This window comes from Bufo gargarizans, chromosome 3 (assembly GCF_014858855.1).
Source record: "Bufo gargarizans isolate SCDJY-AF-19 chromosome 3, ASM1485885v1, whole genome shotgun sequence".
Taxonomy (NCBI): domain Eukaryota; kingdom Metazoa; phylum Chordata; class Amphibia; order Anura; family Bufonidae; genus Bufo; species Bufo gargarizans.
This window is the reverse complement of record NC_058082.1, coordinates 505,064,682-505,208,860: the sequence shown is the minus strand read 5'-3', so window position 1 is coordinate 505,208,860 and position 144,179 is coordinate 505,064,682. Positions and strand designations below refer to the sequence as shown.

Below are 144,179 nucleotides of genomic sequence, written 5' to 3'. Positions count from 1 at the left end.
TGCACTGTCCTGGGATTGAGTATGACAGGAAGGAGTGATCTCTCCTCTCTCTAAGACGCCTGTCAATACGAACGGCCTGAGACATAGCAGAGTCCAAGGAGATAGGCCTCTCATGAAAGGCGAATGCATCTTTCAATCCCTCTGAAAGACCATGTCAAAATTGACTTCGGAGTGCAGCATCATTCCAACCAGTATCAGCTGCCCATCTCCGAAATTCTGAGCAGTATATCTCTGCGGATTGTTTACCCTGGCATAAGAGACGTAGCCTAGACTCAGCCAAAGCAATACGATCCGGATCATCATATATCTGACCCAGGGCTAAAAAGAATTCATCCACTGAACGGAGGGGCCGTGCCCCCACCGGCAGCGAAAAGGCCCACGACTGAGCGTTACCCCTGAGCAGCGATATAATGATCCCCACCCTCCGTTCCTCATCACCAGAGGAATGGGGAAGAAGGCGAAAATGGAGTTTGCAAGCCTCTCTAAAACGCACAAGTATCAAGGTGTCAAACAGCAATTTCTGCTGACACATAAAAACCGTCTCTTACTCCACCGAGGCCAGGAACCTCGGTGACATGTACCTATCATCCACGATGATTCCTTGTACCTTCTTACATTAGTTATACAGGAAAAATGGATCTTTCACACAATGAACCATAAGTGTCCCTCTTTGACCGTCCAAAAAGTTGGGAGGTTTGGGAGTGGTATTTGCTCTGGCAGTGTATCCGTCAATCACAGTGGCTTTCCTCACACGGTTGCTTCCTAGGGCCGTGCAATGAAATCAGGGTGAACCCTGGTTTTGGTGCTCCTGCCGATGGTAGTTGTGGTACCCATAGGGTTAAGTGTTTATATGGGAGCAAGGCAGGTCGTGCATAGCACAATTGCTGGTGTATGGTGCAGGAGTCAGTAACCAGGCCATATTTAACAGAATAAATGTCGGACTTTACTTAAGTGCAAAATGGGAGTTGTAGTACATCCAACAATCGCAAAAACACAGTTCACAGAATATACAGTCTGAATTTCCCCAGATTGCTTTGTATGGATTTGAGCAAGGATAAAAATTATCTTACGAAAGGTGTGTTAACAGTGTCCCTCACTGCAGTAAAGTCTTTAACATCTCCATGTCACCGCCAGCTCTGTGAGAAGGTCTGTTAGACGTTCTTCGCTACCTCTTGTATGACGTTCTTTGTTTTGGTTTCACTATGTCATCTCCTTTCCTTCTCCCAGCTGTCACCTATTTGCACTGATTGTCTCCCTTTATATTCCCTCCCATACTGCCTCACTTTTCTGTTTATACTTCTTCCTGCATGAGTTGTTCACTGCTGGATACTGCTTCTCCTGATTCCTCAGATAAGTCTGTTTCCTTTATTTGTGTTTCCTTGCTGGCTTGATTGTAGGTGACCCTGACTCCGTCTGTATTAAGTGCAGGGAGCCGGTGGTCATCTCCCCTCACTATTATAGGGTTTTCAGGTGTCACATAGTATAAGGTACGTGGGCATGCATTTGTCTACCATAAAGACCTTTGCATGGGCATAGCAGTCAGGGAGAGCTCTAGGGGTTTTATAGGGCTCACCCACATGCTTCTTAGTTTGGGATCAAGCCAGTCAGATGTTTATTTATAAGTTCCAGCTTTCTGCAACACCATCCGTGACACTCCAATGCTGAGCAATGCAGATTCTAAGTTCTCTTGTTCTCTCCTTTGTTTTTCTCCTTCTCTCCTTCTGTCGATCATGGAGAGATCATGCCACCTCTCTTCTTCACTGATGACACTAGCCTCTCGGCTAGGGGCAGGACCAGTCCACACAAACCTCCTACCCTGGCTGTGCTATCCATACATGACTATGAAGGGTACAATACATTACATGACAATATGTAACAGCATATCAAATAACAATGCAATATATTACATAACAAACCATTTGCAGATACCCTCTGTGGTACTGCACCTCTTAAAGGGACAGAGTAAAATTTGTCCGTTGCCACTTAAAGAGACAGTGTACCAAATTATTCTGTTGACACTAAGCATGTGCCCTCATTCAGAGTCTGCAACCTATATGCCTGATGCCTTGTCAAAGACTGTTGTAACCATAAGCTTGTTATGTTACGTGATTCAAGTTTAAGTTACAACTGTCTCCACTCGATTCCTTCTGATATCCTAGAGAGGGTGCTATACATACAAGTTAAAAAGATCCTCCTCTACAAGCTCCCATACTCATCAAGGCACCATGATTCATCATTTGGTCACCTGTGATGTCAGCTTTTAGAGCTAGCAGCTGTTCAGTACATACAGTACTAAACAATAAGCCAGGTGGACTGCATCCTGATTGTATCATCTATTTGTCTTTGATCATAGAGTACTGTAGATTCAACTTTGAACATAATTTTCATGTTTACAGATTGCAAAAATCCACACAAAAAGCAGCATATCTCTGTAAATACTGTAAATTAATGCCCATAGATGCATGGTACTCGGTGCAGTGACCCTCATGTGTTGGCAAATTGCTGAAAATAATGTAATTTCATATGTACAGGTAATATATCTTTTTTTTTCGGTGTAATAAATGCAATATTTTGGGAGGAGTTGTACGTGAGATAACAAATCTTTGCGACATGCAGTAACTGCTCAGAACTCAGTGAGCACCATAAAAGAAATGCATAAATGTGCTGCGATAGTGTGAAAGACCAGGGAGTCGTAATAAAGCAAACAGAACTTGGTGGTTCTTGTGCAGTTTGTGCAATGACCACCAGGTGGCTCTCTTGTACCTTTGTATGTAACATTAATGGCACTTTGTAGATGTTAGTTACTGCTTTAAATTTCATAAATTGAATAATTAGTTACACGATAATCCTTTTAGCCTCTGTCATAGTTAAAGGAGGTTGTCCCACAAAGAACATTTATCTCCTATCCACAGGATAACTGGTAAATGTGTGATCACTTTGGGTCTGACCGCTCAGACATGAGAATAGGGGTCTCTGAGTCCCTCATTGTAAATAGTAGTCTGTGCATGCATGGCCACCATTTCATTAGCTTCTATGGGACTGCTGACACTGTACTTGGAGTGGTGGTCACACATATGCACCACTGCTCCATTTATTCAGGAAACACAGGAACTCCCATTCTAGTGGGGGTCACAGTGGTCAAAAGAACCCTTGCAATAATATATATATATATATATATATATATATATCACCTATCGGGTGGATCAGGAGCGTAGCTAGGGGACAATCAGGACATGTGCTCTGGGTGTAGCCAGGATTGAAGGGAAGGGGGCGCGAAACACCTCATCATGTCGCAAGTCAAAACCATTGCCTTGCTCTGAGTGGTCAGAGCTCAGAAGTGTTCAGGATATAATGCAGCTTAAGGACCTGTAAGGATAATTATATCGGAAGTGTGGAACTAATGATACAGTTAGTGAGACAACTGCCAGTCCCCAAATCCATTTGGAAAAGTTGAGGTTCCTGTACCCTTCTCATAGAGGAGAGAGTGATGCCAAGTATATTAGCCAGAAATCTGCCAGTAAAAAACATATCTGTCAGCCGGCAGCAGGAGTCTAGTGTGTCCTGTCTGTCCAAAAATAAGCATCAGCTGCTCTGACCACTGTGTGAACCTGAATCTCTACATTTAGTATAGTCCGGCAGGACGGCAATGAGCATGAGGTCCTGTTTTGCCAGAATCCAGCTCCAGCAGTGGGAAAAGTATCTAACTGGAGGGGGAGGGCTGCTTTAGATGCTGCTTCCTTCTGAATGGTAGCAGTTAGAAACATGCAACTGGTATTCCAAGCTTTCAGACAATACCAGAATGACAGCAATATGTTCAGGACAGGGGAAGATATCACTGATAGAAATCGGGATGCTGTAAAAACAGGTTTTACTCACCATTATTCCCGACTTGATTTCCAACAGTGATTTCTCCTCTGTTGCTTAAACTTTAGCTGTTATGATAGTACTGTTTGAAAGCCTGGACTGTCATCTTTCAAACAAGACCAGTTGCATGTTTCTAGCTGCTACTATTCAGGAGATAGAAGCATCTAAAGCAGCCCCCCCCCCCTCCAGTTAGTTACTTTTACCACTGCCCAAGCTGGACTCCAGCAAAACAGGTGGTTAAAAGGGTTTTCTGGGATTGTAATATTGGTTGACCCATACTGAGGATAGGTCATCAGCAGGGGCGTTGCAAGGGTCTCAAAAGATACGGGGCCGAAGCCCCAGTGCATATGGCCCAATTCTCTAAGTCGACCAACCGACCCCTAAGCCCGCTATAGCTATACAGCTATACAGCAGCACGTACCTCTCACATCCAGTTCCTACCAGGTGACGTCTCCTCTGATGTAGATCTTCTCTGTCATCATCTTCTCCATTCCGTCCGGACTACTTCTCTCAGCTGCGCCTCGTCTCTGCAGAGTGTGACACACAGACATCTTAGCTTCCTCATTTTTCTGTACCCCAAAATACTATCCTGAAGAAAAATGAGTGCCCCCCCCATAGTAATAGTGCTCCTTATAGTCCCACCAATAGTAATTGGCGTCTAGGTGCCCTCATTAGTAATACTGCCCCCAACTGTGATAATGCTCCCCAAGAGTGCCCCCATTAGTTGAAGAGCGCTCCAGTATTATTAATGCCCTTACAGAGCCCCTAGTAGAAATAAAGGCCCCCCTATTGTTCCCCTAGTGGTAAAAAAGCTATCTACTGACCCCTCAGTAGTAATAAGACCCCCCACAGTGCTCTAGAAATAATGCAGATCTATAAGTCCCTCCTATAGAGCCCCCAGTAGTAATAAGAACGCCTAATGTCTTCTGGATTTAAAATGCCCCCACAGTGCCCCCAGTATTTATAATGTCCCCTACTGTTATAATGCTTACCCTGAAGTGCCCCAGTATTTATATCGCCCCCTACTGTTATAATGCTCGCCCTGAAACCCTCCCAATATTTATATTGCCCCCTGCAGTGCCCCCTGTAGTTATATTCCTCCGTTTACTGTCCTCAAAAATTATAATTCCTCAGCCCCTCCAACATACAGTCCCATGTAAATAACATTATTTTCCTTCTCCGTCATATAGTGCCATGTAAATACCATTCCACCATCTCTCCAGCCCCCTTCAATATACAGTCCCATGTAAATAATATCCCTTTCTATCTACAGCCCTCTCCAAAATACAGTCCCATGTAAATAACATCATACCATCAATCCTGCCCCCCTCAATATACAGTCCCACGTAAATAACATTACCCCTCCCCAGCCGCCTTTAACATACAGTCTCATGTAAAGAACATAACCCCCCCCCCCAGCCGCTTTCAACATACAGTATCATGTAAATAACATCACCCCCTCAATATTCACCCCCATGGAAATAGCATCACTTCCTCCCCTAGTCACTTTCAACATTAAGTCTCATTTAAATAAAATCACCCCCTTCCCCAGCCACCTCCAACATGCAGTCCCATGTAAATCACATTACCCCTCAACATTCAGTCCCATGTAAATTTTATCACTCCCTCCCACAGACGCCTTTAACATATAGTCCCATGTAAATAACATCACCCTGCCCCAGCCACCTTCAACATGCATTCCCATGTAAATAATATCACTCACTCAACTTTCAGTCCCATGTAAATAACATCACTCCACCCCACTGTCCCATGTAAGTAACTTCCCTCCCTTCTGCCCTAACATACAGTCCCAGTTAAATAACTACAACTACCAAAATTACTCTGCCTCTCACACTGAGTAATCTACCCCTTCACTTACCTCTCCTGGTCCTCACCACAGCTTCTTCCCAGGACTTCTCTTCACTGCTGAGCCGTCCTCTCCTGCACTGGTCACATGGCGGTGACATCATCACAGGTACTTTTTTAGCTACTGCATTTAGCACTGATCACATGACCTGTGATGTCATCACAGGTCCTTCAGCTCCTGCAGGGCATTAGATTCAATTGTATCCTGGGGATGGCAATATAGTTGTATCTAGCAGGAAGGCAGTACATTCGTGGCCTGGGACAAAACATGTTTTCACCTAGCAACACCCCTGGTCATCAGTATAAGATTGGCAGGAGTCCGATACTTAGCACCCCCACGGGTCAGGTGTTTAAAGAGAAGGCTGCACTCATGCAAGTACTGCCTTCCCTTCATTGTTTATCTGCTCACCATCAACATCGCAGAGGTAAGCAGGTGTAATTACAAAAAGCCATCCCATTCACTTCTATGGGATGGCTTGTTCCTATACACTTGTATGCTGTGATGTTGATGGCGAGCAGGTAAACAATGAAGGGAAGGCAGTGCTGGCACGGCCTTTTCTTCAAACAACTGATCGGCTGTGTTCCAGGTGTCAGACTCCTGCCAATCTGATATTCATGACCTATCCTGAGGATAGGTTCTCAATATTAAAATCTCGGAAAACCCCTTAAAGCTGATGCTGGAAGGAGTCAAGAGGCAGTGATGTAGGAGGCTTGCAAGCCACCAGAGAGGCTCCAGAGCATTCCAGGATATAAAAGACTGGCTGAAGGAAACCACTAGATGGAGGGCTTTTGTGGAGACGATGACGAGGGATTGGTTAAAAGGCCCATACACTGCAGTGCAGGCAGAGAGGCATGGTTTAATGTTTTGAAGGTTTCATCAAGAAGTATGGCAGTGGTGCCTGGTGAAACAGAAGAGCCTCCCAGAATGGTTACATGGCTTAAGCCTGGTCAAGTGGATGGAATTTAATGCATAGAAAGCACTTGTGAGTGGTGAGCAGCATTGACATACCTTCAATGGAAGCAGACGACACAACTGCTACAGAGGACCCAACGCTGAACTCATTTTGCCAAATAGAAAACACTGTATTTTCATGCAGCCATCACTCGCAGCAGCTCAGTAGAACCAAGTAGGTAGAGGAGTGAGGCTTCCAGTCACTTTTGCAACAGTCTAGTAGGTTAGTAGGACCGCAGCCTAAAGCACACTCTTCCACTCCGAAGCACACACTTCCACTCAGTAAGGAATGCTGATGTGTCTTTCAAGGTCATTGGGATTGACAGTAGATAGCTGAGTGCTGCCCATATCCATCAATCCCACACAGTGTGGCAGCGCCTATGCTCAACCATTCAAACTCCTTCTCACTAACGAGGAATGGTGGCTTCTGGCCCGTAGCATAATGTAATAAGAGACCCATTGATAACAGCGGTCTGTCACTTGGCTAGCAGTCAGTACTTTGAGACGCCAGCGCTGCAAAGGAGACCAGTCCAATGAGACTCGCTGTCTGTGGCCTCCCCCTTCTCCTGATGATGACTGTCAGGTTTCTTTCCTGTTGCACAGTCATCAACCGAAGTTGGGGGAGGGCAAAGGCAGCAAGTCTCATAGTACTCATCTCCTTTTCAGTGCTAGGGAGGTCAACATAGTACAGGTGACAGGTTGCCTTTAAATGGGACTGAGCTGCACATAGGCCATGTGACTGATGAGCATGCCTTCACTGGCATAGGAAGAGGCTGCATCACTGCTGCTTGGCAGGAGTGGTAGGGATCAGGCACTCATCGATCAGATATTGATGACCGATCCTGAAATAGGTCATCATGAATCCCACACAATTGTTTTAAATCTTCCATATTACTTACCTATGGGTTGCTGGATAAGCCAGCTAATTCCATACTTCCCAAATGTTCCTCATACAAGTGTCTACATTAAAGATAAGCGAACCAGTTTGTAACAAATTGAGTTTGTTATGAGCTTTGCATTTTTTCAGATGACAGATGAACTCAAACCTTTTCAGGTTTGTTACGGTGAAACCAGTAAAATGACATGTAGTGCCATTTTACTGTACATGTTGGTGAAAAAAAGGACTAGGGAGGAAGAAGAAGAAGGGTGCACACATGACCCTGAGTGGGGTGGGGCCTTGCCCTGATTGGCCGACAGGCAGCCTATCAGTGCTGCAGCAGGCAGGCAGGTGCCCTAGCAGAATGTCATTCAGTGCTGGGCTCTGAGAGAGGATGCATAATGTGCAGGATTAAAATAAACTATGGGCATTTAAACACAGTCATAGGTACCAGAGGTCTATTGCAGCACATGAGGTGGCATCATCATATCCTGAACCCCCACCTGGCCACGTTGCTGGCGGTGCAGTCTCTGCAGTACTGTTGTAGTAGTTCCTTGTACTCTCACATGGTGGATAACATGGGCCAATCTTTACGATTCTCGCTGTGTGGCAAGCAGAGAGTTCCATAGTCTCACTGCTCTTACCGTAAAGAATCCTCTTCTATGCTTTTGTGTACAAACCTTCTTTCCTCCAGACGCAGAGGTTGTCCCCTCGTCACAGTCACAGTCCTGGGGATAAATAGATGATGGGATAGATCTCTGTACTGACCCCTGTAGGGCTGAAACAATTACTCGATTGAATTGAGTAATTCAACACACAAAAATCCTCGATGCAAATTTTTTTCTTGCTTGCTATTACTCCCGCTCCGTGGTCTCCAGCTGGACTGCAATACTCACGTTTCCAGCAGGGGATTTCTGGACACTCCACAGCACATCCATGGTCCCGCACTACACTGACCTCCTGACGTACGCACGCCTTGACCTGATGCGCTGTGTGACGTCAGACGCAGAGCAGCGCGGAAAGATGGAGTGTCGGCGGCGCCCCTGCTGGAAAGGTAAGTTGGTACGACTAAGGCCGGGGTGTCAAGAGGAGCAGGGGGAGATGATTTCACAAGGGGGGAGAGCTGCTGGTACAAGGGGGGGGGGGAGCTGCTGGCACAAGGTGGGTGAGATGATGGCACAAGGGGGGAGAGCCGATGGCATTGGGGGGAACTGTAGCACTTGGGCTCATCACACAGAGGGGAACGAAGGGTGTTGGGGACTGATGGCAGGGGTCTGATGAGTTTTTATAAAGGAAAACAGTCTATTAATTCATTTTTTCTTATTAGAATCCTTGATTAATCGTAAAAATAATCAATAGAATACTTGATTTCTAAAATAATCGTTTACTGCAGCCTTAGACCCCTGCTATATTTATACATATGCAACGGGCGGCCGCGCCCCAGGGCCCTCTATATACAGGTGAAACTCGAAAAATTAGAATATCGTGCAAAGTTCATTTATTTCAGGTATGCAACTTAAAAGGTGAAACTAACATACGGGATAGACTCATTACATGCAAAGTGAGATATTTCAAGCCTTTATTTGGTATAATTTGGATGATTATGGCTTACAGCTTATGAAACCCCAACGTCTCAATTTCGAAAGACCCTTTGCTCAGGGGGTATGGATTAATTAGATGACTAGAGTGTGACACTTTGAGCCTAGAATATTGAACCTTTTTACAAAACTCAAATTTTAAGCTGCATGAATGAAATTCCTTTTAATTTGCATTACTGAAATAAATGGACTTTTGCACGATATTCTAGTTTTTCGAGTTTCACCTGTAAATCGCGCATCCCAGGTGTAGGAATGCCAAGTGGTATAGTGCGGCCTAAAATGTCTCTTCATGGGTGTCACGGTGCTCCTACCTGGATACCGCTGAACCCCCGACTTTGGCTCCGAATGTCACGGTCATATTGTTGTTTGATCGTGATGCGGTTGCCGTGCAAACTGGTTTCCGGTGGCAATGTGTTGTCGGTTTGCACGTGCATTTCCCCTTTAAGGTGTGTCTCCCTGCGGTTTGGTGAGCGAGGGGTTTATCCTCTAGCTAGTGGGGATTTAGGTGTGTCCTGGGTGTGGCCACTAGCTTGACTTTATCTGTGGCTTCCTGGCTGGGGGCAGTTGTACTCCAGCCTTGTTTGGTGTTGGAGCTCTGCTCCTTTCCTGATTCTGCCCACTCCTTAAGGGCCACCTTGTTGGACACAAATTGTCTTCCTTTTGTATGCTCCTCATACCCTACCTCACTTGTTGTATGTTAGGTGTGGGTTTATGTTCAGGGTGTGGTGTACGTCTTGATTGTTGTAACATGTCTGGGCTGTTGTTGGTGCTTTTCCCTGCATGTATGTAAGATGTTTTCCCTGTGTGTTGTGTCCTTCGGAAGGGGGTTGGTTTCCCGGAAGGGTGAACCACTAGCCTGTATGCTGCACTGCCTGCGGCTGCCATGCACCTTGCGGCATGGGGGTCCTGGCGGAGTCTGGTGTGCTGGATACCTGTGTGAGTTGCTTGTGCGGCGTCCTGTTTGGTGTTAGGGATGCACGGGTTCCAGTCCTGGAGACTTTGGCAGGTAAGTGTGTTGTCTTGTGTTCTTACCTGCCGATCCTCTTGCTGTGTATGGTCTCTCCTTTTCCCTGCTATTAGGTCTTTGTTCTTCCGTGTCTTAGATGAACAGGACATCTCTCCCTGCTCCTATCTGAGGGATTATCAGGGTGACTTAGGATCCCAGGTTTCTAGGGTTTGAGCCGTCCTACCATCAGGGTCCTCTCATACGGTGAGGAGTTAGGGAGAGGATTAGGGATGCTATAGGAGGTGAACTGCTTCCCTTTTCCTGGCTTCTTAGCCTAGCTGCTATCTCTTATCCTTTTACATTGTACAGTGGGTGGTGTCCTCCCCTCCCCTCCGTGACAATAAATAGGGGGAATAATTTAAGGAAACCTGTCACCGGGATTTTGTGTATAGAGCTGAGGACATAGGTTGCTAGATGGCCGCTAGCACATCCACAATACCTAGTCCTCATAGCTCTGTGTGCTTTTATTGTGTAAAAAAAACGATTTGATACATATGCAAATTAACCTGAGATGAGTCCTGTACGTGAGATGAGTCAGGGACAGGACTCGTCTTAGGTTAAGTTGCATATGTATAAATTTATTTTTTTTACTCAATAAAAGCACACAGAGCTATGGGGACTGGGTATTGCGGATGTGCTATCGGCCATCTAGCAACCCATGTCCTCAGCTCTATACACAAAATACCGGTGACAGGTTCCCTTTAAGGGATTTGAAGAAATAACTTGAGTTCAGACCTTGAGATAAAGTTCAATGGCAGCTTTACTTGAATAAACGTTTCTCCAAACAGTTTCAGTCTTTGTCTTGGTTCCAGCAGGCTTTAGCATGAAACTGGCAGGCAAACACGATGCTGTAATATATTTTTCTCACTCTGCTGTACTGACAAGCTAACTTGGTGTCTTTGTTTCCTCTTTATGCTGCACATCACTCTTGTAGTCGGACTTAGGGTACTAGCGTTATTCTTTTCCGGCATTGAGTTCCGTCCTAGGGGCTCAATACCAGAAAAGAACTGATCATTTTTATCCTAATGCATTCTGAATGGAGAGCAATCCGTTCATGATGTATCAGGATGTCTTCAGTTCAGTCTTTTTGCCTTTTCAGGACGGAGATAATACCACAGCATGCTGCGGTTTTATCTCCTTCGAAAATACCGGAACACTTGTCGGAATGCCGGATCCGGCATTTTTTCCTATTGAAATGCATTAATGTCGGATCTGTTTTTGGAGTCTGCGCATGCTTAGACCGCAAAAGATGTGGAAAAAATAAATTCCGGATCAGTTTTTCCGGATGACACCGGAGAGACGGATTCAGCATTTCAATGCATTTGTCAGACGGATCAGTATCCTGATCCATCTGACAAATGCCATCAGTTTGCATACGCTTTGACGGACCCGGCGGCAGTTCCGGTGACGGAACTGCCTGACGGAATCCTCTGCCGCAAGAGTAAAAGTACCCTTATGTTGAGCCAAAAAGTAGGTTAGAATCCTGGCAGCTCCAACATGGAGTTTCAACCAGAACAAACCAGAACTTCCACACCTCCTTCTGGTAGCAAGCAGAACTGGCCAACTTATGACCAAAGGCGGGGGGGAATGGAATGGGGAGTTCCATTCTGTCTAACTATAGCTCTGCCGTGTTTGCTGCCACCTGCTGGTGAACCAGGCACATTACATGAACAGTTACATAAAATTATTATAAATATACAATGTATAGGACCTAGACAAAAATACATAAGATGACATTATATTAGCCAATTAGAGATAGTAGCAGGGTGCAGAAGTGGTAACACCACTCTGGGGTGTTACACAAAGTTATTAGATCTCCCCTCAGTCGTCTTTTGTCTAAAGTGAATAATCCTAATTTTAATAATCTTTCAAGGTACTGTAGTCCACCATTAAACTGTGCAAACCCCCTATCATTCACCCCAGCTTAATTTGCGTTACACCTATTTACTTATTTTAAGTCTAACAAATATATGAGTTTCTAAAATATGAGCCATACGTTTTTCCATTCTAATTGTGGCATTATTTTGTCACTGCTATAATTGAAAACACACATTTGGTTCGATGCATTTTGTCAACACAATCCGTTAGCACATTTTGTCAGCAGCTTGACATGAGATTTTTACAAAATGTACTTTGCATAAAGTATGGAAGATTTGTTGTGTTTATTTTACCAAATACATATTGTCAGCAAAATTTAACAAAGATCATCTATGTTAGCACTGTCAAAAGAAAAATAACTACTTTCCAAATATAAAACCTTGCCAAAAGGGAACAATGTAGTGAGGTGACAACATACAGACAATTCCAGAAGCAATGCACAGGGAAACGTTACAGCATTGCTTTGTATGTTTAAAGGTGACTGTAGGCAAAATTGGGCCTCAACGAGGTTTAAAGATGAGCGAATTGCATGTTATGAAATTATTTCATGCTTCTTTTGGTGGTAAAAGCAGAATTGCGTTATGGATTCCGTTACCACAGACCATAATGCAATTCTAATACGGAATGCATAACGGAATGCCTTTAGAGGCGTTCCGTTATTCATTCTGTTATAACAATAGAAGTCTATGGCCTGTATAACGGATCCGTGCGGTTTCCGTTATGCAGGAGAGAACTCCCCTGCATAACAGAAACAGGACAGATCCGTTTTGCAGCCCATAGACTTCTATTATGACGGAATGAATAATAGAATGCCTCTAAAGGCATTCCGTTATGCATTCCGTATTAGAATTGCGTTATGGTCCGTGGTAACGGAATCCATAACGCAATTCTGCTTTTGCCACCAAACGAACTGTGAGCGAATTTCTAAATATGAAATTCGCTCATCTCTAATGAGGTTCTATTTGTAATAGTGGAGTGGAGCTGAGAGCCCCTTTGGTCCAAACCTGTGCCCCTGAAAAAAAAAGAGGCTTGCCTATCCACAGTCCCACTGCTGCTTTATTTCTGGCTGTTTCCAGTCCCTGCAGGACATGGTTTATACTGAATGTCAGACTGCACACGTTCACACAGTGTGCAGTCTACCATTCAGTATAAACCATTCCTGTCTTCCAAATAAGAGGACTGTTTTCTGTAGTCTAACTTGTTTATTGGTCAACAGGATTTTGAATTGGTAAAACTACAAGAATACAAATGACTTGTGTACGTAAAACATATAGAATAGCATGTACAGTAATACATTAATAGAGAAAGCAGATGTTCAAAATGGCTGGCTATACATATGTAGATTGCATGGCTAGCTAACAGAAATAACTCGCTGAGTGACATTTATACTTAGCTAACCAGCTCTGCATAACATACTGTCCCTGAAACAAAGGTGGATAGCACTCACCAGATAGACTTGCACAAAGATGGTGGAGTTTAAGAATGAGAACTACATGGAACAGCTCTGCTGATGTCCTGCAGTCTATATGTAGACTGAAGACTGGGCTTCTTCTTCCCAGAATGCCTTGCATTACCCACAATTCCTAGCACCTCCCACAAGCAATAATCTTTATTAACAAGAAAACAAGGTGCAAAACATTTTTACCACCACTAGATGGTGCTGTTACCTAACTAATAACTACAGGAATACAGAAATTGCAGCAGAATGAATTAGAAATGAATTAGACGTGAACTGAAATGAATCTCCCTCTGCTGGAGGCAGGACATATACAATAAAAATTTGGGTTTATTAAAAAGGAAAATTCATATCTTATTTGGTAATATGGATTTGAAAATACTTTTTTTATATATATTTTATTAATTATAATACAAAAAATTCATATCCATATTACATTTATAATATTATAAAATCCATAAGTCCGTCAATTTCTAATTTGTAGGAATAATTAACAATAATTTCATGCAAATATCCATGATTGTAAAGGTAATAAAAATCAAGTGGAGATCTCACTTACTGGGGGAAAAAGCGGGAATCGCCCGTCATCCACAGCCTAATAAAGCGGATTTGAAAAGACTTAAAGGATATTTATCTGTATAACTATTAGGAGTTATTTAAAAAAATAAAGGGAGAATCAAATATGTGGAAGAATAAGCAACTGTATTTTAGGTAGAATTAACGCATAAACAATGATGATTTTGCCATGGTTTACTTATTAAATCGGTTAGAAAGGATCTAGGTTTATTACAGAGGGGAATCCTTAATTTTAGATGGAATAATAAAAGGCCAAGGGTATCAGGGAAAATAATTATGATCAGTAATAGGAAGGGGGGGGGGGGTTGTCAGTTCCAAATTTGGCGAACTATTATTAGGCAGCCCAAGTAGCACAGTTAATGAGAAATAATGTGGCAGGAGGGAAGCCACTTTGGGTGGAATTGGAAGAGGAACTGGTTTATCCATTGAGGTTGGAGGCTATTCTTTGGGCATGTGAGAAGCCTTAAGTTTTGTGGGAAGGGCCCCTGTGATGGGATTTTCTTTAAAACTATGGGAGGAGATAAATAAGAGGACGAAATGTAAAGCTGTAGGATCTAGGGTAATGTGATTTTTGGTAATCATCTGTTTGAATCAGGGTTAAGGGAAGAGAATTTTAGTTGGTGGATAGGGAAAGGTAAAAGGTATTGTAAGACCAAAATGTTAGGTGGAAAACGGAGAAGTTTAAAAAGTTATTTGTCTACATAGGATGTTCCAGCAGGTGAGTTTGTTAGGTTTGTATGATTGTGGGGCTCTATCTGGCTATTAAGGATTCACAGGATAGTAAATTGGATGACATGTTGAAATGGAAACAGGATTTAGGGTTGGATTAGACAAGAGAAAAATGGAATGAAATAATGAAAAAATTGGTAGAAGTAGCAAGCAAGGGTCAGTGGTAGAAATAGAATTGAAGTTGTATCATAGAGCTTATTTGACTCCAAGTAGAATAGCCAGGATTTATAATTCGAATAATGATAAATGTTTGTTTAAGAGGGTGTGGTAAGAAAGGAACATTAAGGCTTTCACACGGGCAAGATGAACGCATCGCACCCGCACTGAATCCGGACCCATTCACTTCAATGGGGCTGTGCAGATGAGCGGTGATTTTCACGCATCACTTGTGCATTGCTTGAAAATCGCAGAATGTGCTATATTCTGAATTTTTTACACAACGCAGGCCCCATAGAAATGAATGGGGCTGCGTGAAAATCGCAAGCATGTGAGGATGCGGTGCGATTTTCACGCATGGTTGCTAGGAGATATGGATGAGCAACCCCATTAAAGTAAATTTACTGTGTTATTTTTCCTTATAACATGGTTGTAAAGGAAAATAATAGCATTCTTAATACAGAATGCTTACTAAAATGTGTCTTGAGGGGTTAAAAAATAAAAAATAAATTAACTTACCTCATTCACTTGTTTGCGCAGCCGGCATCATCTTCTTTCTTCTTCTTTCAGGACCTGCAAAAGGACCTTTGATGACGTAATCACGCTCACCACGTGGTGAGCGTGGTGATGTCAGCGCAGGTCCTGTTGAATGAAGATAGAAGGATCTTCTATCTTCATACAGCATGACCTGCTGACGTCACCGCGCTCACCACGTGGTGAGCGCGATTATGTCATCAAAGGTCCTTTTGCACATCCTGAAAGAAGAAGACGATGCTAGAAATAAAAAGATAAGAGTCTCTATTTGAAATACTTGTCCTCTCTAGCGCTGCAAATCCGAAAGACGATGTGGGAAAAGTCCGCTATGTAGATAAATGTGGAGGAGGATTGCGCTGCAGGAATTAGTACATACCCCAATTCGAGGAGGGGATTATATTGCCCTAATAAATAAAAAAGAGGTGGAATGGATGTTCCTTTTGGGCACCATCCAACCGCAGGGGTTAAACATCGAGTGCGACGTTAATGCTTGCTTATTTTAAAGGTTTATTTTTCGCATTTATTTTTGCGATTTTATTTTCGCCACTCTATTAGTTTCTGTTTTTGCTCTATTTTATTTGTTCAATTTTAGTCTGTTTTTTATGTGTGTTTTATGCCCAGTTTATTAATTCAATGAGGTGGGATGGGGGAGGTGTTTCTGCTAATTTAAAACCCAGCGGTATCCTGTTACCAATCAATGCCCCAGACGAAGCAGCATTGCGAAACCCGGGTCGGGCTTTTTAGATATTTCACATGCAGTTTTAGCTGTAATTCTTTGTTTTATCAAGTATATTAAATACATTTTCATCTGACCCCTTGGTGCGTATTACATCTGTGATTCCTCTACTGAGAGCGTTCTGAAAGCTGTGGTTCGTTACCATCTAGGCATAGGAGTATTCAGTCGGTTGATTGAAAAATCCTATACTGACGTCTCTGGACTTCCTCCCTTTCGATCTGCCCGGCTGCTTGTGAAGATTTTGCCAGGATCCTTTTTGCATTTTTCCAGAGAAGTTCTGTGAGTACAATTGTCTTGCAGGCGTGCACCGTGTCCTTTCTTACTACACTATAGTGTTTTCCTTCCAACAGAACCCTATAGGAAACATCGTTTAGATCTCTACGTGCACTTATCTATCTGGAATCCTGCATAGGAGTATTCAGTCGGTTGATTGAAAAATCCTATACTGACGTCTCTGGACTTCCTCCCTTTCGATCTGCCCGGCTGCTTGTGAAGATTTTGCCAGGATCCTTTTTGCATTTTTCCAGAGAAGTTCTGTGAGTACAATTGTCTTGCAGGCGTGCACCGTGTCCTTTCTTACTACACTATAGTGTTTTCCTTCCAACAGAACCCTATAGGAAACATCGTTTAGATCTCTACGTGCACTTATCTATCTGGAATCCTGCATAGGAGTATTCAGTCGGTTGATTGAAAAATCCTATACTGACGTCTCTGGACTTCCTCCCTTTCGATCTGCCCGGCTGCTTGTGAAGATTTTGCCAGGATCCTTTTTGCATTTTTCCAGAGAAGTTCTGTGAGTACAATTGTCTTGCAGGCGTGCACCGTGTCCTTTCTTACTACACTATAGTGTTTTCCTTCCAACAGAACCCTATAGGAAACATCGTTTAGATCTCTACGTGCACTTATTTATCTGGAATCCTGTGAGTATATCCTGTTCACATGGTGCGTTTGATGTTTGAACTCGCTACACCATAGTGCGTTTTCTATACCACAGATTTCCATACCAGTGAAGGTTGTAAAGTTGGTCTGTGATCCCAATGGTTTAAGACTTTCATAAGGGAGCTTACATTTACAAGAAGACGATGCTGGCTACGCGAACAAGAGGATGAGGTGAGTTAATTTTTTTTATTTTTTAACCCCTTAAGGCACATTTTAGTAAGCATTCTGTATTAAGAATGCTATTATTTTCCTTTCTAACCATGTTATAATGGAAAATGATAAAATTAATAGAACACCAAACCCAAACCCGAACCTCAGTGAAGAAGTCCGGGTTCGGGTCTGGGTACCACATTTAGTTTTTTCTCATGCGCATGCAAAACGCATTGCACTCGCGTGGAAAAAACTGAACATGAGAGTCAAAACTGATTGAAATTGCGTGTGCACTAAGCGTATGTGGTGGGATTGTGATACAGTAGGTAGGTTCTGGAAGAAAGTTTCAAAGATGTTGCATAAGGTAGTAGGAATATGAGTGACCTTTTCCCCTAAAGTGTGTCTACTGGGAATGGACTTAGATAGGGTTCCCAAAATTTGATTCAGCATATACTGATGGCTAGTAAAACATACCTGGCTAGGAATTGGAAGAGTTATTTTAATAAATTAGAGGATTTGATTGAGAGGAAAAATGTAATTAAGTGTGGGGAAAGATTACATGCAGTATTATATGATAAATTGGAAAGATTTAAAGAAATATGCTGAATATGGGAATAATTTTTGATAAATAGGTTTAGGTTTCAATGTATTGATGAAAGGAATGAGAGAGATTATTAAAATAATTAGGATTTTTTAGGGGAGAATATACCATTTGGATAGTCTCATTTAGTTAGGATTTTCTTTTTGTGTTTATTTTTTATTTATAACAGTAATTTTGCAGGATCCAGCACCTTTAGATAAAATGTAACCTTAAGGCTAGTTTCACACTAGCGCAAGGGACTCCGGCAGGCTGTTCCGGTGGGTGAACAGCCTGTCGAATCCATCCTGCCGCTAGTTCACGTGTGCCCCCGGACTGCCGCTCCGTCCCCATTGACTATTATGGGGGCGGAGTTCCGGCGGTGGCACGGCGAGAGGCCGCCGGACCAAAAGTATTGCATGCAGTATAGTCAATGTCGACGGAGCGGCAGTCCGGGGGCACCCGCCGAAACAGCCTGCCGGAGTCCCCTGCCACTAAAGTGAAAGTATTCTTAATACATGAAGGTTAAACACAATTACCACACCAGGACATTGTGTGGACTTTGGGTGAGCTAGGCAAACTTGTTTTATCTTTTCATGTTTTATGTTTGCCTTTTTGAAAATTAATAAATTATATGGAACAAAAAAAAACTGGTGTCATGGAAAACTAAAGCAGTATAAAAAATTTATGAGACTAGTCCTTGCTCATCCTATAAGAAGAAATGAAGGGCACATTTATCATTTAAGACAGGATTTGAGACAAATCTTAATTGAAACAGGTGGCCTATTTTGAGTGAGATTTACCAAAAGTCGTATGCTATTTGATAAATGTATTGCAAATATAGATATGAGACTTCCACTATGCACCTACATTCAAAAACTATCCAAATTAGACCACAACACTTTTACACAGACATGGTACATTATGGAGCTGATCCACATCACATGGCCCATCTAAGTTCAGTTTCTTGCTACACAAATGGGAAGCCAAGAAAACTGTGCTCTATTGGGAACTGAGCAGGGTTGCACGTGTGGAGGAATTTGCTTGGGTAACATAATTTGCTGGCCCATATCCAAAAATGTCTATACTATTAAAATATACAAATATTTATCTCATACAGTGAATGGCATAATGGAAAAAATAATCAAAATGACCAATTTGTAATTTTTTTCATTGGTTCACTTACCCCATAAATATTGAATAAAATGTGATCAAAAAGTCACACGCTCCAAAATAGTATCAATAAAACTACTCATTGTCCTGCAAAAAATTAACCACCCAGCTCGATAGATATAACAAAAAAAAGTTTTGAGGTTCACAATATGGCGGTGTGAAAAAAAAAATTTGTCAACATTTTTTTTTTTCAGTATTAAAACACATAAAAACTATAGAAATGTAGTATCTTTGTAATCCCACTAACCCAAGGGCATAGATCAGTTTTGCCGCATAGGGAATGCTGTAGGGTCAAAACTCGTAAAACTGGGCAGAATTGCCTTTTTTTTCCCGACTCCCACTACATTGTATTGTGGCATTACAAACTAGAACTTGTCCTGCAAAAAAAACAAGCCCTCATATGGCTATGGGAACAGAAAAATAAAAAAGTTATGGCTCTGTGAAGACAGGGAAGAAAAAGAAAAATGCCAAAGCGAAAAACCCTCCAGTATTCAAGGTGTTAGCAAGTTGTAGCATTTGGACATAAATGTATTAACAACTGTGATTGGTATGTTTTCTGCAGCCTAGACATGGATATTGCAATAAATGTATTGCTACCTTATAAACTAGCAATTGGCCAGACATCCGAGGAAGCTGTGTTTTAGATCAGGTATATAAAGTATGTCTGGATAGGAGCTGGTGTGAGATGCAACATACATGAGCCATAATCCCAATCTAATATGACGTTCTCCTCTAGAAAATGGAATTTATGAGGAATTGGCGAAGAGACACAAACGTCACAAATACCGGCAAAAAGTCCCAAAAACACACTTTGCAACTTTTTTACATGAAAAACCAGGTGTACCTGGCTTCATAAATGAGCCCCCAAAGATTCTACATTTTAGGACAAGCTGCTGGAATTTTAACTTTATTTCTCTTGCTTGCACAGTTATGGAAAAATGTCCTAATTGCCCATAGCAACCAATCAGATTCCACCTCTCATATTCCAAAGGAGCTCTGAAAAATGTAGGTGGAATCTGATTGGTTGCTATGGGCAACCAAGCCAAATTTCATTTACACCAGTTTTGATAAATCTCCCCCTATGTTACTTTGTAAAATATGCATGTATGCCTCACCTTTGCTTGTCGCAAGTGGTTATGAATGGTCTATATTTACCATTTCAATCAGGTCATTATTGCAACGTTTAGGATTCTAGGACGATCAGCAAAACAAATCATATTACACATAATGTCAGATACATAATAACAATAATCGAGATCTACTTCTAGAACTCTATAATTGTTAATTAATTATATATCTGTAAAAGCAACATTGCGAAGCATAAGGACTTGCTATGAGTCAGCTCATGGCTCAGTGTCTTTTGTTAGCAGTTTGTAGAGGGATCTCGGCAGCTTTGCTTGTTTCTCTTGTTTGCTAGAATAAAGAAAACAGTTTGGCCCTGCCTGAAGGGAATGTAATGAGGGCAATTTTGATACCGTATGTACCTTCAATATATTGCAGTGTCACACAGTCCAATGTCAATGAAAATCTGAGCACAAGCTTTATGTCCTCATGATGTTTCATTCACCTTTAATTCTAACAAGCTGTAACGTTATTCAGTGGAGCAATGACTCATAGATATGAATCACTTTTATATGTCAGGCTCAATGTAGTTATAGAAACATTATACTATGGGGGCATCATCTATTCATGTGAAATGCCTAAAGGGAACTTGACATGCTGAACTCGATGTCTAATCTGCCTGTGATAGAGCAGGAGGAACTGAGCAATTTAATATGTAGTTTTGTGGAAAAGATTCTGTAGAACTTGTAATTTATGATGTTATTGACCAGCAAGTATGAACCCAGTGTGCCAACTAAATAGTTTGGTGTAGGGCTTCCCCTGCTACTTCACCAGTATTCACCCTTTAACCCCTATACAGGGATGTGGACTTTGCTGCAAGGAAGCAACCAGACCGCTACCTCCTGAGATAGTCCCAGTGTAGTTAGCAGCTGACGCACCAGGGGTTAGAGACTTCAGTGCAAGCAAGACAAAAAAAACAAAGGAAACCCTCAGCTAGTCTGAACAGGCACCAAGGCTTGAACACTTGTTTTATAGATCCAGGCAGAGCACCTTCCTGCCCAGGCCATTTTTTGCAAATCTGACATGTGCCACTTTATGTAATAATAACTTTGGAACACATTTACTTATCCAAGCTATTCAGAGAGTGTTTTCTTGTGGCACAAAATTTCTGTTTCTCTGCTTTTAAAACAGAAGGTGATACCTCATAAAATATGTATTACTTAAAGGGATTCTGTCACCAGGTTTGGGGCTATAGAGCTGCGGACATGCACGGCTAGATCGCCGCTAACATGTCCGCAATATATGTGTCCTATAGGGCTGTGTGGTTTTAATTTCTTTAAAAAAGGATTTTATAGACATGTAAATGAGTGTGTCCAAAAGGCTATACTAACCTTACTTCTGCCCAGCCGTGCCCAGCCACGCCCGCCTGTGAAGGAGCCCAGCACCGCCTATGTCTCCTCCTTTCATCAACTATAGATAGCCGTAATCTCGCGATGCGCGAGCTTGCGCATGCGCAGTGCCAGTATAGTGTTCCTTCCCTGTGCTGGCATCAGCCTCAGGGAAAGAACTGCGCATGGGCGAGCTCGCGCATCGCGAGATTACGGCTATCTATAGTTGATGAAAGGAGTAGACATAGGCGGTGCTGGGCTCCTTCACAGGTGGGCGTGGCTGGGCACGGCTGGGCACAAGTAAGGTTAGTACAGCCCCTTGGACACATTTAACACTCATTTGCATATCTATAAAATCCTTTTTTAATGAAATTAAAACCACACAGCCCTATAGGACACATATATTGCGGACATGCTAGCGGCGATCTAGCAGTGCATGTCCGCAGCTCTATAGCCCCAAACCTGGTGACAGAATCCCTTTAACATCCCCCACATGTCTACTTTATGTCGGCATCATTTTGAAAATATGTTATTTTTTAGGACTTTAGAAGGCTTAGAATTTTCAAATTTCCAAAACCCATTTTTTGAGGACCAGTTCAGTTATGAAGTCACTTTGTGGGCTTTACATAGTAGAATCCACCCATAAGTGACCCAAGTTTAGAAACTACACCCCTCAAGTCATGCAAAACTGATTTTACAAACTTTGCTGACCCTTTAGGTGTTCCACAAGAATTAAAAGAAAATGAAGATATTTCGAAATTTCACTTTTTGGGCAGATTTTCAATTTCAATCAATTTTTTCTGTAACACATCAAGGGTTAACAGCCAAACAAAATTCAATATTTATTACCCTGATTCTGCAGTAAGGGCACACGGCAGGGCGCAGAAGAAAAGGAGCGCCGTATGGTTTTTGGAAGGCAGATTTTGCTGGACTGCTTTTTAGGCACCATGACCGGTTAGATCATGTGCTATTTTTATATAGCAGGTTCTTACAGATGCGACAATATCAAATATGCATTTTTTTGTTTCAGTTTTACATAATGAAGCATTTTTGAAAAGAATATGTTTTTGTGTCTCCATTTTCTGAAAGCCATATTGGGGTTTTTTTTCTGATGATTGTCTTGTGCAGGGGCTCGTTTTTTGCAGGAAGAGCTGACATTTTTATTGGTACCATTTTTGGGGTCATATGATTTTTTGATTATTCAATATTACAATTTATGGGACAAGGTGACCAAAAAAATTGGTTGTTTTGGCACAGTTTTTTTTTTTTACGGTGTTCACCTGAGGGGGTAGGTCATGTGGTATGTTTATAGAGCAGGTCGTTATGGATGTGGCAATACCTAATATGTATACTTTTTTAATTTATTTAAGTTTTACACAATAAAAGCATTTTTGAAACAAAAAAAAAAGATGTTTTAGTGTCTCCATTTTCTGAGAGCCATAGTTTTTATTTTTTTATTTTTTGGGCAATTGTCTTATGTAGGGGCCTAATTTTTGCAGGATGAGGTGACGGTTTGATTGGTACTACGTGTGTGCTTGATTTTTGCAGAGCTGTGTTCTATGATCTGCAGCGACATCTGCTATTTCCTCAATTTTCATAACCTCACGACTTTTCTTTTTTGGTGTTGCAATTTCAAGTACCATCAGGGAGGCCTCTGATTGGCTCCAAATGTATTCTTCAGCAGTACAACTGCCTCAAACATACAGCCAATGACATTAAGAACTATCTTCTTTCAAGATGAACAAGACATCACAGAAGTAATGATATGGCTCCCCACCTAGCCCTGATCTCAACATCATTGATTCTGTCTGGGATTACATGAAGAGACAGAATGATCTGAACAAGCATACATCCAGAGATATGTGGCTAGTTATCCAGTTTGTTTGGAACAACCTCTCAAGTACTTTCACTTCAAAAACTGAGCAAGTGTATTTAGAAGAACTGAAGATGTTTTCAGGGCCAAGGTTGGTCACACCAAATATTGTTTTGATTAAGATTACTCTTTTCATCATTCACTTTGCGTTTAGTTAGTTGATAAAACTAAACCATAGGTAGGCAACCTCCCGCACCCCAGCTGTTGTGAAACTACAACTCCCAGCATGCATACTTGCTCTTCTTTTCTAAGAACTCACATAGAAATGAATGGAGCATGCTGGGAATTGTAGTTTCACAACAGCTGGAGTGCCGAAAGTTGCTGATCCCTGAACTAAACAATGAACACTTCTATGTTTGAAAGCCTTCTTACTTTGCAGCATTTTTATACACCTGCCTAAAACAAATGTGGCATTTGTGCCTTAAAGGGATTCTGTCACCAGTTTTTGACCCCCACATTCAAAAATATGGTTATGTGCATGGAGCCCTTGTGATTCCTAATGTGGTCTTATAAGCTAAATCTGTAGGCTCATTTAGTGTAAAAAAACATTTTATCTAACCTGTCATTCATCTCGGTAAGGTGCTCAGGGGGTTGCTCATGTCTTCCAGATGCCGCCCGCACCCGTTGGTGCCCAGCTCCTCCTTTGCTGTCATCAGCGCCGCCTCAGAATCATTTGCTACTCCTCCGGCTCTCCCTCACTCCCCCCTCCTTCTTCTCTAACACCCCGCGCGTGCGCACAGGCCTGTGCCTGATGCGCCCGTGCGGACTTCTCTGTTCGGCTTCACTGAGCGAAGTGCGCATTCGCCGGCAATTCGCTCAACCTCCCGATGACCAGAAGGCTGCCGTCATCGGGAGGTTGAGCGAATTGCTGGCGCAAAGGACAGCAAAGGAGGAGCTGGGCACCAACGGCGGCGGGTGCGGGCGGCATCTGGAAGACATGAGCACCCCCTGGGCACCTTACCGAGATGAATGACAGGTTAGATAAAACGTTTTTTACACTAATTAAGCCTACAGATTTAGCTTATAAGACCACATTAGGAATCACAAGGGCACCATGCACATAACCATATTTTTGAATGTGGGGGTCAAAAACTGGTGACAGAATCCCTTTAAATAGGGGGTTGCCCTAGTTGTAGGTTGCACACTCTCTACTTCTTTAGTAATGGACTGTTGCTCATAGCACCTCTTGGATTGTTTATTACACAGGGGCCACAGGTAGCATCTTGGAATCCTGTAATAACACAGGGACATTAAGTATGAAAGCTTGCACCATGGAAGGGGCCTTTAGATGCATGATATAATGTGTAGGTGGCCCATATAATTTTTTTTTAGGGGGCCTCTGAGATCTGTGTATGCCCCGGCTAATCCTCACACACATTTTACACCTAAACATTTGCTAACTTTATTTAAGAAAACTATAATACAGTTTAATCCTAACAAAATGGCAGGATCCCTTTAAACAAAAAGACTAAGCAAATCTGAAAAATGCACAATTCAGACGCACACATCTCTGTTGGAAGCTTACAGAGATGCTCTGCATGTCTTCACTGAATCAGAAATTACAGGGGAGGCATTCCCTCTGCTATGCCAATGTTCTCTCCATGTGATATCAGTAAACTGGAACAGGTGACTTTCAGAATATAAATCATTGTGTCCTAGAAGCATAGAGGGTAGTGAGAACTACAGATGCAAAAGTACAGCCGCATACAGAATCCCTGTGCCTCCATATTGCAGAGCTACAGGGCTTCCTGTACACGGCATTATGCTGGTTTAGTTTGTATTCAACCACATCTAGGTAACCTGGTTCAAGCACTGTGTTTTTCCTCATTTTATTCACATAAGGTACTTTTTGTTTGTCTAAGGCTACATGCACACGACCGTATGTGTTTTGCGGTTCACAAATTGCGGATGATCCGCAAAAAAAAAAAAAAAAACGGATGACATCCATATACCATCAATTTTTTTTAGGGGATCCATTGTAACAATGCCTAAAACAGATAAGAATAGGACATGTTCTATTTTTTTTTGAGGGGCTACGGAACGGACATACTGATGCGGATAGCACACGGTGTGCTGTCCGCATTTTTTGCGGACCCATTGAAATGAATGGGTACGCATCCTATCCGCAATAAAAACCCAGAACGGACACGGAAACAAACAAGGTTCGTGTGCATGTAGCCTTATCCAAGCTCCATGACCATGAAGTCATACACTGGTCCACCAGTTTACATCTGCTGGAGTTTCTGTGGCTTCCTACCACATTTGGTGTCCAAGTTATTATTATAAGTTGCTTGTATAATAGAAAAAAAAACATACTCACCTCCTGTACTCCTCCGTTCCATCACCGCCGCTCAAATCCTCAGCGCCAGGCTTTGTTTTCTTGACTGCAGCATGTATGTATACTGCACATAACCACTGCGGCCAATCACTGGCCTTATTGGTCTTGCGCTGTATACTTCTCAGCAGTCACTTGCAGTATACAGGCATGTCATCACTACAACCAAGAACCTGACGTCTCGGTTGCATCACCTGGAGGATCAGAACACCGGTGTTGGAACGGAGGGTCTCCAGTACAGTGAATATACATTTTATTATTGTTCTAATTCCTTTCCAGCCTTTGTAAAGCAAACATTTTTTTTTATCTCAGACAACAACTTTTATACTGTATCTTATATTTTTAGATATGAGCACTTGGGGTTCTCCAGCTAATCGAGAATAAAAGGGTTGGAGGGGCCTGAAAACATAACAATAAATGATACTCATCCATTGATCTCTGCCACTGCTGCTCCGACGCAGCCCGTGTATTTATCTCAATGCTTTGAAATACTTTGAAATGCCCACTAACCAACTTGGTCTGGTAGGTCTTCATCTGGACACTTGTTTCCAATGGCCACCAATGTGGCTTCTATGCTTTCAGCAGTCACTGGCTCAATCTTCCTGTTTCACTGTCAAACTAATTAATTAATACAATCATATTTGGATTTTACATTTTTTTTTTACAACCAGAGTCCAGGCCATCTACATTTTTGGATTATTTATTGTACAGCACCTGGTTTGTACAAGTTAGGCTACTTTCACACTCGCGTTTTGTGCGGATGCGTCATGCACGGATCCGTTCAGATAATACAACCGTCTGCATCCGTTCAGAACAGATCCGTTTGTATTATCTTTAACATAGCCAAGACGGATCCGTCTTGAACACCATTGAAATTCAACGGTGGACGGATCTGTTTTCTATTGTGTCAGTGAAAACTGATCCGTCCCCATTGACTTACATTGTGTGCCAGGACAAATCCGTTTGGCTCAGTTTCATCAGACGGACACCAAAACGCTGCAAGCAGCACTTTGGTGTCCGTCTCAAAAGTGGAAGGGAGACTGAATGGATGCCAACTGATGCATTCTGAGCAGATTCTTTTCCATTCAGAATGCATTAGAATGCAAACTGATCCGTTTTGGACCGTTTGTGAGAGCCCTAGATGGTTCTCACAAACGGAAAGCCAAAACGCGAGTGTGAAAGTACACTTACTTGTGCACAGTACATAGAGAAGTAAGGGCCCGATAGCAAGGAACAAACCAGCCCCCCCAGACAGGAGAGAAGGGTTTCTGCCTAAACCCTTTTCAAAGACCCTTGGGCCATTTTTCCACTGCCTCATTTGCTAAAAGTTGTTGCTTTAGAGGGTAGAGTCCTGACCAAGTTTTCACCTCCAGTAAAGAGGAGATGATCCCAAGTAAGACTGGGCCCCCTATTGCCCTGGGCCCCATAGAAGTCACATGGTGTGCCACTATGGCAGTTACGCCCCTGCCTGTGCACATGGTGGAACATGCAGCCTTTCCAAGTAGATAGATGCTCTCTAAAAAATAATACGTATTAGATTCAGTTCTAAACCACAGCAAGTAACATTAGCCTAGGGTTTGCTTTCTTCATTAGGTAAGGATGAAAGGCAGTGATGCCAATGGCTGCCTGTACAACAGTTCCCCTTGATCTCTGGCAGTGGTATAGCTGAATGCTGGCCATCATCTGGTCTAGGAGGCACACACATATTGAGATTGAGTTAAAAGATAGAAGTATATTTCTATAAACATACATTAAAATATAATAAAAAATGGTATTGTTTACATTTAGAAATGCATTTTATCAGCAGTTCAGAACTAAGCAATGGAAGCCTATGAAGAAATCATTTAATCATATTTATGAAAGCTTTCATTTCTGTAAAGCGTTATGGGAAAGGCTGCAGTCTGCACAGGATATTATTATCTCGGCTCATAGTGCATTGTGGTGCGGGTGACTGGCTGGGCGGGCAGAGGGAGGGCACAGCTAAACTGGGATCATAAAGTCAGCCGAGCAGTGACAGATAAATCTATGAGAGGAGGGAGCAATCATCATTCTGACCACTGATACATCTCAGGGCCGGTTCACATTATGCTATGGACCTCTGTTTGACATGCAACACGTACCTTCAATAGCAGGCTGAGACGTATCCCAATGTATAGGCAAACACTGAGATACATTGCCCATACTGTTACATTGTGGTATACATTTGTACTACCTATCTATGGAAAATAATCATTTACTATGCTTAGACCAACCTGACAAAGGGACAATTTTTGGGCTTTGTTGTGTGAAAGGAGCCCTATGTATAATCTTTACATGTACGCTGACATACAGGTATATCACTAACACGACATAATGATGGGTCCAACGGTAAAGCAGGACATGATACAATGTGACTGTTACAAGATTAAAGGAGATTCCAAGTGATATGTCTAGAAAACATCAGGATATCTAATACTTCATATATAATAATAATGAAGTGACCTGACTGTTTCCAAATGCATCAAACCTGCTTCTCCTTAATGGACTATTCTAATGAAATACATTCATGGCATCAGTATCATAACTGTAGAGGCCGTTGCGGTTGGGACTGGGCCTACAGGAACCCCTGCCACATCAGACCCTTCAGGGTCCTGAGACTTTCTAGCTTCAGGACATTATGTTCAGCTTTGCCTTTGACACCCAGTCTCACCCCTCACACTGTTCATGCATTGAGACGGAGAGCTTCTATCTGTGTCCATGAATCCTGCATGGCATAGCCATAGGATATCTATCTAACACAATTCACAAAAGACAGTAGTACGGTTAGAAGGTGAAGAGTAGGTGCAATACTTTTTGGAGCATAGGCAATGTTCTAATGTTAGAGCCAAAACACAAAAATGAGTCAGCACTCTAAGTGAAGTAAATGGGTGATGGACCTGTTTATTCCCCAAGGCAACGTTTCAGGCCAGCTCAATGAGGCTTAGCTTGTAGTTTGACAAAGGCCTCATTGAGTTGGACTTCAAAGTTGCCTTGAGGAATAAACGGGTCCATCACCCATTTACTTCACTTAGAGTGCTGACTCATTTTTGTATTATCTATCTATCTATCTATCTATCTATCTATCTATCTATCTATCTATCTATCCCATTTAGGGACTTAGGGACCTCATGACTGGGACCTCTGCTGTTCACAAATCTATTCCTCTGTCCTCATTGCTGTTGGAAGCAGAGAAAAAAAATAAATGAGATGAAGGCTTCTGTATGGCACAGAGCGAAGCTGCTCAAGGACCTGTGATCCATTTCTGCTTCACTACAGCTCTTCCAGGACCTTTCTCACAGTAATGCCATGGATTGGATCACAGTGTCACAATTGTAAGCAACTGATTGGTGCCTGGCAGGGAATTGATAGCAAAAAGGGGTAGCACTGAAGACCATTAATGGACACAGAGGGACCAAGCAGGTATTCTATATCATCTCCAAAGACATACTGATAGGGACCTTAGATTGTGAGCCCCATTGGGGACAGTTGGATGAACATGTCTGTAAAGCGCTGCGGAATATAGTAGCGCTATATAAAATGCATAAAATAAAAAATAAATAAAAATCTTCTGGCTTAAGATGTTATGGCAAATAACTGAGCTTTGGACTGTAAGGATTCACAGCTACTGCACAGGAGGACTGAGGAGAATTTTTAAATATGTTTAAATTAATACTGGAATACTTTCAACAAACTTTGCATAAATCAATAGTACAACTGAATAAAAAGGATTTTTTGTAATATATCTTATTAAAGAAAAATGCCACTGTCTCCATTTACTGTATGTCTTTTCCTCTGCCTCCTGCACTAATCATTTACCATCAAGTCACTTTTAAAACTGCAAATTGAGTCCGAATTCTGGTTTGTTGGTTTAGGAGAAAGATCAACCTGCAATGAATAACTGATAAGTACTTACCTGGCATATCCTGTACCGCCAGTCCAATTCTCCCATGCAAGCTTTATATATCTGGCTGCAGCAGAGATGTCACATGACAACACGTGATTGCTGCAGCCAGGGCTGGTTACATGGCACTCTATGTTAGAAATCTTTTTGGTGCCCCCACACTCCCCAACACACATACCTACACAACTATGCGTGACCACCACTTCATTTACCACTAAGGGACTTTGGAAAATAGCTGAATATTGGCTATTTTCAGAAGTTCCATAGCAGTGAATGGAGAGGACGCTGTGCATGCAGAGTAGTAGTGGGGCCATAACAAGCTCATTGCATAAATACAGCATGAGAGCCTAGCATGGTACATTAATACATCACGAAATCCAAGCCCAGTACATAAATACAGCACCAGAACCAAGCTCATTACATAAATACAGCACCAGAACCAAGCTCATTACATAAATACAGCACCAGAACCAAGCTCATTACATAAATACAGCACCAGAACCAATATGGTGCAAATATACATCATGAGCTCCAAAACAGCTCAATACAGATATCATTTTCATAGTCAGGTTAGCCCCTGACATATAGGTATATAAAGTGTGAAACTACAGGTCCCAACATGGCCTAAATAGATGTAAAGGTATCCAGTTCAGCCTGTTATCCTGCAAGTTGATCCAGAGGAAAAAAAAAAAAAAAAACATGAGGTAGAAGCCAATTTTCCCCACTTTAGGGGAAAAAATTCCTTCTCGACTCCAATCAGGCAATCAGAATAACTCCCTGGATCAACGACCCCTCTCCAGTAACTATAGCCTGTAATATTATTACACTCCAGAAATACATCCAGGCCCCTCTTGAATTCCTTTGTTGTACTCACCATCACCACCTCCTCAGGCAGAGAGCTCCATAGTCTCACTGCTCTTACCGTAAAGAATCATTTTCTATGTTTGTGTACAAACCTTCTTTCCTCCAGACGCAGAGGATGTCCCCTCGTCACAGTCACCGTCCTGGGAATGAATAGATCATGGGAGAGATCTCTGTACTGACCCCTGATATATTTATACATAGTAATTAGATCTCCCCTTAGTTGTTGTTTTTTTACAAAGTGAATAGCCCTAATTTTGATAATCTTTCAGGGTCTTGTAGTCCACCCATTCCAGTTATTACTTTAGTTGCCATCCTCTGAACCCTCTCCAGCTCTGCTATATCTGCCTTGTTCACAGGAGCCCAGAACTGTACACAGTACTCCATTTGTGGTCTGACTAGTGATTTGTAAAGTGGCAGGACTATGTTCTCATCACAGGCATCTATGCCCCTTTTGATGTAACCCATTATCTTATTGGCCTTGGCAGCAGCTGCCTGACACTGGTTTCTACAGCTTAGTTTGCTGTTCACTAAAATTCCTAGATCCTTTTCCATTTCAGTGTTACCCAGTGTTTTACCATTTAGTATGTACAAGTGACTTGCATTATTCCTTCCCATGTGCATAACTTTACATGTGTCAGTGTTAAACCTCATCTGCGACTTATCTGCCTAAGCCTCCAATCTATCCAGATCCCTCTGTAGCAGTATACTGTCCTCTTCCATGTTAAAGGGGTTATTCGAGTTATATCTATATATGGTATGTTACAATGGCTTATAATCTGCACAGCCGATGCGGGTCACGTGACCCCTGACGTCATCCACCAGGCTCCGGTGGTGACGTTTCGTGTACAGGCTTCTCCCTGCCATAGGGAGTGGCCCAGCTCTGTACACGAAATGTCAGAGCCTTGTGTGCCCGCCCCCCTATCTCTCCTCTGGCTGCCACGTCCCCTGTGAGGGATCGCGCATGCGCGATCCTTACTAGTGCTGGCAGCCATGTGGAAAGATTCAATGGTGTGCCCGCTCCCTCCCTGTGATCCACCAGTGTGCCCGTTCCCCTGCCTCTGGCGATCTTTACCAGTGTCAGCAGCCTCAGCAAGTTACCATTGCCCTACTTCACTGGCCATCAGAAACAAAACCACCCCCAGGAACATCACAAAGTAAATCATTGTCCGTCATATAGATATAGCTGTGATATACAGTAGATAGATGTAGGTGTCATATAGCTTAGATACATATAGCTGTCATATAGCTTAGATAGATATAGGTGTCATATAGCTTAGATACATATAGCTGTCATATAGTTTAGATAGATATAGCTGTCATTTATCGTAGATACATATAGCTCTCATATAGCTTAGATACATATAGCTTTCATATAGCTTAGATACATATAGTTGTCATATAGCTTAGATACATATAGTTGTCATATAGCTTAGATACATATAGTTATCATATAGCTTAGATATAGATATAGATGTCATATAGCTTAAATACATATAGCTTAGATATACATATAGAGATTTGTATATAGAGATCTATATATATCATCTATATATATGTATGTGGGACGATGTATAGTGATCTATATCTCTATATACATATATATCTATATACTTCATCAATATATGTATATAGAGATATAGCTTAGTAAATATATATATATATATATATATATATACACACACACACACAATCTATATATATGTATATGGTGATATATATTTACCGATCAATATCTCTATATACATATATACAAACCGGATTCCCAAAAAGTTGGGACACTATACAAATCGTGAATAAAAACTGAATGCAATGATGTGGAGGTGCCAACTTCTAATATTTTATTCAGAATAGAACATAAATCACGGAACAAAAGTTTAAACTGAGAAAATGTACCATTTTAAGGGAAAAATATGTTGAATCAGAATTTCATGGTGTCAACAAATCCCCAAAAAGTTGGGACAAGGCCATTTTCACCACGGTGTGGCATCTCCCCTTCTTCTTACCACACTCAACAGACGTCTGGGGACCGAGGAGACCAGTTTCTCAAGTTTAGAAATAGGAATGCTCTCCCATTCTTGTCTAATACAGGCCTCTAACTGTCATCGTCTTGGGCCTTCTTTGTTGCACCTTCCTCTTTATGATGCGCCAAATGTTCTCTATAGGTGAAAGATCTGGACTGTAGACTGGCCATTTCAGTACCCGGATCCTTCTCCTACGCAGCCATGATGTTGTGATTGATGCAGAATGTGGTCTGGCATTATCTTGTTGAAAAATGCAGGGTCTTCCCTGAAAGAGATGACGTCTGGATGGGAGCATATGTTGTTCTAGAACCTGAAAATATATTTTTCTGCATTTATGGTGCCTTTCCAGACATGCAAGCTGCCCATGCCACACGCACTCATGCAACTCCATACCATCAGAGATGCAGGCTTCTGAACTGAGCGTTGATAACAACTTGGGTTGTCCTTGTCCTCTTTGGTCCGGATGACATGGCGTCCCAGATTTCCAAAAATAACTTCGAATCGTGACTCGTCTGACCACAGAATAGTCTTCCATTTTGCCACACTCCATTTTAAATGATCCCTGGCCCAGTGAAAACGCCTGAGCTTGTGGATCTTTCTTAGAAATGGCTTCTTTCTTTGCACTGTAGAGTTTCAGCTGGCAACGGCGGATGGCACGGTGGATTGTGTTCACTGACAATGGTTTCTGGAAGTATTCCTGAGCCCATTCTGTGATTTCCTTTACAGTAGCATTCCTGTTTGTGGTGCAGTGTCGTTTAAGGGCCCGGAGATCACAGGCATCCAGTATGGTTTTACGGCCTTGACCCTTGCGCACAGAGATTGTTCCAGATTCTCTGAATCTTCGGATGATGTTATGCACAGTTGATGATGATAGATGCAAAGTCTTTGCAATTTTTCGCTTGGTAACACCTTTCTGATATTGCTCCACTATCTTTCTGCGCAACATTGTGGGAATTGGTGATCCTCTACCCATCTTGGCTTCTGAGAGACACTGCCACTCTGAGAAGCTCTTTTTATACCCAATCATGTTGCCAATTGACCTAATTAGTGTCAATTGGTCTTCCAGCTCTTCGTTATGCTCAAATTTACTTTTTCCAGCCTCTTATTGCTACTTGTCCCAACTTTTTGGGGATTTGTTGACACCGTGAAAATTTGAATCAACTTATTTTTCCTTTAAAATGATACATTTACTCGGATTAAATGTTTGATCTGTCATCTACGTTCTATTACAAATAAAATATTGACATTTGCCATCTCCACATCATTGCATTCAGTTTTTATTCACAATTTGTTTAGTGTCCCAACTTTTTTGGAATCCGTATGTATATAAATATATAGAGAGAGAGAGGGAGAGAGAGAGTATCTGCAATATGACAGGAAGATCTTCTGCCTGTGTGAGCAGGAGATGATCATGTGACTGTTTTTTAAAAGCAAAATTAGGATGGGCAGAGCAGGGTGAGGGGAAGGTCAGATTGTTCACACCCACAAATATTCATGAGGCAGAGCTCAGGCATTGTTGGTTCACGCCCCCACAGCTGTGCTGCAGCATGTAAACAAAGCAATAATAACAGAACCATGCAAAGGCCTAAGGCTACTTTCACACTTGCGTTTTTCTTTTCCTGCATAGAGTTCCACCCGAGGGGCTCTTTACCGGAAAATAACTGATCAGCTTTAACCCCAATGCATTCAGAATTGAGAGCATTCTGTTCAGGATGCAGCAGGATGTCTTTAGTTCAGTCTTTTTGACTGATCAGGCAAAAGATAAAACCGCAGCATGCTAAGGTTTTATCTCCGGCCCAAAAAACGGAGTGCAGGTGAAAAAAATTAATGCCGGATCCGTTTTTCTGGATGACACCGGCATTTCAATAAATTTTTCTGACTTATCAGGCATTCTTTAGACTGATCAGGATCCTGATCAGTCTTACAAATTCCATCAGTTGGCATATACGTTTTGCCAGATCCGGCAGGCAGTTTCCATAACTTGGATAACCCCTTTAATTACTTTACACCAGTGGTTCTCAACCTTTCTAAAGCCGTGACCCCTTAATACAGTTCCTCATGTTGTGGTGACCCCCAACCATTACATTTTTTTCCTTGCTACGTCATATGACTGATTTTGCTACTGTTATGAATTGTAATGTAAATATCTGATATGCAGGATGTATGCCAGTCTATTACAAGGTGTTAGGTAGTTCTGTAATTGACGCTGTGTTGTGGGGGATCTGTGGATGGCGCTGTGTTGTGGGGGATCTGTGGAGGACGCTGTTATATGAGGGATCTGTGGAGGGCGCTGTGTTGTGGGGGATCTGTGTAGAACGCTGTTATGGGGGATCTGTGGAGGACGCTGTTATGGGGGATCTGTGGAGGACGCTGTTATGGGGATCTGTGGAGGACGCTGTTATGGGGGATCTGTGGAGGACGCTGTTATGGGGGATCTGTGGAGGACGCTGTTATGGGGGATCTGTGGAGGACATTGTTATGGGGGGCCTGTGGATGGCACTGTTATGGGGTGAATCTGTGGAGTACGCTGTTATAGGGGATGTGACACATAGGGCCATGAGGGGGGCCAGCATAAGACATATAGCATCTTATGCTGGTCCCCCTCATGGCCCTATGTGTCCCCTCATGTGTCCTAAACTGCGCACATAACTGTATTTGCGTGTAAAGTATGTTACTCCTGTGTGAAACAATCTCTCTCCTATTTGTAGCGTTATACTACCCTACCTCGTGAGATTTCCCAACCTCCTGACTTCCTGTCACACTGCTAATGACGTGAGGAGGCGTTCCTGAGTTTCGACAGTTTATGGAAAATCTCAGCGGAGTTCAGCATTACACCGGGACACTGCGCATGCGCAGGAGAGCCTTAGTAGGGAAATATTACGGCCCAGTGCGCAAGCGCGGCTAACTCCGGCCGGCGCATGCGCAGTGTCCCGGTGTGAAGCTGAACTCCGCTGAGATTTTCCATAAACTGTCGGTTTGCGCATGCGCAGATCGTCAAAACTCAGGAACGCCTCCTCACGTCATTAGCAGTGCGACGGGAAGTCAGGAGGTAGGGAAAACTTACGAAGTAGGGTAATGTAACGCTACAATCGTGCAGCCCTAATAGGAAGCCTCAGACGACCCCCCGGAAAGGGCCGATCGACCCCCAAAGGGGTCGCGACCCCTAGGTTGAGAACCGCTGCTTTACACAGTTTAGTATTGATAGACATTTTCTCCCAGTCCAAGCATTCTCATTTTATATACTAACCTTTTATCTTAGATACAATTGATTACATGGGCACCTGGAAATCGGGTGAATTGTCGGGGTGACCGGGTGCTTGGAAAAGGGCACGAACTGGCACCTCCTTCAGGAGTCCAAGGAAGTGGGCCTTGTGTGGTCGCCCCCCCCCCCCCCCCCCAAAGGCCGGCACTGGCTGCAGCCAGTCACTGGCTTCAGTAGACTGTGCCAGACTGGACAGTCTATGCAGCAGGCAATGCATCAGGCACTGTGATCAATTTCGTGCAGCTTTGGCCTGTCTAATCTAGGTTTTTCTAGTATTAGTAACTGTCTCACCCTAAAACAAGAAGAAACTAGAGGGAGAAGATATGCACCCTCTAGTTTCTCCATTAGGTAGTAACCAGTCAAAATTCAGCTTTTAATAAAGTCTCCTGTTAACCTTCTCCTTTATATACATGGCCATGAAACATTACAGATATAAACAAATTTTTAACAGATTAAACAGATATTTTATTATCGTTTTCACAACCGAATATAGCCGAAACAGTCAGTGGTAGACAGATGTCATATATAAGGCACTCGAGCTGAGATATCAACCGAAATGAGGAGAGCACTGCAACAGTGACTGTCAGATATTAATAGCACTAATTATAGGAACGGGTACGATTCTTGTAAGCACACTTCATTATAAAATCTAATGGTATTTTGATTAAAATAATTAAAACATCATTACTGACTGCAATTGTGTCATCATCACAGCGTTCTCTGGAATTGCTCAGCTCTGGTTTAAATATACATTACTTGCAAAAAAAAATAATAGAAATACCGCCCATACATGAGACAGCTGTCTCTGAGGCACTTGTTCAGACAACAGCTATTTCCCCTGAACCCACCATAGGGCAGGAGTTACAGGGCAACTTTGGCTGCGACAAGCGTCACGTTACCAAAGATCGCTGTGTAGCATTGTAGCCTCAAAACCTGAAAGAAGTGAATGGGGTTGCAGAATGACTCACAAGTAGCCGCAACTGTAAAATTGCAAAACATCCAACACTGCTTCTGGGGTTGTGGTCACATCAATTTACGAGTCGCACTGCAACCTTATTAAGGTTGTCGTGACCGTGTAGCCCCAGCCTAAACGTGTATACTTGTCATGGTTTTCTTTCAATGGGTAGTGGAAAATTCTGGAAAACTCTTTTAAACATGGCACTGTCATGGGATACCGTCTATGCCACAAGTCAGGTTGTGAAATTTCTGATCTGCTAGATCTGCCAGGTCAATTGTAAGTGCAGTTTGGTCGTTGAGTGCTGAAGCCACGTGGTGCTTACAAAAACACCTACTCTGTTGCATCAGTCACTATAAAGTTCCAAACTGCCTCAGTGACATCAGCACAAGAGCTGTGCCTCAGGAGCTTCATGAAATTGTTTTCCATGTTTGAGTGTCTGCACACAAGCCAAACATCATAAGCAAAGCCAAGAGTTGTGGTATGAAGCACCCAGGGCCGGCGTTAGGAGGGGGGGGAGAGCAAACTGGGCAATTGCCCAGGGCCCCTGTTGTCTAAGGGGCCCCCTGCTTCAGTGCTGCTGTTCAGCTGAATGTCCGAGGAAGCAAACGGGTGGACAGCTGAACAGATGCACTTTACAATGCAGTGTACGGTCTCCTCCCTCAAATATAAGAGAAATCATTACCCTAGTGCTGACAGGGCCTGCGGTAATGTCAGATGCAGGAGGCGGAGCTTAGCAGAGAAGAGGGGATGAAGGACCTGTGATGACCTCACCATCATGTGACCAGAACAGGAGGCAGAGCTCAGCAGTGCAGTAAAGTAATGAAGAAGAAGTCCAGAGATGCATGTGAAGAAGTATGGATTCAATGTAAGTGCAAGGGAAATGCTGGAAGTTGTAGTCCTCTCCTCCTATACCTCCTGTTATGTAATATCAGAGTACATTACAAGAGGAGGTATGAGGAGAAAACTACAACTCCCAGCATGTCCAGCTTGTTATGTAATATCAGAGTACATTACAAGAGAAGGTATAAGATGAGAGGACTACAACTCTCAGAATGTCCAGGTCATTATTATATAATATCAGGGTACATTACAACACCCTGGATATGATGGGAGTTGTATACCTCCTCTTATAATGTACTCTGATATTACATAATAACTGCTTTGACATTCTGGGAGTTGTAGTCTTCTGTTATACCTTCTTTTGTAATGTACTCTGATATTACATAATAACGGCTTGGATATGCTGGGAGTTATAGTCCCATCCTCTTAAACGACCCCCTGTAATGTGCTCTGATATTAAATAATAATGGCTTAGACATGCTAGGAGTTATAGTCCTCTCCTGTTATACCTCCTGCAGTAATGTGCTCTGAATTAGGGCTGGGACGATGGATAGGGGAGGGTAGTCATCCGCTTAGGGTGCCACTTCGCCCCATAAAGGGGGGCACACTCATGGCCGTCCAACTTCACAAGCCTCAGGCCACTAGGCCTCAAGCCTGTGAGGCATTAGAACAGAGCAAGAAGCTGCAATGACATCACTGCAACCTCCTGCTCTGGGTATTGCATGATGACGTCATCAAGTTTGACCCAGTGCAGGAGTGGTGATGTCATTGGGACCGCATGCATCAGGACGCAGCAACATTTAGTATTTTTTAATACTAAATGTCCACACTGCTGGGGGCACCAGGAATGGGGGAAAGATATCATTATAAATATTTGGCACTACTGGGGAGGAATGGAGGAGCATTATATACATACTGGCACTACGGTGGAACATTATATATATATATTGGCACTATGGGTGGAACATTATATATTGGAACTAGTGGGTGGCACTACAGGGGGACATTAGAGCCACTGGGAGTATTATGGTTATATTATTACTACTAGGGTGCTGTAGGGGTGTTATTATTATTTGACACAATATGGAGGGCATTGCTACTAATGGGGGCTATCTTGGGCAGTATTATCACTATTGGGGGCACCTACTAATGAGGGCAGTCTGGGTGTATAGTATAGTATAGTGTTTGTGACATGGGGGGGGAGCTCAACAGGCACAGTATTGGGGGTAGCTTCAAGAGGTTCTCCAGGTTTTTTCATATTGATGACTTATCCTTAGGATAGGTCATTAATATTAGATCGGTGGGGGTCGGACACCTGGCACTCCCGACAATCAGCTGTTTGAGGAGACTGTGCGCATGTGCCATCTCCCTCCTCTCTTCCTGCTCTGCTGCTGAATGTCTATGGGACAGCAGCAGTGAACAGCGCTTGCCGTCTCCTTAAACAGCTGATCGGTGGGGGTGTCGGACGTCAGACTGTGTTTTTAGCATATTATTACAAGATGTGGGCCCCCCACCTTTTGATTTTTCCCAGGGCCTCATTTTGTCTAAAACCAGCCCTGGAAGCACCCTCCACTGGACTCTGGATTACTGGAAACTTGTTTGTGCTAATGAATCACGGCAGTGTGATGAACCAATTTTGGTTTAGTTAATGTCCAGAAAATGCTACCGACTGAAATACATAGTACCTACTGTAAAAGTAGGAGGGGGGTAGATAATGGGGCTATTTTTCAAAGTTTAGGCTATTCCCCTTGTTTACAGTGAAGGGAAATGTTCATGCTACAGCATCCAAAAATATTTTAGACAATTGTACGATTACAACTTTGTGACAAGGAACTGTCCTGTCCTAGCATGATTATTCCCCTGAGCACAAAGTATGGTGTGAAAGAACCTAAGTGGTGTAATGTCGGTTGCTGACCGCCGATGTCCCCCTACTCACTGCCGCTGACCCAGGATCCATGTCCTCCCTAACTGCCTCCTAAATTGTCTGCAACCGGCTGCTTTACGGAGCAGGTAGCTGCAGTGATCTGCTGCCGCTGTCTTCCCATTCACTGCCACGGTCCTGGGCCCTGTCCTTGCAGGTGTTGCCCTTCCTGGAATCCACTCCATGGTTTTCTTCCAGCTCTGAACACAACATGCTTTCCAGCCTGTTCCCTCTGGTACCTTGTTAAGGGCCGGCGTTTGTCACTTCCTGTGACGTAAAGGTTTCGCACATGTGACCTCTGTGACCAATCCTAGCCATCCTGCACCTATATAAGTGGTCCAGCCCTCTTCCAACGTGCCTGAGCCTCATAGGTCCTTGTATCCAGGGAGTTATTCTGTTGATCCAGGGAATTATTCTGATTGCCTGATTGAAATCGGGAAGGAATTTCTTTCCCCTTAAGTGGGGAAAATTGGCTTTGACCTCACTTCTTTTTTTTTTTTGCCTCCCTCTGGATCAACTTACAGGATAACAGGCCGAACTTGATGGACAGATGTCTTTGTTTCGGCCTTATAAACTATGTTACTATGTTACTGTCCTGCTAAGGTTGCTGTCGTTTGTGGTTGTGTTCCTGCATTCCTGACCCGTGCTTGTATTCTGGACCTCCCTGACCTATTGCTTGTTCGACTTCGTCTGTGTCTCATCCTTCAGTCCTGCACTATTGCTCCTGGTTACAACTCGGCCTTTTTTCTACGACTGTACCGTCTGTTACCTTGCTCTGATACCCCCAGGAACAGCTGCCTCGTGTGCCAATCCACCTCAAGAGGTAGGGTCCTGGTGCTCTTCCCTGGAAAGTCTCTCCCCACCATCAGGGGTACTGTGAAGAACGAGGTGTCACTTAGACAATGCCCTTAGAAGAGAATGGTCATGTGGCACAGTGGGTTCACATCCACTGGTTCATGACAGGTGGACTGCACATAACCCTGACGTCAACCCCATTGAGCACCTCTGAGGTGAATTGGAACACTGATTTCCAAGCAGACCTCAGTGTCTGACCACAAATATGGTTTTGTGGCTGAGTGGGCACAAATTCCAACAGACACGATTCTAACTGTAGAAAAGTCTTTCCAGAAGAGTGGAGGCTGTTATTGCAACAGAAGGGCTTATCTCCACATTAACCTGGGTTACCCAACAAGCTGATATGAATATGATGGTCAGGTGCAATTAACAAGAAGCATGAACAAGTGCAAATGCTAAAAAAGGTCAATATTATAACACATTGAGTCTTGTATGTTTGTTCAGTAGGAGGAATGTGTAGATAAGATAAAGAAGATACATAAATACAGCAGGTGCAGACTTTATCATTACAGTGAGATGGTACATGTACATGTTATAATAGGTGTGGCATCTTAGATTACTCATTACCAGCACTGATGGAAATATAATGCAAGCCATAATGTCAAGTCCATGATTCATAACCAATAATGGTTTACATAATGCTAAATGTGGAACATATTATATCCAGAAAATTAAGTTTGAAAGGAAAATGACACTATTTCTGAGCTAAATTGCATATATAGATATGTTTCAACAAGTCAGTCATTGTGGATCATTTTGATGGGGTTATCCCATTTGCACGCACTTCTTATACAAACATTCCATATACATTTATGTCCCACAAGGTCAGTGTAAAATGACTTATTAATTATTGATATTTTGGGTAATCTCAATAATTAATATTCATAAATAGGCGTGAGTTGTCTAGTGATGACTCTGCCTATTTATACTTTAACTGAATAAAAATAACCTGATTGCCTTACCTAATTCCCTGATCTACACGCGAATTACTACTGGTACTATACTACGATTACTAAAGACCCTATACACTGTATTAAGAATAATAAAATATTTATTACACAATAGCAAGTATACAGTCTAATAATACTCTATATATATATATTTATAGATCAATGGTTATAAATATATATATACATATAGACCCACACACCACAGTACAGTAATAGCACTACAATAAACACAATCCTAAACTACGCTACACACAGTAAAATATTCCACCCCAAACGCTAAATATTACACTTCACATACACACATAAATATCAGCAGCCCATCCAACCTATCTACACACTGTCCCTACGGGCACAAGGGGTTAATCCAATACCAGCAATGCAGGGGTTAATGCAGGGGCTAGTTAACACAGGGTACTTGCTGGGGTTTAATGCTCTGCAGGGCAGGGATAGGGTACAGGGGTTAAGGAAAGGGTAGATGTGGGAAGGCTGGGGCTACAGGGGTTAAATAAGGGGTGTACAGGGGACTGTGGCATGGGTGCAGGGTAAAGCAGGGGCTACAGGGGGTTCAGCAGCAGGGGTACTCAGCCATCCAGCAAACCTTCCATCTTCTGAGCGCTGACTGCACTCTCCTACTGAGGCTGTTCATCCATTGAGCTGCTCCGTTCCTGCGCTTTCCTCCCTGGGGCCTGAGCGCTGCTTGCACTCTGCTCTTCTGGGAGGAGGGTCGGGGGTACTGTCTCCTGAGCGCAGGGCTATGTATTCTTGAGCGCTGCTTGCGCTCTATTTCTTCTGGGGGGGGGGGGGTCCGGGTTTCTGCCTAGCGCAGCGCCGACTGCGCTTTCTTCTTGGAGGGGGAGCCGGTCTTGATTCTGGTCTTCAAAGCGCAGTGCAGCACATCACTGCCTGCGCTCTCCTTCTTGCAGGGGGTGGGGCGGTAGATTCTTCAACTAGCGCAGCGCCGTCGGGGTATTAAAACCCTGCAGCGCTCGCTTCCGCGCTGCAGCCGTGCACACGCACGCCTGCAACCATGTCCATGTGGGCTGTCATATCACCGCACCAGCCCGCACGTCTTCCAGGCAGGGGGGACATTTGAATCTCCCACCTGAAGCGCCCGCGCATACCTCTGTTGCTGTAATTACCGCACCAGAGGTATGCCACAAACAGAGAAGGGGAACTTTTGTTCCCCTATCTCTGTTATGCTAAACATGTCCAGCCCTGCTGGAGATGTTTTGTCAAAAGGCAAAAGTATCTTAATTAATGATCACTTGCCTTTTGAAGTGACCCAGAGCCGGACATAATTGTTCAGCTATCTGGTGTCATTCCGCTCCGCAGGAATGCAGGAGGATTAGGCTGGGGGGGAGTGGAAGGCGCCATGACTGGGGGCATATTGGCCACATTTAAGCATACAGTATATATCTGTACCTCTAGTCACATAATGACTTGATCATTTATGTATGGTGAATGTATAATTTTTTGGGCCTGTAATCTAACTGGCAAACAGTAGCGTTGTCATTCTGTATAGCTGGGGTATCTCAGCAGAACCGCACACAACTCCTGCAAATTACAAATGTACTATATGAAAATTATATTATAGCTATATCACACCCCTCAGTTTTTTTGAGGGGCAACTGGTATATCACACCAGTTGCAACTAGTTATTCCAATAGCGTTTGTCCCTCTATATAGCTGCAGTATCGCAGCAAACCGCACACAACTGCTGCATAATACAATTGCACTATAATATACTTTCTATGTTAGAAAGTATATTATAAGTATATTACACCCCTCAGTATATCACACCTATCGCTAGCACACCTATACCAGTCCTTAAAAGGACTTTTGTGGCCCTATTAGCTAGCGTTTGGTGTCCCTAACAGTCTGTCCCTGCTCCACACAGCAACCTCTCCCTACACTCGCAAAAGACTGAATGTAAAATGGCGGCCAGATCCGGTTTATTTATAGAGTAGGGGGTGTGTCCATGTGCTGAAATGTCTCAATTGGCTGTCCTGTCCCACCTGATAGATGTGTCATGAGTCAAAGTTCAGCGCTATGCAAAATAAATGGCACGTGCAAATATCAACATATGTTTGCATGCTCGGCGAATCGCAAACGAGCAAAGTTTGACGCAAAACGACCGTTGGACGATCCACAAGGCCATCTCTAGTTTTTACAGATGGGAACCGAACACTTTCAGACTTGCCTCTCCAGGGCATGAAGCCTACAATATTCAGGGCAATGTAGGATCCAGCTATAGTATACTGGATTTCCCAAGACTTTTAAATAAAGTATACTATATCTGGATCCTACACTGCTCCAATGACCTGAATGTTGTAGGCTTCATGCCCAGAAGAGCTGCAGAACTTCAAATTTTCATATATAGTAAGTATAGCAGTAATGCAATTCAGAGTAATATATGTTTCCAGTGTTTGCATGTGTCTTAGTTCTTGGAGCAGGTTGCTGCTATATATACCATCAATGATTTCTTCTGCTATGTCTCACTGATCCCTAGATCAGAGGCTGTGGTGTCTCCCTGGGGGGACCTGCATCTGTCATCCTGTAGATATGCCATAAAAATATGAGATGGGATACCCCTGTAGTGCAATTTTAATAACCGATAATAACAGCAGTCAGCCGGTCAGGTGACGTGATGACGTAGGCAGAAGCTAGGTTGCGCCTCCCCCTCTCCTCCTACCACATCATGCCGAGCTTCGGCTCCCTCGTGCAACGGAGCTGCTCTGAGTCCCAGAGGTGCTTCCCGTGGGCTGGATAACTTGATGGCGAGCAGAGGTGCTGCTGAACCGGCCCTCCCTGGACTTGTGAGGTGCCGGGTTTCCTCTGGCTCTTCCCAGTCCCCTCTATCTCGTTGCTGAAGGATCCGAAGGTTTGGCCTTATGTGTCTTCTACCACCTTCCACCTCCATGCTCCTTCTTGCCTCCATGATTAAGCCACCTGTTCTATGATTTTTATACTTGCCTCCCTGATTCCTTACCTGCTGTGAGGTAAACAGAAGTTTATATTCGCCTGCAGTCTGCTCTGTTTGTGGTACTTTTGATTCCGCTATTAGATCTCTGTTGGGGTTGATTTGAATGAACTGCTGCAGATTTGTATGTCTTGTATGAAAAGACTATTGGGAATTTTCTACACTTTTTCTACATTTTCTCTCTTTTTTTTTGGGGGGGGGGCTTTTTTTCTGGTTCCCCTCCCCCTCTTGCTCCTCAATTTTAGGCCTCATGCACACGACCGTGACGTTTTTTGCGCTCTGCAAACTGTAGATCAGCAAAAAACGGCCCATTGTAGACATGCCTATTCTTGTCCGCATCACGGACATGAATAGGACATGCTATATTTTTTATTGCGGGGCCACGGAACAGAGCAAAGGATGCGGACAGCACACAGAGAATTGAGATATAACCAAAGTGGAGGGAGGGGGGGGATAAGAGACGGAAAGGGAGGAAGGAAATGGAAGAGGGGAAAGAGAGGAAAAGAAAGAGAAAAAAAAGGCCCCCAAGCAAAATAGGCGCTGAGCAGATCATTTGTCTCTAAAAATAGGGCAGAAATCACTAGTCACCAAAAATTGACCAGTCCCCAAATGTAATCACAAGAGCTGGACAAAAAGGGATGACTGATCCAAATGTTTAAAAAAAAAATGCTGGAGTGGAAGAAGTATTGAATGATGATGCTCCGAATAAGGGGGTGTTGATGGAAGTTTTAAATGAATCGTCCATTGTGGAATCTGCCCCATTAAAAGAAATCCTGGCTGCGATAAAAAATAAAATGGAGATTTAATAAAGAATATCTCAATCCAGCTCAGGGTAATAATGACAGATGTAGTCCTGATAAGGAACTATGTCACAAAGATTCGGGACAGAGTTACAACTATAGAAAAATTGATGGGGGCTTTGGAGAATGAAGCTAAAATATCTAAATCTGAAATTTCCACATTGAAAATGGAGGTTAATATTCTTTAAAAAAAAGTGGTGGATTTGGAGGACAGGTCGAGGATATGCAATTTGAGAATTCTTGGTTTACCTGCAGGCAATGAGGAAAAAAATCCTGCTGAAATGATACAGTCTTTAATTCAGGAAAAGTCTGAAAAGGAATACTTTTCTCCATTTTTTTGGTGGAAAGGGCGCACCGGGTTCCAGGGGGTAAGCTAATCCCTGGAAGGCAGCCATATACACTTTTAGTGAAGATACTTGCATCACGAGATAGAGACATGATCCTGAGAAGGGCGAGGGAGTGTCCTCCTATCTTATATAATGGAAGTAAATTGTCCTTCTTTCCGAACTTCTCCAAAGAGATCCAGGAAGAGAGACGCAGTTTTGATGGCAGCTAAAAAACTCTTGCAGGAAAAGGACATTAAATATTCATTTGTCTATCTAGCTAAACTTCAAATAATATTCAATGGTGGAACTCATTTTTTTGATACTCTGTGATAGATTGGCTGGATCAGAATAATATCTAAGCAGTTCCTTCATATGTTTTTATTTCCTCTTTCTTGTGATAGTGGTGTGGGAAGGGGAGATGAGAAGGGATGGTCTTAGTTGAGAGATCTGCGGCAGTGATGTGGCGGATCAGAAAGTCTGGGGGAAGGTTTGTGGGATGGGTTGCAATGTGTCTCCTAGGATGGTGGGGTTAGGGGCCGGGATTGTGAGTATTTTTATATTATTGGAATCTGTTGGCTGACCTGATGTCAGTTACAATCTTTACTTGTAATGTTCGAGGTCTTGGGGATAAGATAAAAAGACAGGCGGTTTTTGACCAGGTTCAGAGACATTTAGCAGCGATTGTTTGCTTGGTGGAGACTCATTCTACTGAGGAGTCGGTTTTGCGGCTCGATAGAAAATGGGCTGCACAGACTTATCATTCTACCTTTACTAGCTACTCCAGAGGTGCTACAGTTTTAATTCATAGGGGGATTTATTTTGTCTGCGAGGCATCCTCTATCGATAAGCAGGGGAGAGTTTTTTTCTCTATAGGAAACTTTCTGGAAGACTGTGTATTTTGACTTTTGTTTATATACCACCCCCCTTTTCTTTACACGTACTTAATTGTTCATTACCCTTTATGGATCAGTGGCCTAAATGCCCCTCATTAGTTATTGGCGATTTTAACTGTGTTATTATCCAGAAACAGATAGGATCTCTATGGGGGGAGATACCCATACCCTGGACCAAGGGTCCCCTTTGGCACATATCTGTATGGAATCAGGCTTTGTGGATATATGGGGATGTGTTGGAAAGGAGAAAAGGGCCTATTCCTGTATAAGCAAATCTGGAAATTGCATGTCTAGGATAGACTTGGCCCTGATAAACAAAAACTATCTGAGATATATAAAACAGATAAAATATGAGGCCAGGTCGATATCGGATCATGTACCCCTTTTTTGGAATTAAACTTGGGGGACAATACCTATAGAGTAAGACCTCCATTTAAACTGAACCCCCATTGGATTTCTATAATGGACAATCATGAATTTATGAAACAGGAGATGGTGTGCTTCTGGGATATTAATTATAATTCAGTGAAAATCCAACTGGTATAGGATGCATTCAAGACCTTCATGAGGGGAGTTTTTTTTAGTAATATTTCTAATTTAAGAAAGGAATATGGTAAGAAAGAGAAGGAGCTAAAAGAAGCAGTGTTAATTGGTATGAATGAGTTCTCTAGGAATAAAACAGCAGGAAATACGGAAACTATGCAGAATGCAAGTCAGGCGTATTCTGACTTTCTCTTGGCAAAGGCCCAGCAGAGGCTCTTTTTAAGGGACAAAAATATTTTTCTGAATCGGGTAGACCAAGGAAACTCCTAGCGAGGGTGATTTCTAATCAAGAACAAAAAAAGGAGATAGTTAGTATTCGGTATCATTATTGAGGGTATCATTATTGAAGATCAAGACAGTATAAAGGGAACCTTTTTGAAGCATTTTTCTGAATTATATAACTCAGATAAGGTTATATCAGATAAAGAGATGAATTCATACTTGGATTCTATTTCTTTCCCAGTTTTTACCGATACTCAAAGAGAATCTCTTGATGCAGACCTCCCCCTAGAGGAGTTAGAAGTTGCACTGAAAGCATGTTTGGGAAATTCCTCCCCTGGGTCGGATGGATTTCCATATGAATTCCATCATAAATATGGGGAGGTTATTCTTCCTCGTCTCCTGAGGGTGTTTATAGGATCTTTAGAGGAGGGTAGCCTTCCAGAGTCAACGACAGAGGCTGTAATAACATTAATATTGAAAAAGGGTAAGGACACCCTAGATATGGGGTCATATAGGCCGATTTCTTTATTAAATATGGATATGAAGGATTCTGACTATAAGGCTTTCCAAGGAGGTTTCCCTTGACTAGAGGTACCCATCAAGGCTGTCCACTTTCTCCATTGTTATTTGATCTTTATATTGAGCCCATCGCTGCTAGAGTTAGGCAAGATTCTGGGATTGAAGGGTTTGGGATATTAGGAGTAGAGGACCACATTTCTTTATATGCGGATGACGTGTTGTTTTTTATAAATCATACTAATACTTCACTTCCAGAACCTATTCGAATAGTCAACTCTTTCGGTCTAGTCTCGGGCTTTGATATTAACTGGTCTAAAACAACGCTTATGCCTGTAGATAGGCTTGAATATTGTAGATCTCTGACTGATATCCCCCAAAGTTGAAGATTTTTTACAGCTAAATTTGATTCCATTGCTAAACTGAGGTCAAAAATTACGGTATGACTTCGACTTCCTTTATCTAGAGCTGACAGAATATCCCTAGTAAAGATGGTGATATTACCCCAACTCCTCTATATTCTTAGAAATTCCCCAATATGGATTGAGGATAAGTTTTTTAACCCTTTCATGACCAAGGGTCATTGATGCCCCAGTGTCCAGGTCAAAATTTACAAATTTGACATGAGTCACTTTATGTGGTAATTGCTTTGAAACACTTTTATTTATCCAAGCCATTCTGAGATTGTTTTCTCGTGACATATTGTACTTCATGATAGTCATAAATTTGAGTGTATATATATCACCTTTATTTATGAAAAAATACAAAATTTACGAAAAATTCTAAATTTTTAAAATTTCTATTTCTCTGCTTCTAAAACAGAAAGTCATACCTAATAAAATATTTATTACTTAACATTTCCTATATGTCTACTTTATGTTGGCATCATTTTGGAAATGTCATTTTATTTTTTTAGGACGTTAGAAGGCTTAGAAGTTTAGAAGCAATTCTTTAAATTTTTAAGAAACTTTCCAAAACCCACTTTTTAAGGACCAGTTCAGGTCTGAAGTCACTTTGTGGGGCTTACAAAGTGGAAGCCCATATAAATGACCCCATTATAGAAACTACACCCCTCAAGTTACTCAAATCTGATTTTACAAACTTTTTAACCCTTTAGGTGTTCCACAGGATCTAAAGGAAAATGGAGATGAAATTTCTAAATTTCAGTTTTTTGGCAGATTTTCCACTTTATTAAAATTTTTGCATTGCAAAGTATAATACTATCAGATGTCCTGTAGGTGGCAACATTGGACGCTTTGCAAAGCATCCGGTTGCTATGGCAACCATCGGGTGCTGCCATCGCAGTGCGGCAGCCCCGATGGTGGAGAGAGGGAGCCCCCTCCCTCTATTAACCCCATGGATGCCGCTGCCGCGGCATCTAAGGGGTTACAGCAGAGTGTCAGCATAGACACAGCAGGGGGACCACATCGGAGGCAGGGGGCAGCGCTGGAAAGGGGGGGTATGGCCAGCATTGAAGGAGGCAGCACAAATAGGGGCAGGAGGAATGTATGGGGAGGGGGTGGACCGCATCAGGGCAGGCTGCATGAACATGGATGGGAGTGGGGGGAACTGCATCAGGGGCAGGCGGGGACAAGGGGGGCTTGGAGGCGCACGGGAAGGGGGCACAGATTGGGGGGCACGAGGAAACTACCTGATTTCAGGCTCTGATCTGCAGAGCGCAGATCAGAGCCTGGAACAGGCATTTTTTCACTGCCGTGATCCGATTTCTTAGTCTGCACAGACTAACCAATTGGATCAATTGCCGGCAAGGGGCCACTCTGAATGGTCCCTTGCCGGCATTACTGCATTGTATGCTGTCCGTGACAGCAGCAGGACAGGGGCAGAAGCTTTAATCCAAGCGCTTTGCAGCACTTGGATTAAAGAGCTGGCTTGATGTTTATACACGTGGTAGCTGCACGGGGCATGTGCAAATATCACGAATATAAACGGATTGCAGTCGGGAAGGGGTTAAATTAGTTGAGATAATTATTATCGATTTACTGTGAGGAAGAAAGCGGGTAAGGCTTAAAATTAAATACTAAGACGATTTACTAAGACGAGGGGTACTATTAGAAGATGGTTGGGAATAAGGGGATCTCTTTATTGTACGCCCCTCTGGCATGATTATTATTTACAGGAGTTAGATGAATTAGCTGGAGATAACTACTGGCAAAAAAATAATATTCTGTATGTTACAAAAGTGGTGATTAATGGAGTTATACTTCCATTCTTGGAGTTGGCACAAAGAGAGCATATAATTAATTTATCTTGGTTTAGGTATTTACAGTTATGTTCGGCACTTTCTAGTGTAAAGGGGACATTTTTGCTTCAGATACACTCTTCTTCACTTTTGAATAAATTGATGGGAAACTTGGGTCAAAAGATTAAGATCTCTCCACTTTATAAATTGTTACTTGAAGCACTATTTTAAAAATATACGCTCCCCTGGACAAAGGGCTTGGGGAGTTGATAGTTTAATAATGCAATCAGATGATTGGGGAAATATTATGCTTAATTTAAGATTAGTGTCTCACAATTTTAACCACGTTTTAGTTCAATTTAATATTTTACACAGAGTACATGTCACGTCAGTATGTCTTAATAAATGTGGGTTGGGAAATATGTCTAATTGTCCACGATGCGATTATTTACATATGTTTTGGTACTGTACACAATTAACAGAATGTTGGGGGCAATTGCTAAACGTATTACCCAAAAACTGAAAGTAGTGATTCCATATATGGTGGAATGTTGGATACTGGGCGATTTCTCCTCGGTCAATTGTTATAAGTATAAAAAAGATTCTCTTGATTAAAATAATGTTCTTGGCGAGACTTTTAATCACTCAAGTCTGGTTCTCACAAAATATCCCTAGTGTGTATACATGGTTAAATCTGGTCAATAAGATTAAGAGATATGAAAACATCCTATATAAACAAAGAAACATTGAGGAGAAATAGAATAAGGTATGGGGGATTTGGAAGTTTTAAGTTTCCCTGCCTTCAACCCATCGTTATCCCTTCTCCGTCCTTGTTGGGGTAGGGATTAAAGGTGTAAAAATAAGAAAATTATTTAAATACATTTTTGATTGGAAAATAAGTGTTTGTTTTTCTTTTCAATTTTAACATGTATTATAAAAAATAAAAATAATAACCTATAATAACTATAAGGTTATATTCACAGGACTGTATTTCTATTCTGCATGATATCAATTTTTAAAATGCACACAGCACATGGGCCCATACTAGTCAATGGGGAAATGCATGCAGCTGCATTTTTCTGGTAGAAATATGGCATTCATGCCTGTAGCATGAATAATCCTGGAGGTGTCCAGCTATGCCAGACTCGACACTTCAGGGATTTTGCTCCTCTGTCTGAATGGCACGCCAGCCGCAGATGAGAACATAGCCTAAGTCCCCTGATACCAATTGTTGAGAATCTGGTAACTAGCGTTGAGTTTATTTTTACATTTTGTAAGCACTACAGTAAGTCTTGGTAAACTATAATTTACAACCCTCTGGTTAACCAGTTGTCTGGTGTCCAATCCCTTGGGATATTTTTGGAGTCCATTGATGAAAACCTTCTGCAGTGTGGTTTAAACCTTGCTGGCTAAGCGGTTTTGAGTTCAGTCTCTGGAATTCAATCAGTACCTGGTAAACAGCCATCCAATAATTAACTTCCATATCTGATGATCCAGCTACTTAGGCCTCTTTCACACGGGCATCGCGTGTGAGGGTCGGATAGGATGCGGGTGCGTCGCAGGAAAATGCGTGATTTTTCCGCGCGAGTGCAAAGCGTTTAAATGCGTTTTGCACACGCGTGAGAAAAATCATCATGTTTGGTACCCAGACCCGAACCCGGACTTATTGTGTAGATTTTATTATTTTCCCTTATAACACGGTTATAAGGGAAAATAATAGCATTCTTAATACAGAATGCTAAGTAAATTAGAGATGGAGGGGTAAAAAATAATAATTAAAGGGAGTCTGTCACCAACCTGACCAGTTTTAAAACGATCACATAGTTCAGTGGGACACAAAGACATGACACAGATGTTACCTTTGTTTCATTTTTCAGATCATCAAAATCGTCCAAAAAGTCGATTTTATGATATGCTAATCAGCCGTTGCAAGTGCCCAGGGGCAGAGAGTTTGCTGAAAGTGCCCAAGTTCCCCTGCCTCATTCGCGCCTAACTCCGCCCCTCAGTAAACTCCGGCCAGCCCTGTGGCTCTGTGACATCATATATCCCTATAGGCCGTTCGCGCATCGCTGCTGGGCCCGGGCATGTGCAGTGTTCTGCCCACAGTGGGAAGAAGCACAGAGATGTGCAGTGCGCATGCGCCAGTTACTGGCGTAAAATCGGCGCATGCTCACTACATATCTCTGTGTCTCTGCGATGCACGAATGGCCTATAGGGAAATATGATGTCACAGAGCAACAGGGCTGCCCTGAGCTTACTGAGGGGCGGAGTTAGCCGCGAGTGAGGCGGGGGAACTTGGGCACTTTCAGCAAACTCTCCGCCCCTGGGCACGTGCGATGGCTCATTAGCTTATCATAAAAACGACTATTTGGATGATCTAAAAAACTAAACAAAGGTAACATCTGTATCATGTCTTTGTGTCCCACTGAACTATAGTACAGACCAAAAGTTTGGACACATCTTCTCATTCAAAGAGTTTTCTTTATTTTCATGACTATGAAAATTGTAGATTCACACTGAAGGCATCAAAACTATGAATTAACACATGTGGAATTATATGCATAACAAAAAAGTGTGAAACAACTGAAAATATGTCATATTCTAGGTTCTTCAAAGTAGCCACCTTTTGCTTTGATTACTGCTTTGCACACTCTTGGCATTCTCTTGATGATCTTCAAGAGGTAGTCACCTGAAATGGTTTTCACTTCACAGGTGTGCCCTGTCAGGTTTAATAAGTGGGATTACTTGCCTTATAAATCGGGTTGGGACCATCAGTTGCGTTGTGGAGAAGTCAGGTGGATACACAGCTGATAGTCCTACTGAATAGACTGTTAGAATTTGTATTATGGCAAGAAAAAAGCAGTTAAGTAAAGAAAAACGAGTGGCCATCATTACTTTAAGAAATGAAGGTCAGTCAGTCCGAAAAAATGGGAAAACTTTGAAAGTGTCCCCAAGTGCAGTCACAAAAACCATCAAGCGCTACAAAGAAACTGGCTCACATGCGGACCGCCCCAGGAAAGGAATACCAAGAGTCACCTCTGCTGCGGAGGATAAGTTCATCCGAGTCACCAGCCTCAGAAATCGCAGGTTAACAGCAGCTCAGATTAGAGACCAGGTCAATGCCACACAGAGTTCTAGCAGCAGACACATCTCTAGAACAACTGTTAAGAGGAGACTGTGTGAATCAGGCCTTCATGGTAGAATATCTGCTAGGAAACCACTGCTAAGGACAGGCAACAAGCAGAAGAGACGTGTTTGGGCTAAAGAACACAAGGAATGGACATTAGACCAGTGGAAATCTGTGCTTTGGTCTGATGAGTCCAAATTTGAGATCTTTGGTTCCAACCACCGTGTCTTTGTGCGACGCAGAAAAGGTGAACGGATGGACTCTACATACCTGGTTCCCACCGTGAAGCATGGAGGAGGAGGTATGATGATGTGGGGGTGCTTTGCTGGTGACACTGTTGGGGATTTATTCAAAATTAAAGGCATACTGAACCAGCATGGCTACCATAGCATCCTGCAGCGGCATGCTATTCCATCTGGTTTGCGTTTGGTTAGACCATCATTTATTTTTCAACAGGACAATGACCCCAAACACACCTCCAGGCTGTGTAAGGGCTATTTGACCATGAAGGAGAGTGATGGGGTGCTGAAGAACCTAGAATATGACATATTTTCAGTTGTTTCAAACTTTTTTGTTATGTATATAATTCCACATGTGTTAATTCATAGTTTTGATGCCTTCAGTGTTAATCTACAATTTTCATAGTCATGGAAATAAAGAAAACTCTTTGAATGAGAAGGTGTGTCCAAACTTCTGGTCTGTACTGTATGTGATCGGTTTAAAACCAGTCAGGTTGGTGACAGACTCCCTTTAAACTCACCTCATCCACTTGTTCATGCAGCCCGGCTCACCTTCTTTCTTCTTCTTTGATGACCTGGGAGGAAAAGGACCTTTGGTGACATCACTGCGCTCATCACATGGTCCATCACATGGTCCATCACCTTCGTGATGGACCATGTAATGAGCGCAGTGACGTCACCAAAGGTCCTTTTCCTCCCAGGTCATCAAAGAAGAAGAAAGAAGGTGAGCCGGGCTGCACAAACAAGTGGATGAGGTGAGTTTAATTATTTTCTTTTTTAACCCCTCCATCTCTAATTTAATTAGCAATCTATATTAAGAATGCAAATTTTTTCCCATATAACCATGTTATAAGGGAAAATAATAAAGATCTGGTCCCCAACCCGATAGTCTCCTAGCAACTATGCGTGAAAATTGCACCGCATTCGCACTTGCTTGCGGATGCATGTGATTTTCACGCAGCCCCATTCACTTCTATGGGGCCTGCATTGCGTGAAAAATGCACAATATAGAGCTTGCTGCGATTTTCACGCAACGCACAAGTAATGCGTGAAAATCACTGCTCATGTGCACAGCCCCATAGAAATGAATTGGTCCGGATTCAGTGCGGATGCACATCACGCATTGCACCCGCGCGGAAAACCCGCTTGTGTGTATAAGGCCTTAGTCTAAAGCTATGATGATCAAGTGGTCTACTGGCCATCTCTGGCAATCCATGTTCTAGCATCCATCCTTCATAATCACATGCCTGTATATTTTGGAGTTGCCTGCCATGGCTTCATACAACTTGACTCATGTCCTATGTCAGCAATGCTCCTGATAGGAAATGCAAACTCATGACAATGGTTCTTCAAACTCAGAATGTAGATCTCATTGAGATGAATGCTGAATTTGCAAAATAAAGATGATGGCAGCATCTCCAATCCAACAAGGTTTATTCACAAGTGGTGCATGAGACAGTACAAAAGGTCCAAAAACAACAACGTTTCGGCTACACAGTAGCTTTAAAAAGACCTTTTGTACTGTCTCATGCACCACTTGTGAATAAACCTTGTTGGATTGAAGATGCTGCCATCAGATTCATTTTGAATATCGTTGTGTTGACCCCTATGGATCTGGGGCCTTGGATTGGCTGATGCATTCCTAAAGTTCCATGCAAAGGTACTGTTGTGCTGCTCTATATAATACAGTGCTGAATTTGCAGTCCTTGGTCAGATAGTGAATGACATACACAGTTGATTTACACCGTATTCTGCTTATGGATTTTACCACTTGAAATAAAGAAAATTGCTTTTTAAAAAAACAGGAGTTCATCCTTTTGTTTGCAAATACACAGTTGACTGTATGACTCATTGACTACTCCATTGAAAGAGAGAAGAAGGATTCAATTTATTATGTGGGAAAAGTCTTTGCAATAAAATACTATATCTCAGTGCCAAGGGCATTCTTAAAGGGGTATTTCCAAGCAGGCTAAGGTATAGCCGAAACGTTGCATGTATTTGGACTGCCAAAATATGGATTAAAAGACCACTCTACTTTTCACTACTACTACATTGGTGCTGCTTCCATCTCTTTATTTTGTTCCATTAAGGAATCACTTGGACACAGCTTCTGCAGGGGAGCACACCTGTTTTTTGCTTTTTTATTGAGGTGCTGTATGTATTTCTTTTTATATCTACATGATATACCATAAATGTCTAACACATGGGTTCCGCCTTTGGAACCTTCACCTATCTCTAGAAATGTACTCCCCCCAACTCTGTCAGCCTGGATTCAGTGGGCAGAGGTGGTTGAAACTATGAAAATAGCCAAGCAGGCTGTGCTGCTCTCTTTATGTATCATATACAAGTGAATGGTTGTTACAGAAATAGCATAGCACAGTCCGTTCCACTGTTTCTGTGGTTTGAACACATCTGCCCCCTGCATCCAGGTGGAAGAAAGCCAAGGGGCCTGTAAGAAGGTTAACTTCAGCCTTGCCCTTCTTGCAAAGAAAATTGATTCTTTTCAGTGTTATTTTGCTATGAATTATCATTGACTATGTTGCTGTGTTAATCCCACCTAAGTTAATCTGTTGGAGACTGTCCACATTGTGCAAGACTGTGCCATGTAGAGTTGATCTTATGGTGCAGCTGGACATAGTAATCTTCATCGCTACCACCTAGAGGAGATTCCAGCCAGAGTGTTGATGCCCAGAGAAGTTGGGATGCATCACAAACAAAGTGAGAGAAAGCTGTTGCTTCTTAAAGAAACAGTACTTTTACACATGCTGTCCCTGATAAAGACTGTGCTTTCATTGAGAGTCTCTGTAACCACTTACTTGCTGTCCTTTTTAAGGGACTGTACTTGTGTCTTTTTTAAGACTGTTATAACCATCAAGCTTTTTGCCCCATCTTGTGACCAACTGATAACTTGCACCATCGTAGAGTTGGGAGTCATGCATACCACTCAAGGGCCACATAGATACTTTGAAAAGTCTGATACGCTTACAGGCCCATTCTGAGATGGAAATCTCTCTTTAATATGTTAGAGGACACAATCAGCAGGATGTTATGGGAACCTCTAAAATCAATTCAGGACAAGAAAAGTTAGAGTACGGCCACACGATGCTACTGTGACATGGCCAAGATGTGGTGTCCATATTGTAAGAACTGTGCAACCACGCAAGCTGCAGCAGTATTTAATCAGCTCATTAGAAACTTTATTGATAATTCCTTGCTACTGCCACTCTATACCCTGCCAAACCATGTAGAACACTGAATGAACAATGAACACTGAAAAGAATTATCAGTTTCCAATAAATTCATTAAACATTGCTGCAGCTTGCAAGGCCATGCAGGGCTCGCCAGTAAAGGCCAGTTTGCAGTGTTCGCCAGCGAACACATGCAGGCTACCATCTTGACTCACCCGTCCGGCGATGCACAGGTAAGCCCTTACCTGTGCCTGTGCCGGGAGCCGGTCTGGAATCAAATGCGGTCACCGGGAGCAGGCAGTTCCGAGAACAGCCTGATGAAGGCCCCCTGCGGCTGTTCTCGGAACTGCCTGCTCCCAGTGACCGCATTTGATTTCAGACCGGCTCGCGGCACAGACACAGGTAAGAGCTTACCTTTGCATTGTCGGACGGGTGAGTCAAGATGGCAGCTGCATGTGTTCGCTGGCATCTTTGCTGCATCACAGCAATACTTTTTGGTTTATTATTTTTGTCCTTTCCACATTCCTTCTTTAAAAATATATTTCTTTAATGCTAGTTTGCAAAGAAATTTTTTCAAACCTATAAAGGCATTAATGGGGCAAAATTTTGATGTCGGGGCAAATTTGAGGCCTTTTTTCAATAACGAAACCTCATTACTTTTTAGGCCGTGTTTGCTTAAATTAAAAATGCCCTGCCCCACTATCTTTTCAGTCGTATTTGTTGCTTTCTTTAAGAGTCCCCTACCCCTCCTTCCTGTCTTTGTTTTTTCTTTTTTTGGATGTCTGTGGTTAAAAAAAAATCTTTTTTTATCATGCTAATATAATTTATTAACCCCTCCCTGACATATACACACTGCAGCAAACCTTAATATTGGGTGCCAACCAATATAGAGGCATTCATTGTCCCTAAAAAAGAACAATAATCTCCAACTATTACTATATATATTGGTACATTTAACTGTATTAGAATATCTGAGTGAGTTATAGGAAATCATGAATCAAATATATTCAATCGATTTCCTGTACTACGTGTGAACCACCAATAATACAAAATATACCGGAAGAAGAGATTATGGAAACAATAAATCACATAAAAAAACTTGAGAGACTACTTATCACAGTATTGAGGTACCTATGGGAGGTAGTAACACTAGAAATATACCTCAGTAATGATATAATACCTAAAGGCCTAACAGTCTCTAAAGCACTAAGCAGTGACTTTGGTAGACATGGAGACCTTACAGGAATGGGGGAACTTTTTTCACGAATTCTCTAAAAGGACTGTTCAATTCACATAGATAAACGTAAAAATGCATTAAGAAAAAACAATTTGAAAATCATGCGGTTATTTCATATCATACGTCCCTATAAAGATCATGCCGAAATAACTAGGTTTTCAAATTCAATAAAAAGAAGAATTAGGATGAAAGAGGAAAAAATTTGAGGTACAAAAAACAAAAAATTTGAGAGCGATCAAAATATACAAAAAACAAAAGAAACACAGGAAAATATTAACATAGAAATACATCATAACCCACATGACCAAGAAACAACATCCAGAATACATGAGAGCCAGTATGAAACTATAGATGATACCATATGTGAGGAAACAGAGATCCGGTCATTTGAAATATCAATACATGAGGAAAGTATAGAGGGTACAACCACAGAAGCACTATTGATAAATGAGTGAAATCCAATACCATTATCACCTTTAATACAAATTCAAAGAAAAGGAAGTATAGTGACTAGGAACAAATATGAAGTATTGTGCTCGCTCAATGAGAAAACAATAGACCCAGAAGAACCAGAACCCAATGAGCACAACCCAATAGTGAATGACATAAACACCTCGGTACAAAGGGCTGAGTGTATGGACACAACAAAGTCATCAAAGAGTGGGTTAAATAACATTAGTTATAGTTCAGCCATGAGAAGGAATATGAATCCTCGGAAGCAAGAAGTAAAAGCAAAAATTAATACTAAAATATGGATGAAACAAACAATGAAGGATGGGAAAAGGGATACCGCCAAGAGAACAATATTAAAAAACAGTATAAAAAAAGATTTTTTTTAGCCACAGACATCCAAAAAAAGAAAAAACAAAGAGAGGAAGGAGGGGTAGGGGACTCTTAAAGAAAGCAACAAATACGACTGAAAAGATAGTGGGGCAGGGCATTTTTAATTTAAGCAAATATAGCCTAAAAAGTAATGAGGTTTCGTTATAGAAAAAAGGGCTCAAATTTGCCCCGACATCAAAATTTTGCCCCTTTAATGCCTTTGTAGGTTTGAAAAAATTTCTTCGCAAACTAGCATTAAAGAAATATTTTTTAAAGAAGGAACGTGGAAAGAACAAAAATAATAAACCAAAAAATAAAAAAAACACCTAAAAAAAATAATAAAAGAAAAATACTGAAAAATAAAGAGGAAGATACTAAACAAAGTGGATCAATGAAACAGATAGACAAGGAAATGGACAACTATACTCACACCACTTTGAAACCAAAATATTATTCTAACCCTTTAGGAGAATACTCAGATGCCTTCACCACGGTCCAAATGTTAGTTTTACGCGACTTAAGGAAAATAAATCCGAAAAGGAAAAGGGGACCCCAAAATTTAACAAATAAAGAAAAAGCAGCTATTTCCACTCTCCAGAAAAATTATAAAATTGTCATTAGACCCGCAGACAAGGGAGGGGGATAGTGATTTTGGATCAGGAAACATACCACGAGGAAACCATGAGATTATTAAAAGATGAAAAAACTTATGAAAAAACTGAATTTCAATCCAACAGAAAGTTACAGAAATAAACTCGATACACTTGTGAAAAAGGGAAAAAGAGTGGAATTTTGTCACCAGAAGAATCTTAATATATAAATAACCAAAATCCAAGGATACCTATATTCTATTACTTACCCAAGATCCATAAGTGTCAATCCAACCCACCGGGGAGACCAATAGTCTTGGGAATAGAGGGTCTAACCGCGAATCTCTCTAAATACGTGGATGTCCTCCTTTAGAAGTGTGTACTAAAACTACCGGCGCATATAAAAGATACTAAACACATCCTCCAATTATTAGAGAAAGTGCAGTGAGAGGATAGATATATAATAGGAACGATGGATGTAACATCATTATATACGATTATAGAAAACACAAAGGACGGGAGGCGGCAGAGTATTTCCTAAAAAAAGAGGGAGACCTCCCTGAGTAACAAATTGAGTTTATAGGACAGTGTATAACATTTATTTTAATACACAACTATTTTAAATACGAAAATGCTTTTTACCTCCAGACGTGGGGGACTGCTATGGGGACCCGATTCGCACCAGGTTTCGCTAACCTTTATGTTGGGAGATGGGAGAAGTCTACCATCTTTCCATCAGGTGAACTCAGTTCGGGCCTGGTCCTCTGGCGGAGATTCATAGACGATATTGTTTTTATTTGGAAGGGTGGAGAGACCACATTGATACAATTTTTGACAAAATAAATAAAAATGGCTTTTATTTGCATTTTACTTGTAATTGGAGCCAAAAAGAGATTAATTTCTTAGACTTTACTATATTTATTGAAAATGGGAGAATACAAACTAAGACGTTCCACAAACCAACAGATAGCAATAGCTATATACCTTTAGATAGCTGTCACTTATCCACTTGGTTAACCAATATACCCCGCAGTCAGTATATAAGGATTCAGAGAAATTGCAGCAGCATAACACATTTTTAAGAGGAAACTGAAGAATTGAAAAAGAAATTTGTGGAGAAAGGATATAAATTGAGGGACCTAACACCAACAGCAAAAAGAGTGAAGGGGATGGACCGCAATGAACTATTGCGGGACAAAAAATAAGGGAATAGGATGGATCAGTGGAATGAAGAGGATGATGATGAAATTAAAATTAAAAATCCCAATAGTAACCAAATACAGTGAAGGGATAGGTAAATTTAAAAGAATCGTGAAAAATCACTGGGATATATTGAGGCAGGATAAACTGATTGGAGACAAAATTCCCATATACCCGACCTTTACATTTAGGAAGGCACGAAATTTAGGCAACCTAATAGAACCCTCTATAAAACTGGAAAAATACCAAAAGAAAATGGGTATGAATATGAAAAAAGGTTTTTATCCATGTAATATGTGTAAGAAATGCAAAATTACGAAAAATCTGAGGAAAAATCCAACATTTGAGATAAACGGAGGCACGGATAAATACACAATAGAGGATTACATTACATGTAATACAAGGGGAGTGGTTTATTATATTACATGCCCATACAAAGAAATTTACGTGGGGAGGACTAAACGCCTATAAAAAATCCGTATTAATGAACAAATCAATAACATCCGTAAAAAATTTGAGGGCCATCGGTTATCGCGGCACTATGCGGAATGTCATGAAGGGAAATTCATTGGCTCAGATTTTGGAGGAATAGAAAAAGTTAAAAATTACATGAGGGGTGGAGACTTTATAAAACAAATGTCAAGAAACGAAAGCAAATGGATTTTTAGATTAGACAGCCTTGCCCCGAAAGCATTAAATCAGGAGATGCAACTCTTTGCATTTCAATAAATAATGAGAGTATAGGTTGAAAGAGAATGGACACTGAATTAAAAGGAATGAATACTAAACGAATGGACATTGAAGGCAATTGAATTGCAGACTGCAAAGGTGAACCAAACGGTTACCATGGGAACAGAATGCTTATATACTCCCCAGGACAACAGTGCTTGAACATCCTGACGAAGGAGCCCGTAGGCCCCGAAACGCGTAGGTTGAGAATTGTCCCACGGAGGTATCAGTAGGAACGAGGGTGACGTCACACGCTTTCTGTGTACACAGCGGCTCCTGCGCGCGTCTGCCACCGGCCAGGGCGGCACGTGAAACAGCAGTTGAGCCGAAGTTTTGAACATCCCGCATCAAGCTCCCGGCGCATGCCAGCATAGAAGGACAAGGAATTACAACATTGTAAGGTAGGAAACTGTGCAATCATACATGCCATTTTAAAAGGAACTTGTGAGGAAGGATACACATTGCCTGAAGTTGTTAATAAGAGCCTTATTACGGATATACTATTAACATTATATATATAATTCTATTACATTGCCAGCCCTATCAGGGGGACTAGAACTTATATCCAGCAGCGGCATCCTGCTAGTGTTATCAGGAGACGCATAGGACTTGCACAGACGGGAGCGCAGAGGTGTATTTTTTATAATACTAGTTTACAATTTATTCATATATTTACAGGAGGAATTACAGATGAAGAGCATACTGCAATTCTGCAGCAAGCCCAGGAGAGGGGAGAGGATAGGAATGATAGTAGCAAGAATAGTGGTTACAATTAGGGATGAGCGAACTCGAACTGTATAGTTCGGGTTCGTACCGAATTTTGGGGTGTCCGTGCAAAGCAGCCAATCAACAAGCGTCATACTACTTGCCCCAAGAGGCCATCACAGCCATGCCTACTATTGGCATGGCTGTGATTGGCCAGAGCACCATGTGACCTAGCCTCTATTTAAGCTGGAGTCACATAGCGCCGCCCGTCACTCTGCTCTGATTAGCGTAGGGAGAGGTTGCGGCTGCGACAGTAGGGTGAGATTAGGCAGATTAACTTCTCCAAAGGACTTGATTAATTGATCGATCTGCAGCTGTGGGTCATTGAGCTGCTGATACTCAATTGCTCACTGTTTTTAGGCTGCCCAGACCGTTTGTCAGTCACATTTTTCTGGGGTGATCGGTGGCCATTTTGTGTCTTGTGGTGCGCCAGCACAAGCTGCGACCAAGTGCATTTAACCCTCAATGGTGTGGTTGTTTTTTGGCTAAAGCCTACATCAGGGTGAAGCTGTCACACCAAGTGCATTTAACCAGAAATAGTCTGTTTATTTTTTGGCCATATACTACATCAGGGGCAAGCTGCGCCCGTCACCAAGTGCATTTAACCCTCAATGGTGTGGTTGTTTTTTGGCTAAAGCCTACATCAGGGTGAAGCTGTCACACCAAGTGCATTTAACCAGCAATAGTCTGTTTATTTTTTGGCCATATACTACATCAGGGGCAAGCTGCGCCCGTCACCAAGTGCATTTAACCCTCAGTAGTGTGGTTGGTCAAGCTATCACACCAAGTGCATTTAACCAGCAATAGTCTGTTCATTTATTGGCCATATACTAAATCAGGGGCAAGCTGCGCCCGTCACCAAGTGCATTTAACCAGCAATAGTCTGTTCATTTTTTGGCCATATACTACATCAGGGGCAAGCTGCGCCCGTCACCAAGTGCATTTAACCAGCAATAGTGTGGTTATTTTTTGGCCATATCCCAGTCTAATTCTGTCACTAAATCCATACCGGTCACCCAGCGCCTAAATACTAGGCCTCAAATTTATATCCCGCTAAATCTCTCGTTACCGCTGTCCTGTTGTGGCTGGGAAAGTTATTTAGTGTCCGTCAAAGCACATTTTTTGTTCTGGGTTGAAATACAATTCCCAATTTAGCAATTTCATAATTTAGTGGTTTCTGCTATATCAGAGCTATTTGAAATCTATCCCTAAAAGGGTATATAATATTCAAGGTGCACATAGGGTCATTCAGAATAACTTCACACACACGCTACTGTGCATTTCCAAGTCCAATTCTGTTAGTAAATCCATACCGGTCACCCAGCGCCTAAATACTAGGCCTCAAATTTATATCCCGCTGAATTTGAATACAATACATTGGGCCAAATAATATTTTTGTTGTTGTGGTGAACCATAACAATGAGGAAAACATCTAGTAAGGGACGCGGACGTGGACATGGTCGTGGTGGTGTTAGTGGACCCTCTGGTGCTGGGAGAGGACGTGGCCGTTCTGCCACATCCACACGTCCTAGTGTACCAACTACCTCAGGTCCCAGTAGCCGCCAGAATTTACAGCGATATATGGTGGGGCCCAATGCCGTTCTAAGGATGGTAAGGCCTGAGCAGGTACAGGCATTAGTCAATTGGGTGGCCGACAGTGGATCCAGCACGTTCACATTATCTCCCACCCAGTCTTCTGCAGAAAGCGCACAGATGGCGCCTGAAAACCAACCCCATCATTCTGTCACATCACCCCCATGCATATCAGGGAAACTGTCTGAGCCTCAAGTTATGCAGCAGTCTCTTATGCTGTTTGAAGACTCTGCTGGCAGGGTTTCCCAAGGGCATCCACCTAGCCCTTCCCCAGCGGTGAAAGATATAGAATGCACTGACGCACAACCACTTATGTTTCCTGATGATGAGGACATGGGAATACCACCTCAGCATGTCTCTGATGATGACGAAACACAGGTGCCAACTGCTGCGTCTTTCTGCAGTGTGCAGACTGAACAGGAGGTCAGGGATCAAGACTGGGTGGAAGACGATGCAGGGGACGATGAGGTCCTAGACCCCACATGGAATGAAGGTCGTGCCACTGACTTTCACAGTTCGGAGGAAGAGGCAGTGGTGAGACCGAGCCAACAGCGTAGCAAAAGAGGGAGCAGTGGGCAAAAGCAGAACACCCGCCGCCAAGAGACTCCGCCTGCTACTGCCCGCCGCCATCTGGGACCGAGCACCCCAAAGGCAGCTTCAAGGAGTTCCCTGGCATGGCACTTCTTCAAACAATGTGCTGACGACAAGACCCGAGTGGTTTGCACGCTGTGCCATCAGAGCCTTAAGCGAGGCATTAACGTTCTGAACCTGAGCACAACCTGCATGACCAGGCACCTGCATGCAAAGCATGAACTGCAGTGGAGTAAACACCTTAAAACCAAGGAAGTCACTCAGGCTCCCCCTGCTACCTCTTCTGCTGCTGCCGCCTCGGCCTCTTCTGCTGCTGCCGCCTCGGCCTCTTCCTCCGCCTCTGGAGGAACGTTGGCACCTGCCGCCCAGCAAACAGGGGATGTACCACCAACACCACCACCACCACCTCCGTCACCAAGCGTCTCAACCATGTCACACGGCAGCGTTCAGCTCTCCATCTCACAAACATTTGAGAGAAAGCGTAAATTCCCACCTAGCCACCCTCGATCCCTGGCCCTGAATGCCAGCATTTCTAAACTACTGGCCTATGAAATGCTGTCATTTAGGCTGGTGGACACAGACAGCTTCAAACAGCTCATGTCGCTTGCTGTCCCACAGTATGTTGTTCCCAGCTGCCACTACTTCTCCAAGAGAGCCGTGCCTTCCCTGCACAACCAAGTATCCGATAAAATCAAGTGTGCACTGCGCAACGCCATCTGTGGCAAGGTCCACCTAACCACAGATACGTGGACCAGTAAGCACGGCCAGGGACGCTATATCTCCCTAACTGCACACTGGGTAAATGTAGTGGCAGCTGGGCCCCAGGCGGAGAGCTGTTTGGTGCACGTCCTTCCGCCGCCAAGGATCGCAGGGCAACATTCTTTGCCTCCTGTTGCCACCTCCTCCTTCTCGGCTTCCTCCTCCTCTTCTTCCACCTGCTCATCCAGTCAGCCACACACCTTCACCACCAACTTCAGCACAGCCCGGGGTAAACGTCAGCAGGCCATTCTGAAACTCATATGTTTGGGGGACAGGCCCCACACCGCACAGGAGTTGTGGCGGGGTATAGAACAACAGACCGACGAGTGGTTGCTGCCGGTGAGCCTCAAGCCCGGCCTGGTGGTGTGTGATAATGGGCGAAATCTCGTTGCAGCTCTGGGACTAGCCAATTTGACGCACATCCCTTGCTTGGCGCATGTGCTGAATTTGGTGGTGCAGAAGTTCATTCACAACTACCCCGACATGTCAGAGCTGCTGCATAAAGTGCGGGCCGTCTGTTCGCGCTTCCGGCGTTCACATCCTGCTGCTGCTCGCCTGTCTGCGCTACAGCGTAACTTCGGCCTTCCCGCTCACCGCCTCATATGCGACGTGCCCACCAGGTGGAACTCCACCTTGCACATGCTGGACAGACTGTGCGAGCAGCAGCAGGCCATAGTGGAGTTTCAGCTGCAGCACGCACGGGTCAGTCGCACTACAGAACAGCACCACTTCACCACCAATGACTGGGCCTCCATGCGAGACCTGTGTGCCCTGTTGCGCTGTTTCGAGTACTCCACCAACATGGCCAGTGGCGATGACACCGTTATCAGCGTTACAATACCACTTCTATGTCTCCTTGAGAAAACACTTAGGGCGATGATGGAAGAGGAGGTGGCCCAGGAGGAGGAGGAGGAGGAGGAGGAAGAGGGGTCATTTTTAGCACTTTCAGGCCAGTCTCTTCGAAGTGACTCAGAGGGAGGTTTTTGGCAACAGCAGAGGCCAGGTACAAATGTGGCCAGCCAGGGCCCACTACTGGAGGACGAGGAGGACGAGGATGAGGAGGAGGTGGAGGAGGATGAGGATGAAGCATGGTCACAGCGGGGTGGCACCCAACGCAGCTCGGGTCCATCACTGGTGCGTGGCTGGGGGGAAAGGCAGGACGATGACGATACGCCTCCCACAGAGGACAGCTTGTCCTTATCCCTGGGCAGCCTGGCACACATGAGCGACTACATGCTGCAGTGCCTGCGCAACGACAGCAGAGTTGCCCACATTTTAACCTGTGCGGACTACTGGGTTGCCACCCTGCTGGATCCACGCTACAAAGACAATGTGCCCACCTTACTTCCTGCACTGGAGCGTGATAGGAAGATGCGCGAGTACAAGCGCACGTTGGTAGACGCGCTACTGAGAGCATTCCCAAATGTCACAGGGGAACAAGTGGAAGCCCAAGGCCAAGGCAGAGGAGGAGCAAGAGGTCGCCAAGGCAGCTGTGTCACGGCCAGCTCCTCTGAGGGCAGGGTTAGCATGGCAGAGATGTGGAAAACTTTTGTCAACACGCCACAGCTAACTGCACCACCACCTGATACGCAACGTGTTAGCAGGAGGCAACATTTCACTAACATGGTGGAACAGTACGTGTGCACACCCCTCCACGTACTGACTGATGGTTCGGCCCCATTCAACTTCTGGGTCTCTAAATTGTCCACGTGGCCAGAGCTAGCCTTTTATGCCTTGGAGGTGCTGGCCTGCCCGGCAGCCAGCGTTTTGTCTGAACGTGTATTCAGCACGGCAGGGGGCGTCATTACAGACAAACGCAGCCGCCTGTCTACAGCCAATGTGGACAAGCTGACGTTCATAAAAATGAACCAGGCATGGATCCCACAGGACCTGTCCGTCCCTTGTCCAGATTAGACATTAACTACCTCCCCATAACCATATATTATTGGACTCCAGGGCACTTCCTCATTCAATCCTATTTTTATTTTCATTTTACCATTATATTGCGATGCTACCCAAAGTTGAATGAACCTCTCCTCTGCCTGTGTGCTAGGCCTAAATATATGCCAATGGACTGTTGCAGTGGTGGCTGACATGAAGCCTGATTCTCTGCTATGACATGCAGACTAATTCTCTGCTGACATGAAGCCAGATTGTCTGTTACGGGACCTCTCTCCTCTGCCTGGGTGCTGGGCCTAAATTTATGACAATGGACTGTTGCAGTGGTGGCTGACGTGAAGCCTCATTCTCTGCTATGACATGCAGACTGATTCTCTGCTGACATGAAGCCAGATTGTCTGTTACGGGACCTCTCTCCTCTGCCTGTGTGCTAGGCCTAAATATATGCCAATGGACTGTTGCAGTGGTGGCTGACGTGAAGCCTGATTCTCTGCTATGACATGCAGACTGATTCTCTGCTGACATGAAGCCAGATCCTCTGTTACGGGACCTCTCTCCTCTGCCTGTGTGTGTGCTGGGCCTAAATATATGCCAATGGACTGTTGCAGTGGTGGCTGACGTGAAGCCTCATTCTCTGCTATGACATGCAGACTAATTCTCTGCTGACATGAAGACAGATTCTCTGTTACGGGACCTCCCTCCTCTGCCTGGGTGCTGGGCCTAAATATATGCCAATGGACTGTTGCAGTGGTGGGTGACGTGAAGCCTCATTCTCTGCTATGACATGCAGACTAATTCTCTGCTGACATGAAGCCAGATTGTCTGTTACGGGACCTCTCTCCTCTGCCTGTGTGTGTGCTGGGCCTAAATATATGCCAATGGACTGTTGCAGTGGTGGGTGACGTGAAGCCTGATTCTCTGCTATGACATGCAGACTAATTCTCTGCTGACATGAAGACAGATTCTCTGTTACGGGACCTCTCTCCTCTGCCTGTGTGTGTGCTGGGCCTAAATATATGCCAATGGACTGTTGCAGTGGTGGCTGACGTGAAGCCTCATTCTCTGCTATGACATGCAGACTAATTCTCTGCTGACATGAAGACAGATTCTCTGTTACGGGACCTCCCTCCTCTGCCTGGGTGCTGGGCCTAAATATATGCCAATGGACTGTTGCAGTGGTGGGTGACGTGAAGCCTGATTCTCTGCTATGACATGCAGACTAATTCTCTGCTGACATGAAGACAGATTCTCTGTTACGGGACCTCTCTCCTCTGCCTGTGTGTGTTCTGGGCCTAAATATATGCCAATGGACTGTTGCAGTGGTGGCTGACGTGAAGCCTCATTCTCTGCTATGACATGCAGACTAATTCTCTGCTGACATGAAGACAGATTCTCTGTTACGGGACCTCCCTCCTCTGCCTGGGTGCTGGGCCTAAATATATGCCAATGGACTGTTGCAGTGGTGGCTGACGTGAAGCCTCATTCTCTGCTATGACATGCAGACTAATTCTCTGCTGACATGAAGACAGATTCTCTGTTACGGGACCTCCCTCCTCTGCCTGGGTGCTGGGCCTAAATATATGCCAATGGACTGTTGCAGTGGTGGCTGACGTGAAGCCTCATTCTCTGCTATGACATGCAGACTGATTCTCTGCTGACATGAAGCCAGATCGTCTGTTACGGGACCTCTCTGCTCTGCCTGTGTGCTAGGCCTAAATATATGCCAATGGACTGTTGCAGTGGTGGGTGACGTGAAGCCTCATTCTCTGCTATGACATGCAGACTGATTCTCTGCTGTCATGAAGCCAGATTGTCTGTTACGGGACCTCTCTGCTCTGCCTGTGTGCTAGGCCTAAATATATGCCAATGGACTGTTGCAGTGGTGGGTGACGTGAAGCCTCATTCTCTGCTATGACATGCAGACTGATTCTCTGCTGTCATGAAGCCAGATTGTCTGTTACGGGACCTCTCTGCTCTGCCTGTGTGCTAGGCCTAAATATATGCCAATGGACTGTTGCAGTGGTGGGTGACGTGAAGCCTCATTCTCTGCTATGACATGCAGACTGATTCTCTGCTGACATGAAGCCAGATTGTCTGTTACGGGACCTCTCTCCTCTGCCTGTGTGCTAGGCCTAAATATATGCCAATGGACTGTTGCAGTGGTGGCTGACGTGAAGCCTCATTCTCTGCTATGACATGCAGACTAATTCTCTGCTGACATGAAGCCAGATTGTCTGTTACGGGACCTCTCTCCTCTGCCTGGGTGCTGGGCCTAAATTTATGACAATGGACTGTTGCAGTGGTGGCTGACGTGAAGCCTGATTCTCTGCTATGACATGCAGACTGATTCTCTGCTGACATGAAGCCAGATCCTCTGTTACGGGACCTCTCTCCTCTGCCTGTGTGTGTGCTGGGCCTAAATATATGCCAATGGACTGTTGCAGTGGTGGCTGACGTGAAGCCTCATTCTCTGCTATGACATGCAGACTGATTCTCTGCTGACATGAAGCCAGATTCTCTGTTACGGGACCTCTCTCCTCTGCCTGTGTGTGTGCTGGGCCTAAATATATGCCAATGGACTGTTGCAGTGGTGGCTGACGTGAAGCCTCATTCTCTGCTATGACATGCAGACTAATTCTCTGCTGACATGAAGACAGATTCTCTGTTACGGGACCTCTCTCCTCTGCCTGTGTGTGTGCTGGGCCTAAATATATGCCAATGGACTGTTGCAGTGGTGGCTGACGTGAAGCCTCATTCTCTGCTATGACATGCAGACTAATTCTCTGCTGACATGAAGACAGATTCTCTGTTACGGGACCTCTCTCCTCTGCCTGGGTGCCGGGGCCTAAATATCTGAGAATGGACTGTTCCAGTGGTGGGTGACGGGAAGCCAGATTCTCTGCTATGGAACCTCTCTCCAATTGATTTTGGTTAATTTTTATTTATTTAATTTTTAATTTAATTCATTTCCCTATCCACATTTGTTTGCAGGGGATTTACCTACATGTTGCTGCCTTTTGCAGCCCTCTAGCTCTTTCCTGGGCTGTTTTACAGCCTTTTTAGTGCCGAAAAGTTCGGGTCCCCATTGACTTCAATGGGGTTCGGGTTCGGGACGAAGTTCGGATCGGGTTCGGATCCCGAACCCGAACATTTCCGGGATGTTCGGCCGAACTTCTCGAACCCGAACATCCAGGTGTTCGCTCAACTCTAGTTGCTATCAGTCAGGAATTGGCCCAGAAGTTGATTGAGAACATGCCCAGTCGAATTGCAGAGGTCCTGAAAAAGAAGGGCCAACACTGCAAATACTGACTCTTTGCATAAATGTCATGTAATTGTCGATAAAAGCCTTTGAAACTTATGAAGTGCGTGTAATTATATATCACTACATCACAGAAACAACTGAAACAAAGATCTAAAAGCAGTTTAGCAGCAAACTTTGTGAAAACTAATATTTGTGTCATTCTCAAAACTTTTGACCACGACTGTACACTGAAGGGTTATAGGGACTGACAGTCACTGTATTGTCTATTGTCTACCTGCACTAGATTGTAGTTTACATTTATAATTATAATGATGCCACAACACAGATGAACTGAGCCTTAAAAGGGTTGTGCAAGAATGGGAGTGTTTTTGGCAACACCCCCCTCCATCCCCATTCCATGGGATCTGCAAAGGGAAGTTTACTTACCTGCTTCCCGGTAGTGGGTCCGTCCTCTCCCAGATGCAACACTCCTCGGGGCTCCAGCAATGTTAACATCTAGTTTGACATCACCGCACCCAATCACAGGCCGTGGTGGTGTCAGACTTCCCTTGTGTCATGACAAATGTTCGCAAGGGGAGCCTGACACCGCCATGGCCTGTGATAGGCTGTGGTGATGTCAAACTGGATGTTGACATCACTGAAGCCCCGAGGAGAGTCTCAGGCTGGGAGATGAAGCAGTGGGGAGCACTGCAGGAATTAAGCTTCCTTTTGCAGGTTCCGCAGAATGGGGAATGGGGGAGGGGGGAGTTTGCCAATTCTTGTACAACCCGTTTAAAGGGAATCTGTCACCAATTTATGCTGCTCTATGGGCAGGCTAAAGTGGTAACAGAGATCTTGATTAAAACTCTTACCCAGTCATTTTCCTAAAATCACTACTGAGCAGCATAAGCAGATTGGGGTCTGCTCAAAACAATGCATAAGCTCAGAAATCCTCATATTTATTTGCTTCTGGCTGGACCTGCCACCATTGATAATTGACAGCGTTTTTCCTATATACAGTGTAGAGGGAAGTCAAGTCGGCTTATATATACAGTAGAAGTATATCTGTATCTGCCCCTTCATTGATATATATGTATATATATTGGCCCCTTATATGGCCAATAGGTATATATTCCCTGTAGGGCTATGTATATATATATATATATATATATATATATTGGCCCTGTATGGCCAGTGGGGACATATGGGTCCCCTGTATGTGGGCCCAGGGTATATATGTGGGCTTATATTTGCCCATTTATGCCTCAGGTGTATCTCATGTGTATATATATATGTATATAGATATGCTCCAAGTATCTATATAGATATATATACTTATGTTCCCCCCCAGTCACGGGTGCTACTCTTCTGGTATGTGCGTGCAGGAGGGGAAGGCCGACAACTGGACAATTATATCCAGTTTCGGCCACTTTAAAGAACACAGAATCAATAAAGATCCTCTGCCCTTTGATAACATCTCTGGCAGTGCCGGAGATGTTATGCATAACAGGGACAGGAGAACAAAGAGCTCCCCTGCCCCTGTGTGCCGATTACCTCCGGCTCTGTAATTACAGCACCAGAGGTATGCGATATCTTCACAGGTAGGAGGATCCCCCACCTGGAAGTGCGCGCCAGGACGTGCAGGCTGGTGCGCTGATGTCATATCACCGCGCCAGCCTACGTGGACATGGATGAGCGAGGGAAGACGGGAGTGAGCGCGTCCGGGATTAAATACCCCGGCCGTGCGACACTCAAGGGAAGAAGACCGGCACCCCCCCTCCAGGAAGAAGGAAGAAAGCACAGTCAGCGCTGCGCTAAACACAGAACCCCTCCCCCCCAGAAGAGAAGAGCTCCGGCTGCGCTGCGCTAGAAGAGTGCAGGCAGCATTGCACTGCTCAAGCCCACACCCCCCTGAAGAAGAGAGCGCAGGCAGTCGGAGCTGCACTAGGGCAATCCCCCCAGTCAAGAGAGCGCGTGTGGCGCTCAGAAAGAGGAGATGCCCCTTTAAGAAGCAAGGATCCCCTGGAAAATGAGCAGGTCTACAAGCGGGAATTTGCCCCTTGGACGACGAGCATAGGAGCGAGGATCATACCCTGGAAACAAGCAGTGTTAACCCCTTAAAGCTGGCTGAGTATAACCCCTATACCACCAACTAATTAACCCCTGTTCCTGCTGCCCTGAACCCTTTCACCTGCTGCTGCAGTCCCTGCCCTGCAGTAACCCCTGTGGCCTCAGTGGAGAGTGTAACAGGGAGATTCACCCCTGCCATACCAGGTGTTAACCCTTTCTTGGGTTAACCCTTGCCCTGAAGAACCCTAGTAATTAACCCCTTTCCCATCTACCCCTGAACCTAATCACCATTACCCCCTATTTCACTGTCCTGCAGGTCCTTAACCCCTGCATTCCCAGAAACCTTGCAGTGCCACTATACCCCTGGTCCGCATTTTATTCCCTGGCCTGCATGTATATTAACCCTTGCAGTGCCACTCCCCAGTAGGGACAGTGTGTAGCCAGGTGGGTGGGCATAGCTAATTACATGTGTATGCAAGTGTGTTATTTAGATAGATTTGGGGTGAAATTATGTATTATATTGTACTCAGGGCCGGTGCAAGGATTTTTGCCAACACAAGCGAAGCTACATTTTGCCCCCCCCCCCCCCCTGCCAATTAGCGACAAAGTAGGGAGGACAGCTTAACATTTGTGATAGATTTCCTTTATTCTGCCGCTTAGCATTTGATAGATGACGGCCAAGGCTGACCATCTAATGTGTATGGGGTAACTTTCTCCCTGACAGCAAAATCGAGGTAGACTAGGATTTCGAATGCCCATCCCTTTTGTGTTCAGGGAGATAAGTCACCAGCAGTAGTGTGTGGCAGTGGCCAATGTATAATATACTGTAACTCATGGAGAAATCTATACTGGGTTAGGATAGTTTTAGTGCTCACAACATTTGGAAAGAATAAGCCCGAGTGTGATTTTATAGGTATTTGTACTTATATCTTGATTCATTATTACAATTATATATTAATTATTACGCAACATTGTTTCCATTTGTAAAAAAAATAATATTGCTAATCATTTGGTAATTAATATAAACGTTACTTCATACATGTTGTAAGCATCAGAGGAGTGAGGTTATTGATGGTAAGGCTGCTGCTCTCAGTGATGTAAATCCCAGAGGTAAATGGCAACCAGTGATGTTAGATTGCTGAGTTTGTAGTAGCTGGAATTTGGGTCTGGGATTTAGGAGTGACTGAAGAGTTTGGGTGGGAAGGTCACTCCCATACTCCATCTCATGTGTTACCACCTCACCCAGCTGGAAGCTAATTTAAAAATACACACTGCCAGTGAGTGGGTGGTGTTGGTCTGCAGAGGACTTGGGAGCATTTCCTCTCCACAGTGTTCCAGAGAAGGGAAAAGACAAGACTCTGCACAAAGGTGACTTCCGTATTACTGCCTGTTTAAAAATTAACTGTTATATGACACATGAGGGCTGAAGATAAGAGCTTTATGTGACTAAACTTTGATGGGCTGAAGCCAAGCCATCCTGTTGGAACCAATTTAACCCTTATGTTGCATCCAACCCTGTCGACTGCCTACCATTTGTAAAGCTAACTCCCACATATGGTGGAGGATGCGGGCAAATGGTTGCTAAGGGTAATGGCTGCATACCTTTTTGTTTTAACTCTGTAACCTGCGTATGCCCTGGATAAAGGCTGCTACATTGTTGCCCAGCGAGACTCCTGCCATGGAGGAGCTGGTTAAGCAGTTGGTGCAGGTCAGTGCTGGCCAGCAGGAAACCAACCTTCTGTTGCTGGAACAGGTCACAGTCCTGAGAGATAGTGTGTCAGCTCAGCCAAAGAATATGGAGGGGTTATCTGGGACTGTGAATGTAAAAAAAGGCAGTGCACCACGCCTTGCAAAAAATGACCCATATGATGACATAGAGGCTTATCTGGCGATGTTTGAAAGGATTGTGGAAAGGGAGAAACTCGCTGCAGCTGAATGGACTGAGGTTCTGGCGCCTTATTTGACTGGGGAGCCGGAAAAAGCATATTTTGATTTAATGGCAGAGCAGGCCAGAGACTATAATATCCTTAAGGCAGAAATCATGGCCCGGCTGGGAGTCACTTTACCTGTACGTGCTTGAAGAGTCCATGACTGGCGGTTTGAGAAAAATAAGCCGCCCCGCTCCAAAATGTTTGATTTGCTACACCTTGTGCATAAGTGGCTACAACCAAAGACACTGAGTCCCGCAGACATTGTCGACCGAATTGTGTTCAACCGCTATGTGAATGGACTTCCTTTGGATATCCACGATGTGTTGCTCAAGGAGACCCCAAAACGTTGGATCAGTTAGTTTCACTTGTTGAGCGGTTAACGACTACCAAGACCTGTCTAAGGCCTGAAGGTATACCACAGTAGTTTGTGGGATTCTCTGGTGGTCGTTGACAGAGAGCAACCTCCACAGCCATTCTGCGTCTGACCAGGAGGGCCGAGCCAACAAAGGGGAAAGAAGTTTTTCGTTCCAAGAAAGATACCCTCCCGTTCTGAAGCCCCACTCAAAGACCGACCTGAGGTCTGTGGTTGGAAGTGTCAGCAATCGGGGCATATTGCAGCACACTGTCCCCAGGGGGAGGAGCCAATGGATTGTGGTTCCACCCGCCACCTCTCCAAGTTTGCTCGTCCTGTTTGCAGCGCTACACCCCTGCAGGAACCAGGTCCTCAGGAGCATCAACTTCAGGTAAACATGGTTAGTGTTGTGGCTCTGTTGGACTCAGGTAGTCTGGTTACCCTCTTGTGTGGTGCCGAACCCCATGATCTGGTCATCCCTGAAAGGCGGGTGGGGGTGGTTTGTATCCATGGGGACACTAAGCGTTATCCGCTGGCCAAAGTGACTGTAGGGACTGGCTGCGGGACAGTGACCCATGAAGTGGGTGTGGTACCAGACTTAATACGTCCATTCATTGTGGGATGTGATTTTCCGTTGTTCTGGGAACTCTGGTCTCATTCCCACTGTAATGATACGCCTGTTGCATGTTCACCTTCTTTCAGCCCATTTCATTTAGGTGAAGAACCCCAAACAGATGCTGTAGGGGTGACCACTGAGGCATCGGACAGTTTTTCTCTTGCAGTATTGGCTGGGGATGAGGGTGAGGCATCTAACCCTGAGTAGAATGACTTGGAAGTGTCACGGGAGAACTTCAGGACTGCTCAGTTATGAGACTCCACCCTGAAACATGCATGGGAAAATGTAACCATACTGAATGAGGTGCTTTAGGAGTCTAATGCTGATCAAAGGTTTCCTCATTTTGCCGTCAGCGATATTTTACTGTATCGTGTTACTAAGATGTGTGATCAAATTGTGGAGCAATTGGTGGTACCCATACCTTATAGAAGGATGGTCCTTGATATGGTCCACACCCATTTATTTGGGGGTCATCTGGGGACTGACAAAACAGAGGAAAGAATACTGAAAAGGTTCTACTGGCCAGGTTGTTACCAAGAGGTTGAAAGGTTTTGTCGGTCCTGCCCAACCTGCCAAGTAACATCTCCTGTGAGTCAATTTCTGAGTCCCTTGGTTCCCCTGCCAATAATTGAGATTCCATTTGACAGAATAGCTATGAATTTGGTGGGGCCGTTAGTCAGGTCTGCCCGAGGCCACCAGTATATTTTGGTAGTGCTGGACTATGCCACCAGGTATCCTGAAGCCATTCCGCTGCGGAATACCTCCTCCAAGTGCATTGCTTGGGAGTTGGTTCATATATTTTCCAGAACTGGCCTACCAAAAGAAATACTGACTGACACTTTTCATGTCCAAAGTTATGAAAGAGCTCTGCAACCTGCTGAAAATTAAGCAGCTAAGAACCTCTGTATGTCATCCCCAACTGATGGCCTCGTGGAGAGGTTCAATAAAACCTTAAAGGGGATGTTGAGAAGGGTAGTAGAAAAGGATGGGAGGGACTGGGATTGTCTGTTGCCATATCTCATGTTCTCCATCCGAGAGGTCCCCCAGCCCTCGACTGGCTTCTCTCCATTTGAGTTATTATATGGGAGACATCCCAGGGGAGGCTACCTCTAACAGAAGTGCGATAGAACACGTGGCCCAAATGCAAGATCGCATAGAAACATAGAATGTGTCGGCAGATAAGAACCATTTGGCCCATCTAGTCTGCCCAATATACAGAATATTATGAATAGCCCTTGGCCCTATCTTATATGAAGATGGCCTTATGCCTATCCCATGGATGCTTAAAGTTCTTCACTGTATTTGCAGCTACCACTTCTGCAGGCAGGCTATTCCATGCATCCACTACTCTCTCAGTAAAGTAATATTTCCTGATATTACTTTTAAACCTTTACCCCTCTAATTTAAAACTATGTCCTCTTGTAGCAGTTTTTCTTCTTTTAAATATTCTCTCCTCTTTTACCTTGTTGCTTCCCTTTATGTATTTAAAAGTTTCTATCATATCCCCTCTGTCTCGTCTTTCTTCCAAGCTATACATGTTAAGGTCCATTAATCTTTCCTGTTTAGTTTTATCCTTAATCCAAGGACTAGTTTAGAAGCTCTTCTCTGAACTCTCTCCAAAGTATCAATATCCTTCTGGAGATATGGTCTCCAGTACTGCGCACAATACTCCAAATGGGGTCTCACTAGTGCTCTGTAGAGCGGCATGAGCACCTCCCTCTTTCTACTGGTAATGCCTCTCCCTATACACCCAAGCATTCTGCTAGCATTGTCTGGGAGTCCCAGGCTATGAGCTGTGCGCTGTGATTGGCCAGCGCTGCAGCAAGGGACATGCCTAATACAAAAACTCCGCCCAGTACAACAGAGGGAGCTGCAGACAACAGAGCCTATACCGGGCGAACGGAGGGCGCCCAGACATACTAGTAAGTGCAGGGGGACCCCTGGGCGCCGCTCTGCCCACTGATATAGTTAGTTTTTAGTTTTTAAACTTGTGAAAGGTCCTCTTTAAGTATGGTTTCTATTAATTTCCCCACTCTTGATGTCAGGCTTACTGGTCTATAGTTGCCCAATTCCTCCCTACTACCTTTCTTGTGAATGGGCACAACATTTGCCAATTTCCAATCTTCTGTGACGACTTCTGTTGCCAGTGATTGGTTAAATAAATCTGTTAATGGTTTTGCTAGTTCGCTGCTGAGCTCTTTTAATAGCTTTGGGTGTATCCCATCAGGCCCCTGTGACTTATTTGCATTAATTTTAGATAGCTGACTTAGAACCTCTAACTCTGTAAAGACACATGCATCAAACGATTCATTCATCTTCTTTCCTAACTGAGGTCCCTTTCCTTCATTTTCCTTTGTAAAAACTGAACAGAAGCATTCATTGAGGCAGTCAGCTAGTTCTTTATCTTCATCTATATACCTTCCTTCTTTTGTTTTTAATTTGGTAATTCCTTGTTTTAGTTTCCTTTTTTCATTTATGTATCTGAAGTATGTCTCTTCTGCCTGTGCTTTAGAAGCTCTTATAACTTGTTTGGCCTATCTCTGCCTAATCTTATAAATTTGCCTGTCATCCTCGTATTTTTTTTATTTTATAATTACTAAATGCTATCTTTTTGTTTTTAATGATTTTGGCCACTTCTGCTGAGTACCACAGTGGTCTCTTCCTTTTTTTGCTTTTACTGACTGAAGGGTTCTATTACAGTCCAAAATCTATTTCTTATATAAGCTTATATTCCATCACAATCTATACATCATCACGTACACAGGAACACATAGGGGGTAAAGAGTTCATGGAAAACTATTTCATAAGAACTCAGTCTTTTGCTCACATATAGCCTTGGACTCTGATAAAACATAAGATAACTGAAATGTGTAGCTGGCTAAAACGTGTGTTACTATGATTGGTTAACTTAAACGTTATGTCATTGGATTAGGACTATATATGTCTCACGAGATCAATAAAAACTTAGAGTGACTTGTGTCAACGTTGCTCTCTCTGGCGCCAGATAAGAATTAAATCAAGCTGAATACTGAAGTCTGGTCTAGGGGTACCAATAAGAGGGAAAGAAAAGAATATTCCTTACAACTTGGGGGCTCGTGTCCGGGATCGAGAAGGTCATCCTCGGGTCTGGTAAGAAGAGACACAGATTTTTGTCCTCTGGTCAATCCGAGGGCACTGACCACATCTCGATTCAAGTAAGTACATAAGGGACCCTTAGATAGACTTCGAGTGAAGTACTGTGTCAGGGATACAGTAAGCATAACTCAGGGAGTTTTGCCTTAGGACTCAGGGAAGTCCAGTAACAAGGAAAGTGCACTTTAGAGGGCTCAGGGAGTCCCATAAAAGATCTGTTCCGGGAACAGCTTGATTTGATTCTTAATAAGATAATTGTAGAAGTTTTGCTTGATAAGTTGTTTGATAATTGTAGAAGTTTTGCATGATAAGTTGTTTTGTCTAAATAATAATATAATTATATAAGGGGAAGTGACAGGCTGGGTCGTAAGTGTACAGCTGTCGTCCCAAGACTAACATTCTGTTTTGTTTTTTGCTATTACTGTTTTGAATTCTTTTTGTAAGAAAATAAGTTTTGATAATAGGTAGTCAAGAATCTAAGACAGAATACCCTAAACCAAACTAGGAGAAACATGTAAACAATATGTTTCCCGAGTCAGTCCTACAAAGTATTACCTTGTTAAACCATGGGTAGATAATTTGGCAGGGTGGACAGAGGCAATGGAAGCGGTAGACCCCTTTCCCAGGAAAGGAGACAATAGCATATATCACATGAACATGGTCAAGGGTCTATGCTTAGGCGACACTGGCCTAGCCGCCTGGCCGTATTTTGAACCTGACCCTTCATGGGATATGGAATTATGCAGAATAAGTGATGTTATATGTGTAACAATCCAGCTTTTAACAACAATTATTATATATGTGCAAACACTAACTAAGACCACCTGGCAGATAAGATGATTTGGGTTTAACAAAATTACTGTATGATTATAACATGTATATTGTCTTCTTATAAGAGTTGATTAATCACAGAGTGAAGACCAGAAGACATTGGAAAATTTAGCTCAATAGTGATATTGCCCATTAGCAATTCTGGGTGTGGTGTGGTTATCTGTTTCCAGGAAAGCTGTGTTTGTCTGTGCTGCAAGTTTTGGAATGAAACAAAGAAATTGTGTGAATGGGTTGGAAGATACATGATTCAGTGGAATGTGAATGGGTGTGGCTTTGAGTTGTAGTGGTGTTGAAAATGTGTGAAGACTGAGAGATGTTTTTAGCAGAGCTGTGTGTGCAATTCAGTTTTTATGTATGAGGGTGTGGTTATGAGCTGTTTGTGAAAATGAGTACATGAAAATGTGAATGCGTATGTAGTAGGGTATTTGTTTTCATATAATATGCGCATTGAGAATTTAATTTTATTTTTCTTGGAAGTTTTTTTTTTTTTTTTATTGGTGTCAACAGCATTGATCAAGCTGTACATTTTTTTTATTTTTTATTATTGAAGTCAATGAAAAGTCTTTATGGGCCCTTTGTGTGTTTATGTCTGTATCGTCAGATCTGTTTGTTTCAATGTTTGAAGTTATGTGTTACATGTTAAGTGTTGTGCTTAACATCAGAGCTCTGTTCCCATGGGCAGCTGGGACACTAATGACAGACAGAAGGAGGACCACAGCGTACAACTAAAAGGGGTGGACTTAGATGACTAAGAGTGGGAGGAAGGAGGATCTGAGCCTTCTATGTGAATTAATGGGGTTTTGACAAAACCTTTCAAAACTGACTCACTACCACTCGAGACCATGGACAGGGAATACATCACAGATCATGTATTTAGCATTATACTAGATTGCCCAGTCAGCCTGTTAGGGAGAAATTTGTTCATTAAGCTTAACTTGCAAGTATCGGCAAAGAATCAGGGCATAAGAGTACACTCAGATCTCATTCCAATCTCTACACCAGTGCCACTGATTCTTGCAAACATACAGGACCACCCAGAACTTAATAACATTAACCCTGCGTTATGGTCTTCAAATGAATATGACACAGGATTCATAGATTACACACCTTACAAAGCTGCTGTGAAACCATGTGTCATCTCAGTGTTCCAGAAACAATACCCGTTGCCAAAAGAGGAACTTGATGGACTTAGGCCAATGATAAAAGAATTCCTACAAAAGGGAATCCTGGTTGAGGTGATTTCACCCTACAGCACGGCTGTGAATCCAGTGACAAAGGCAGATGGTACTACCCGCTTTGTACAGGATTTAAGGGCCACCAACAACATCATTGTGCCTATAGCTCCTGTTGTACCTGATGTCACTCAATTATTATCTGCCATGCCAGCAGACGCTGTTTGGTACAGTGTGATAGATCTGAAAAATGCATTCTTTTCTATCCCAGTTGATAAGATAACCAGACTACTTTTTGCTTTTTCCTTTGACAGACGTCAACTGACCTGGTGCAGAATGCTCCAGGAATATGCTGATTCACCTGTAGTGTACAGCATAGTCCTCAAAGCCATGTTAAAACCATGGTACCCCCCCCCCCCAAGGTTCTGTGCTGCTGCAATATGTCGATGATCTGTTACTGTGTAGCATGTTAGCGGAGGCCAGCATTCAGGATGGTTTATCACTGTTACAATGGTTGTCAGGATGTGGTTAAAATGTTGTCTTTCCTTGGTATGATAAACTACTGTAGACAATGGATTCCTGATTGCTCCTATTATGACAATGTTTTGAGGCAAGCCGCTCTGGACAAAAATCCAGATTTGATTAAATGGTCTTCTGAAATGTACAATGCATTTGATTATCTGAAATGTTCACTCATGTCGAGTCTAGGGCTGGGCCTCCCTGACTATAATATGCCCTTCCACATGTTTGCACGCCAAAATTGTAAAACCATGGCAGGGGTACTGACACAAGAACACGGAGGAAAGTTGCGTCCTTGTGTATTTTTCTCAAAGGCAATGCCCACCCCTGTTCAAGGGATGCCGGCATGTCTGTGTTCTCTTGCAGCCTGTGCTATGATGGTAGAATTGGCAACTCTTTTCACAATGTGACATTACACCATTTTGCACACCACTCATAATGTTGTGGGCCTACTCAAGGACATCCACACTCAACACAGCGGGCAGCTGAGCTCATTGCACTCACTAGGGCATGTATTCTGCATACTGATAGACCTGTCACCATTTATACTGAGAGTAGGTACACACATAGGGTAGTGTGGGACCATGGTATGATTAGGCAGAGGAGAGGATTCACGGCAGCAGATGTTAAGGATCATGTCTCACAGGGCAATTCGCTGGCAGATAAGGTCGCGAAACAAGTGGCCAAATGCAACCCCACAGGTTTGTGTAACCATTGGTGAGATGCCATGTCTGGCACCTCCAACCCCTGAGATGTTGCAAATGCTTACTGATCTTCAAAGGTATGCCACTGAATAGGAACAGTGAGACTGGTGTTATCCAGTATTGCAGAAAAATCCTAAGACAGGATTAGTCTGCAAAGAGGGGTAGAGGGGTAGCCATGCATGCATTCCCTAACATCCCTAACACAGTGTTTCCATCTTAATAGCACATTTACACGACATAACATCATTGAGATACTCATGGGGAGGCCTTTCCCCACCCCCTGGGTCCAATGATAGTGCAGGGAGGAGATCTTGATTTGATAAGGGAAGACTATGTCACCAAATTGATACAGGTACTTAACAAAACTGAGGAAAAAGTTGCTTGCAAGTCTCCCTCTCTTCCACAGGAACCCACCCACCCATACAGGATGGGGGATGAGGTGGTGGTCAAAACACTGAAGATAAGAAGAGCTCAAGGTGATTTCGTATATATGGCCCACCTACTACCATGGTTGCAGTAACCAGAACAGCTGTGCTGACTGAACAATCTCCAATTTGGATCCACGCCACCCGAGTGAAGCTTGTGAGAGAAAGAGAGGAGGCAGGAACGGAGGCAGACAGCCTTGACCTTGAAGAAGGACAAGAGGTACTAACGGGGCAGACAGCCCTGACCTCCAACGAGGCCCAGAGGTACTAACGGAGGCAGACAGCCTTGATCTCGAAGAAGATACAGAAGGGGTACTAATGGAGGCAGACAGCCTTGATCCCCAACGAGATGACGCAGTCAGGAAATTCCTCGAGATGGCTGAGATGCAGTGCCTTAATAATTGCAATTTTGTGTCTCCTACTTACTGTCCCACGGCTGTGGAACAGACAGACATACCTGAAAACGGAATGCAGAGGGGAAGACAATCTGTGGAAGACAAAGGAGAATGCAGAGGGGAAGACAATCTGTGGAAGACAAAGGAAAACTTATGGCTGTACCTGGCCAAAACTCTGAACTTAACTGATTTCTGTCTCCGAACCACTTTATCTGCATCTAACATTTTGGAGACATGTCTGGTAGCAGTCCCCACCCCAGTAGATGTATCGACGGGGCTCCTACATTCCCAATGGAATGACACAGATTTGCAGGATCATAATGTTAAATATGGATATGTAAATCCTTATCATGCTTGTTATGACTGTCCTACATATGAGACTCTGCAAAGTAATATGATAGAAATAATCACAGGTCTTGTTACAGCAGCAGAAATATGTTATAGTTTCACCTGTGATAAGAAACTATTGCCCCCCCTGCATACAAGCAAAAATGCAGAACAAGACTAAGCCAAATATTTGCAACAGAAATATAAGTAGCTGTCAAAAGATAGTATCAGGAAAGAATATGCAATGTAATATTACAAAAACAGTACCATCCCTAGACAAACATGTACCTCTACCAACAGGGTATTGGACTGTGGAAATACTAGTTACACATACATACCAGCCAATATTACATAGGGACTCTGTACAATAGCTAGGTTAACATTAGCAATGATACCACTATTCCCAGCAATGCAGACACGACACACGAGAGACACTTCCCTACAGCTACCAGAAAATTGTGACTATAATGTGAATCTCCTCTCTAGATCAGAATACATGAGTTTAGGGATGTCTTTGATAGGGGTACCAGGGTTGGCCATATATAACCACAGGACAATATCAAAACTTGCCTGTTTTATGGTAAAACAGATACATGTCACTAGTGCAATTCTGCAAGATATGCTGCTGGATATACAATCATATAAAAAAGCTATCTTGCAGAATAGGGCAACTATTGACTAATTATTGCTTCAGCATGGTGTAGGATGCTCAGCGTTCGCAGGGATGTGTTGTTTCAATTTATCAGATCACTCCCATGGAATAAAAGATAAAATAGGCCAACTAGAAGAGATGATAAAACATATAAAACAAGATGTTGACCAAGGATGGTGGGAGTGGCTTTTTGGCTGGATACCTGACTTTGGTCAAATAGGGTATGTTTTAGGAGTGGTACTCGCTGTGGTTGCTGCAATAGTGTGCCTCTGCTGTTGTTTACAGTGTGTGCCCTCCCTTCTTGCCATATGTCAAAATGTGACCGAAAGAGGGGTACACTCAACATTCCTCTATACTCCGGTAGAGGTAGAAGAGGCAAACACAACCTCAGAAAAAGCCTGAGGATTATACTCCTGAAGGGTATATGGAATATCTAAAGGCTTACAAGCAAACAAGAAAGGAACAAAATGAAAAAAACACATTCTATAGAAATATGTAGATGGTTTTTAAGAGGGGATTGAAGGGTTCTATTACAGTCCAAAATCTATTTCTTACATAGCCTTATATTCCATCACTATCTATACATCATCACGTACACAGGAACACATAGGGGGTAAAGAGTTCTTGGAAAACTATTTCATAAGAACTCAGTGTTTTGCTCACATATAGCCTTGGACATAAGAAAAAAACATAAGATAACTGAAATGTGTAGCTGGCTAAGACGTGTGTTACTATGATTGGTTAACTTAAACATCATGTCATTAGATTAGGACTATATATGTCTCACAAGATCAATAAAAACTTAGAGTGACTTTGAACAACACCAGAAGTGTGTCTTGTGTCAACGTTGCTCTCTCTGGCGCCAGATAAGAATCAAATCAAGCTGAATACTGACGTCTGGTCTAGGGGTACCAATAAGAGGGAAAGAAAATAATATTCCTTACACTGACAAGCCTAATGCAATTTTCTGTTGCCTTCAAAAGTGACACTTTTAAGTAGTCACATTTCTCCTGGACTCCATTGAAACTGTTCCAATCTGATAGGGACTCGTATACCACTAATCTAATTTTAGAAAAGTCATTTTTTTCTAAAATCTTAAACTTTAGTTTTTGTGTGGTGTGCCTCAGTCATTGTACTTATAGTAAACCACACTGGTGATCACAAGATTACAAGCTTTCCCCTACAGTAATATCAGATACCAAATTCCCATTTGTGAATACTAAATCTAAAATGGCCTCCTTCCGGGTTGGCTCCTCAACTACTTGCTGTAGAGATAATCCCAGTAGGGAATTTAGAATATCTGTACTCCTGACAGAACTAGCTATTTTGGTTTTCCAGTTTACATCAGGAAGATTAAAGTCTCCCATAATGATAACTTCCCCCTTCAATGTCATTTTAGCTATTTCCTCAACTAGTAGATAATCTAATTCTTTGACTTGGCTAGGTGGTCTATATATCACACCTACACGAGTTACCTTATGATTATCAAGCTGCAAGGTAACCCAAACTGACTCTAAATTGTTCTCGCTAACTTGTATTAAATTAAATGTCATGCTATCTTTCACATACAGGGCCACCCCTGCCCCTTCTTGCCTTCTCTGTCTTTCCTGTATAGAGAGAACCCTGGTATTGTTATATCCCAGTTATTACTCCCATTGAACCACCTATCAGTAACAGCCACTAAATCTATATTCTCAGATGCCATTATAGCCTCAAGTTCATTGATCTTATTCCCTAAACTGCAAGCATTTTGTAGAAAAGAATCTGAGCTTGTGATTTCTTAACCTTTGTGCTTCTTCTGGCATTATTCCGGGGGGCAGTCCGACTGCTAGATTATCACTCTTTTGCCCCCCTTTCCTGGTTTAAATGCTCCTTAGCAAATACTTGGAGCTTTCTTGTACAGTTCTTTTCCATTCCAACGAGAGCTAACATGAGACACAAAGCCAAACCCTTGGTTCAGACACCATTCACCAAGCCATATATTGAATTCCTTAATGCGCATCTTCCTGTCATGCTGAAGAGCTTATGCGCAGGCAAAACTTCAGAGAATGAAACAGTTGATGCAACCTCCCGTATATCATTTCTAAGTATTATGCTCATCGTGAGGGAACACATGCAGAAGGCCCAAGAGTCCCAGAGCAGGGTATACAATAGAGCGGCCCGGGTGAGGCATTTCAACCCTGGGGAACGGGTACTAGTGCTGGTTTCCACGGTAGAAAGCAAATTTCTGGCCAAGTGGCAGGGTCCTTTTGAAGTAGTAGAGAGGGGTGGAGAAGTAAATTATAAAATACATCAGCCTTGGAAAAGAAAACTCATCCAACTCTACCACATCAATTTAATCAAACCTTGGAAGGATAGAGAGTCCCTGGTAGCGGCAACAAAACCCCAAATGGACTGTCACACAGATATTGAAAAGGTTGCAATAGGTGACACCCTGTCCAAATCCCCAAAACAAGAAACCAAGGAGTTTCTACAGTGGAACAGGGATATTTTTACGGACCTGCCAGGCACTACAGATCAGCATGACATAATCACCGACCCCAAGGTAACGATAAACATTAAACCGTACAGAATCCCTGAGGCTCGGAGACAAGCGGTCTCTGAGGAGGTAAAGCATATGCTAGCTCTGCAGGTTATTGAGGAATCCAAAAGCGGGTGGTCCAGCCCCATTGTATTGATGCCTAAGCCAAACGGGACCTGGCAGTTCTGCAATGACTTCCGCCATCTAAATTAAATCTCTAAATGCGATTCCTATTCTGTGCCCCGGGTAGATACATTAATTGAAAGGTTGGGACCAGCTAGGTATATTACCACACTTGACCTCACCAAGGGGTACTGGCAGATTCCCCTATCAGAGGAGGCAAAGGAAAAGACTTCCTTCTCCACCCCAGAAGGGCTCTTTCACCATACCAGGATGCTCTTTGGGTTACAAGGGGCACCCACAACTTTCCAAAGAGAGATGGACTTGTCTTGGGGCCCCATAAAAGGTACGCAGTAGCATACTTAGACGATATTGTGGTCTTTAGCATGGACTGGGAATCCCATCTAGGTAAGGTACAGGCCATACTGGATTCCCTCAGGAAAGCTGCTTTTACTGCTAACCCGGAGAAGTGCGCTATTAGGTTAGAGGAGGCTTTCTATGTTGTGCATTTTCATACGTATACAATATTATCTAATGACATTATAACCAAAATTAATGCTTATCTCATTCCCTTTAAGAATAAAATCTGCCTGAACCAAAGTTCTATTATGTGGATGAGGAAGCCAAGATGAGTTCATGGCAAGTTCAGTTTATATAAAAATAATTGTGAACACGAACAGACATTGTATTTAAAAGTTAGTGCTAAAGATATGGGTTTAGCTATGGGGAGTAAACTAACTTCCACAGACATGTCTGTCTGAAGGGAACAAGGTTGTTTCATGGATAAGCCATGAAGTGATAAGGATTCATATCCTTGAGGCACACCTGCTGTATGAGGTTCAATTTATATATTCATAATTATATTATATATATCTCTGTATGGTATATTTAGTTTACAACATATTTTAACCAATAATTCATATAATGTGTTGTCTATTTGTAACAATGTATCGATTTATATATATGTTATACCATGTATTTATCATTTAGAATGTATTGTAGAAGGTACAGAAACATTGAAGTAAGTTTATGTTAATTGGATTTTTGAGAAGAGTAAATGTTATTTCAAAACAATAATTATTCATGGATGTAGATAAGTGAAATGTACAAGTACCGATGCCAAGCATCAAAGCCATTATATAAAATTTTTATCAAGTCAACATATATTTTAAAAAGATAGAATACAGCCAACTCCAACAAGTCCAGGATATAGGTAATTAAAAGTGTTAGGAAAAGACCTTTCTCCATGATGTATATTAAAAGGTTAAGAAGGTCATGTGAACGTATTATTAGATATTTAGTTTTAATGCTTAAAAGTTGTGATGCTTATCGGCAGTACCACAATGCCATTTGGAGGCAGATGGGCAATATTATATTATTTCATTATTTTTTTATGCCATATTAGGAGTTAATATGACATTATGATGTTATTAGCATGCAAATACACCCACCTTACCTGATTGGAAATCCCTAATCTAAAGGGGATGGATTCTTAGATAAGGGGGGGGGGGATAATTACTCGTGTGCAGAGCAGTAGGAGAGATCCATATATCCATAGATCTATTGATCCACCCATCCATTCATTCAATCAAAAAGAAAACTTTACCAGAAGAAACTTGGATTGTTTTTTTGGGATTACTAGGAAAGTTCTTGAGAACTGGTCCCATCTGAATTCTGTCTACCTTTGACCCTGTAACGTATATATGTGTTTACTGCTCGTGATATTAATAAGATATTACTCTCGGTATATAGCAAAGAGTTGCCATACTGTGGTAATATATAGTGTTAGGCGCCTCCATAATGCTGATTATTCCATTAGCCAAGATGCATATTGTTAATGGAAGATCTGACATTATTTGAAAAGAGGACTAAACCCTTGGAAAGTTATTTTCCATAGTCTGATTGCCGAGCTGAATATTTTATCATATTAATATCATATATTTTTGATTGGTCATAGGAAAACAGAGTCAAGGGATAACAGTTATTTTCCTGTATAGTCCTTGTTTTATTGTTATAGCCTGTTTGATAAAGAGAAGATCCTAAGTTTCTCTTGGTATATGAGTCTGTTTGCTAAAAGTATGACACTGGTCATCATAAATCACTAAGTCACACTGTGCTGATCAGATAGGGGTGTGATAGTACCACCGTCTGGTACATTTTGGGTATTAATTTGTAACTTAATCATCTGTTTTTCAATTGTATTGATTTTATATTCTTTGTTTTATAATAAACGATATACAGTATATATTTTGCATATACAATTGTCCCTTTGTTTCACTGCTTGCACAAATCGAATTAAGATATTCGATAAAAAGAACTTATGTCCGCCTGAAGGATAATATAATTTATTTTTATTTTTTATCCTCTCTTTTATATAAAGATTCTTTTCATATAGAAGATATATGACAGCTATCTGGGATATATTGTAGGGAAGGGCACAATAAGATCACAGGTAAACAACGTGGAGGCAATTCAGAAGTGGGCACAGCCCAGCCTCGAACAAAAAAACAAGTGAAGGCGTTCTTGGGGATTGTTGGCTATTACCGCAGATTTGTCCTCCATTGCAGTACCATTAACAAACCTTACAAAAGGGAGAAAGTCAGTAATGGTCCAGTGGTCTCAAGAGGCAGAAAAGGCGTTTGAGGACCTTAAAAAAGCCATATGCAGTCAGCCTGTGCTGATTGCAGGGGCGGACTGGGCCGGGGGGCAGGGGGGCAATTGCCCCCCGGGCCTCTCTGTCAGCTCATAGTCCCGGCCAGGGGCGTAGTGTGGGGGGGGGGCCGTTGCCCCGGGCGCCACACTGCAGGGGGGCGCGACTGTCAGCTGGGCTGGCACAAGTTAAATCGAGTCTGAAGCTGTGTTTTTTTTTTTTTTTTTCACACAGCGTCCGGCTGCAGAGCAGAGTGAGGAGGGGAAAGGGGGCGGGGCATGCACGGCAGTTCCCGATAGGCTCCGCCCACCTTCCAGGCGGGAAAGGCAGTGCAGAGCCAGTAGCCGGAGCATGAATGAAGATGCAGAAGTCCAGACTCCAGGCCAGGCAGAGAGTAATTCAAGTGACCCAGAGTGAGTGACAGTCTGAGTCAGTGACTGTCCCTGAGTGCAGAGTCCCACCCTGTGTAATTAGGTGAGAGGAGGGGAGAGGCGGAGATTATATTAATAACAAAGAGGGGGACATTATATTAATAATAAATAGGGGGCCAATACATTAGTATTAAAGTAATGTCCCTCTCTTTATTATTAATATAATGGCCCCCTCTTTATTATTAATGTAATGGCCCCCTCTTTATTATTAATGTATTGGCCCCCTCTTTATTATTACTGTATTGGCCCCCTCTTTATTATTAATGTATTGGCCCCCTCTTTATTATTAATATAATGGCCCCCTCTTTATTATTAATGTATTGGCCCCCTCTTTATTATTACTGTATTGGCCCCCTCTTTATTATTAATGTATTGGCCCCCTCTTTATTATTAATATAATGGCCCCCTCTTTATTATTAATATAATGGCCCCCTCTTTATTATTAATGTACTGGCCCCCTCTATATTATTAATATAATGGCCCCCTCTTTAATAACAAAGAGGGGGGCATTATATTAATAACAAAGAGGGGGCCATTATATTAATAACAAAAAGGGGGCTATTATATTAATAATAAAAAGCGGGCTATTATATTAATAATAAATAGGGGGCTATTATATTAATAATAAAGAGGGGGCTATTATATTAAAGGGGTTATCCCATCTTAGAGAATGGGGGCATATCGCAAGGATATGCCCCCATTGTCTGATAGGTGCCACCGCTGGGACCCGCACCTACAAGGAGAACGGAGCAGAGAAAGTGGAGGAGGGCGCACTGCGCATGCGTAGCCGCCCTCCGTTCATTTCTATGGAGCTGCCGAAAAAAGCAGAGCGCTGGCTCGGCTATTTCCGTCGGCCCCATAGAAATGAATGGGAGCGTTGGCCGCGCATGTGCGGTGCGCTCCCATTCACTTCAATGGGAGAGGTGGGGAGCTGTGCCTTGTGGTGGTCGGACCCTGGGAAACCCGGGGTCCTCCAGCCACAACTCTCCCCGACTCCGTTCTCGTTGTAGGTGCGGGTCCCAGAGGTGGGACCCGCGCCTATCAGACAATGGGGGCATATCCTTGCAATATGCCCCCATTGTCTAAGATGGGATAACCCCTTTAATAACAAAGAGGGGGCTATTATATTATTAATAAAGAGGGGGCTATTATATTAATAACAAAGAGGGGGCTATTATATTAATAACAAAGAGAGGGCCATTATATTAATAAAGAGGGGGCTATTATATTAATAATAAAGAGGGGGTCATTATATTAATAATAAAGAGGGGGCCATTATATTAATAACAAAGAGGGGTCATTATATTAATAATAAAGAGGGGGCCATTATATTAATAATAAAGAGGGGGCCATTATATTAATAATAAAGAGGGGGCTATTATAATATACAGGAGGAAATAATATTATGAGGAATGGGGGACTATCTGGCTCTAGCACAGTATTGGGGGGCAGCAGGATGAGTTGTTGAGACACCAGGAAGGAGAGGATGAGAGTAAAGTGAGGAACCTAAAAAAAATTCTGTGAAACTCTGCAGAGACGAGAAGCGGCTGAAAGAAGTTATCATGGTGGTCTTATCTCTGAATGAAGACGTCGAGGAGAGTCTACATCACAGGAGAGGTCACTGGATGTAACAGGTATGGGGCGGTATTATACTGTAATAATAATGTCCATGCACATATCTGTTTCACGGTAGGGTTGGGGGAGGAGATTGAGAATATGGCCCACCCTGCCGCATTCGGCCCCAGACTTCAGGTCACACTGTGTGTGTTCTGAATTCTGGGGGCTTACACCCATCTACTACATTATCTGTACTCAGAGTTATCACTGTGTTATCTGTGGTGTTACATAGGACTGCTAGTGATCTACTACAGTATCTGTTAAAAGGGGCGTGCCTGTAGGGGGGGGGGGCGCAATTTTTTGCTTGCCCCGGGCGCTGGCAACCCACGCTACGCCACTGGTCCAGGCCGGCTGGGCCGGAATGATATGTGACTGCAGCCTGCGGAGGGAGACGGGGAGCGGGGAGGCATGCGGCCGGCAGCCTATCAGAGAGGCTGCCGGACCGGCGCAGGCGACGCGATGACGTCATCGCGCCACCTGACTGAGCCGCTGCGCGGCCGTAAAGTAAGAACATAGACAGCAGCGCTGGAGGCGGGACGGGAGTATTTCAGTGAAGGTGCTGGAGGTAGGAGGTAAATATAAGTCTGACTGGCTTTTTTTCCTTCTTCTCATTTCTGTCACTGATAGGGGGGGCCTATCTGGCTACTGGCACATTATAGGGGGGGGCCCTATCTGGCTACTTGCACATTATAGGGGGGCCCTCTCTGGCTACTGGAACATTATAGTGGGGGGCCTATGGGCTACTGGCACATTATAGGGGGCCCTATATGGCTACTGGCACATTATAGGGGGCCCTATATGGCTACTGGCACATTATAGGGGGGTCTCTATATGGCTACTGGCACATTATAGGGGGGGCCCTATATGGCTACTGGCACATTATAGGGGGGCCCTATCTGGCTACTGGCACATTATAGGGGGGCTATGGCTACTGGCACATTAGGGGGGTATGGCTACTGGCACATTAGAGGGGGGGCTATGACTACTGGCACATTATGGGGGGGCCCTATCTGGCTACTGGCACATTATAGGGGGGCCCTATCTGGCTACTGGCACATTATAGGGGGGCCCTATCTGGCTACTGGCACATTATAGGGGGGCTATGGCTACTGGCACATTATGGGGGGGTATGGCTACTGGCACATTATATAGGGGGGCTATGGGTACTGGCACATTATAGGGGGGCCTATGGCTACTAGCACATTATATGGGGGGCTATGGGTACTGGCACATTATATGGGGGGGGGCTATGGCTACTGGCACATTATAGGGGGGCCTATGGCTACTGGCACATTATAGGGGGGCCTATGGCTACTGGCAGATTATAGGGCAGCCTATTGGCTACTGGCAGATTATAGGGGGGCCTATTGGCTACTGGCACATTATAGGGGGCACTATGGGGACATTAGCTCAACTGGGGACATTACAAGGGTGTATTTTTGGCACTGTCTATTATAAGGAGAATTATTACTACTAGGGGGGGACATTACGGTGGGCTTTATTACTCCCCATGGTATGAGCCCCTAGTAGGAGCACCAGCCTCTCCCTGCTCTGCTATCCCTCTACCCTTCTCCAAATCCTTATTATGATATTTTTCTCATTAGGATAAAACACATCAGCTCCGCCGAGCACCCGGCCAAAATGTGTGGAAGTGTTCGAGATCCCCAAGGGTCAAGCCAAGTAATTGTAAGTTTTCATATGAAATATGTTTATGTTATACACATAAAGCATATACCGTGCCCCACAATATACAGTTTCTTCTGCAAAAGTCATCAGGTGTCATTGGGGGGGGGGGGAGACACAGAGCAGCGCCCAGCGGGGAGGAGAGAATACACGGATGCAACACTGTATAAGCCAGAAAATGATACTTTCGGCATTATACCAAAAATGCCATTTTCGGCTGATATGTGTCACGGAATGTATACAGGTAACAAGGCAAAGCAACATGTATAAACGACTCGCTGGATCCAAAAACTAAGGAACCAAGGGAGACCCCTGCAGAAGACCTGGCACTTTCCCTGGCTGCTCAGCCTATGCAAAGATCCGAATGGTGGAGGTTTGCATATCCACGAACCTTGACTATAAAGCCCTGAGCACCCTACAATAGTGAGGGGACACGACCACCGGCTCCCTACACAAGACACGGAGGGAGTCAGGGTCACCTGGGATCCAGCAAACAGATATTAACAGATAAAGGTACACTTAGCTTTGAAGCAAACAGGAGGACAGATCAGCGTGCACACACACTCCAGGAAGTAATATAAGCCGCCCAGAAAAGCATTCTGGGGAGGCATTTAAAGGGAAGCAATTAACACATGACAGCTGAGAGAGGCTGATGAGAGGAGGAGCTGAATACCACAACACAGAAATTCAAGGAGGAGGTTCTGAAAGGCCTCTGTCAGAGCTTCTCAGCTGTCTGGTTGTGACAGTACCCCTCCCTCTACGAGTGGACTCCGGACACTCAGAACCCACCTTCTCAGGATGGGACCTATGGAAAGCCCTGATGAGACGAGAGGCCTTAATGTCCAGTCACTGGGACCCACATCCTCTCCTCAGGACCATACCCCTCCCACTGAACAAGGTACTGAAGAGAACCGCGGACAAGACGAGAATCCACAATCCTAGATACCTGAAATTCAAGATTCCCATCAACCATAATCGGAGGAGGAGGCAAAGGCGAGGGTACAATGGGTTGAACATAAGGTTTCAATAAGGACTTATGAAAAACATTATGGATCTTCCAAGTCTGAGGAAGATCAAGACGGTATGCAACAGGATTGATGACAGACAGGATTTTGTAAGGCCCAATAAACCTAGGACCCAACTTCCAGGAGGGAACCTTCAATTTGATATTCTTGGTAGACAACCACACCAGATCACCAACATTCAGGTCCGGACCAAGCACACGTCTCTTATCAGCCACACGCTTATATCTCTCACTCATGCTCTTTAGATTATCTTGAATCTTTTGCCAAATAGATGACAAAGACGAGGAGAATCTGTCCTCATCAGGTAAACCAGAAGACCCCTCTCCCGAGAAAGTCCCAAACTGTGGATGAAACCCATATGCACCAAAAAATGGTGACTTATCAGAGGACTCCTGACGACGGTTATTTAAAGCAAACTCAGCAAGGGACAAAAAAGAACACCAATCCTCTTGATTCTCCGCCACAAAACAATGCAGATATGTCTCCAGATTCTGATTGACGCGCTCTGTCTGGCCATTCGACTGCGGGTGGAAAGCAGAAGAGAATGACAACCGAACCCCCAAGCGAGAACAGAAAGCCTTCCAGAATCTGGAAACAAACTGCGTGCCCCTATCAGAGACTATGTCTGAAGGAATACCGTGCAATTTGACAATGTGATCAACAAATGCCTGCGCCAGCGTCTTAGCATTGGGCAAACCAGGAAAAGGGATGAAATGCACCATTTTGCTAAAACGGTCCACCACCACCAGAATCACAGTCTTCCCCGAGGAACGAGGCAGGTCCGTGATAAAGTCCATGGACAGATGTGTCCAAGGACGGGAAGGAATGGGTAAGGGAAGGAGAGGACCTGATGGCCGTGAATGAGGGACTTTGGCACGAGCGCAAGTCTCGCAGGCTGCCACAAAACCCTCAACCGACTTACGAAGCGCAGGCCACCAGAATCTCCGAGCAATGAGATCCAGTGTGGCTCTTACCCCCGGGTGCCCAGCAAGGACCGTATCGTGGTGTTCTTTAAAAATCTTGTGTCTTAAAGCGAGAGGCACAAACAACCTCCCAGGAGGACAAAGATCAGGAGCCTCTGACTGGGCTGCCTGCACCTCTGCCTCCAATTCAGGAAAAAGAGCAGAGACCACCACACCTTTAGCCAAAATGGGACCCGGGTCTTCAAAATTCCCGCCTCCCGGAAAACAACGTGACAGGGCATCTGCCTTCACATTCTTAACTCCAGGGCGGAACGTGACAACAAAATTAAACCTAGAAAAGAACAACGACCATCTGGCCTGTCTCGGGTTCAGACGCTTGGCTGACTCCAAGTAGGCCAGATTTTTATGGTCAGTAAATACGGTAATAGGGTGTCTGGCTCCCTCTAGCCAATAGCGCCATTCCTCAAAAGCCAACTTGATGGCCAACAATTCCCTATCTCCCACATCGTAATTTCTCTCTGCGGAGGAGAGTTTTCTTGAGAAAAAGGCACACGGTCGCCAATTGGCAGGAGAGGAACCCTGAGACAAGACCGCCCCCACACCCACCTCAGAAGCATCAACCTCAACTATGAAGGGTAGCGAAACATCAGGTTGCACCAAGATGGGAGCGGAAGCAAAACTCTCCTTGATATCAGAAAAAGCCTTACGCGCCTCTACTGACCAAGAAGAAAAATCTACCCCCTTTCTGGTCATATCAGTGAGTGGTTTAACAATAGAAGAATAATTCAAAATGAACTTCCTGTAATAATTGGCAAAGCCCAAAAAACGCATCAGCGCCTTTTGATTCTCAGGAAGCTCCCACTCAAGCACAGCGCGGACCTTCTCGGGGTCCATGCGAATACCAGAAGCGGAGAGAAGAAACCCCAGAAATTGAATTTCTGGAACCGCAAACACACATTTTTCCAGTTTCGCATATAATTTATTCTCCCGCAGGATGAGCAAGACCTGACGTAAATGTTCCTTATGACTTTTGAAATCGGGAGAAAAAATCAAAATGTCATCCAAATACACCAATACAAATTTTCCCATCAAATGATAAAAAATGCTGTTCACGAAATGCTGAAAAACGGCTGGGGCATTCATCAAACCAAAAGGCATAACCAAATTTTCAAAATGGCCCTCAGGGGTATTGAAGGCCGTCTTCCATTCGTCCCCTTCTCTGACCCTGACCAGGTTGTATGCCCCTCTTAAATCTAATTTGGAAAAGACTTTAGCCCCAACAACCTGGTTAAATAGGTCCGGGATCAGAGGAAGCGGATAAGGGTCACGAATTGTGATATTGTTCAGCTCCCTGAAATCCAGACAAGGTCTTAAAGAACCATCTTTTTTCTTAACAAAGAAAAAACCAGCGGCAACAGGTGACTTCGAGGGTCGTATGTGTCCCTTTCTCAGACTCTCAGAGATATAAGTACGCATAGCGATCCTCTCAGGTTGGGAAAGATTGTATAAACGAGATTTAGGCAGCTTGGCGTCTGGGATGAGATTAATAGGGCAATCGTACTCCCTGTGCGGGGGCAAATCCTGAACCCCACTCTCAGAGAAGACATCCGAAAATTCAGAGAGAAAAGATGGTACAGTCTTAGTAGCAACCTCAGAAACAGATGTCGTGAGGCAATTCTCTCTGCAAAAGTCACTCCAACCATTTATTTGCCTTGCTTGCCAATCAATGGTGGGGTTATGTTTAGTGAGCCAGGGTAGCCCCAACACTAGAGGAGTCGGCAAACCGCTAAGGACGAAACATGACACATCCTCAACATGAGCATCACTCACAATTAAACGGATATTGTGAACTATGCCCTTTAATGACTTCTGAGAAAGTGGAGCGGAATCGATAGCAAACACAGGAATATCCTTTCTCAAAGCGCACACCTGGAAACCATGAGTTATCGCAAAGTGATTATCAATGAGATTGACCGCTGCTCCACTATCCACAAAAATCTCACAAAAAATGTTCTTGCTCTCTAGCGCCACCCTAGCCGGCAGGACAAAACGGGAACTACAAGCAAACGGAAAACCTTCAATCTCCGGCTCAATCCTGCCAATAGTAACAGACGGAACATTTTTCAAAGATTTTTTCCTCTTTGTTTCTTTATTATACCCAGAGAACTGCCTGAATCTCCTAGAGGGACAAATATTTGCCAAATGATTAATACCTCCACAGCAAAAACAAACCCTCCCATGCGGGCTGAATCTTCTATTGTCAGAAGCAATCAACCCCAGCTGCATGGACTCCTGCTCAGAAGGGGCTGACAGCGACTGAGACCCCTGCGCAGAGAATGGGACCACTGCACAGTCCTGGGACCGAGTATGACAGGAAGGAGAGATCTCTCCTCTCTCTCTAAGACGCCTGTCAATACGAACGGCCTGAGACATAGCAGAGTCCAAAGAAATAGGCCTTTCATGAAAGGCAAATGCATCTTTCAATCCCTCTGAAAGACCATGGCAAAATTGACTTCGGAGTGCAGCATCATTCCAACCAGTATCAGCTGCCCAACTCCGAAATTCTGAGCAGTATATTTCTGCGGATTGTTTACCCTGGCATAGGAGACGTAGTCTAGACTCCGCCAGAGCAATACGATCCGGATCATCATATATCTGACCCAGGGCTAAAAATAATTCATCCACTGAACGGAGGGGCCGTGCCCCCTCCGGCAGCGAAAAGGCCCAGGACTGAGCGTTACCCCTGAGCAGCGATATAATGATCCCCACCCTCCGTTCCTCATCACCAGAAGAATGGGGAAGAAGGCGAAAATGGAGTTTGCAAGCCTCTCTAAAACGCACAAAATTCTCACTACCCCCGGAGAACGTATCCGGGAGCGAGATCTTAGGCTCAGAACAAGCTCCATGAACGCAAGCTGAACCGGTCACTTGAAGCTGAGAAAAAGTCTTACGGAGGTCAGCTACCTCCAATGAAAGACCCTGGAAGCGTTCAGCCAAAAGTGAAACCGGATCCATTCTTAAGACGGTTTTGGCGGCTTATAATGTCACGGAATGTATACAGGTAACAAGGCAAAGCAACATGTATAAATGACTCGCTGGATCCAAAAACTAAGGAACCAAGGGAGACCCCTGCAGAAGACCTGGCACTTTCCCTGGCTGCTCAGCCTATGCAAAGATCCGAATGGTGGAGGTTTGCATATCCACGAACCTTGACTATAAAGCCCTGAGCACCCTACAATAGTGAGGGGACACGACCACCGGCTCCCTACACAAGACACGGAGGGAGTCAGGGTCACCTGGGATCCAGCAAACAGATATTAACAGATAAAGGTACACTTACTTTGAAGCAAACAGGAGGACAGATCAGCGTGCACACACACTCCAGGAAGTAATATAAGCCGCCCAGAAAAGCATTCTGGGGAGGCATTTAAAGGGAAGCAATTAACACATGACAGCTGAGAGAGGCTGACGAGAGGAGGAGCTGAATACCACAACACAGAAATTCAAGGAGGAGGTTCTGAAAGGCCTCTGTCAGAGCTTCTCAGCTGTCTGGTTGTGACAATATGTTTCGGCGGCTGATATATCGGAGCATCCTTAGTTTATTTTGTTTTCCTGTGTTGTAATTTACATGGCTGACGAAAGTGTCAAGGGGGGGGGGTCAGGAGGAGGCAGGGGAAATGGGTAAGCAGGAGGGGGGCTCAGTGGGCCTCTGCGTGTTACTTGCCCCCTGGGCCAAAAGTTGCCAGTCAGCCCCTGGCTGATTGCACCAGACTTCTCAAAAGAGTTTATTGTCCAGACCGATGCCTCAGAGGTTGGTTTAGGGGCAGTAAATAGGGAAAAACACCCCATCATATATTTGAGTAGAAAACTCACCTCCTGTGAGAGAAACTACTCAATAGTGGAGAGGGAGTGTTTGGCAATAAAGTGGGCCCTTGTGGCTCTACGGTACTATTTGGCAGGTAGGAAGTTCCGCTTGGTTTTGGACCATGCCCCTTTAAAATGGATGTGCCGAAATAAAGAGAACAATGTAAGGGTGACAGGGTGGTTCCTGGAGTTACAAGACATTTAATTTTGTGATAGAGCACAGGGCATGCTGATGCCTTGTCAAGGATTTACTGTCTATCAGGGTCAAGTGCCCAGTCCCCCGGCCTTGGGCGGGGGGGGGGGGGATATGTAAGCATCCAAGGGGTGAGTTTATTGATGGTAAGTATGTGTCACTGAGGCTGCTGCTCTCAGTGATGTAAATCCCAGAAGTAAATGGTAACCAGTGATGTTAGATTGCTGAGTTTGTAGTAGCTGGAATTTGGGTCCGGGATTTAGGAGTGACTGAAGAGTTTGGGTGGAAAGATCACTCCCATACTCCATCTCGTGTGTTAGGGTACTTTCACACTTGCGGCAGTGTGATCCGGCGGGCAGTTCCGTCGTCGGAACTGCCCGCCAGATCTGCCGCTGACTGAAAGCATTTGTGAGACGGATCCGGATGCGGATCCGTCTCACAAATGCATTGCAAGGACGGATCCGTCTCTCTGCTTGTCATGCGGACCGACGGATCCGTCTTGTACATTTTTTCACACTTTTACCGATCTGTGCATGCACATGCCGGAACGACAGATCCGGCATTCCGGTATTCTGAATGCTGGATCCGGCACTAATACATTCCTATGGGAAAAAATGCCGGATCCGGCGTTCAGGCAAGTCTTCAGTTTATTTCGCTAGAGCCTGATCAGTCAAAACGACTGAACTGAAGACATCCTGATTCAAAAAGAACGGATTACTCTCCATTCAGAATGCATGGGGATAAAACTGATCAGTTATTTTCCGGTATAGAGCCCCTGTGACGGAACTCTATGCCGGAAAAGAAAAATACAAGTGTGATAGTACCCTTATCACCTCACCCAGCTGGAAGCTAATTAAAAAAATACACACTGCCAGTGAGTGGGTGGTGTTGGTCTGCAGAAGTCTTGGAAGCATTTCTCTCCACAGTGTTCCAGAGAAGGGAAAAGACAAGACTCTGCACAAAGGTGACTCCTGTATTACTGCCTGTTTAAAAATGAACTGTTATATGACACATGAGGGCTGAAGCCAAGCCATCCTGTTGGAAAAATTATTATAATTTTTTATTTTTTATCAATAAAACCCTTATGTTGCATCCAACCCTGCCGACTGCCTACCATTTGTAAAGCTAACTCCCACATTGTGTAATAAAAGAGCCAAACATAGGGCATAGAAATAGTGATGAGCGGGAGGTGCCATATTCGATTTCGCAGAAGTGCAGGCGACTCCATTTGAGGTAACCCAGTCTATTTTGCGAATATTCGAGTGAATATTCGTGTTATATTCGTCGAAATCGAATATTCGTAATTATTCCAATTATCGCGAATAATATGCGATTTAATTAATCGCGTATTGCGATTTTTTTCTTTTGATATTATAAGTCAACGTTCCTATGACTAATTGACTATGTGTATTTTACGAAATTTCGTAATATTGCTCTAACTTCGTCTTTTAGAATATTACGAATATTCTAAAAGACGAAGTTAGAGCAATATTACGAAATTTCGTAAAATACACACATAGATTGTAATTTAGCTAATATAGTGCTATAATCCTTTTTTTTCTCAAATTTTTTTTGCCTCTTCTGAACTTAAGTTTTGTTAAATATGTACACTATTAAAAAAATTACTATAGCAGTATATTAGCTAAATTACAATCTATGTGTATTTTACGAAATTTCGTAATATTGCTCTGACTTCGTCTTTTAGAATATTCGTAATATTCTAAAAGACGAAGTTAGAGCAATATTAGGAATATACGTAAAAAGTTGAAATCGCAATGCGATTATTATAACTTGAATTAATCGAATTGCGATTCCAACTTAACACTGCTATATTCCATATTAGGCTAGAATTAACGAATATGGAATATAGCAGTGTTAAGTTGGAATCGCAACTCGATTAATTCAAGTTATAATAATCGCATTGCGATTTCAACGTAATTCTCAAATCCGACAGTACATTCTAGTATATGGAGACGTTCCCATGGTGATGGGGATGCTCCATGAGCACGGAAGTGGCAATGGGCACTGACTGGAGCAGCCAGGAAGCCAGGAATCCAAAGGACAGGTAAGAACTACTTTAGGTAAGTGGGAAAGAAAAAATATAACAATTTAAAAAATAAAAATAAATGAATATTCGATTTCTCAAATATATAGTACTATATTCAAAATATTCACAAAATCTCGAAGTTGCGATATTCGAGAAAAAAATTCGCAATTCAAATATTCGCGTTCAACACTACATAGAAATTGCAAGTGAGAGAATAAATCTTACTGCCTAGAGCCAGTAATAGAAACAAATTTAAGGCATAAGTATGGTATAATAACAATCAGAATAGAAATAAGTTAGTAGAAGTAAGCTCATTACATATACACTCACAAGTAGTAAGGGATATTTGATTTCAGGTGACATTTATGGAAAATGTTAAAAGTTCACGCTACAGTGATATTATATAATGAAAGTAGGGAATTTAAGTAGAAGTATGCAATGGTGATTTCCTCATCTCAAACAATTTATTGAAACAAAAGCCAACAACAGTGGTGGGTATACCCTCACAAAAAATGTCAGTGTCTCAAAAACTTGTCATGTGGCTTTTAGCATCAATTACGGATTGACAACGATGTCTCATGCTGTTCAAAAGTCAACTTATTGTCTGCTGAGGCATGGCATCCCACTTGAAGGACGGCCCTCAGGTCATTGAGGTTCTGGGGTACAGAGTTACAAGCCTCTACACGGCAACTCAGCTGATCCCATAGGTTATCAATGGAATTCAGGTCTGGAAGAAGTGCAGGCGACTCCATTTGAGGTACCCCAGTCTACAGCAGCATTTCCCTAATGATGTGGTCTCGATTAGCTGGCGCATTGTTGTCCATGAAGATGAAATTAGGCCAGTGTTGTTCATGCAGAGGCACAATGACTGGATTAATTCAGTTATTTAAGTAGTATGGGCTTGTCACTGTTCCATTCACAAAGTGTAACACCACCACCACAATCTGGTGACAACAGTGGCTAATGCTTAGTGCTCTTCTTGACGTCTCCAAAATCATTGGCGGCCATCATTTCTGCTTAGAGTGAATCAACTTTCATCAGTGAACAGCACTAAAGCCCACTGGTCCCTCTTCAAGTGTAGATGCCCCCTGGTCCATGCAAGACGATAAGGCCTGTGGTCAGGTACCCTTGCAGGTCATTTAGCATGCAGACCACGCTGTTGTAAACATTTTTTAATGGTCTAACTTTACACTTGGGTGCCTCTCACCTACTTTACATGTGCCTGGAGTTGTGTGGCATTCATCATCCGGCTCCACAGGGCACTTTTCACAAAGGGGTCATCAGTGTAGGATGTTGCAAAAGGATGTCCACTTGTATGGCTTTCTGTGACTCTTCCAATCTTTGTATCTCTGTTGCAACCTGCTGATGACACTCTGTGACACTCTAAGCTCAGTTCCCACTTTTGTCTGAGAACATCCTGCTTGAAGCCTCGCAATGGCGAGATACTTTTGATCAATTGTTAGATGTCGGTTTGGTCTCATGTTGTCAAAATATGAACAGCATGATGAGGAGGACTTGTTTAAATACCAATTTTAATTGAACCAGGAAATGTATTGGGCCATTCATGGATCAAACACCTGTTCTGAGATTTGCCATTAAGCTCCTTGTTAGAGAACACCAAGTTGTGCAAAAAGAGCAGAAACATTGAACAGTTGGACATGTGCATTCAAATGTTTAGTGAAGGTCACATTAAGTTCACCTGTAAAGGTTAGAGTGCATTTTAGGTTCATCCTGAAATCTCGCCGACAATCTCGGTACGTACACTATATAGAAAAAAGTATTGAGACACCTACACATTACCCCTACTAAATCTTTAAAGGGGTTTTCCAGTGTGCAACAGCATCCTTTAAAGGGCATCTGTCAGCAGCTTTTTACCTATGAAACTGGCTGACCTGTTACATGTGCACTTGGCAGCTGAAGGCATCTTTGTTGGTCCCATGTTCATATGTGCCTGCATTGTTGAGAGACGGAAAGTTTTAATATATGCAAATTAGCCTCTAGAAGCAACCTACATAAGAACACGGGACCAACACAGATGCCTTCAGCTGACAAGCGCCGATGCAACAGGTCAGCTTTTTTATAGGTACAAATCTGCCGACGGATGCCCTATAAATAATCACTTAAGAAGGTAACTATAAGTTTGTAATGTACAGTATTTATTTTACCTTTATGGCTCTATCTCCCATTCAGGGCTGTGGTCACATGACCCTGTCCATACGGCTCTTATATCCTGTAATGGGAAACAAGTCCATCGGCAGCTGACTTCTTAAGGCATGAGGAACAGGTAAAGAAGCGCTGTTATCTATAGCCCACATGCCTTGGGAAGCCCTCAGCTAGGAGGATTGCGATCATCTGCCTCCATCTATGCTGTTTCTATTTGGAGACATTACTTCATCAGTTTAGTGTTCCATCTTTCAGCCCCTGAATGGAGACCTACATTATTATCTTGTTGCTTGGTCTCTGAATATATTTAAGGTCTATTGTCTGCAAGTTTCCCCTGATGAGCAGCATATACTGCAAAGCATGCATTTACAGTTGCAAGAAAAAGTATGTGAACCCTTTGGAATGATATGGATTTCTGCACAAATTGGTCATAAAATGTGATCTGATCTTCATCTAAGTCACAACAATAGACAATCACAGTCTGCTTAAACTAATAACACACAAAGAATTAAATGTTACCATGTTTTTATTGAACACACCATGTAAACATTCACAGTGCAGGTGGAAAAAGTATATGAACCCTTGGATTTAATAACTTGTTGAACGTCCTTTGGCAGCAATAACTTCAACCAAACGTTTCCTGTAGTTACAGATCAGACGTGCACAACGGTCAGGAGTAATTCTTGACCATTCCTCTTTACAGAACGGTTTCAGTTCAAGAATATTCTTGGGATGTCTGGTGTGAATCGCTTTCTTGAGGTCATGCCACAGCATCTCAATCGGGTTGAGGTCAGGACTCTGACTGGGCCACTCCAGAAGGCGTATTTTCTTCTGTTTAAGCCATTCTGTTACTGATTTACTTCTATGCTTTGGGTCGTTGTCCTGTTGCAACACCCATCTTCTGTTGAGCTTCAGCTGGTTGACAGATGGCCTTAAGTTCTCCTGCAAAATGTCTTGGTAAACTTGGGAATTCATTTTTCCATCGATGATAGCAATCCGTTCAGGCCCTGACGCAGCAAAGCAGCCCCAAACCATGATGCCCCCACCACCATACTTCACAGGTGGGATGAGGTTTTGATGTTGTTGTGCTGTGCCTCTTTTTCTCCACACATAGTGCTGTGTGTTTCTTCCAAACAACACAACTTTGGTTTCATCTGTCCACTAAAATTTTGCCAGTACTGCTGTGGAACATCTAGGTGCTCTTGTGAAAACTGTAAACGTGCAGCAATGTTTTTTTTTGGACAGCAGTGGTTACCTCTGTGGTATCCTCCCATAAAATCCATTCTTGTTTAGTGTTTTACGTATCGTAGATTCGCTAACAGGGATGTTAGCATATGCCAGAGACTTTTGTAAGTCTTTAGATGACACTCTAGGATTCTTCTTCACCTCATTGAGCAGTCTGCGCTGTGCTCTTGCAGTCATCTTTACAGGACGGCCACTCCTAGGGAGAGTAGCAGCAGTGCTGAACTTTCTCCATTTATAGACAATTTATCTTACCGTGGACTGATGAACAGCAAGGCTTTTGGAGATACTTTTATAACCCTTTCCAGCTTTATGCAAGTCAACAATTCTTAATTGTAGGTCTTCTGAGAGCTCTTTTGTGCGAGGCATCATTCACATCAGGCAATGCTTATTGTGAAAACCCAGAACTGGTGTGTGCTTTTTATAGGGCAGGGAAGCTTTAACCAACACCTCCAATCTCATCTCATTGATTGGACTCCAGTTGGCTGACACCTCACTCCAATTAGCTCTTGGAGATGTCATTAGTCTAGGGGTTCACATACTTTTTCCACCTGCACTGTGAATGTTTACATGGTGTGTTCAATAAAAACATGGTAACATTTAATTCTTTGTGTGTTATTAGTTTAAGCAGACTGTGATTGTCTATTGTTGTGACTTAGATGAAGATCAGATCACATTTTATGACCAATTTGTGCAGAAATCCATATCATTCCAAAGTGTTCACATACTTTTTCTTGCAACTGTATGTTCATAACTACGAGTATTACCTGACCCCATCGGTGCTTCACACCTGTGTCTCTAACCCCTGTCGGTCAGCAGCCATCCACACAGGGACTATACGAAGACGTAGCTACCAGATGGCTACCCTGCAGCAACGTCCAAATCCATGTATCGGGTTTAAAGGGTGAAAACCAGCAGATTACCAGGATAATGCCTTAAGTCTAACTGGTTAGTTGGCACAGTGGTTCTACACCCACACTCACTACTCATAAGAGATACACTAAGAACCAAGCTCAATATAAAAATTGGCCAAATGAACCAAGATCACTGCAGTGTAATGGTGACAGGACCAAGCGTGTAAAACCAATTAGACTCAGTTCTTGAAACAAGCTCTGCACACAGACAACAGGGACAGGATAAAGATCTCTGTACAGGACTGTGGTCTATGCTGGCAGGGGCAGACTGACAACTTAAAGTGGCCCTGAAAAAAATACTAAAAGTAGCCACGTTTTGTAGTTGGGTCCAAGTTGATGGAAGGCAGGGCCAGCAATGCCATATTGTGGCACATTATACCACCCCAAAAGAACCAAATACCACAGTCCATCACAAGATACTGCCAGCAGCACAAAATACATTTCCGAAAACTTCCACTGGCCGGATGTAAGGAGGGCCCAGGTGTCCCCCTGGGCATTGGCCAACTGGGAAATTTCCCTGTAAGGTCTATGGACAATCCGCCCCTGTATGCTGGTGATATTTAGACAACACAAATACAATAAATAACCAGCTTACAGATACAGCACTAGCATGAAGCTGAGTATATAAATATGAAGAAGAATCAAGCTTACTGCCAAGATATGGTCCAAAATGGCCAAGCTCAGTTTTAAGGTTTTGTAACAGGATCAAGCATACTGCACGGATATGATAAAAGAACCAAGATTTAGACATTGCTACAGATAAATGATACCAGAACAAAGACCATTACAGATAAATGGTAGCAGAAACGAGTTTAGCTCTTTTAGTAACTCTCATAGATTTCAGTGGAGAGATATACATACAAATGTTAGATGGTTAATGGAGGCCAGAGGCAATGGGAATTTCTATCAATGTATGCTATATTGTACTTTAGACAAGAAAACAACATGGCAGTATCCACCAATGAGACTAGAAGGAGTTTGGATGACAGCTATAAGGATGACTATTATGGTAATTTATTGTACAACTGTTTAACATTATTAGAATGTACCGCCCCTTTAAATTTACTGCTGCATGAATCATCATGGCGTGTGCCGCAAGCATCAACCAATAGAATCGCAGGATTTGAATTCAAAGAAGGGAAGAAAACGTCAGTTGGTGCCAGTTTGCGATTTCTTCACTAGAGATAAGAGGTTCATCACTTCTTGTCAGAAGAGAGACGTTTTGGAGAGCGACCACGATGGGGATCTGCGCGCTGAGGAAACATCTACTAACAGCGATTCATCAGAGGTAAAAACCGTCATCTGATCAATGGCATTGCCGACTTATGTCATCCCACAAACTGACCATCAGGGATCTGTATCATAAGGAAACCAACATTTACTCGATTTTATTAATAAAGTATCCAAAATATGGAGAGACTGAGGTTATTGTGTATAAATATGGAGAAACCAGGGTGATAATATTGATTAATATGGAGAATCTATGATAAGTATGGATAAATAAGACCAAACTTGGGTGACTGGTTAAATATGGACCAAAAAGGTTGTCTATGGATAAATATGGTGGATCCTGGGTCTAAAATGATTTTTAGTAAATTAAAGACATATGGGGGTCATTTATCAAACTGGTGTAAAGTAGAACTGGCTTAGTTGCCCATAGCAACCAATCAGATTTCACTTTTCATTTTCTATAGGAGCTGTGAAAAATGAAAGCTGGAATCTGATTGGTTGCTATGGGCAACCAAGCCAGTTCTACTTTGCACCAGTTTGATAAATGACCCCATGATATATATGTGTGCGGTCATTATTACACGGTATAGAATATTTGTAGAGTTTACCTACAGGTAAGCCCATAGGGAGACATTTATGAATTCTGGTACGCCAGAAACTGCCATTAAATGTCACAAGCGCTTGAAGTTTTTGACAGAATTTAGCAACTTTTGCCTCCTGCACCGCCCTGCGCCACTTTCTACGGTGGGCTGGGATTACGGGTAAATTTACAGATTAGATCACTTTTCAGTCTCATTTATCTTCAGTGACAATCAGTAAAGTTGAAAAAATGTCACAACTCCACGGCAGACACACCCCAGGCCTACTGTAATAGACCATATCGCACCAAATTCCTTATAACTGTGCATCTTTTCATAAATCCCCCCATTGTATATCTCAGTGGTAATATGAAATATATTGTAATGGATCATTTACTATAGAGAGAGACAGGATATATAGGAAGACACATTGGGGAATGTATCAAGGGGAAGTCAGTTTTCTGCCATAGAAAAGTCCAGATCTCCACACCATGTACATTGTGTGTCTTATCTTATATCAATGTGTCCAGGGCCAGTCTTTAAGTTTGATTGGACCCTGGGCAAGAATTTACTTGGGCCCCCTGGATCCCGCCTTCACACACCCTAGCATGCAATCACGCCCTCCACCACAACACACACATAATTGGGATGCACATCTCACATGACACAGCTCTTTACCAGGCTGCAGGCCAGCAGACACATTATTATTGCCACGTGCGTCACATGCCACTACTGACTGTACAGTCGTTCACAGTTCAGACAGTTCCACTTCCTTCAGAAAAGCGAGCCTGACGTGCACTCCAGCGACTTACAGATAGAGGCAGTGGTGTTGCTATGGCTGGTGTCACCCTTTGCTCAGGGGGGGCCCTCATGGTGTGGACTGGACTGGTCATTTTTACTAAGGAATATAGCTTAACCGTTTATGTGCAAAAGAGAAAAAAAGAAGTCACTACGTCAGCTCCAATCAGATATCTGCACATAGACCAAGACTCTTGGTCTATGTGCAGATATCTGATTGGAGCTGACTTTTCTTTTTTTCTCTTTTGCACATAAATGGTTAAACTATATTCCTTAGTAAAAATGACCAGTCCAGTCCACACCATGAGGGCCCCCCTGAGCAAAGATTAGTAAATGTGGCCAGTGTTGGCCCCAGGCCAGTTCAGCAGCAGACAGAACCCAACCCCTTATGTCTCCCGTCTCTATAATAATCCCCCACTAATGGGGTTATATAAATTACTGGTCGATTATTAGACGACAGACGAGATTATTAGACGACAGCTGGTTATCGAATTAATAATTAACCACCCCAGATCCATTCATAAATTAGTGGGGGATTATAGAGACAGAAGGCCCCAGGAGACATAAGGGATTCTCTCTGTCTGTCTGCTGAACTGGCCTGGGGCCACCACCGGTCACATTTACTAATCTTTGCTCAGGGGGGCCCTCATGATGTGGTTTGGACTGGTCATTTTTATTAAGGAATATAGTTTAACCGAAAAAAAAGAGGTCACTAAGTCAGCTCCAATCAGATATCTGCACATAGACCAAGACTCTATGTGCAGATATCTGATTGGAGCTGACTTCTGGACCAGTCCAGTCCACACCATGAGGGCCCCCCTGAGCAAAGATTAGTAAATGTGGCCAGTGGTGGCCCCAGGCCAGTTCAGCAGCAGAAAGAACCCAACCCCTTATGTCTCCTGGGGCCTTCTGTCTCTATAATCCCCCACTAATTTATGAATGGATCTGGGGTGGTTAATTATTAATTCGATAACCAGCCTGATCGGTCTAAATTTCGAATGTAAAATTAAGTCAATATATATGCGTGCTTTTTGCTTTAAAGCCTTTACCTACTGAGTCCTCCCCTCCTGGCACGGCAGTGGCAGGTCTGGCTGTGTAAGGTAAGGTGAGTGAGTCACTGGTGCCTGGTCTGGTCATGTGAGGCCGTGACTCACCACCCAATTACTTTAGCTCTGGACCGGAGGCATGACTTAGTCCCTGCTGCTGGCTTCTCCGCTGTGGCGCCACTCTACTCACCAGGCTGCGGTGAGTCACATCACACACCCCCTTTTACCACGTGACGGTGGGCGCCGACGTGCTTGCTAACTAAGCAGCGCAGCGCAGTTGTAACTTGTTCTGAAGACTGTCTGCTGCGCTGCCGCTGCTGCATAGTGAATCGGAGTCGGGCCCCCAGGAGCAACTGGGCCCGGGGCAGCTGCCCCTTTTGCCCTGCGGCAAAGACGGCCCTGAATGTGTCCAGAGATGTTACTCAGCTGATCAGTAGGGCTGTAGGCTGTTGGTCCACTACTGATCAGATAGTCAGATATTGGTAGCCTAGTCTGAGGACAGGTCATCAATGTTATAATCCGGTAATACCCCTTTAAGCTTTTGGGACTAAGTGTGACTGTTATATTTAGGCATGGTGGACATTCTCTATAAGGAATTCATCAGAAAAAAAATCACACTCCAAATATATATATATTTATTTTTTTCCCTTTTCTTTAAGCTTCCCAAAAAGAACAGGAGAAGCAACCACAAGGAAGAGGAAGACAGAACTGTAAGTGGATCGGCCTTGATCAGCAGAAAAGAAGAGAAATTGAAAAAAAAATTTGCTCTGCCTCACCCAATTCACCTGAACTCTACATCAGAAAATGTGGAGCTGGCACATGGCACTCACTATGAAAAATTATATTTCTTAATGTCTAGCATGAATATATTATAAATCTGCCCTCTACATCTCTATGTCTCCTGCTTCCTTTCATATAGTGCATGATAAAACTGTCACTTGCAGCCACCACTAGGGGGAGCTCAGTGAATAGAAATGTATAACGTTATGTGCACTGAGGTCCCTCTAGTGCTGTCATACTATTATGTCGTGACGCTAGAGGTCAGCACCAGACACCCTCACCATGCCTCCATAACAGTGCCATGGTCTGCCTCCATGGTGAAGCATGTGATACTGGTATAAACTAGACACACACCAAGGAACAGCATAGGCCCACAGACATCTGACATCACAACTCCTAGAAACTCAGAACTAGTGCATAATGCAGCCATGTGCATGAGGGCTCATAATGTAATATGGACTGTATTTCTTCTATCACAGTTCACCAGAAGAATCCAGGAAGAGGAAGAAGATGGACGATGACATCCCGCAGCCAGAAGAACGGGCTGCTTTCTTCACACTCCTTGGTAGGATTAAGCCAGACATAGCGGGACACATTTACTAAAGATTAACGTTGGGACGTAAGAGGTGGAGGACGATGGGAGTAAGAGATGGCAAATTTACTCAGAGGCACAGGCCCCTGGATAAGCTGTCACATCTTGTGCTGTCCACAAACTGAAGTCTACAGCCTGGATTAGATTTCAGCTTTACTACTGCCATATAGCTTCTGTAAATGTGCCCCAGCCTTCGTCAGGATGCAGGACCTGTCCCTCCCCTGCTCTACTGCTTATTGCAATAAGATGTCTCACTGAGGTGTAACAGCGTGTTTCTCTATGGTATATGAATGTAATCTTGTGATTTGAGAAAAGTATCACTTACGTAATAATATTATCCCATTTCTATTATAGAAGACGAGCACATCCAGTACTTTCTAGCCAGGGACAGCTGCCTTAAGATCTCGGACAAGGTATTATTAAACCGAGGGACAGAAAATCTTCCAGATTTCAGAAGACAGACTCGAGATATACTGCACTTCATGGCCTAGTGGTATAAAGCCCCTTTCAGTAGAGCGAGGGTCACGCTGCAGACTCGCAGCACAGCACCCGTCCTGAACTCCCAGGGTCGTATAGCATTCTATTGATTTATGATGCAATGTAACTCTTACGGTTCTGGAATGTATTAAATAACACTGACATAATGCTGTCAGTGTTATCCTATACATTCCAGACCTCTAAGGGCTACATAGCATCATAAATCAATATACTGCTATGTGACCCCCGCAGTGCTGGAAGTTCAGGACGGGAGTTGCGCTGCGAGTCCACAGTGTGACACTCGCTCATCTGAAAGGGGCCTAATAGTCATTAACAGATGCTGCACCATGAGCTTCTAACCCCTTGTATGATACAGTAGGATTTCTGGACAGGAATATACTGAACTCTGATATATGTACTGTATAATAGAATGTATTTACATAGGAAATCTACTACCAGCCTCTAACTCTGCTTCCCATCCCTCTAGTATCTCCTGGCCATGGTCCTCACGTACTTTAGAAGAGCAAACCTGCGTACTGAGGAATACAGGACTTACTTCTTCCCAAGTCTGTGAGTTTCTTTTATCCTGTACCAATATGTTTTAATATATTTAATGTGAGACTGGCACTCAAATATGTGGGTCACACAGAACGTAGCAATTTATTGCAGCAAAATTAATATAAATTAAACACACGTGTAAAAATAAAATACAATAATAAAAATACAATAGTAAAAATACAATTAAATCATGTGCAAAATCGCAGATGGTGTGCACACTGGTGCAACCTGCACGTGGTGTATAGATATCTATTCCTTCAACTAATTAGCTTGTAAAAGCACAATAAGTTCACGAAGCATGTGTCCAGGTATAAGGCTGAAGGAGTTGAGATAATGGATGTCCGTTTTATACGATAACTCTGCGTACCTTAGATGGTATTCCCTGTATAAGGGATGACGTGGCCGAGCAATATAATCAGATGCAGGACCTTGGTCTGCCGGTTTATTATAATTGTGGCTCCACTGAGGAAGGGGAGAGAGGTCCCTGAAACGCGTCTGGCAGAGTTCACCCCCATACAGATAGATCCGGACCTAGTGCACAGGATTAAAGGACTATTTTACCTACGGAGCGCTCCATACAAAGCTTTGAAATATCATCGGCACGAAAGACCGGACTGAATAGTAAGCCCCGCGAGACAAACATCACGTGACGCGGAAGTCTCGGTCGAGGACGCCAAGCAGGAGGAGAAGACGCCGGCATCGAGTGGTGAGTGGAAACTTCAGTGGCGTCCCCGATATTACAGGGGGAAATCACTATTATACGCCCTACCACCAAACCACACACAACAATTATAATAAACCGGCAGACCAAGGTCCTGCATCTGATTATATTGCTCGGCCACGTCATCCATTATACAGGGAATACCATCTAAGGTACGCAGAGTTATCATATAAAACGGACATCCATTATCTCAACTCCTTCAGCCTTATACCTGGACACATGCTTCGTGAACTTATTGTGCTTTTACAAGCTAATTAGTTGAAGGAATAGATATCTATACACCACGTGCAGGTTGCACCAGTGTGCACACCATCTGCGATTTTGCACATGATTTAATTGTATTTTTACTATTGTATTTTTATTATTGTATTTTATTTTTACATGTGTTTTTAATTTATATTAATATTGCTGCAATAAATTGCTACGTTCTGTGTGACCCACATATTTGAGTGCCAGTCTCACACTTTTTCAATTTTAAAATCCCTTACACTGATTGGGTGATCAGTTTTTGACTAGAGCACCAGTTCCATACCATAAAGAAGGTGAGCTATCCACTTCAGTGTTATTAATATATTTAATTTTTGATAAAAACACAATAAATTATAATTTTTGTAATATTACCACAAGTGATATCAGTATGTATTCGTACTCCCAGATTTTTGGCCAACCAGTTTGAAGAGGAAGAGTTCTTTAGACGTGAGATCTACCCCTGGGCCCTCGGATTGATGTGGATGATCCAAAAGAAGCAGCTTCATCATCTACGCGATCAGATGTTCATCCGGATGGGATTCAGAGCTTGGGTGGAACGGGAAACCTGTGATCTGGTTAGTTACATAAAAGCTGTAAATTGTGATTAAAAGTTAGTGGTGATTATAATAATTTAAATGATGTATAATTCTAGATCATGGCACAAGACCCTGACCATTGCGCATGGAAGAGAGAGAGGAAAGTCCATCACAGCTGGGCTATACGCCAATGCAGGAGGGATGATGCAGACTTCACCATCACAGGTACATGGATCACCCCTGCACCCTGCTCTCTGTGTAACACCATTCTCCATCCATGCCAGGAGGAATAGAACATCCATTGCCAGGCAGATACATAGGAGGAACACAGAACAGCGGACTCACAAACATCTCTGGTAAGTGTTACGTTGGTGTGGCAAAGGGGCTTCAAGTAAGATTCATTGTCTAATTCTTAGATGCCAAACCTATCCCTAAGTGATGATTTAGTCTGTATAGATTTGCTTGATGACACTGGTACAGTTTGCTTCTTTCCATAATAAAATGTTTATAATGTTTTGTACTATGATTTCCATGTATTCCTTAGATGCCAGGATGGGAAACATGGCCACTGGACCTCCAAGGAGAAGAATCAAGACAGGACAGATGAAGACCTGGATAAAATATATACTTTATGTCTTACCGACTCCTAGAACATCTCAGGTAAACAACACAAGACAAGCAATAAGACAACATTGCAAAGACCAAAACAAATATTTTATTCACAGAGATAAGACATGGCAGGAAACTGGACCAGCAAGTAAGGGACCAGTGGCAGGTAATACCACTGTACCAAGTGCACCGGTTTGACTTCGGGTCAAACCCAGAGGACGGAAACTTAGTGAGCCCCGTTCTTCACAGAGCCGCTGATGGTGGGGATGAACTTAGACGAGAGCTCACTGGTCGCACCACCAGGATGGTCCTGATGCACTTGGCTACTTACCTGCAGAGACAAACGTTAGTGCAAGCACCAGCGGTCCAGACAGACACGGGACGAACTGGAAAGCAGGCACACAAACAGTAACCTGAACAAACTCAGGACACTGTTCAGACTGGACAAAATGGGAACCAAAAAACAAGAGAGATGCCTGGACCCCATGCGGAATGGATGCATGGCGGTCACAGACAGAGCTGCAAGACATGAGACAAACAGATGCCTAGACCCTATTAAGAACAGATGCAAGGGTCACAGGCAGAGTTGCCCAGACAAGCAGATGCCTGGATCCCATGTGGAACGGCTGCATGGTGGTCATAGGCAGAGCTGCACAAATAGGAAGATAAGCACATACCTGGATCTCATGCGGAACAGATCCCTGGCAATCATAGGTAGAGCTCCCCAGACACATAGAGAAGCAGATGCCTGGACCCCATGCGGAATGACACATGGCAGTCACAGACAGACCTGCTCAAACAGGCTGATGTCTGGACCTTCATGCAAAACAACACATGGTGGTCACAGAGAGAGATGCAAAAGCTGGCAGACAGGCAGATGCCTGGACCCCATGCGGATGCATGGCGATCACAGGCAGAGCTGCCTAGACAGGCAGACAAGCAGCTGAACGGATGCATGGCGATCACAGGCAGAGCTGCCTAGACAGTCAGACAAGCAGCTGAACGGCTGCATGGTGGTCAGAGGCAGAGATGCTTAGACAGGCAGACAAGCAGATGCCTAGATCCCATGTGGAACAGATGCATGGTGGTAACAGGCAGAGCTGCTAGACATGAAAGAAACCGATGGCTGGACCCCGTGCGGAACTGATGTGTGGGTCATAGGCAGACAAGCAGATGCCTGGTTCCCATGTAGAAAGGCTGCATGGTGGTAACAGGTAGAGCTACACAAACAGGCAGAGAAGCAGATGCCTCGATCCTATGTGAAACGACACATGGCGGTCACAGACAAAGCTGCAAAAAATAGTACACAGGCAGATGCCTGGACCCCATGCAGAATGAATGCATGGCGATCACAGGCAGTGCTGCTTAGACAGGCAGACAAACAGATGCCGAGATCACATGTGTAACAGAAGCGTGGTTGTCACAGGCAGAGCTTCACAAACCGGCAGATAAGCAGATGCCTGGACACCATGCAGAATGGATGCATGGCGGTCACAGACAGAGCTGCTAGACATGAGACAAATAGATACCTTGACCCTATGTGGAACGGTTGCATGGCGGTCATAAGCAGAGCTGCACAGACAGATAGACAAACAGATGCCTGGATCCCATGTGGAATGACACATGGTGGCCACAGACAGAGGTGCACAGACAGGCAGATGACTGGACCCCATGCGGAACGGATGCATGGCGGTCACAGGCAGAGTTGCCAAGACAAGCAGATGCATAGATCCCATGTGGAACAGAAGCATGGTGGTCAAAGGCAGTGCTTCACAAAATAGGCAGATAAGCAGATGCCTGGACCCCATGCAGAATGGATGCATGGTGGCCACAGACAGAGCTGCTAGACATGACACAAACAGATGCCTGGTTCCCATGTGGAACAGATACATGGCAGTCACAGACAGAGCTGCCGCAAAAGGGGCAGACAAGCAGATCCTTGGACCCCATGCAGAACGAATGCATGGCAGTCACAGGCAGAGCTGCCCAAACAGGCCACAGAAATGGACAAGGTGACATTGATGACTCACTAGGTGACCACACAGACAGGGCAGCTGGAATATCCCAGGTCAGGCGCATAGATCCTGCACCCAGCAAAGCTGGAGACAGTGACCTCAAGGCTCACAGCTAACAGGATTATAAGGCTGGTAAATGAGATCATCTGACCACCTAGTAACCATACCCAGACCAGACCAGACCATTAACCCCACAAGAACCAAACAGGGAGGTGAGCATTCATCAACAGAGAACAGTACACATACAAGCTGCCATAACTACACGTCGCCCCTGGCAACCAAAAGCACATAATGCACACACCTGATGATCACTGTGCTCAATCACAACACACATATACCGTCAATACTCAGTGTTACTACACACCCAATCACAACACAGTAACAACACACAAAATAATTTTTGACACATGATCACTACACCTCACAGTCACCATATACACAATCACCACACACATACAATTATTACACTCACACTAAGGGCTCGTTCACACGAGCCCTAACACATATGTTACAGTGGTAACCTCCCTTAGTATGCCCGGAGGAAGGGCAGTACAGCAGCCATGGCTTCCCACAGGTTTCCTCCACAGGGGGTTTTGCCTGTCCTGAGTGTTGCCTGTACACTCTTCGTGAGTAATGGGAGTAGACCACCACTTATAAAATATACACATATGTATAATAAACTTCATATTTTTAACACTCTTTATTGTGTCATTTCTTCTATTTTTTTGTGTGAAAGAAAGATGTGATTGATGTAGGATTTGCCTTTTGACATAATGTATTAAGACATACTGATCTTCTGGATATGGTAACCCTGTTTATCTGTTATTGATGGGGACAAATACTTGCAAATACTTCAGCACCGCAGCATGAAAAATAGGTAATTTATACTGTTCATTGAAATAAATGAGCATTTACTTCAATAGTCACCTTGATTCTCCACTGAGACCCCTTAGCAATGAACCATGTGAATTAAGGTTCTTGGCTGATAGACAAAGCTGGAGAATATAAAAGGCAAAATGTGCAATTGTCCGAGAGCCTCCACCATCTAGGGGTCTCTACCACCCATTTCCCTGATGTGGTTTCCAGACTCTATGAGCTGCAAAACATAGAAACCAGAACATGATTCTCTATGTTTAGAGCTCCAGAGCCTCATCACTACTAAGTAGAAATATCCATTCAGATTTATTGCTATAGGAAGAGGAGGGAAAGTGGCTGCAGAACATCTCATGTAGTAAATAAAACATGCAGACATCAGAGGACACTTGTGCTGCCCCTATACAGATTAGGTTATCGGCAGATGCTGTTGATGTTGGTGGGATCTTCCAGAAATGATCCAATGTGTATTTGGAGCTCAAAGAGGTTCTCCGGGCTACAGATATTAATTACCTATTTGGAGAACTTCTTTCATTTATCCACACATTACATGAACCTGTTACTGGGGAGGGGGTGTATATAATATTTTTAGTCCTGGTCAGATAACCCATCTCATGGCAGTATGGCCGGAAACAGATATATTTTTTTTTCTATTCGTATCTCTTATACAGCATGAGTGAAAAAAACAATTTGTGTATTTTACAGATCCAGTTTAACCCATTAATTGGAGGTTTTTAATCCATTAACACCCAGAGCGTTTTCTTGTATGTGACCAGACACTTTTTAGCGTTTTTGTACATTTTGTGGTCATTCAGTAGCCACGACTTTCTTCATTTCTTGGGTTATCAAAATAATTTGTGGGCCTTGTATCTAATGGACACGTGTTTGCTACTTTCTCTACTGCGGTGTAATTTCTACCTTTATTGTCCATATAGCGCTCGCTGAACAAAAGAGAAGACAAAAAGGGTTAGAAACAACTTCTACCGCGTCCTCAGGGTCCATGGCTGTCTATGAGTGTCCCCTGACATGCTCCTTCTAGATTGTAGAAGCTTTGTTCATACATTTACAATGGTGTGGGATTAAAGCCCAAGGCCAAGTGACGCAGAGAGAAGGCATTTGGTTCTTATTGGGTTAAATCCAGTGTCGCTAGTAGTGATGAGAGGCAGGGGCTATATTCAAATTCGTGATATTTCACAAATATTTTGTAGAATATTCATCATATATTCGAGAATTTGAGATAATTTTATTGAATGCGAAAAATCGGCAATGTAAAAATCGCGTAATGTGAATTTGTAATGTGAAATACAGGCGTGGGTCACTTTTGCTACATTTTTCAAGCTGCTAGAAGTTTCATGAGTTTCTCCTGAGACTGGAGAAAATGGTTGGCACGGCAGAACATTACAATAGCGTTATATGCAGATAGAGTCAAGTGCTCCAATATATTCGCGATTGTGCTAATCGGCAGTGATTAGGATATTAGCAACTTCAGATTTTAGCAGGTCTGACTACAGATTACTGATTGGTGCACTAAGTATTGTTGTGAACTTGACATTGCTTCCTTCTCATTGCCCCACAAGCAAGAAACAGAGGAATCATGTTTTTAGATGGAAATAAATGCTGAATATTCGATATAACGAATATATAGCACTATATTCTAAATATTTGCGATAAAAATGTGCTATTCGAATATTCGCGCTCAAGACTAATCGCTAGCACAAAGAGTTAGTCCAAGTAAATAAATACAAGAGAGTTTACAGGAATCTCTTGCCAGCACAGTACATTGTCTCTCGTAAAGGACGGCCACCTATCAACTGCTGAAGAGTACAGGCAACTACCATCCTTAGGCCTCTTGCACACGAACGTTGTGTGCCCATGGCCGTATTGCGGCCCGCTTACAGCTGGTCCGCAATACACGGCACCGGCCCGTGTGCACTCCGCATCACGGACGCAGCATCAAGCACGGATCGGAATCCCATGGAAGCACTACGGAGTGCTTCTGTGGTGTTTCTGTCCGCACCTCCGTACCGCAAAAAAATAGAACTTTTTCTACTTTTTTTGTGGTGCAGACGGATCACAGACCCATTCAAGTTGAATGGGTCTCGATCCTTCCTGGCCGCCGCACATACTTTGCCTATGCATTGGGAGCCGCAAATTGCGGTCCCCCATGCAGAGAACGGATACACAACGTTCGTGTGCTAGAGACCTAAGGGTGAATTACACACGGCAAATTTGTTGCACACATTTCTGTGACCTCTCAATTCATCTGAATGGCGGTTGTTGAAATCCATCCCATTCAGATCAATCACAGAAATGTATTCAACATATCTGGCAGTGAGCACGCCCTAAATGCTGTCTGAAAAGTGATGGAGCGCATCCCTGTGGAGGCAATGACTCCTCCAGTAGAAGTCCTGATTCGGACAAGGCTCCCTCTCAGATGGTGCTGCCTAGGAAGAGCTCATTCTTAGAATTTTTTTAGAGGTGATGACTTATCCATTCACTAGAGATATTACAGTTATATGATAGAAAGGGACGAAACAAGTGTAACTTCTGTACAATAAGAGAATTTGCAGGCGAATGAGCTCATTCTCAGATTTTTTAGGGAGAATCTTGTGCCTATTTATAAAGTCAATAGAAGCTTTTTCTCTTGTAACGTAACATAATAAACCAGACAGAAGAGGTCAGCAATAGTTTTCTTTGTTGTTCTGTATCATCACGGCAGAAACAGCGACTGGTCAGATCTGTGATTCCTTTGTTGGTCTATAGTCCTCGTCCTTGTGGATGTCTGTACCTCTATGAACTGGTGATACCCACATTACACAAATGTCTGCAACTGGAAGAGCAATGGAAACCCTAGAAACGGGAGGGTGGCAGGAGCATAATGACAATAGACCCTACAGGGAGCTGATGCATAGTGGGTCGCTCTCCTCATTTATTTCCTGTTATAAATACTATAGCACCTATATAACACAACTGGGTAAACTAACATCAGATCTAAAAATAAAGATAACCCTGTAAAATGCAAACAGTGCCTCAAATATGGAAAGTATACAAAGCTTACTAAATAATAGCATAAAAACAGATATAAAATATAGCAGCAAATCACACACGTGGGAAAAGTGAGAGGTACACACTCAGGCCCCTTTCACACGAGCGAATTTTCAGCGCAGGTGCAATGCGTGATGCGAACGAATAGCACCATTCATTTCAATGGGTCTGTGTACATGAGCGTTTTCTTTTCTGCGTTGCGTAAAAAACGCAGCATGTTCTATATTCTGCATTTTTCACGCAGTCCTGGCCCCATAGAAGGGAATGAGGCTTCCGTGAAAAACGCATTGTATCCGCAAGCAAGTGCTTATTTCACTGATGGTTGCTAAGAGATGTTGCTTGTAAACGTTCCGTTTTTTATCACGCGCGTGAAAAACGCATAAAAACGCATTGCACTCTCGCAGAAAAAACTTAACAACTGAACGCAATCGCAGACAAAACTGACTGAACTTGCTTGCAAAATGGTGTGAGTTTCACTGAACACATCCGCAGCTAATCCGTCACGCTCGTGTGAAAGAGGCCTCAAATGGCTATGCTTCAGTCATAAATGCATAAAGTGTAGTATAAGGGCTTGTTCACACGACAAATAGCGGATCAGCAAAACACGGATGCCGCCCGTGTGCTTTCAGCAATTTGCGGAACGGACAGCCATTTATAGAAATGCCTATTCTTGTCCGCAAAACGCGTTGCGGGGCCACGGAACGGAGCAACGGAGTGCTGTCCACATCTTTTGAGACCCCATTGAAGTGAATGGGTCCACACCCGAACGCAACCGTTTTTTTCGTTGTTGTTTATCTGTTTTTTTTTGTTTTTTTTTGATAAGGAAAGATCAAAGTCTGATCTTCACAACAACATGGCATGAACAAAAGAGATTTCTGAGGACCTCAGAATGAGAGGCTGGAAATAAAGATCAGCCTGGAAAAGGTTATAAAACCATCTCTAAAGAGTTTGAACTCCACCAATCCCCAGTCAGACAGATTGTGTACAAAAGGAGGAAATTCAAGACCATTATTACCCCCTCCATCCTCCAGGAATAGTCAACCAACAAATATCACGCCAAAAGCAAGGTGTGTAATAGTCTGAGACAGGGGCTGATACAGACAGCAGAGGGCCCCTGTGCAAAGAATGAGCCCCCACCCTCCCTTATTGCTTTGTGGCAATGGGCAGGGGCGCACCTAGCCTTTCTGCTGCCGGAGGCAACACATTTTATTGGCACCCACATCATGCCAAATTCTCAACCTAACCCCCTCCGGTTAAATACATACTTAGAAACCATTACATACAGCGCTATAAACATACAGGAGAATACAGCGCAAATACCTATTATATCCAGTCTACTCTGATGTAGATATTCTCTTTCCTCATCTTCACCATTCAGACCAAACCGCCATGATGACTTCTTTCAGCCATCTCTTGTGTCTACAGAGTTTAACAAAAAGATTGCAGTATGCCAGACCAAACAGGGGAATTATACGTGTGAGCAATAGGTGGGCCGAGGTAAATACAGTTCTGGTTACTCAGCGGTCACGTCGTCCCTGGGCAGGTTCGCATAAGTGAAGAGGAGAACGGCACAAGGATTCTCTGGGGCACACTCTGGTGTAAGGGACACAGGCCAGATGGTGATTCGAGGTGCCATTGATGGTCTGTATTAATGTGCCCATGGCAAGGTCTCTTGTAGTCGTGACACCAGTACCTTTTGTGGTGGTACAACCATTTACTGTAGTGTTAATTTTGGAACTGAAGACGGAGACGAGGATGGTGTAATTCAACTGATAACTTTTACTGAACATTGCTCCTGGTAACGGTAATATCCAATACATCCAGACATAAAATACAGTCTCTTTAAGATGGACAGAGGTAAAGCTGCATGAGGTCCACCGCTTACAGGTGTGATGTCTCTCTCTCAGGCTATTAATGATATTAGTTTTATGCTTACTGGTAGAGGACTTCTAGGCTGGACATTGTTATCCCAGTGTAGGTTAGTGAGTCTGCCGGAGGTCAGTAAATCCTTCACTTTTGACTCCAAAGGTCCTAAGGCGCTTATAGTGATGGCTGTAACCCTTTGAGTGTATGTTTCTCTAGTGCTTTCTGAATTAATATACTTCTGAGTATGTGGACCAATTCAGCTCTGGGCTGAAGCCTGGCTAAGAGCTAAAGACTGCAGACTCAGACTGAATTGGAATCCACTGGCTAGGCCTGAGCTGAGCTATATACAGTTGCAAGAAAAAGTATGTGAACCCTTTGGAATAATATGGATTTCTGCACAAATTGGTCATAAAATGTGATCTGATCTTCATCCAAGTCACAACAATAGACAATCACAGTCTGCTTAAACTAATAACACACAAAGAATTAAATGTTACCATGTTTTTATTAAACACACCATGTAAACATTCACAGTGCAGGTGGAAAAAGTATGCGAACCCTTGGATTTAATAACTGGTTGACCCTCCTTTGGCAGCAATAACTTCAACCAAACGTTTTCTGTAGTTGCAGATCAGACGTGCACAACGGTCAGGAGTAATTCTTGACCATTCCTCTTTACAGAACTGTTTCAGTTCAGCAATATTCTTGGGATGTCTGGTGTGAATCGCTTTCTTGAGGTCATGCCACAGCATTTTAATCGGGTTGAGGTCAGGACTCTGACTGGGCCACTCCAGAAGGCGTATTTTCTTCTGTTTAAGCCATTCTGTTATTGATTTACTTCTATGCTTTGGGTCATTGTCCTGTTGCAACACCCATTTTCTGTTGAGCTTCATCTGGTTGACAGATGGCCTTAAGTTCTCCTGCAAAATGTCTTGATAAACTTGGGAATTCCTTTTTCCTTCGATGATAGCAATCCGTCCAGGCCCTGATACAGTAAAACAGCCCCAAACCATGATGCCCCCACCACCATATGTCACAGTTGGGATGAGGTTTTGATGTTGGTGTGCTTTGCCTCTTTTTCTCCACACATAGTGTTGTGTATTTCTTCCAAACAACTCAACTTTGGTTTCAACTGTCCACAGAATATTTTGCCAGTACTGCTGTGGAAAATCCAGGTGCTCTTGTGCAAACTGTAAATGTGCAGAAAAGTTTTTTTTTTGGACAGCAGTGGCTTCCTCTGTGGTATCCTCCTATGAAATCCATTCTTGTTTGGTGTTTTATGTATCGTAGATTTGCTAACGGGGATGTTAGCATATGCCAGAGACTTTTGTAAGTCTTTAGCTGACACTCTAGGATTCTTCGTCACCTTATTGAGCTGTCTGCGCTGTGCTCTTGCAGTCATCTTTACAGGATGGCCACTCCTAGGGAGAGTAGCAGCAGTGCTGAACTTTCTCCATTTCTAAACAATTTGTCTTACCATGGACTGATGAACAGCAAGGCTTTTGGAGATACTATTATAACCCTTTCCAACTTTATGCAAGTCAACATTTCTTAATCGTAGGTCTACTGAGAGGTCTTTTGTGCAAGGCATCATTCACATCAGGCAATGCTTCTTGTGAAAAGCAAACTCAGAACTGGTGTGTGTTTTTTATAAGGCAGGGCAGCTGTAACCAACACCTCCAATCTCATCTCATTGATTGGACTCCAGTTGGCTGACACCTCATTCCAATTAGCTCTTGGAGATGTCATTAGTCTAGGGGTTCACATACTTTTTCCACCTGCACTGTGAATGTTTACATGGTGTGTTCAATAAAAACATGGTAACATTTAATTCTTTGTGTGTTATTAGTTTAAGCAGACTGTGATTGTCTATTGTTGTGACTAAATGAAGATCAGATCACATTTCATGACCAATTTGTGCAGAAATCCATATCATTCTAAAGGGTTCACATACTTTTTCACACCTGTAGGTAGGGATTATGCATAAAGATGCACTGCAGCATAAAACAGGTTATATAACGCATACAAAGCATAACACTACCACTTTGCAGTACCCACATGGGTAGTGGGACACTGCAAGATGCTAAATAAATAAAATAACAAAACAAATTAACAAAATAAAAATAACTGTGCCCAGGAAATAGTATTTCTTGCTCTAATAGTGTATTCATAATGTCCCCCAAAAATAATTGCACTAAGCTGACAGTGTGCCAGGGTGCCCCCCACAGTAATAGTGCTCCGGAAAGTCCCACCAATAAAAATAATTATCTGCTAGAGTGCGCTCAATGCTAACAGTGCCCCAAAAGTAATAATGCCCCCATAGTGCCCAAACTAGTATTCACGTTCCCAGTAGTCCCCCAGTGGTATTAATTCTCCTTACACTGAATGGCAGTAGAAAAATGCCCCCTTTACAATGTGCTCTAGTACAAAAATACCCCCTATAATTTGTGACAATACAAAAATTACCTCCCTTCCTTTTAGATCAGACCCCTATATCAGACCTTAAATCAGATCCTTAAATTAAACCTCCAGATCCGATCCACAATTTAAACCGCCATAGCAGATCCGCAATTCAAACCACCATATCAGATCAGCAATTCAAACTGCCATATCAGATCCTCAGGCCCCGATATCAGATTCTTAAGCCCCAAGATCAGATGCTGCGGCCCTCTTATCGATGCTCAGACCTCCATATCAGATGCTCAGACCCCCCATATCAGATGCTCAGGCCTCCCCATATCAGATTCTCTTTCAAGCCCCTATATGATAAGCTAAGGTCTCTATATGCTCAGACAGGACCCCATATGCTCAGACAGACCCCCATATGAGATGCTCAGACCCTCACCATGTCATATGCTCATTTAGACCTCCATGAGGAGCTCAGACAGACCCCCAGAAAAGTTGCTCAGACAGGTCCCCATATCAGTTGTTCTGAGAGGCCCCCATATCAGTTGTTCAGACAGGACCCCATATAAGTTGCTCAGACCCCCCATATCACTTGCTCAGAAACCCCCCCATATCAATTGCTCAGACCCCCCATATCAATTGCTCAGACCCCCATATCAGTTGCTCAGACCCCCCCATATCAGTTGCTCAGACCCCCCATATCAGTTGCTAAGACCCCCCATATCAGTTGCTAAGACCCCCCCATATCAGTTGCTCAGACCCTTATATATCAGTTGCTCAGACCTCTCATATCAGTTGCTCAGACACTTCCCCCCATATTAGTTGCTCAAAACCCTCCATATCAGTTGCTCTGACCCCCCCCTTATCAGTTGCTCAGACCCCCCCCCCCCCCATATGAGTTGCTCAGACCAAGGGGCGTAGTGTGGGGGGGGGGGGGCAGTTGCCCCGGGCGCCAAATTGCAGGGGGCGCCAGGCAGCAGATATTGGGACATGGAAGCCTATGGCACCCGTTCCCTCCGTTCTGCCTCATAGGCTTCAGACCACCATGGCTAAAGCCTATGAGGCAGTATAGGGGCGCAGGAGATTGTGTTTACCTCACTGTGACCTCCTGCACTGAGTCCCGCGAGATGATGTGATGACGCGGCGCAGGAGGCCACAGTGATGTGTTTGTGACGCACAAACTCAGGCCAGAAGCAATGATGGAGTGAGGAAGAGAGGTGAGTATTTTTCTTTTATGTAAGTACGCTAAGGCAGGCAGCAATCGTGGCACTATGGAGGAGGGGGGCATTAGCAATACCACAAAAGAGGAAGCATACCAAGGAGGCAATTATGTAGAAAAAATGTGGGCCATTGTATATGACAATGCTAATAAAGAGGGGACCATTATAATAATATTAATACAGAGGGGGCCATTATAATAATAATAATAATAATAGTAATACAGAGGGGGCCATAATAATAATAGGGGGGCATTGTTACTGCTGGGGGCACTATAGGAGGCCTTATTACTACTAGGGGCCTATGGGGGCATTTTTATTTAGCACATATTAATGTGGATGCTATTGGAGGTACTGTGGGGCAGTGTTCCTCAACTCCAGTTTTCAGGGCTCTCCTGCCGGTCATGATGTAAGAATATCCCACAGGATGAATACCTGCGGTAAGTACTGATGCATTGATACTAATTATATCACCTGCTCAATACTAAGGAAATTCTGAACACATGACCGGCAGGTGGATTCTGAGGACTGGAGGTGAGAAACACTGGTGTAGGGAACGCTAATACCATCGAGGACAGTTTGGGAGCATGATATTATGGGGAACTATCTGTCTGGCTCTACCACAGTATTGGGGGGCAGCAGGATGACAGTGTTGAGGCATCAGGAGGAGGAGGACGATGGTAAAATGAGGAATCCAGTCCGGTGTTTGACCCCACCTGGCTGCAAATCAGCCCAGCAGCACACACTGGGAGGAAAATACCTGTCCTCCCAGACCATACCGTTCACTGTGTCACAGTATATATATTTATAACCATTTATCTATAAATATATATAGATATAGCGTAACAGACTGTATTTGTATTGTGTAATAAATATTTATTTATTCACAACATACAGTGTATACCCCTTCATTGTAGTAAGTCGCACGTAGTTTAGTTCAGTGTAGAGTAAGGCAATAGAGGAAGTCTAATTTATAGCATAAATAGGCGAAATCATCAACAGACGACTCCCGCCTATTTATGAATATTATTGAGATTACCCAAAATATCAATAATTAATATTTCCTTTAACACACAGTATAGGCAGTAACCTGCTAGGGATGAGCGAACCCGAACTGTATAGTTCGGGTTCGTACCGAATTTTTGGTTGTCCGTGACACGGACCCGAACCCGGACATTTTCGTAAAGGTCTGGGTTCGGGTTCGGTGTTCGTCGCTTTCTTGGCGCTTTTTGAAAGGCTGCAAAGCAGCCAATCAACAAGCGTCATACTACTTGCCCCAAGAGGCCATCACAGCCATGCCTACTATTGGCATGGCTGTGATTGGCCAGAGCACCATGTGACCCAGCCTCTATTTAAGCTGGAGTCACGTAGCGCCGCACGTCACTCTGCTCTGATCAGCATAGGGAGAGGTTGCAGCCGCGACGTTAGGGCGAGATTAGGCTGATTAACTCCTCCAAAAGACTTTATTCAGAGATCGATCTGCAGCTGTGGATGATTGAACTGCTGCTATTGAATTGCTCACTGTTTTTAGGCTGCCCAGAGCGTTTTTCAGTCACTTTTTTCTGGGGTGATCGGCGGCCATTTTGTGTCTTGTGGTGCGCCAGCACAAGCTGCCACCAAGTGCATTTAACCCTCAATGGTGTGGTTGTTTTTTGGCTAAAGCCTACATCAGGGTCAAGCTGTCACACCAAGTGCATTTAACCAGCAATAGTCTGGTTATTTTTTGGCCATATACTACATCGGGGGCAAGCTGAGCCTGTCACCAAGTGCATTTAACCCTCAATGGTGTGGCTGTTTTTTGGCTAAATCCTACATCAGGGTCAAGCTGTCACACCAAGTGCATTTAACCAGCAATAGTCTGGTTATTTTTTGGCCATATACTACATCAGGGGCAAGCTGTCACCAAGTGCATTTAACCCTCAATGGTGTGGTTGTTTTTTGGCTAAATCCTACATCAGGGTCAAGCTGTCACACCAAGTGCATTTAACCATCAATAGTCTGGTTATTTTTTGGCCATATACTACATCAGGGGCAAGCTGAGCCTGTCACCAAGTGCATTTAACCCTCAATAGTGTGGTTGGTCAAGCTGTCACACCAAGTGCATTTAACTATCAATAGTGTGGTTATTTTTTGGCCATATCCCAGTCTAATTCTGTCAGTAAACGTATACCTGTCACCCAGCGCCTAAATACTAGGCCTCAAATTTATATCCAGCTAAATCTGTCATTACTGGTGTGGCTGGTCAAGTTATTTAGTGTCCGTCAAAGCACATTTTTTGTTCAGGGTTGAAATACAATTCCCAATTTAGCAATTTCTTAATTTAGTGGTTTCTGCTGTATCTGAGCTATTTTAAATCTATCCCTAAAAGGGTATATCAGATTCAAGGTGCACATAGGGTCATTCTGAATAACTTCACACACACGCTACTGTGCATTTCCAAGTCTAATTCTGTCAGTAAACCTATACCTGTCACCCAGCGCCTAAATAATAGGCCTCAAATTTATAGTCAGCTAAATCTGTGGTTACTGCTGTGCCTGTATTAGTGTAATACGGTACCTAAATAGATAGCCAGATAGTGTTAGTTGTCTTTAAAAAAAAGGCCTGAATTTGAATTCAATACATTGGGTCAAATAATATTTTTGTTGTTGTGGTGAACGATAACAATGAGGAAAACATCTAGTAAAGGACGCGGACATGGTCGTGGTGGTGTTAGTGGACCCTCTGGTGCTGGGAGAGGACGTGGCCGTTCTGCCACAGCCACACGTCCTAGTGTACCAACTACTTCAGGTCCCAGGTCGCCATAATTTACAGCGATATTTGGTGGGGCCCAATGCCGTTCTAAGGATGGTAAGGCCTGAGCAGGTACAGGCATTAGTCAATTGGGTGGCCGACAGTGGATCCAGCACGTTCACATTATCTCCCACCCAGTCTTCTGCAGAAAGCGCACAGATGGCGCCTGAAAACCAAGCCCATCAGTCTGTCACATCACCCCCATGCATACCAGGGAAACTGTCTGAGCCTCAAGTTATGCAGCAGTCTCTTATGCTGTTTGAAGACTCCGCTGGCAGGGTTTCCCAAGTGCATCCACCCAGCCCTTCACCAGCGGTGGAAGACATAGAATGCACTGACGCACAACCACTTATGTTTCCTGATGATGAGGACATGGGAATACCACCTCAGCATGTCTCTGATGATGACGAAACACAGGTGCCAACTGCTGCGTCTTTCTGCAGTGTGCAGACTGAACAGGAGGTCAGGGATCAAGACTGGGTGGAAGACGATGCAGGGGACGATGAGGTCCTAGACCCCACATGGAATGAAGGTCGTGCCACTGACTTTCACAGTTCGGAGGAAGAGGCAGTGGTGAGACCGAGCCAACAGCGTAGCAAAAGAGGGAGCAGTGGGCAAAAGCAGAACACCCGCCGCCAAGAGACTCCGCCTGCTACTGACCGCCGCCCTCTGGGACCGAGCACACCAAAGGCAGCTTCAAGGAGTTCCCTGGCATGGCACTTCTTCAAACAATGTGCTGACGACAAGACCCGAGTGGTTTGCACGCTGTGCCATCAGAGCCTGAAGCGAGGCATTAACGTTCTGAACCTTAGCACAACCTGCATGACCAGGCACCTGCATGCAAAGCATGAACTGCAGTGGAGTAAACACCTTAAAAACAAGGAAGTCACTCAGGCTCCCCCTGCTATCTCTTCTGCTGCTGCCGCCTCGGCCTCTTCTGCTGCTGCCGCCGCCTCTGCCTCTTCTGCTGCTGCCGCCTCGGCCTCTTCCTCCGCCTCTGGAGGAACGTTGGCACCTGCCGCCCAGCAAACAGGGGATGTACCACCAACACCACCACCTCCATCACCAAGCATCTCAACCATGTCACACGCCAGCGTTCAGCTCTCCATCTCACAAACATTTGAGAGAAAGCGTAAATTCCCACCTAGCCACCCTCGATCCCTGGCCCTGAATGCCAGCATTTCTAGGCTGGTGGACACAGACAGCTTCAAACAGCTCATGTCGCTTGCTGTCCCACAGTAAGTTGTTCCTAGCCGGCACTACTTCTCCAAGAGAGAGCCGTGCCTTCCCTGCACAACCAAGTATCCGATAAAATCAAGTGTGCACTGCGCAACGCCATCTATGGCAAGGTCCACCTAACCACAGATACGTGGACCAGTAAGCACGGCCAGGGACGCTATATCTCCCTAACTGCACACTGGGTAAATGTAGTGGCAGCTGGGCCCCAGGTGGAGAGCTGTTTGGCGCACGTCCTTCCGCCGCCAAGGATCGCAGGGCAACATTCTTTGCCTCATGTTGCCTCCTCCTCCTACTCGGCTTCCTCCTCCTCTTCTTCCACCTGCTCATCCAGTCAGCCACACACCTTCACCACCAACTTCAGCACAGCCCGGGGTAAACGTTAGCAGGCCATTCTGAAACTCATATGTTTGGGGGACAGGCCCCACACCGCACAGGAGTTGTGGCAGGGTATAGAACAACAGACCGACAAGTGGTTGCTGCCGGTGAGCCTCAAGCCCGGCCTGGTGGTGTGTGATAATGGGCGAAATCTCGTTGCAGCTCTGGGACTAGCCGGTTTGACGCACATCCCTTGCTTGGCGCATGTGCTGAATTTGGTGGTGCAGAAGTTCATTCACAACTACCCCGACATGTCAGAGCTGCTGCATAAAGTGCGGGCCGTCTGTTCGCGCTTCCGGCGTTCACATCCTGCCGCTGCTCGCCTGTCTGCGCTACAGCGTAACTTTGGCCTTCCCGCTCACCACCTCATATGCGACGTGCCCACCAGGTGGAACTCCACCTTAAAAAACATGCTGGACAGACTGTGCGAGCAGCAGCAGGCCATAGTGAAGTTTCAGCTGCAGCACGCACGGGTCAGTCGCACTACGGAACAGCACCACTTCACTACCAATGACTGGGCCTCCATGCGAGACCTGTGTGCCCTGTTGTGCTGTTTCGAGTACTCCACCAACATGGCCAGTGGCGATGACGCCGTTATCAGCGTTACAATACCACTTCTATGTCTCCTTGAGAAAACACTTAGGGCGATGATGGAAGAGGAGGTGGCCCAGGAGGAGGAGGAGGAGGAGGAAGAGAGGTCATTTTTAGCACTTTCAGGCCAGTCTCTTCGAAGTGACTCAGAGGGAGGATTTTTGCAACAGTAGAGGCCAGGTACAAATGTGGCCAGCCAGGGCCCACTACTGGAGGACGAGGAGGACGAGGATGAGGAGGAGGTGGAGGAGGATGAGGATGAAGCATGGTCACAGCGGGGTGGCACCCAACGCAGCTCGGGCCCATCACTGGTGCGTGGCTGGGGGGAAAGGCAGGACGATGACGATATGCCTCCCACAGAGGACAGCTTGTCCTTACCTCTGGGCAGCCTGGCACACATGAGCGACTACATGCTGCAGTGCCTGCGCAACGACAGCAGAGTTGCCCACATTTTAACGTGTGCGGACTACTGGGTTGCCACCCTGCTGGATCCACGCTACAAAGACAATGTGCCCACCTTACTTCCTTCACTGGAGCGTGATAGGAAGATGCGCGAGTACAAGCGCACATTGGTAGGCGCGCTTCTGAGAGCATTCCCAAATGTCACAGGGGAACAAGTGGAAGCCCAAGGCCAAGGCAGAGGAGACGCAAGAGGTCGCCAAGGCAGCTGTGTCACGGCCAGCTCCTCTGAGGGCAGGGTTAGCATGGCAGAGATGTGGAAAAGTTTTGTCAACACGCCACAGCTAACTGCACCACCACCTGATACGCAACGTGTTAGCAGGAGGCAACATTTCACTAACATGGTGGAACAGTACGTGTGCACACCCCTCCACGTACTGACTGATGGTTCGTCCCCATTCAACTTCTGGGTCTCTAAATTGTCCACGTGGCCAGAGCTAGCCTTTTATGCCTTGGAGGTGATGGCCTGCCCGGCGGCCAGCGTTTTGTCTGAACGTGTATTCAGCACGGCAGGGGGCGTCATTACAGACAAACGCAGCCGCCTGTCTACAGCCAATGTGGACAAGCTGATGTTCATAAAAATGAACCAGGCATGGATCCCACAGGACCTGTCCATCCCTTGTGCAGATTAGACATTAACTACCTCCCCTTAACCATATATTATTGTACTCCAGGGCACTTCCTCATTCAATCCTCTTTTTATTTTCATTTTACCATTATATTGCGGGGCAACCCAAATTTGAATGAACATCTCCTCTGTCTGGGTGCCGGGGCCTAAATATATGCCAATGGACTGTTCCAATGTTGGGTGACGTGAAGCCTGATTCTCAGCTATGACATGCAGACTAATTCTCTGCTGACATGAAGCCAGATTCTCTGTTACGGGACCTCTCTCCTCTGGCTAGGTACCTGGGCCTAAATATATGCCAATGGACTGTTGCAGTGGTGGCTGACGTGAAACCTGATTCTCTGCTATGACATGCAGACTGATTCTCTGCTGACATGAAGACAGATTCTCTGTTACGGGACCTCTCCTCTGGCTGGGTACCTGGACCTAAATATATGCCAATGGACTGTTGCAGTGGTGGCTGACGTGAAGCCTGATTCTCTTTTATGACATGCAGACTGATTCTCTGCTGACATGAAGCCAGATTCTCTGTTACGGGACCTCTCTCCTCTGCCTGGGTGCTGGGCCAATGGACTGTTGCAGTGGTGGCTGACGTGAAGCCTGATTCTCTTCTATGACATGCAGACTGATTCTCTGCTGACATGAAGCCAGATTCTCTGTTACGGGACCTCTCTCCTCTGCCTGAGTGCTGGGCCTAAATATATGACAATGGACTGTTACAGTGGTGGCTGACGTGAAGCCTGATTCTCTGCTATGACATGCAGACTGATTCTCTGCTGACATGAAGCCAGATTCTCTGTTACGGGACCTCTCTCCTCTGGCTGGGTGCTGGGCCTAAATATATGCCAATGGACTGTTGCAATGGTGGCTGACATGAAGCCTGATTCTCTGCTATGACTTGCAGACTGATTCTCTGCTGACATGAAGCCAGATTCTCTGTTACGGAACCTCTCTCCTCTGCCTGGGTGCTGGGCCTAAATATATGACAATGGACTGTTACAGTGGTGGCTGACGTGAAGCCTGATTCTCTGCTATGACATGCAGACTGATTCTCTGCTGACATGAAGCCAGATTCTCTGTTACGGGACCTCTCTCCTCTGGCTGGAAAACCTATTACATGACGCCTAGACATGAGCTGATTTCATGTTCCTATCTGTGACATGCATTTTCTTGCCACTAAGTGGACTTTAACCAGTAGATGGCCATATCCTGAGAGGTCGGGTCACGCTATCTAATCAACATCTTAAGGTAACTTCCGCATTTATTAGATCTGGCCGCTGGCCTATTTGACTTTACCTTTACGTGGTATTATATTACCTCTTAGTGTATCGTCACGCTGATTCCGGACATTCAAATTAAGACTGAGAGTACCAGTACATTGAAGACTGTGGTGCCTGCCTCTCGGTATCAATCCTGGCCACCATTGTGCTCTATATCCTGTCTTGACTCAGTGAGTTATCTCCTGACATTTGGCATATGCTGGTGGTGGCGTCTCACATTACCGGGTGGCTATGTTTGAGTACATTTGGACGCATTATGTAGCATGTACCTTCTCTCTTTTTCTTTACAGATATCCATCTTTCTGTTGTGACATGCACAAATTTGGTAGATCAAGACGCCTGGTATTAATATTCCTTTTCCCTCTAAGTCCTCCCAGGAATTTCATTTGTCTAATCTTTTAATCTTGTATGTCTTTATTGTGACACCACCTGCCATACGGATATATCATGGATATGCCAACACTGTCTGGACTTCCTTCCGTTTGACAGGGTTATTTTCTTTTGTTTTTCTCATTCATTTACCGTATTTCTACCTACCCCCTGATGATCCCACACAGTGGGGGAAACGCGTTGGGGTTTATACTGATTTAGTCTGTGACATTATATACCATCCTTTTTTGTTGGTGTCTGTAGATATAACGTGTCGCACCGTGTACCTGCTCATCTCCGCATGGGCAGGGTTGTATACACTGTGCATTTTTTCACTGATCCTCCGTGTCCACGCCTACACCAGCCCACCACATTTAAATCTAGGCCGCTAACTAACCTAATGTACTAGGGTACAATAGGAGTGTATAGTTAGGTTCGAGGACAGGGGGTCTCCACCATCAGGGGCCGCCCCTGGGCTAAGGGCCAAGATTTAGGTTCACAGCTTAGGGCTTTCTAAGACATACACTCTGGCCTAATCATTTGGATGGCCTGGTGTACGCCTGGACATGTTGGGACATTTTGTTTATATAGTAATAAAATTTATAAATATTTATCCTGTTAGGGTTACTTATTAGCTGGACTTTATTGATTCTCTGCTGACATGAAGCCAGATTCTCTGTTACGGAACCTCTCTCCTCTGACTGGGTACCTGGGCCTAAATATATGCCAATGGACTGTTGCAGTGGTGGCTGACGTGAAGCCTGATTCTCTTCTATGACATGCAGGCTGATTCTCTGCTGACATGAAGCCAGATACTCTGTTACGGAACCTCTCTCCTCTGCCTGGGTGCTGGGCCTAAATATATGACAATGGACTGTTACAGTGGTGGCTGACGTGAAGCCTGATTCTCTGCTATGACATGCAGACTGATTCTCTGCTGACATGAAGCCAGATTCTCTGTTACGGGACCTCTCTCCTCTGGCTGGGTGCCTGGGCCTAAATATATGCCAATGGACTGTTGCAATGGTGGCTGACATGAAGCCTGATTCTCTGCTATGACTTGCAGACTGATTCTCTGCTGACATGAAGCCAGATTCTGTGTTACGGAACCTCTCTCCTCTGCCTCGGTGCCTGGGCCTAAATATATGACAATGGACTGTTGCAGTGGTGGCTGACGTGAAGCCTGATTCTCTGCTATGACATGCAGACTGATTCTCTGCTGACATGAAGCCAGATTCTCTGTTACGGGACCTCTCTCCTCTGCCTGGGTGCCTGGGCCTAAATATATGCCAATGGACTGTTGCAGTGGTGGCTGACGTGAAGCGTGATTCTCTGCTATGGGACCTCTCTCCAATTGATATTGGTTAATTTTTATTTATTTTATTTTTATTTTTATTCATTTCCCTATCCACATTTGTTTGCAGGGGATTTACCTACATGTTGCTGCCTTATGCAGCCTTCTAGCTCTTTCCTGGGCTGTTTTAAAGCCTGTTTAGTGCCGAAAAGTTTGGGTCCCCATTGACTTCAATGGGGTTCGGGTTCGGGACGAAGTTCGGATCGGGTTCGGATCCCGAACACGAACATTTCCGGGAAGTTCGGCCGAACTTCTCGAACCCGAACATCCAGGTGTCCGCTCAACTCTATAACCTGCCAATTAGCAACAAAGTAGGGAGGACAGCTTAAAATTAGTGATAGATTTCCTTTATTCTGCCGCTTAGCATTTGATAGATGACGGTCAAGGTTGACCATCTAATGTGTATGGGGTAACTTTCTCCCTGACAGCAAAATCGAGGTAGACTAGGATTTCGAATGCCCATCCCTTTTGTGTTCAAGGAGATAAGTCACCAGCAGTAGTGTGTGGCAGTGGCCAATGTATAATATACTGTAACTCATGGAGAAATCTATACTGTGTTAGGATAGTTTTAGTGCTCACAACATTTGGAAAGAATGAGCCACTTATATACTTATATCTTGATTCATTATTACAATTATACAGTCATGTGAAAAAATTAGGACACCCTTTGAAAGCATGTGGTTTTTTGTAACATTTTTAATAAAAGGTTATTTCATCTCCGTTTCAACAATACAGAGAGATTAAAGTAATCCGACTAAACAAAGAAAACTGAAGAAAAGTCTTTTCAAGATCTTCTGTAAATGTCATTCTACAAAAATGCCTATTCTAACTGAGGAAAAAGATAGGACACCCTTGCCCCTAATAGCGAGTGTTACCTCCTTTGGCTGAAATAACTGCAGTGAGACGGTTCTTGTAGCCATCTACCAGTCTTCGACATCGGTCTGAGGAAATTTTACCCCACTCCTCAATGCAGAACTTTTTCAGCTGTGAGATGTTTGAGGGGTTTCTTGCACGTACAGCCCTTTTCAAGTCACCCCACAGCATCTCAATGGGATTCAAATCTGGACTTTGACTTGGCCATTCCAGGACTCTCCATTTCTTCTTTTTCAGCCAATCTTTGGTTGATTTACTAGTATGTTTTGGGTCATTGTCATGTTGCATGGTCCAGTTCCGCTTCAGCTTTAATTTTCTAACTGATGGTCTCACATGTTCTTCAAGCACCTTCTGATACACAGTAGAATTCATCGTGGATTCTATGATGGTGAGCTGACCAGGTCCTGCTGCAGCAAAGCAGCCCCAAACCATGACACTTCCACCTCCATGCTTCACAGTTGGTATGAGGTTCTTTTCTTGGAATGCTGTGTTTGGTTTACGCCAAACATGTCCTCTGCTGTTGTGTCCAAATAATTCAATTTTGGACTCATCTGTCCAAAGAACATTATTCCAGAAGTCCTGGTCTTTGTCAACTTTATCTCTGGCAAATGTCAGTCTGGCCTCAATGTTTCTCTTGGAAAGCAAAGGTTTCCTCCTTGCACACCTCCCATGCAAGTTAAACTTGTACAGTCTCTTTCTGATTGTAGAGGCATGTACTTCTACATCAACAGTAGCCAGAGCCTGCTGTAGTTCTCGAGATGACACTTTAGGGTTTTTGGAGACCTCTTTTAGCATCTTGCGGTCTGCTCTTGGGGTGAACTTGCTGGGGCGACCAGTCCTGGGCATGTTGGCAGTTGTTTTGAAAGCCCTCCACTTGTAGACTATCTTCCGGACAGTGGAATGGCTGATTTCAAAATCTTTTGAGATCTTTTTAAATCCCTTCCCAGACTCATAGGCTGCTACAATCTTTTTTCTGAAGTCCTCTGACAGCTCTTTTGCTCTCACCATGGTGCTCACTCTCACTTCAACAGTCAGGAGCACACCAAACTAAATGTCTGAGGTTTAAATAGGGCAAGCCTCATTCAACATGCAGAGTAACGATCTACTAATTATGTGCACCTGGTGTGATATACCTGTGTGAGATCTGAGCCAATTTAAGAGGGAATACATGTGAGGGTGTCCTATCTTTTTCCTCAGTTAGAATAGGCATTTTTGTAGAATGACATTTACAGAAGATCTTGAAAAGACTTTTCTTCAGTTTTCTTTGTTTAGTTGGATTACTTTAATCTCTCTGTATTGTTGAAACGGAGATGAAATAACCTTTTATTAAAAATGTTACAAAAAACCACATGCTTTCAAAGGGTGTCCTAATTTTTTCACATGACTGTATATTAATTATTACGCAACATGGTTACCATTTGTAAAAAATATATATATATTGCTAATCATTTGGTAATTAAAATAAACGTTACTTCATACGTGTTGTAAGCATCCAAAAAGGAAAAACAGTCGGCACTCCTCTGACAGAGTCGTGGTGCTCGTGTCCAGGGTATGAAAAGCCCACTTACAATACGGAACAGAAGACCGGCACTTCACAGGTAGAATCTTTAGACTTTTATTTCAGCATAGGAGGAAATAGCGCAGAAGCGACACGTGTTTCGGCTCAGATGTGAGCCTTTGTCAAGAAATCCAAGGGGTGAGGTTATTGATGGTAAGGCTGCTGCTCTCAGTGATGTAAATCCCGGAGGTAAATGGTAACCAGTGATGTTAGATTGCTAAATTTGCAGTAGCTGGAATTTAGGTCTGGGATTTAGGAGTGACTGAAGAGTTTGGGTGGGAAGGTCACTCCCATACTCCATCTCGTGTGTTACCACCCCACCCAGCTGGTCTGGAGAGGACTTGGGAGCATTTCTCTCCACAGTGTTCCAGAGAAGGGAAAAGACAAGACTCTGCACAAAGGTGACTCCTGTATTACTGCCTGTTTAAAAATGAACTGTTATATGACACATGAGGGCTGAAGATAAGCGCTTTATGTGACTGAACTTTGATGGGCTGAAGCCAACCCATCCTGTTGGAACAATTGTTGTTGTTGTTTTTCCCCCCAATAAAACTCTTATGTTGCATCCAATCCTGTCGACTGCCTACCATTTGTAAAGCTAACTCCCACATATGGTGGAGGATGCGTGCAAGTCGTTGCTAAGCGTAATGGCTGCATACCTTTTTGTTTTAACTCCGTAACTTGCGTATGTCCTGCATAAAGGCTGCTACATTGTTGCCCAGCGAGACTCCTGCCATGGAGGAGCTGGTTAAGCAGTTGGTGCAGGTCAGTGCTGGCCAGCAGGAAACCAACCGTCTGTTGCTGGAACAGGTCACAGTCCTGAGAGAGAGTGTGTCAGCTCAGACAAGGAATATGGAGGAGTTATCTGGGACTGTGAATGTAAAAAAGGCAGTGCACTGCGCCTTGCAAAAAATGACCCCAGATGACGACATAGAGGCGTGTTGAAGATAAGGGTCGGCACTGCTTTGTGATGGTTGCGGTGCACGTGTCAATAGGTCGGCGTCCCAGCAAACAATGTAAAGAAGAGGACCGGCACTCTCAAGTAGAATTTTCGCTGCTGTGGTTTATTCAGTCACCTATAAACACATAGTTATAGCACATAGGTAGTGCTTTCATCAGACCAACGATGAAACCATCAAGATGGTCTGATGAAAGCACTACCTATGTGCGGAAACGCGTCACTATGTGTTTATAAGTGACTGAATAAACCACAGCAGCGAAAATTCTACTTGCGAGTGCCGGTCCTCTTCTTTACATCGACATAGAGGCTTATATGGCGGTGTTTGAAAAGATTGTGGAATATGAGAAACTCCCTGCGGCTGAATAGACTGAGGTTCTGGCGCCTTATTTGACTGAGGAGCCACAAAAAGCATATTTTGATTTAACGGCAGAGCAGGCCAAAGACTATGATATCCTTAAGGCAGAAATGATGGCCCGGCTGGGAGCCACCTTATCTGTGCGTGATCGCAGAGTCCATGACTGACGGTTTGAGAAGAATATGCCGCCCCGCTCCCAAATGTTTGATTTGCTACACCTTGTGCGCAAGTGGCTACAACCCGAGACACTGTGTCCCGCAGACATTGTTGACCCAATTGTGCTCGAACGCTATGTGAATGGACTTCCTTTGGACATCCACCGATGGGTTGCTCAAGGAGACCCCAAAACGTTGGATCAGTTGGTTTCACTTGTTGAGCGGTTTACGACTAACGATACCTGTCTGAGGCCTGAAGGTAAACCACAGCAGTTCGTGGGTCCTCCGTTGGTCGTCCACAGAGAGCAATCTCCACAGCCATTTCTGCATCTGATCAGGAGGATAAAGCCAACAGACAAAGGGGAAAGAGATTTTTTGTTCCAAGAAAGGTACCCTCCCGTTCTGAAGCCCCAATGGAAGGTCAACCTGAGGTCCGTTGTTGGAAATGTCAGTAACCGGGGCATATTGCAGCACACTGTCCCCAGGGGGAGAAGCCAATGGAGTGTGGTGCCACCCGCCGCCTCTCCATGTTTGCTCGTCCTGTTTGCAGCGCTACACCCCTGCAGGAACCAGTTCCCCAGGAGCATCAACTCCAGGCAAACAGTGTTAGTGTTGTGGCCCTGTTTGACTCAGGTAGCCTGGTCACCCTCTTTTGTGGTGCCGTACCCCATGATCTGGTCATCCCTGAAAGGCAGGTAGGGTTGGTTTGTATCCATGGGTACACTAAGCGTTATCCGCTGGCAAAAGTTACTGTAGGGACTGGCTGTGGGACAGTGACCCATCAAGTGGGTGTGGTACCAGACTTAATACATCCATTGATTGTGGGACGTGATTTTCCGTTGTTCTGGGAACTCTAGTCTCATTCCCACTGTAATGATACGCCTGTTGCGTGTTCACCTTCTTTCAGCCCAATTCCCTTAGGTGAAGAACCCCAAACAGATGCTGTAGGGGTGACCACTTAGGTATCGGACAGTTTTCCCCTTGCAGTATTGGCTGGGGATGAGGGTGAGGTGTCTAAACCTGAGCAGAATGACTTGGAAGTGTCACAGGAGAACTTTGGGACTGCTCAGTTATGAGACTCCATCCTGAAACATGCATGGGAAAATGGAAGACCTACAAAGATTGGAGCTCACAGGTACAATACAAAAATATACTTTATTGAAATTACAATAGTACATACTGTATATAAAAGACGTTGTAGTTAAAAAAGGTAGCAGCAAAGAAAAACACCATCCTAGTGGGACACTGGCTACATATTGTATTATAATAAACAGCAATTTGTAAACTTATATTCGTATGGCTTGGAATCCCATCTAGGTAAGGTACAGGGCATACTGGATTCCCTCAGGAAAGCTGGCTTTACTGCTAACCTGGAGAAGTGCGCTATTGGGTTAGAAGAGGCTTTCTATCTGGGATATATTGTAGGGAAGGGCACAATAACATCACAGGTAAACAAAGTGGAGGCAATTCAGAAGTGGCCACAGTCTCGAACAAAAAAACAAGTAAAGGCGTTCTTGGGGATGGTTGGCTATTACCGCAGATTTGTACCGAACTTTGCTTCCATCGTAGCACCATTAACAGACCTTATAAAAGGGAGAAAGTCAGTAATGGTCCAGTGGTCTCAAGAGGCAGAAAAGGCGTTTGAGGACCTTAAAAAAGCCATATGCAGTCAGCCTGTGCTGATTGCACCAGACTTCTTAAAAGAGTTTATTGTCCAGACCGATGCCTCAGAGGTTGGTTTAGGGGCAGTAATGTCACAAGAGGTAAATGTGGAAAAACACCCCATCATATACAGTATTTGAGTAGAAAACTCACCTCCTGTGAGAGAAACTACTCAATAGGGGAGAGGGAGTGTTTGGCAATAAAGTGGGCCCTCGTGGCTCTACGGTACTATTTGGCAGGTAGGAAGTTCCGCTTGGTTTTGGACCATGCCCCTATAAAATAGATGTGCCGAAATAAAGGGAACAATGTAATGGTGAAAGGGTGGTTCCTGGAGTTACAAGACTTTAATTTTGTGGTAGAGCACAGGGCAGAGAAGCTTCATATCAATGCTGATGCCTTGTCAAGGATTTACTGTCTATCAGGGACAAGTGCCCAGTCCCCTGGCCTTGGGCAGAGGGGGGGGGATGGATATGTAAGCATCCAAGGAGTAAGGATATTGATGGTAAGTACAGTGGATATGAAAAGTCTATACACCCCTGTTAAATGTCAGTTGTCTGTGATGTAAAAAAAATTAGACAAAGATAAATCATTTCAGAACTTTTTCAACCTTTAATGTGACCTATAAACTGTACCTCTCAATTGAAAAACAAACTTAAATATTTTAAGTAGAGGGAAGAAAAAATATAAAATAAAATAATATGGTTGCATACGTGTGCACACCCTTAAACTAATACTTTGTTGAAGCACCTTTTGATTTTTTTACAGCACTCAGTATTTTTGGGTATGAGTCTATCAGCATGGCATATTTTGACTTGGTAAGATCTGCCCACTCTTCTTTGCAAAAACACTCCAAATCTGTCAGATTGCGAGGGCATCTTCTGTGCACAGCCCTCTTCAGATCACCCCCACAGATTTTAAATCGGATTCAGGTCTGGGCTCTGGCTGGGCCATTTTAAAACGTTAATCTTCTTCTGGTGAGGCCATTCCTTTGTTGATTTGGATGTACTGTATGCTTTGCGTCGTTTTAATGCTGAAAGATGTAGTTCCTCTTCATGTTCAGCTTTCTAGCAGAAGCCTGAAGGTTTTGTGCCAATATTGACTGGTATTTGGAACTGTTCATAATTCCCTCTAGCTTAACTAAGGCCCCAGTTCCAGCTGAAGAAAAACAGCCCCAAAGCATGATGATGCCACCACCATACTTCACTGTGGGTATGGTGTTCTTTTGTTGATGCGCAGTGTTGTTTTTGAGCCAAACATATCTTTTGGAATTTTGGCCAAAAAGTTCAACCTTGGTTTTATCAGACCATAACACCTTTTCCCATATGCTTTTGGGAGACTTCAGATGCGTTTTTGCAAAATGTAGCCTTGGTTGGAGGCTTTTCTTCGTAAGTAAAGTCTTTCGTCTTGCCACTCTACCCCATAGTCCAGACATATGAAGAATACGGGAGATTGTTGTCACATGTACCACACAGCCAGTACTTGCCAGATATTCCTGCAGCTCCTTTAATGTTGCTGTAGGCCTCTTGGTAGCCTCCCAGACTAGTTTTCTTCTCGTCTTTTTATCAATTTTGGAGTTCTTGGTAATGTCACTGTTGTGCCATATTTTCTCCACTTGATGATGACTGTATTCACTGTGTTCCATGGTATATCTAATGCCTTGGAAATTCTTTTGCACCCTTCTCCTGACTGATACCTTTTAACAATGAGATCCCTCTGATGCTTTGGAAGTTCTCTCTGGACTATGACTTTTGCTGTGGGATGCGACTAAGAAAATTTCAGGAAAGACCAAATAGAGCAGCTGAACTCTATTTGGGGTTAATCAGAGGCACTTTAAATGATGACAGGTGTATGCTGACTCCTATTTAACATGATTTTGAATGTGATTGCTTAATTCTGAACACAGCTACATCCCCAGTTAAAAAGACTCAGACTTATGCAACCACATTATTTATTTTATTTTTATTTTCTTCACTCCACCTAAAAGATTTCAGTTTGTTTTTCAATTGAGTGGTACAGTTTATAGGTCACATTAAAGGTTGAAAAAGTTCTGAAATGAATTAATCTTTGTTTAATTTTCTTTACATCACAGAAACCTGACATTTAACAGGGGTGTGTAGACTATTTATATCCACTGTATGTGTCACTGAGGCTGCTTCTCTCAAGTGATGTAAATCCCAGAGGTAAATGGCAACCAGTGATGTTAGATTGCTGAGTTTGTGGTAGCTGGAATTTGGGATTTAGGAGTGCCTAAAGAGTTTGGGGGTGGGAATTTCACTCCCATACTCCATCTCGTGTGTTGCCACCTCACCACCTTAACCAGTGAGTGTGTGTGTGTGTGTGTTGGTCTGCAGTGGACTTGGGAGCATTTCCTCTCCACAGTGTTCCAGAGAAGGGAAAATACAAGACTCTGCACAAAGGTGACTCTTGCATTTCTGCTTGTCTAAAAATGAACTGTTATATGACACATGAGGGCTGAAGATGACTGTTTTATGTGACTGAACTTTGATGGGCTGAAGCCAAGCCATCCTGTTGGAACAAGTTTTGCATTTTTTATAGAGGTGGGACAATGAATCCATCGAATCCACGAATCCCTTGCTGGATTCGAAGGATTCGTGGACTCGAATCCCGACCTCATTTATAAAATTCGAATCTGACGGATCCCAGGCATAGTCATCTGCCTTGCCTGTGCTGCAGCAGGAGAGGGAAATGAGTGTCTGCTGGGACTCAAACCCACGACCTTCTGTATCAGAAGCAAAGCACTTACCCACACAGCTATTAGAGCTTTATAGCTACTGACTGAAAAAAATATGAGACTTCTACTGTAGACTCTGTTAGCTGTTATAGCCAGTGTACATCTATACACAAGACAGCTGCGCCAACACACCAAGCTCTGCTATATTTCTATATGACAGCTCCCCCAGCACATTTAGCTCTGCTATATCTCTATATGACAGCTGCCCCAGCACACTCAGCTCTGCTATATCTCTATATATGATAGCTGCCCCAGCACACCCAGTTCTGCTACATCTATACACATGACAGCTGCCCCAGCACACTCAGCTCTGCTATATCTCTATATATGATAGCTGCCCCAGCACACTCAGCTCTGCTACATCTATACACATGACAGCTGCCCCAGCACACTCAGCTCTGCTATATCTTTATTAAATATATAGCAGAGCTGAGTTTGCTGGGGCAGCTGTCATGTGTATAGATGTAGCAACGCTGGGTGTGCTGGGGCAGCTGTCATATAGAGATATAGCAGAGCTGAGTGTGCTGGGGCAGCTGTCATGTGTATGGATGTACACTGGCTATCAAAGCTATGACAGAGTCTACAGTAGAAGTCTCATATTTTTTCAGGCAGTGGTTATGCAGCACTTGTAGCTGTGTGGTTAGGTGCCTTGCCTTTAATGCTGGTTCGAGTCTCAGCAGAAACTTTTCTGAAATACACAAGCACTGACTCCATATATAGACATACAGCTTGGGATTTTTTTTTAAATACCGTACTGTTACTGCCACATGGGGGAGCAGGAGGCACTTGATACTGGCACATGAGGGGGGGGGGGATGGGAAGGAGAGAGGCACTTTGATACATTATGGCATAAGTATGGTATAATAACCAAGCTCAATATGGAGATATAATGATGGATCCAAGCGTAGGTCAGTGCATATATGGTAACAGAACCAAACTTACTAAATAGATAGAACAAGCATAGCATACATATAAAAAAAAAAAGTGCACTATCAGAATAGAAATAAGTTACTAGAAGTAAGTTCATTACATATACACTACTCACAAGTAGTTAGGGATATTTGATTTCAGGTGACATTTATGAAAAATTTTTAAAGTTCACGCTACAGTGATATTATATCATGAAAGTAGGGCATTTAAGTAGAAGTATGCAATGGTGATTTCCTCATCTCAAACAATTTATTGAAACAAAAGCCAACAACAGTGGTGGGTATACCCCCACAAAAAATGTCAGTGTCTCAAAAACTTGTTATGTGGCCTTAAGCATCAATTACAGCTTGACAACGACATTTCATGCTGTTCACAAGTCGACTTATTGTCTGGTGAGGCATGGCATCCCACTATTCTTGAAGGGCGGCCCTCATGTCATTGAGGTTCTGGGGTACAGAGTTAAAAGTCTCTACACTGCAACTCAGCTGATCACATAGGTTATTAATGGGATTCAGATCTGGAGAAAGTGCAGGCCACTCCATTTGAGGTACCCCAGTCTCCAGCAGCATTTCCCTAATGATGCTGTCTCGATGAGCTGGCGTATTGTTGTCCATAAAGGTGAAATTAGGCCTGTGTTATTCATGCAGAGGCACAATGACTGGATTAATTCCGTTATTTTTTTGTAAATTCTTTATTTTTGAAAAAATTTCAAAAGGTAACAAACATGGAAAGACTGTTACAATAGATCATGGCATAAAGACATATGAAAACATATGAAAGTGTACGATCTTGGAGGAGTGTTCGCAGACACCTCTGATAACATATGCATATTTATAGGTGGAGTGTGCAAAATGCAATTAATACAGATAATAACGATATAAGAGAACCTGATGCACGGAATAGTGCTATTGGACCATTTTCTCAAACCTCCACAACGCTTGAGTAGGGGTGTCAGTACATACATCTACTTATGATCCCCTTCTAATGAGCAAGTCTCATAGCCTGGTTTCAGTAAGAAGTAGACTAGTCAATTCCAGAACATAACATATTGAAGTAAAAACATATAAAACATAACCTGTGGGTTGTTTCAGATTAAAGAACGGAGTTATGGGAGCAATCCTCACTATTCTTATAAAATGGATTACAAATACTAGCAACCTAGGTCGCTATAAAGTGCGTTTGTTAAAGCTTATACATATGAGAGAGTGTCTGTGTGTCACTAAACGTAATATTTAAAGCTACAAAGAAGAGTGGGGAAGGGTTCCATCACCTACGAACTCTTGTAGGTCCAATTGCTAGATCAGTTAGGGGTTGAAAATCGATGTTCTCCATTGATAAATGGGTATGGTATGGTATGGTGTGGTATGGTTAACAATAGTTCTTCTGGAAATCTAGCCAAGGTTGCCATGTTTTTAGAAAAAGTTTTCTGCTTCCTCTCTCCCATCCCACCATCTCCTCCATAAGACAAATCTGATGCACTTTATCTAACCATTCTTTAATGGTGGGAGGATCTGTATTCTCCACTTAGTGGGAATAATAAATTTAGCTGCCCCTATCATGTGTGTGATCAGATTATTGGGGGATGGTTTAAAATCATCCTGTGGCATCCACAGAAGTATAAGGGCTGGTGTTAAAGAGATATGGGATTTACATACTTTGTTAATGGTTTGTTCAACTACTGTCCAGAAGTTGGTGATGACGTTACAGGACCACCAGATGTGCGATATGGTTCCACCTTCTTCTTGACAGCGCCAACACCTATCTGATGGGATCAAGTGGATTCTATAAAAGAAGTCTGGTGTTCTGTACCATCTAGCTATAATTTTAAAAGAGTTCTCCTGGAAACGGATACATCTCGAAAATCCATGAGAATGCTTCAAAACTATATTGGCTTCGTCATCTGAGAGGGATATCTGCAGCTCCTGTTCCCAGGCTCTTAAGTATGTTGGTTTCTCCTT

At 43.7% G+C, this 144,179-nt stretch overlaps 1 protein-coding gene across 1 annotated transcript; it reads left to right on the top strand.

The window, feature by feature from the left end:
- Positions 1-73,168: 73,168 nt before the first annotated feature.
- Positions 73,169-112,553, top strand: LOC122933218 (speedy protein 1-A-like). Its single transcript, XM_044288069.1, has 8 exons — positions 73,169-74,519; positions 108,606-108,656; positions 109,206-109,291; positions 109,673-109,731; positions 110,283-110,365; positions 111,730-111,898; positions 111,976-112,215; positions 112,404-112,553. Exons 3-7 carry the CDS (start codon positions 109,237-109,239, stop codon positions 112,150-112,152), a joined length of 543 nt encoding a protein of 180 aa, XP_044144004.1. The 5' UTR covers positions 73,169-74,519; positions 108,606-108,656; positions 109,206-109,236; the 3' UTR covers positions 112,153-112,215; positions 112,404-112,553.
- Positions 112,554-144,179: the final 31,626 nt, after the last annotated feature.

What these genes read in the sequence shown, in the direction of transcription:
- LOC122933218 (XM_044288069.1), top strand. Translation starts at nt 109,237, where the DNA reads ATGGACGATGACATCCCGCAGCCAGAAGAACGGGCTGCTTTCTTCACA. An exon ending in GCCTTAAGATCTCGGACAAG is followed by an intron (nt 109,732 to 110,282) that starts GTATTATTAAAC and finishes CCATCCCTCTAG; the next exon opens with TATCTCCTGGCCATGGTCCT. An exon ending in ACTTACTTCTTCCCAAGTCT is followed by an intron (nt 110,366 to 111,729) that starts GTGAGTTTCTTT and finishes TCGTACTCCCAG; the next exon opens with ATTTTTGGCCAACCAGTTTG.